Genomic DNA, 143,308 nt, shown 5'->3' with positions numbered 1-143,308 from the left:
ACTGGGATTTTTAAGAAGGTACCAAAGCAAAGTAATTCAATGGAGAAAATACAGTCTTTTCAATAAATAGTACTAAAACAAGTGAATGTTCAAATGGAAAAATCTAAATTTCGACGCTTAACACACACTATACACAAAAATGTATTCAAAACAGATCATACACCTAAACATAGAGCTAAGGCATTTAGAAAACAGGGGGAAAATCTTTGATGCTACTGGGTCTGTAAAGATTTTTAAGAAAATATTAAAACTGATAAGCTGGATTTTATCAAAATGAAAAACTTAAAAAAAAATTTTTTTTAATGCTTATTTATTTTTTAGACAGAGAGAGACAGAGTGTGAGTGGGCAAGGGGCAGAGAGAGGGAGACACAGAATCTGAAGCAGGCTTCAGGCTCTGAGCTATCAGCACAGAGCCCGATGTGGGACTCGAACTCATGAACCACGAGTTCATTACCTGAGCCGAAATCAGAGGCTTAACCGACTGAGCCCCCAGGTGCCCCATCAAAATGAAAAACTTTTTAAGAGGCCACACACTGGGGGAGAATATTCACAATCAATACAAATAAGACAAAAAACCTAACTATGAAAAGGGCAAACGATTTGAACAGATGCTTCACAAAATAAGATACACAAATGGCCAAGACGTGAAAAATGCATAACATCATTATTAGGGAAATGCAAATGAAAAGCACAGGGAAATTCCACTAGGCACATGAAAATGGCTACAGTCAAAAGTCACGGTACCAAAGTACTGGCAAAAATGTGAATAACTGCAACTCTAACACAAGGATGATGGAAATTCAAAATGTAACAAGCACTTCAGACAAGTCAGACATTACATATACTAACCTACAAACCCAGAAATTTTACTCCTCAATATTTACCCAAGAGAAATAAAAACACACCTACATTAAAATGCACAAGTTCACTGCAGCTATGTTCTTAATAATAAAAAACTGGAAACAGAACAGATAAAGAAGCTGTAATATATGCATACAATAAAATACGACTTTGCAATAAAAACGAATGTGTGACTGATAACGTGCTAAGACATGGATGCATCTCAAAATCATGCAGAATAAAAGACAGATGAGCAAGAGGATATCTTGTATAGATCCATTTACGTGAAATGATATTAAAAACATCAATCTAACCTAGTGACAGAAAGCAGATCACTGGTTGCCAGGGGCCAGGAGGGAGGAGGAAGTCCCAGGAGTGGCTGGGAAGGGGAAGGAGAAACCCTCCTGGTGATGAGGGTGTTGTCTCTCTTAACTGTAGAAGTAATACGTGTGAGTATACTCTTACTGAAATTCAAGTAAGGGGCGACAGGGTGGCTCAGTTGGTTAAGCGTCCAAATTCAGCTCAGGTCATGATCTCGGGGTTCGTGGGTTCAAGCCCCACGTCCGGTTCTGTGCTGACAGTTTGGAGCCTGGAGCCTGTTTCAGATTCTGTGTCTGCCTCCGTCTCTGCCCCTCCACCACTTGTGCTCTCTCTTTCAAAAATAAATAAATATTTTTAAAAAATGTTTAAACAGATCTTTCTTAAAAAATATATATCCTCAAAAAACTAAAAATAGAACTACCCTATGACCCAGCAATTGCACTACTAGGCATTTATCCACAGGATACAGGTGTGCTGTTTCAAAGGGTCACATGCACCCCAATGTCTACTGCAGCACTATCAACAATAGCCAAAGTATGGAAAGAGCCCAAATGTCCATAGATGGATGAATGGATAAAGATGTGGTGTGTATATATACAATGGAGTATTACTCAGCAATCAGAAAGAATAAAATCTTGCCACTTGCACTACATGGATGGAACTGGAGGGTATTATCCTAAGTGAAATTAGTCAAAGACAAATATCATATGACTTCATTCATACGAGGACTTTAAGAGACAAAACAGATGAACATAAGGGAAGGGAAACAAAAATAATATAAAAACTGGGAGGGGGACAAAACAGAAGAGACTCATAAATATGGAGAAGAAACAGAGGGTTACAGGAGGGGTTGTGGGAGGGGGGATGGGATAAATGGGTAAGGGGCACTAAGGAATCTACTCCTGAAATCATTGTTGCACTATATGCTAACTAATTTGGATGTAAATTTATACACACACACACACACACACACACACACACACATACACAAAATAAAACTCAAGTTGGATACTTAAATAGGGTATATTTAACCATATTTAAATGACTGCCCAGAGATGATTTTTTTAAATTTTGAAACATTATTGTTTTAATAATGAAACTTAAAATTTTGAAAATCAGACAGGATAATAGACATTATTGCTACAGTTACATAATCATATATTATGCTTTATTAAAACAAATCAACTAAAGCATATGTATAAATATAAAAACCATGCATCTGAAGACAAAAACAAGTTACAAAACACGTGTTCCCACCGATACCCTAACAAATCAATCACACACACACACACACACACACACACACAAACATACATTAAAGTATTATTGTAAAAGTAATGAGACATGGATCAATATTAACTAAATCGAGAAAAGTGCTGAAGGTGGAAAAAGTTACAGGGTATGGGATAGTTTTGAGGACGGTATGCAGAGAATTCAACTATTCTCGTAGTACATTACTTCCAACCTGCAGCAGGCACACAGGCACACAATGGTTATGCTATTGCTCATAATTTGACACACATAGGAAATATGTCAAGTTTCTCCCCCCTGGAAAGACAGGCTATAATTGGGTCAACAGGCTTGAATTCAAGCAACAAAGCTAAGATGCTCTTCCTGTAAATTTGAACTGGGGCACAAAGGTCATATGCACTAGAGTACTACAGAGTATACATTCAATGTTATTTCTGGTTCCAGAACCTACGAAGAGGAAGCAGACACATCCTTCAGACTGCCCCTGGCTGGTTGGCGGTGTACATTCTGGGCTGGGCCAGTCCACGGTGGGAACCCCTATAGTAGATCCCAGGAGGAACCAGACCATCACACATTATTTGCGGAGGTAACAGCATAGTTGGGGGGTGGACTAATCAAAAACATACGATGGCTCATGATAGGGAATGTCACGGGGTGACACGTGTTTCTCCAAAAGTGAAATCAGAGACTGAGAAGATTATTCTGTTTATTTGTTCTTTTCAAAAAGCTTCACATTGCATGGTTAGTATTTTTATAAATGTCTACCATCAGATTTATTTCTATTAAAGAATTCTGAGATCAGAGAAAAGCATAACTTTAGGGATAAGAGATCTAAAGGAAAATTTCTGTCCATATTTCCTGAAGACATACTTCCTTCAATACAATCTTCAGATATAATAAAGTCTGAATTTTGTTAAAGCCTGTACATTCAAAACATGTTTAGGACTTCCTCTCACTATCAATTGTGTTGCTCAACAAAGGGCATTTCTGATAAAGTTGCTCAACTACGTCTGCTGCATTCTTTGGGTATCCCCCCTATTACTCCTCTGACCTACAAATGAGTACAACTTGTGGGCGAAGGTCTCAAAAAAAATGTAAGATGCTGACAGTTTTTCCCAAATGTGGTCTGATTACTAATGGCCAAATTCTGGAAGAACATTTTCATATCTTTGATTGACAGGATTACCTCCTATGTAAATTCTTGGTTTAATAAGCTCTAATTCATAATAAAATAATCCCCCATACTCCCTACACGTATCAGTAGGCTTTCTTCCACATGCAGTCATTTTTAGTTGTCTTATTTACATCAGATTTTCAAACATTCATCAAATTCAGAGTGTTTTCCCTTATGAGTATTCTCGTTTGCTCTGGAAGATGACTTCTGGTAAGAGATTTGCCATTCTTTACATTCTTTGAGTCACGTCCTTTGTAAATTTTCCATGGTATTTTGAGGTATGACTCACGAGAGAAAGATTCCTCTCACTGCTATATTTACTAGTTTTCTTCCTCTGTGTGTAACCTTGGATGTACTGTGATAACTGATTTCTTGGCAGTTACCTCGCACTCAATACATTCATAGGGTTTCTCTCTTACGTGTCTTCTCTGATGTACTTTGAGGCCTGAGTTGCAACTGAAGGTTTTCCCACAATGCTTACACTCATAGGGTTTCTCTCCTGTGTGTGTTCTCTGATGCTTAGTGAGATCTGACTTATGATAGAAGGACTTCCCACATTCGTTACACTTATAAGGTTTCTCCCCTGTGTGTATCCTTTGATGTACGGTGAGAACAGATTTCTCTGAAAATGATTTCCCACACTCGTTACATTCATAGGGCTTCTCACCTGTGTGAGTCCTCTGATGTGATCTGAGGACTGAACTGCAAGTGAAAGTCTTCCCACACTGATTACAGTGATAGGATTTCTCCCCTCTGTGTGTTCTCTTATGTACTATATATTCTGGCTTAAGGTAGAAAGTTTTCCCACATTTTTTGCATACATAGGGTTTCTCCCCTGTATGACTTCTCTGGTGTACTGTAAGGTATGAATTCCTAGAGAAGAATTTCCCACATTCCTTACATTCATAGGGTTTCTCACCTGTGTGAGTTCTGTGGTGTTTAGTGAGGTCCGATTTATTGTAGAAGGTTTTCCCACATTCATTACACCTGTAAGGTTTCTCGCCTGTGTGTATCCTCTGATGTACTGTGAGAACTGATTTCTCAGAAAAGGATTTCCCACACTCGTTACATTCATAGGGTTTCTCCTTTGTGTGAGTTCTCTGATGAACTTTTAGGCCCGAGTTACGACTAAAGGTTTTCCCGCACTGATTACATCCATAGGGTTTTCCCCCTATGTGAGTTTTCTCATGTTTCGTGACATCTGACTTGTGACAGAAGGTTTTCCCACAGAGCTCACATTCGTAGGGCTTCTCCCCTGTGTGAGTTCTCAGATGTACTGTAAGGTACGAGTTTCTGGAGAAGAATTTCCCACACTGATGACACTCATAGGGTTTCTCGCCTGTGTGTGTTTTCTGATGTATTGTGAGGACTGAGTTGCTTATGAAGGTTTTTCCACATTGGTTACATTCATAGGGCTTCTCCCCTGTGTGAATCCTCTGGTGTACTGTGAGATAGGACTTATGGTAGAAACACTTCCCACATTCCTTACATTCATAGGGCTTCTCTCCTGTGTGAGTCCTCTGATGAATTATGAGGTGTGAACTCCTAGAGAAGCATTTCCCACAGGCCTTACATTCGTAGGGTTTCTCTCCTGTGTGGATTCTCTGATGTAAAGTGAGGAGGGATTTCCGAGAGAAGCATTTCCCACATTCCTTACATTCATATGGTTTCTCTCTTGGATGTATTTTCTGGTGTTTGGTGAGTTTTGACTTTTTGCAGAATGCTTTTCCACATTCGTTACATTCATGGACTTTGTCTCCTACGTGTGTTCTTGGAGTTATATTAAGAACGGACTTCTCCCAGAAAGGTTCTCCCAAGTTGTTATATTCAAATACTCTATCTCCTGTGTCAGGGAAGTCTGATCTCCTATTGAAACTAACCACTCTGTCAATGTACTCATAACCCTTCACCTTTAAACGAACTCTAGGTTTCAAGACGGAGGACTTCTCAAATGTTTTACCGTATTCATTAAACTCATGAAGATTTTCCATTCTTTGTGCTATCTTACAGACTACGAGGGTTGCATTATTACAGAACGTTTTATCAGATTCATTATGTTCACGAGGACTCTCTCCTATACAAGCTTGGTTATATGGGACAAGTGCCTTCTCATGGAACTCTTTCCCGTATTCCTCATATTCCTTATTCCTTTGAATTAAGCATTGTTGTACATTTTTAATTTTCTGATATGGAATGAAATCTTCATTACGACTTACATATTTTTGATTCTGAATGAATTCACAAGGTTTCTCCCCCATTTGAGTTTTTTCAGGGTTACTATGAAGGAACAATTTCCCACATGGATTGAGGTCATCAGGCTTCTTACTTAAATAGTTTTTCTTATTAATAATTAATTCTGAAATACATTTCAAATTCATACCACATGAGTCACATTTACAGGGTATTTTTATGGAAGGAATGCTGTCTGTGCTGAAATTAAAAATGTTTCCTAATACATTACCTCTGTGTACAGTCAGTGTTTTGTTGTTGATAAATGGAGCCTGCCATAAATGTCTGTGCTGGATTTCTTGATTCTGTTCTAGTTGGTTATCAACTCTGCAGACTTCTAGAAATGAAGGAAAAAAACAAAACAAAACAACCACAACAATCATAAGTAACGAATCTTATGGTAATTATGATGAAATTACACTTACAAACAAATGCCCTATTACACAGTTGACTTAGTTTTATGAAATAAGACAGATCCAAATAGTCGTGTTGCCCCATCCTTTTGTATCAGAAGAAATAAAACCTGACAGGGTGGAAAAAGGGGGATAGAAACTTATAACAAACACAACTATATTTGGCAATTTACAAATATGTACTTCAAGACTTCATATACACAGTAGAAATAAATATAAAGCACGGTGAAGAAAAGGAAACAGTCATTGAAAAAAAAGGGGGCTGATCTAGGAATGGGAAATACAGAGAACTAGAGAGGCCCTAAAGAAGTAGATGAGAATGCCCTAAAGAGGTACCAGAGGGATGATCGGATATTCTGAAGGATCAGACTTTAGGTAATTTTCTTCCCATCCTTACATTGTGCACCTAAATTCTATGGTTTACATGTTTCCAGTTTCATCCCCTTCTTTTTAAAATTACCTCTGTTTTGGGGTGTCTGGGTGGCTCAGTTAAATGTCTGACTCCTGGTTTCAGCTCAAGTCATGATCTCAGTTTGTGAGTTCGAGCCCCACATCAGGCTCTGTGCTGACAGCATGGAGCCTGCCTGGGATTCCCTCTCTCCCTCCCTCTCTTTCTGCCCTTCCTCCAGTCTATCTCTCAAAATAAATAAACTTAAAAAAAATTTTTTTTAATTATGTCTATTTTGTTACACGTTAACTTATTATACTGTCAATGCCAAATTAAATCCCCAAAACACCGATTTCTTTGTGCTTATGAAAGGACTCCTGTAACGTAGCTTCTAAGTTTCCCTCCAGTCATGTTACTTACAAATGTCGACCAGGAGGGGCGCCTGGGTGGCGCAGTCGGTTAAGCGTCCGACTTCAGCCAGGTCACGATCTCGCGGTCCGTGAGTTCGAGCCCCGCGTCAGGCTCTGGGCTGATGGCTCAGAGCCTGGAGCCTGTTTCCCATTCTGTGTCTCCCTCTCTCTCTGCCCCTCCCCCGTTCATGCTCTGTTTCTCTCTGTCCCAAAAATAAATAAACGTTGAAAAAAAAAAATTAAAAAAAAAAAAAACAAATGTCGACCAGGAAATATGAAATCAGATGAGAAAGAAGGCTGAAATGACCAAATCCATCAACTGTTTTTAGTTGTGGTATATTCAGCTTAGTCTCAGAGTTTGTTCAAAAGGGAACCTCTGCTATCACCAGATGCTAGTTTTCCCCCATTTTAAACATGCTCTGATATAATAGTAATAATTTTTTCTTGACACTCAGATCTCTACCTTTCTTGGTTTTATTCATAACCATGGAAGACCTGACCTAAAACACTAAAAGATATTTATATTTATTTACCCTATGAATTCTCAGCCATACTTCACATTACCTTCTTGCTTAGTACATACAATGTAAAACCTATTCACAGCCCATTGTCTCCAAGTGCCATCACAGCAAACAGACTGCAGTTATAATTCTGGGGGGGAGGGGAGGGTACTTTTTACTAACAATATACATAATTAGTTGTTGTTCAACTAATCACTTCACAAGTCCATAATAAATGTCTTCTTTCTAGAAATGCCAGACTATTAACTTGCCAAAACTTGTTCAAGTTCAACCAAGACTTTTCACTCAGCGAGCTTACATTCCCACTTTGGACTTGCTCACAACTTCATTCTTCAGGAAAATGACATGTCTCGTAATTCATATGTCTTCACAATTCTCAAACTTCTCTACAATTTCAAGTCCCACATACACTGAAATTTAAAATCAATCACATTCTATACATCTCATTCTATCACAACATTAGATTATACTGCCTTGAAACATAAACATATCCTGTTAATTGCTGAAATTTAGAATACTCAGTAGTCTTTTTTTCTTTTTCCAACCGCAAACTATGGTATCAGAAGTATTTATATCTGATTTCCTCTAAATTCATCTGAGTGGATTCTGAAAGTAATGGTCCTTAACAAGTGGTGTGCTTTCCAAAACAAAGATCAAGTTTGTTCTTGATCAAATTTATAATTTTGGATGAGAATCTACAGGTTTATAACCCAACATGTGGGTTTAGAAATTAATTTCTCATAGTACTTTCTGAATGAATGTATATAGGCTCTCTCACTCAAGAGTCACAGTTAATGAATTAAGTAATGATCCAATATCTACTCTATGTTATATAACAAAAAAAAAGTATGCCCTCAGAAAAAATTATAATCCAGACAATAGCTTCATTCAAAATCCATACACCATCAGGAACCAGGTTCTACAGCAGATAATGTAAACCAAAGCAATGAAGGAACATTTTACATTACAAAAGGTGTGGAAAGCTGAGTGTAAACTTAAAATTCATGACGATGATATTCACAACAGGAACAGTAACAGACCGTTTCCGTGAGCCAGGTACCGTTCCATGTACTCTTCATGTGTTAATTCACAAGAATTAGCAAATACATTAGAAATGAAATGTGACATTGTAGGGCAGGAAAGCATATCTGGGGGTAAAACTCAGGAAGAAGGATTAAATGGGAGTTTAGCACCAGTTCTGTGCCACACAGATGAGATGTAGCCACATTTAAGGGTCATTAAATGAGGAAAACTTAAATTTGCTATATTACATATTGTGGAAAATATAACTCAGGATATTAACATGATAAATCAGATGCTTTGTGGGGCAAAGTCTAATTTCATTTAGGAGTTAGACCATCAAAGAGTAAAACAGTATGCCCAAGTGTTTTGGGGGATGTCAGTGCAAAATGAGAATATAAAATAATTTGCAAAGTTTACAAAATAACAACAATACTGATCTAACATTAGGAAGGAAGGAAGAAGGCAGAAAAATAAAATACTATGACGGTCAGTTGTAAGAGTAGAAGACTCAGAGAATGTAACAAATGAAGTGGGGAAAATCTACGATTTGTAAATGCTAATTGTAATATTAGTTCTTGTCACACTGAAGGGATCGGGATGTCCTACCCAGGACGTCCTACACACAGGCAAGTAGAACGCTGAATGTTGAGTGGGCAAAAGATGAAGATAGAAACATGGACTTCTCAGGATAAACGAAAACCTGGTATCTTAGCCATAGGAAGGTATTACCCTATTCTGAAGATCCAATTTGACAAGATGTCTTTTAACAGATAAATTTAGTCGGTTCGATGGTGATTATCGAAATGTTGCAAAGTCCTCTCTTGCATTTTACTTGGTACTTTACATTGACCACAGTTATCCATTCTATTGATTCTCCTTTCCTTTTTGGGCTAATTTTGTATCTTTTCTGTTTCTTCTTTACAACTTTGAAAGTTACACACACTGGTTTCTCAGCTTTAGGTGGCTTTCTGTTAATCTTACCATAAATACTTAACTTGAAATCTGAAGTAATTCAAAATCTTGAACCTCTTTTTCTGAATAAAAGAAGTATCAAACTCAGTTTGACCACCCCTCACCTCATTTATATGCAGTTATTGTTTTGCCGATCATAGTGTCTTTTTTAGTCCCACACATTAGATATCTTCATCATTTTATACACATTATTGTTCAGATTTACCTGGATGTTTTCTAATTTCCTATCACTAACTGCTCTTTCTCTCATCTCCAGCATCCTTTTGGGGATCATATTCTCTTTTCTAGTAGTATCTCCATTACAATTTTACAATGAAATTACACAATAAAAGGTACGGCTTCTATCGTTTATTTCAGGATCAACCGAAGTTTTACAATATGCTCCGACAAGAACTCTCCCGTTGACTAATAAACCTTAGTTAGGCTCCACTGAGCCCTGTTCTCAACTAGGCCTTTCCATGTTTATCCATGCTGAATTCGGTTCTAGCAAGAGTCCTTTTAAGTCAGTCTAGTGGGAAGCCCCTCACCCTTGATATCTGATCAAGTTCCTTATTCCCTGCCCTTGATGTGCCTGGTCTGCACTTAGCAAGAATCCCCCTACCCCTGATGTCCCTCTTAGTACTGTTCTATCCAGTGATCCCCCCAGATTGTTGGCTATAAGTCCCTAGCTGCCTTAGCAGTATTTGGAGTTGAGCTCAGTTTTACTGAAGCTTCTCACTTACTATTCCCATAGCTATTGAGTAAAATCTGTATCTATCACCTTTAGCTGGAGTCTGGCTTTATTCCTCTTTGAAATAGCATCAGCTCAGTCAACTGCTGCAAGAGGAACAGGAGCAGAGAGGTAAACCCTCTGTGACACAGGCTTGGAAGGGCGGCTGAAAATGCAGCACAGACACTGATGAAATTCTCCTGACACAGGACAGTCAAGGACTATGGAACACAATCAAATACAGCCACACATAAGTAACTGCAGTCCCTGCCAAAAATAAAGGATGAAATACATCAAACCACAAATTTAAGAAACAGAAAGCAGGGGCACCTGGGGGGCTCAGTCAGTTGAGCATTTGACTCTTGACTTTGGCTCAAGGCATGATCTCACAGTTCTCGAGTTCAAGCCCCACATCGGGCTCTGCGCTGACGCGCGGAGCCTGCTTTGGATTCTCTCTCTCCCTCTCTGCCCCTCCCCCACTCGTGCTCTCTCTCAAAATAAACTTAAAAAAAAAAGAAAAAGGAAACTGAGAAAACAGCAAGGAATACCCAGAAAACCTCAAAATCAAATCAAAGCTAAACAGCTGAAAACCAAAATGAAAAGAAAATCTTGAAAGCAACAAAACAGAATATTAAAGAACAGAAGAACAAACACTTGAAAATCACAGGAGGAGGGGGCGTTAAGCCAGAAGAAAATGAAGTGAATCTTTCAAGTATGTGCAGAAATGAGTGTCAACGCAGAATTTTGTATCTAGAGAAAACATGTTTCATAAATGAAGAGGAAATAAAGGCTCTTTGGACAAATAAAAGTGGAGAGAATTCACTGCCAACACATCCATGTTGTAAGAAATACTAAAAGGAGTATTAGAAAGAGTAAGCTGCACAAAGAAATACAGTGCTAATGGTTTAAAAAAAGAAAGTAAATAAAAGATGCCTTGTGGGGTTTGAAGTAAAATATCACATAGAATGGGAGGAACAGAAGTATATTGACATAAGATTGCAAAGCTACATGTAAACTAGTATGTCATTTGAAATCAGACTGATAAATTAAAGATGTTGTATTCCATAGGGCAAACACTTAAATGCTTGAAATATTCTTATTAAAAAATAGAGGTTTTCACACTAGGTAAAACAGACCCAACCATACGGGTCTTTGAATGCTATCGATAGAAAATCCACTCTAAATATAAATAGGCTAAAAGTTAAAAGATGGAGGGGTACCTGGGTGGCTCAGTTGGTTAAGCCTCCAACTCTTGATTTCAGCTCAGGTCAAGACATCATGGTTCGGGAGTTCAAGCCCAGAGTTGGGCTCTGAGCTGGCAGTGTGGAGCCTGCCTGGGATTCTCTCCCTCTCTTTCTCTCTGCCCCTCCCCCGCTTGTGCTCTCGCTCTCAAAAGAAATAAATCAACTTAACAACAAAAAAAGTAAAAAGATGGAAAAAGATATACATGGAAACGTTGATTAAAAGAAAGGTGAAGGTACTATGTATGCGTCTTTCTTTTTTTGCCTCCAGCATTCTGACTAAAAACTGAGGGTTCCTGTGACTAGCCAGCCCACCTCAGGTTTGATAATTTGCTACAACAACTCACAGAACTCAGAAAACAACTTACGTATTTATTACTAGTTTATTATAAAAGATTCAACTCTGGAACAGCCAGAAGGAAAACACACATTGGCAAGGGTTTGGGCCGTGAGCGGTGTGTGAGCGTGTGGAACTCTGGGCACGCAACTCAACACTCCTCAAACTCTGTTGTTTAGAAGTGTTTACGGAGGTTTCATTGCCCGGGCTTGAATGATTAAATCACAGGCCGCTGGTGGCAGCCAGCCCCTTGCTGAAGCGGTCTAGTGGCCCCCAGCATCCAGTCAGCCCAGTATACCAAAGACCCTCTTCTCATGCCAGAGACCCCAAGGGATTATGGAGCCGTGTGTACAAGGAATCACATATGAAGTTCAAAATTCTGTTATATTCTAGCCTCTGTCACTACCTAAAAACTGCAATAGACCCCCCCAGTTTTATCTGAATGAAATTCAAATTTAGCGGCATGGCTGAGAACATCAAGATCAAGTTCATGCTGAGGTCTCCAACTTTACTCCATGCTGTTGCTCACTGCACTTGCCACGCCAGAGCCACACCAGCCGTCCTACCGTTGACCCGACAAGTCAAGCGCGCTCCCCTCTCTCTCAGAAAATGCTCTTCTCAGGGATCACATGGTTTAGGTCCTTTTCAACTAAAATTCTGAAGAAGCCACCTGGGCCACTTGGCTTAAACAGTCCACCTATCCCAAATGCCCTCGATCACATCACCTCATTTTCTTATCTTTAAAACCCTTCATAATGGGGCGCCTGGGTGGCTCAGTTGGTTAAGCATCCGACTTCAGCTCGGGATGATCTTGCGGTTCATCCGTTCGAGTGCTGTGCTGACAGCTCAGAGCCTGGAGCCTGCTTCCAATTCCGTGTCTCCCTCTCTCTATGCTCCCAACTCACGTGTGCGTGCACGCGGGGGCTCTTTCTCTTTCTCAAAAATAAACATTAAAAAGAAAATTAAAAAAAAAATAAAAAATAAAACCCTTCATAGCATTCAGCATGACCTGAAATTATAAGATTAAATTATTTGCACCCTTGTTTATTGTCTACTTCTTCGTCTATGGTCCTTACCTCTATGCCTCCCTCCTGAATCTAAGCTCCACGAAAGCAGAATCCTTGATGTATCTTTGATGTATCCCAAGCTTTTAGGAGAGCATTAGTTAAATGTTAGCTGGAGGTGTAAACTTCCTGAATGCCTATTTTAGCAAGGCACTGTGATTTGTACCTTGCCTCATCTGATGCTCGTACGTATTGTGACAAAGGTCTTACTATTGAAATATACAATGAGGAAACAGAGGCTCACAGAGGTTAAGTGACTTGTCTAAGCTAATAAATGGCTTACCTAGGATTTGTGGAGTAGGTGTATGAATATCAAAGCACACTTCAGAGCAAAAAGTTCTACGAGAGATAGAGACATCATCATAACGGGGTCATCTCATTAAGAGAAGAACATAAAAATCCTTATATTTATACACTTAATAATAATTCTTAATGATTCTTTAAAAAAAAGTTTTTTTAATGTTTATTTTTGAGAGAGAGAGAGAGAGAGAGAGAGAGCGCACAAGCAGGGGAGAGGCAGAGAGAGAGGGATCCACAGTCTAAAACAGGCTCCAGTCTCCGAACTGTCAGCACAGAGCCCAACACGGGGCTCGAACCCACGAGCCGTGATATCATGACCTGAGCCGAAGTCGACGCTTAACCAACTGAGCCACCCAGGCGCCCCAATAATAAATCTTTAAATAGATAAAGCAAAACCTAACAGAACTGAAAGGAGAAATAAATGAATACAAAATTCTAGCTGGAGACTCGAACGGTGCTATCTCACTGTGTCACTGACAAAGCTTTTGAGTGTTCTAGCCCCATCCCATCTTGCCATCAGCCCAGTGACTTTTAGTTTACTGCTTCATACGGAGCAGTGATTTTTCAGGAATGCACATATCGTGTTATAACAGGTGTATTCATACATCTTCATTTCTCTCCACTTGTTTTTAGCCTCCTTTTATCTACACAGACACCCAGCCTTTGTGTTGCCCAGATTTGCAACTGGTACATTCTCTTCTGTCAGCTAGCTCCCACAATTGCTTTAATTAGTTCTTCAGTTAAATTCAAAGCCCACCACCAGTCTTTTTACCATGCTTTCTTTCTGTCACTCCTTGGTTACCTGACACTCATTCTCTAATAGAGGCTTCCAGGAACAATGATCCTAGGGTTCTTGCCCATTCGAAAAAGATTTGTTCCTCATTAAAGAAGATCTTCTTAAATGGGTATAATACTGTCAATGGAACACACTACGTATTTTGTAGGAACTGCTGTGCTAATTCTTACCTACAGATTTAACTATGGAAAAGTCTGAAGCTAGTTGGACTTTCTCTTTTATTGGCTGGTTATCAAATTGACTCTTTGTTTTTGAAATCCCGTCCCTTTATTAGAATCTATCCTAATGTGGATGCGACTAGCCCTTTTATACAGATTCAATTGCACCTCTCCCTCCAACCCCCCCCACAAAAAGTGTTCCTGGGTTATTTTAAATATTTGTTCTATTTCCTTTACTTTCCCATTTGGGGGACGAACTGTAGGCAGAGCATGCGGGTGAGCTCTAATCTTCAGGACTCATTTCAGCTGCTTCTCGCTCGCATGTCTCACTTCCTTCTGAATGTAATTTCAACACTATCTGTTCTTTCTCGCGATTCCTCCAATTTCCTTTCTTGACTGTGATTTTATTTTTTGTTTCAATTCTTTTCTGACTTTGACACCCCACAATTTGTTTTCTATTAACATCTTTCTTAAAAACTTGTATCACAGAGGTAATTAATTCCATTAGTTCTCTCTTTTGAAACTCATTATTTAATATTTGGTCACACTATTTATCTACTTTATGACTACTTTGATCAAATGACAATTCAATCACCTACTATCTTTCTTGCCGATCTTTGTCCTCCCTTTTTTCTTGCAACAGTTTTGTATGTATTTTGTGCTGGTTCCTGTTCAATTACTCAGGCTGAAAGGAGGTGAGCTTTGTAAGGAACAGCACGCTGCACAAGGTTTACTCGAGAGAAGGGAAGAGAGTCACGTCTTAGGCTGACGAGGTAATTCCTTATGAACAAGCATTTTGCACATGTACTGGACTCAGTTTATAGATCAGCCAAACTCTGCCTTCCTTCGTAGCCAGAGCGGCCTTGGCAGCGGCTTCTCTCTTGGCGATCCCTGCGTCGGGTCACCACGCTGGCACTGCTGTCGCTCCAGAGTGAGGAACGGCAGGTGTCGAGCTGACTTCCAGAAACTACGTGCCCCGGTAACCGAACTGGACCCACGGAGGCTCTGGGGCCCCAGCATCTGCCCAGACAAACCGTCTGATGCAATCCAGAAAAGAAAGGTAGTTAAACCTCTACAGAACAATTGCATCTAATAAAGGAGAACAGGAAGAAGACCACAGATCTATCGTTCTCCCTTCCACCTCTCCGACACACCGCTCTGGGACACAGCGGTTCACATGAAGACTCTGACAATACCCTGTTGGTCCGAGCGACCCGATGTGCTAATTACAGAGCTCTGGTCACCAAGGCAACTGCCGTCTGGAACTTTCCTTTCCTCCTAACTGCTTCCCTCATTTTTGTAGAAGGTCTGCACATCCTTACCAATTGTTACCGAGTGAGTTTTTGCTTCAAATCCTGTGTCCTGCAAGTACCCACTAAGAGCGCGTAAGATTCTCTCTCCCCATTTAGACATCTGTGAGACGGTTTTCCCAGACGTAAAGCCTCTCTTGCGCTATCACAGAAACAGAAGAGGCTACTGGAAGATATGTTTCGTTTCTACACTTTACTACATCTGCTTGGCAGAAGCAAACTGCATCCGAGGGAGCTCAGCCATCTAGGGCACAGCACTGCTGTTAATCTAAGTTTTATGTTTCACACCTCAGACTACGCACTCTGTTCACGAAAAGCACTGCGCCAGTCCCCCGGAGCATCAGAAATGCTTTTGTTTTCTACCCGCCTGCTGATACACACGCTCCTTGATTTGTCCAATTTCGCACCGTTTACACCTGTACTGATTTGGGATTTCAGATATCCTCTCGTGTCATAGTGACATGTATGTGGTTCATTTTCCTTAATGCTTCTGGGTGGTTTGTGAGCAGAGACAGAAAAAAGGCTGACGTTACGTATTCTTCAAAACGTTCATTTTGTTTTTGAAAACTGTCTTAACTTGGCTACAGGACGCCACATTCTCTGTTTCCACCTTATCCCCAAACTGCTTTTCTCTCTTCTTCACTGAGCTTTGTCATTTTAATGACTTCTGAGAGCTGGTAGCCCAGGGGACAGTCTTCAGACCTCTCAGATCTGTTCATTGGTACCTCTAAGGAGAGGCTGTCTGGTCCCTTAGGCTCAGACACTAAATTTAAAAACTTTAAGTACTACCATAAATTGATAATTTCCAAATAAATCATCTCCAACCTGGGGTCTCCCCTAAACTACCTCTGCTCAAACAGTCACTTACTTACTCCCAGGTAAACCTGGACAGTTTATAATCACCTGAAACTTGGTATGTGCAGTCTAAACTCCTATGACTTCTAAACTGCTTCTCCCCAATCTCCCCCCATCTTGGCAACCGGTACCCATTCATCCAATTGCTCTGGCTGAAATCCTTGGAGTTGCTGACTCCTTTCTTTCTCTCACATTCCTCACCCAACTCACAGCACATCTTATAGGTCCCACCTTCAAACCATAACCAGAAGCCAACCATGGCTACTCTTCTCCGCCACTCCCAACCGGGGGTGTCCTATCCCCCCTCCTCAGAGACTGCAGTACTGTCCTGCTGGTCTCCCTTTCATCCCTCTGCCCCAGTAGTATTTTCTTTGCCCAGTGGCCAGAGAGAAAAGTTAAAAGAAAAATAGGCATATGTGGCTTAGTAGGTAAAATCCTACCAATGGCTTTTCATTTGACTCAGTATAAAATCAGTCTTTATCATGGCCTGAATGGCCCTATGTAATTTGAGCTCTGTTACCTCCACAATGTCAACTCTTACCACTCTCTGCTCACTCATTTCCCCTAGTCCACAGTGACACGTGTGTGTCCTCAAAAACACCAAGTACATTCCTGCCTCGGTGGACTGACATTTAATGTCTCCTCTGCCATCCATAATCCTCACCTCATTCCGTTCAACTTGATATCACCCAAGTGCCTTCCTGAACCTCTTTTCTCAAGTATAACATTTCATTAGTTTTCATCTTTAACTTCCTCGCTATTTTATTGGCATATTACGCGTTTGCGTGTTACATATGAACTGTTGTTTGTTTATCTTTCTCTCCCTATCAGAATGCAGGGTCCACGAAGTGAGGAACAAATTTAGTTTGCTGAAGTATTTCTGGCGCCTAAAACCTTCGTGCCACACAGTGGGTACTCAGTATTTGCTGAATGTGAAAATGAACATACAAGCAAGCACCTGAGAATAAAAGGAATTCATACCATGCCATCGGGTGTCCATCCGTTTAACACATACTAACTCACCTGGGCAGCTCTGGTCTAGGGACTCTTCCTCTACGAGCCATGGCTGCTGTCCTTGTTCCAGCCTGAAGATCACGTCTGGTTTAGGGACGCAGCACCCTGTGAATGGGAAACGACATGGCAACTGGGCTAGGCCCATGGGTTTCAGGGCCTTTGAAGAACACAGAAAATGAAGCTTCAGGGGCCAAATACAATCTTTCATTGAAATAGAAAACATTCTTTTTTTTTTTTTAATGTTTATTTATTTGGGGGGGGGGGCAGAGAGAGAAGGAGACACAGAATCGAAGAAGGCTCCAGGCTGAGGTGTCAGTACAGAGCCTGACACAGACCGTGAGATCATGACCTGAGCCAAAGTCAGACGCTTAACCGACTAAGTCACCCAGGAGCCCCGAAAAAGAAAACATTCTTTATGGTGTTTCAACAATCCTTCCCCTTAATACTTGAGTATCAAGCCTCCATATCACTAAATTCAACAAAGCTTCTAGAGGTTTCAAATCAAGAAAGGATGTGCATACTAGCAGTCTACATGACAAACAACCCCTTACCCACTGCGACAAGGTGGCTGTAGTTCTCCAGCATCACGTCCCTGTACAGGGTCCTCTGGGCAGGGTCCAGGTGCTGCCACTCTTCCTGGGAGAAGCCCACAGTCACATCCTCAAATGATAAGGATCCCTGAAACAGCACGTTTGTGTTTAAGTGTAAGTAATCAGAACTGGAAGGCATGGAACAGCTGTCAGAGAACCGTTAGGGAGTTCGCCATTCACAGGCAATTAGAAAATGTGTTATGGCATGTCTACTTGTGCACTTGACTGGAAAGGTCCTCACCGCTGTGCTAAGTTACCGGGGTCGTGGTACGTGCCTACGTGCCATAAAGACCTCTCCTACTCTGAGAATCTGAAGACCAATAACACCACGTCACTGTCCTCAAGGAGCACATAATATGACAAACACACATAAACGTGTAAGCAACGTAACTGCGATGAGATGTTACTACAGGAAAAAGATGCACGATGTAGATGGAGGTTACAGAGGGGAGAAAAGTTCTACTCCTGCTACTGCGGTGGGTTTCACTGATAACAGAGTATCATTCACGAAACTAGGGCACCAGCATCACCATGTATATGTCCAAAATATGTAGTGAAAGCAGTAACAATGAACACACAGGGGAGTACTGCTGGGACTCTGAGAAGATAAAGAGCTATAGTGGTATTCAGGGAACGTGGTACGAGCAATTCTGGACGTAACTCCAGTAGAATAGGGGCATCCAAAATATTTGGTTACTCTTCTAAGAAATCTTTCTTTCATAAGATTGTCAACTTATAATGTGAATCTATATATTAAGTTTCCTCATTATTTTTTTCTAAGTCACTTTTATTGTTTTCAACTGAATAAATTTGGCACGTAACATTGTGTAACTCTGATACACCTATATATTATAATGATTGCCAGCATAGCTCTATTTACCACATTACCTAATGATAATACACGGTGTTACTGTCTATATTCATTTCACCATACATTAGATTTCTCCTTTCTTTTTTTTTTTTTTTTTTGGATTAAAATAAATGTAGGGAGGCATCTGAGTATTTTCTTCCCATAACTGAACAGACTCTTGCACAGTCCCTGGGTTATATATGACCCACTTAGGAGATGACCACTGTGGAAAATATTGCAAGAAACAGACACAAGCAGGCAGAGACAGAGACGTATCATTCCCAGGTTATCAAAACAAACAGCTAATAAATGCTCATGCCATATATTAAAAACTAGTTAACAGGGAAAAGATTAGACTATTACCCAGAAATTTTTTAAGTATTATTGAGAATAAACAAGGAATACCCGAATAAATGAATACACTATATTCATGGATTGGATAACTCAATATTACAAAAACCTAATTTCTCCCCAAATTAGCCTATAAATCAGAACGATTGGTTAAATCCAGACAATCAGAATTAAAATCTTGGCAGATATTTCTGTGGAAGCTGACAAGTTCATTCTCAAACTTATGAAGAAACTCAAATGACCAAGAATAACCAAAGCCATCTTGGAGAACAAAATGAGTAAACTCACAATGATGTAGGCAGAATTCCAAGATGACCTCCAAAGAGCCTCACACTGATATAATCTTCTCTTAAGTGGGAGAGACTTGTGTTCCTGTGATATTGTGTTCCTTGTGTTATGTTATATTCAATGGCAAAACAGGTTTTGCAAGTATAATTAAGATCCCTTAATCAGCTGACTCTGATCTAAATGGGAGATTGCCTTGGGTGGGCCTGACCTAATCATGTGAGTCACTTAAAGAGGGTAAAATATCAGAGACATTCTTCTACTGATCTGAAAGAAGCAGGCTACTCTGAGTTCTAGAGCTATGTAGAAATAAATTCTGCTACATATGTATGGAAGGGAACCCAGGTGACACTTTGATTGCAACCTTACGCCTAAGAGGACCTAGATAACCTATTTCCAGACTCCTTATCCACAAAAACTGTGAGATAATAAATTTGTGTTGTTCTTACCTGTAAAATTTGAGGTAATTTATTATGAAGTACAAAACTGATGTACTAGTGGATATAAAGATTTATTCCAAAGTTAGAGTAATTTAACAGAGTGCACTATCAGTAAAAGAATAAACTGAAAGGTCAATGGAGCTAAATTTATAATCTAGAATCTGACCCACAAACATGGACACCTGGTTTATTAAAAAAAAGAAAAACAAAGTGTTACTAGTAAAGCAGTGAGAAAAGGACATTGAAAAAAAAATTTGATTTCAATCTCACATAATATGTGAAAATCAATTCCAGATGGACTGTAGGTTGAAATGCGATCAGTAAAACTTCCAGAATATTACACAAAAAACTATCTTCACAATCTGTAGACAAGCAAAAAAGATGTAAGCAAGACACCAAAAACACTAACCATAAAGAAAAAGCGTGAAATTAGTAGGAGGACAGTGAAGTGAAGAACTTCTATTAATCAAAAGGAAATAATTTTTTAAAAAAGCAAACCAGAGAACAGGAAATTTTAGCAACATCTTGAAATGATACAGGGATTATATCCAAAATATATAAAACGCTCCTAAAATCAGTAAGGAACAACATGAACTAATGGAAAAATGGGAAAAGGACCTAACACAGTGACTTCACAAAAGAAAAGATCCATGGCCAATCAACATGGGAAAAGTGCTCAACCCACACCATCAGCCACTGAGTGAAAGGCTATTGGGAATAAGAACATTCACACAGTCTCCAAGTGTCCTGTGACAGATTACGAGTTTACAAAAGGAGACAAGAAAACTCTACTTTTCGAGTGGGGTATTTGGTGGTATTATTAATAACGGCACAGTCATACCTTACAAGTATACAATAAATGAGCCCACTAAAAATACACAATCTGACTCTAATCACGAGGAAAAACAGATCCGTCGAACCAGACGTGGGGGCCACTCCACAGACCTGCTTCCCGACATGGCTGGCCACAGCCAGGCATCATCCCCAGACCTTCGGACTTAACTGGTATGAAGCATAGTCTGGGTCCAGGAATATTCGAAGGGTTTCAGATGATTCTAAAGCATTAAGTTCAAGAATAAGTCCTCAGCAAGACATGTGACCAGGACTTAAAAAATAAAAATCTATCATATGAAAGAATATAAGGGTATGATCTTTAATTGGATCCTAAACCCAGTAAAGTTTAAAGGACACTTCGGGTACAAATAGGGATATCACAGACAAAGAAAGTATGTGGGGAAAATGCTTCTATCTTTTTAACTTTGAAAATATAAAAGCTGAAGTAAAATACTTAGACGTGAAGTCATAACAAAAAATGAACAAAACCTACATAAAGAAAGCTGTGAAAACACTCCTTTAAAAAGCTATTAGAAGAGGGGCGCCTGGGTGGCGCAGTCGGTTAAGCGTCCGACTTCAGCCAGGTCACGATCTCGCGGTCCGTGAGTTCGAGCCCCGCGTCAGGCTCTGGGCTGACGGCTCAGAGCCTGGAGCCTGTTTCCGATTCTGTGTCTCCCTCTCTCTCTGCCCCTCCCCCGTTCATGCTCTGTCTCTCTCTGTCCCAAAAATAAAAAATAAACGTTGAAAAAAAAAAATTAAAAAAAAAAAAAAAAAAGCTATTAGAAGAAACTGAAAGCTAGCCCATGTTCTCACATAAGAAATCTTAGCATCAAAAAGATTTTGATTCGTAACATTAATAGGGCAATTTAATGCAGTCTCAAAAAAATACCATCAAGCTTCTAAGTGGGCATAAAACAAGTTGGTTATATATTTAATTGGAAGAAAAGCAAAGTAAGCCAAGAAAAACCTGAGAAAAGAGCAATGAGGAGGAATTAATCTACCGGACAGTACCAGATATAAACATAAAGCTTCCATAATTAAAATAATGTGGTACAAGACACATAAATAAAAAAAGGGATCAATGGAAAGAGACTCAAATGCATCTGGAATTTAGTAAATGATAAAGACAATATAGAGTAGGAAAAAGAATCTTTCATTAACACTGATAAGATAACTTGGAGCACCTGGGTGGCTCAGTTGGCGAGTGACCAACTTCAGCTCAGGTCATGATCTCACGGTTTGTGAGTTTGAGCGAGTTTGAGCCCTGCATGGGGCTCTGTGCGGATGGCTCAGAGCCTGGAGCCTGTTTCGGATTCTGTGTCTCCCTCTCTCTCTGCCCCTCCCCCGTTCATGCTCTGTCTCTCTCTGTCCCAAAAATAAAAAATAAACGTTGAAAAAAAAAATTTTTTAAAAGAAAAAAAATTTTTTTAAACAGTGATAAAATAACTTAACAGGATAAGAAAGATAAATGGGATCCTTTCTCATCTATACATCAAGAAAACTGCAAACGGATTGGTCAAGGTTAATGTAAAAGACTCCGTAAGGTATAGAAGAAAACATGGGTCAGTTTCCCGATAACTTAAGAAAGAATAACATTTTCCTAACCGTGACTAAAAATCCTGATGCAATTAAAATAAAATAACAAATTTGACCAAAAAAATTAAAAAACAAGCAAAGAAAACCCTCTGCAGAGAGTTAAATAAAGTTAAAAACAAAATCAAAAGAAAAATGACAACTCAGAGGTAAGTATTCACAACTTAGGTGACAAAGAAAGGGTTAATATCCCTATATAATGGGCTCCTTAAAAGGAAAAAAGCAACTGCCCCATGAAATATGGACAAGAACTGAGAAGAGAAAACTCACAGGAAGAGAAACACTAATGGCACTAACTAAACCTTATAAAATCAAGCTCACCCTTTAAAAAGAAAACTGAAAATAAAAATTATACCGAACCATTTCACTCCTATCGGACTGGCAGAAATCCAAAAGAATAACAGCATATATACTTAATTTAATTTGCTGTTGACATAAAAGCATCCTGATATCCTGCTGTTGAGAATATGAAATGATTAACCACTAAGAAGTGGAATATGGCAATAGTTAGCTAAATTACAGATGAATTTACCACTTAACGCAGAAATCCCACTTCTGGGAACCAACCACAGGGCATGCTAGCCAAAGAAAGAAAAGACATAGGCACAAGGCTACATCACTATTTATATTTACAAAAGACTAGAAACCACCCAAATACTGATTAATAAAGAACTGGTTGAGTGTGTTATGATAGAGTGAACTCCATAATATATTATTAAGTGACAAAAAGTTTAAGTGAGAAAATCAAGTATAATACGCGACCCACAAAGACCTACACATGGGACTGCTTAATTAAAAATAACAAAATGAGAATCACTGTATTGTACAAGTAAAATTAACATAACACTGTATGTTAATTAACTGGAATTCAAATGAAAACTTGGGGCACCTGCGTGGCTCAGTTGGTTGCTGCCTGATTCTGGATTTCGGCTCAGGTCAAGATCCCAGGTTGTGGGAGGGAACCCAACATCAGGCTCTGCACTGAATGTGGAGCCTGCTTGAGATTCCCTCTCTCTCTCCCTCTGCCCTGCGCACGTGCGCTCTAAAATAAAAAAAAAAATTTTTTAATTAAAAAAAAAAACTTAAAACAAAATGGTCACCCTCAAAAGGTAAGGGAAGGAACAAGAAACAGGATGGAGGGGACAGAGATAGAAGCCAGACTGATTTCTGAATACGCTGTGTATTATATGTATAGTTCATCTTCAGAAAACTGTGTTTTTTATACTTAAACAAAAATAATTATCAAAATGAAAACAAAACCCTAAAACAAATAGCAAATGAAACAAATGAATCTAGTTGTGTCTCAATTTGATGGTACACCTCAGTGAGAAAATATCTGCTGAATTTAAGGCATAGGAATGTGACTACATATCACAATGGGAATATACCCAAAGGATAAAAGAACTGTAGAAAACAAACAAAAACAAAAGACGCAAAAAAAAACCAAAAACCCAACAAATAAAAAAACCTTGAAAAAAAGATTCACAAATCTGCCTACATCAAAATACAACATTTCCACATGACCAACAATACCATAAAGTTAAAAGATAGAACAAACCCTGGAGAAGATAGTTACAACAAATAAAAACAAAGATTACTATACAAAACTCATAAAGGATATTTATAAATTAGTAAGAAACACAAGAACGAAATCAAGAGAAAAATATGTAAAAATATACAAAATATATAAGCCAACGTTTCACAGAAGAAAACTGAAAGACAATCTGATAAAATAATCAGAGAAATACAAATCACAACAATGAGGCTTTCATTATCCATCAGACTGGCCATAATTTTTTAATTTTTTTTAAAATGTTTATTTTTGAGAGAGAGAGAAAGAGAGAGGGAGAGAGAGCAGGGGAAGGGCAAGAGAGAGAGGAAAACACAGAATCCGAAGCAGGCTCCAGGCTCTGAGCTGTCAGCACAGAGCCCGACACAGGGCTGGAATTCGCGACCTATAAGACTATGACCGGAGCTGCAGTCAGAAGCCCAACGAACTGAGCCATTCAGGTGCCCCAAGCAATACTTTTTAAATAACAATAACAACCATCAATAAGGAGGTAAAGAACTCTGTGCTATCCTATAAGCTGGTGTGAGCCGTATGGTTACTTAGGAGACCAATCAGGCAGTACCAAGGGACAGTGCAAGTCCTTTCCTTTCATGGTCCAACAATATTAATCATGTGTGTAGGCTCTGGTGTGCTTGAAATGCTTGCTCTTATTCGGGGAGAGAAAACGTAAAATATGTTCACTGGAGAATTATACATAGAAATGAAAAATGAAAATGGCACGCCTTAAAGAAACGGACAACTAAAATGTATGGTGTCATAACAACATTAGAAAGAATTAAGTATTAATCAACTTGGATAGATCTTAAATGCAATATTAAATTTTAAACACAGAGCTGAGCTAACGTACACATCAAATGAGATACAGCCTTCAGAATTCTAAAAATCATATACAACAAAAATATATTTTCCTTCATGATACATACATACGGTTGTCTCCCTACACTAATGGAATGACAAATCAATGTACATACACAAATAGAAGCGAACAGTGAGTCAGGGATGAAAAGCCAGGAGTGGTAAGGTGATTAATGGCCCCAGAGATATTCACATCTAATCCCTGGAACCTGTGAACATTCCTGTACGTGGCTAAAGGGGCTTTGCATATATGATTAAGGTAAGGATCTTGAAAAGAGATTTTCCTGGATTATCCAGATCTTGCCTGGAGCATAATGACAGGTGTCCTAACAAGCTGGCAGAGACTGGACTACAGACGGGAAGGCGACGGGAAGACAAAAAGGAAGTGATTGACGTAATGTGCTTTGAAGATGGAGGAAGGTGCCACAAGAGCCCCCCCACCCACCCACCCACCCCGCCAAAAAAGCAAGGAAACAGATTCTCCCCTCAGAGCCTCCAGAAGATACCTGTCCTGCCACTGCCTTGACCTTAGCCCCGTCAGAGTCATTTCAGACGTCAGACTTCCAGATCTGTAGGAGGACAAATCTGTGTCGGCTCCAGCCACTACCTCCGAGGTAATTTGTTACAGCTCTAGTAGGAAATTAACGTAATAGGAAACATGGTCTGCCAAGTCAAGATTCCACGAGGGAAATCTCACTGACAGGAGGAAGGGGCTTGTGTGGAGTCACAGGAGCCAGCAGTAGGGACCGCACAAGAGCAGAGGCAGAGAGGTCGCGCAACTCGTGCCCTGCAAACGATCCCCAAAGCGGGTCTGGGTCAGGAAGGTAAGAGCGGGGAACCGCCCGGGGTCCAACCCTCCACAGAAACATCAGAACAATGGCAACAACCATCAGAATGAATTTTATCAGACCTCTGGAAAAGAGGCAAAGGTGGACAACCACCTACCGAAGGACGGATACAGAAGGCAGCTGAAACCTGGCAGGACAGATCCGTGTGGCTTTGACTTAGCCTTGCTCCACCTCAGCCTCGCAGGGGGCCCTCGTGGGCCAGAGCCGCCACAGCAAAGAACGCAAACTGGGCGGCTGTCCTCACAGAAAGTTACGGTCGCAGTGCCGAGGCTAGACTCCAAGACTATGGTGTTGGCAAGGTGGTTCCTTCTGTGAGGGAAGAAGCCAGTCAAGGCTTCTTCCGTGGGCTTGCAGGCGACCGCCTCCCTGTGTCTCATCATCTTCCCTCTGTACACAACTCTGGGTCCAAATCTCCCTTTGATGAGGACACCAGTCATACCATATTAGGGCCCACCCTAATGATGTCACTTTAACTTGATTACCTTGGGAAAGATCCTACCTCCAGATAAGGTCACATTCTAAGGTAATCGGGGGTTAGGGCTCCAACACATGAATTTTCGGGAGACACGATTCAACCCACGAACTGGCTCAGCAACAGTCTTGGAAGATGAAATCCCACATTCTTGGTGTGGATTCCTGGTGCTGGAGAGAGTAGAACAGAGCTGGTTCTCAAACCATGGGGACCGTCTGTTTTGACCTGTCTAGTGGAGACGTGAAAAGACTAAGGCAAAATACTCATATAACTCTCGCATATCACAGGATACGGGGAGGGCACCTGCTGAAAACATTTGAAGGCAAATGAACCAGCTGCTGCCACCAGGGGCAAAAGATAACGCGTGGGGCGAACAAGACATGCCAAAAAAGTCTGGCGAGAAACGCTGGGGAGGGGAATAGCTTGAGACTGAAAAGCTTCCACATGTTCCTGGAAATCTAGAAGACACACGTATTCAGGACAGGGTGCATGTTCAGAAAAGACCCAATAAAGCCCCAGGCTCTCACCTCTGGTGGCCATCAGCTCTGCGCCAACAGGAAGTGAGCGCGAGGGAAGAGTTGTCAACGGCCTGGTCTCGTGCCGGTGGTGGTGGTGGTGGTGGTATAACCCAACACACCTAGACCCCAGCAGCAAGGACTCAGAGATTTTTGGTTTTGTTGGCCCCAGGCATTTAAGAAAATCTCTAGTTCACCACTGGGGGACACCTGGGTGGCTCAGTAGGTTAAGTGTCCAACTTGGGGTCAGGTCGTGATCTCGCGGTTCATGAGTTTGAGCCCCGCAACAGGCTCTGTGCTGACAGCTCAAAGCCTGGAGCCTGCTTTGGATTCTGTGTCTCCCTCTCTCCCTCTGCCCTTGCCCCACTTGCATGTGTGTGCACTCTCTTTCTCAAAAATAAATAAAAACATTAAAAAAAATTTTTTTTAATTACTAGTTCACCATTGGTAAATGGAATACACTTCTGTAATGAAATGAAGCAAATACAGTCTTTACAAAAAAGTCTTTCTTTACAGAAATTCATTACACAACAACAAAACTGCACCTTACCTAACAGTAACAAGCCTAAGGGGTGTGGGAGAAAAAAAATAGTCTCTTCAACAAATGACACTGGAACTGGATATCCACATGCAAATGAATGAAAATGGACCCCTCCCTCATATTATACACAAAAATTATCTCAAAACAGATCAAAGACCTACATGTAAGAGCTAAAAACTATAACTCTTAGAAGAAAACAGGAGAGCATCTTCATGATCTTAGACTTGACATGGATTCTTAGACAAGACATCAATGGCAAATGCAATAAAGAAAAAGAGAAACCAGATTTTACCAAATTATAACCTTTTGTGAATCAAAGGACATGCCATCAAGAGAATGAAAAGACAACTCACAGAATGAGAAGAAATATTTGAAAATCATACATCTGATAAAAGTCTAGTACCGAATGCGGCACCTGGGTGGCTCAGTCGGTTGAGCATCCGACTTCAGCTCAGGTCATGATCTTGTGGTTTGTGAGTTCGAGCCCCGCGTCAGGCTCTCTGCTGACAGCTCGGAGCCTGGAGCCTGGAGCCTGCTTCGAATTCTGTGTCTCCCTCTCTTTCTGCCCCTCCCTGACTAGTTCTCTGTCTCTGTCCCTCAAAAAATAAAATAAAAACATTTAAAAAAATCTAGTACCCAAAATACTAACAAAAAATCCAATTTAAAAAATGAACCAAGGATTTGAGGGGCGCCTAGATGGTTCAGTCGGTTGAGCATCTGACTTTGGCTCATGTCACGATCTCACGGTTTGTGGGTTCCAGCCCGTCAGACTTTGCGCTGACAGTGCAGACCTGATTCACATTCTGTCTCTCCCTCTCTCTGCCCTTCCCCCACTCTCACATAATCGCTCTCTCTCAAAAATAAACATTAAAAGAATAATGCAGAAAAAAAATAAAAATAAAGGGTGCCAGGAGTAATAATAATAATAAAAATGGGCCAAGGATTTGAACAGACATGCATGCAAAGCAGATATCCAAATACCAAACAAGCACATGAAAAGGTACTCATTAGTCATTAGGGAAAAGCAAATCAAAACCACAATGAGATATTACTTCATACCCACTAGGATGGCTAACATAAAAAGACAACAAGTGTTGTCAACAACGAGGAGAAACGAACTTGCCTACATTGCTGGTGGAAATGTGAAATTGTGCAGCCACTGTGAAAAAGTCTGGCGGTTCCTCAGTAAGGTGAGAATACAACTAACATATGGTCCAGCATTATCACTTCTGAGTAAACACCCAGAAGAACTAAAGACACGTATTCAAGCAAAACTTGCACATGAAATGTTCAGAGCAGCACTATTCACAATAGTGGAAAGGCAGAAAAAGACCCAATGTCTATTAACCAATAAGTGGATAAACAAAATGTGGTCCATCTATGCAATGGAATATTATTCACCAATAAAAAGGAATGAAGTCTTGGTAAAAAGGCACATTCAGCTATAAAATGAAGAAGGCTTGATGATCTAATGTGTAACATGGGGCCTAGAGCTGGTATCCCTGTATTGTACAATTAAAATTTGCTATGCCAGTAATACCTGGGTGGCTCAGGCAGTTAAGCCTCCGAATTCAACTCAGGTCATGATCTCACTGTTCGTGGGTTCGAGCCCTACATAGGGCTCTGTGCTGACAGCTCAGAGCCTGGAGCCTGCTTCAGATTCTGTGTCTCCCTCTCTCTCTGCCCCTCCCCTACTCAAACTCTGTCTCCTCTCTCTCTCTCTCTCAAAAATAAACATTAAAAAAATTGTTTTTAATAATAAAACATTAAAAAAAATAATAATAAAAATAAAAAAAAATAAAACATTAAAAAAAAAGTTGCTATGCCAAGAAATGAAGAACTACGTGAGGTAACGGACATGTTTGCTAACTAGACGGGAGGAGTCCTTTCACAATGTATACAAATATCAAAATCATCATGATGTACACTTTAGATGTCTTAGAGTTTTGTCAAATACAACTTAATAAAGTTGGATAAGAAAATGAAGTCTGTAACATCCTACAATACGAACAAACTTTTAAAGCATTCTGCTAAGTGAAGGAAGAATGATGTACAAAAATACGTATCATGTGACTGTATTTATATAAAAGACCCAGAAGAGGCAAGTCTACAGCAACAGAATGTATTTTACTGGTTGCCAGGGACTGAGAATTCCAGAGTAACTTTAAGGACACACCATCCATTTAGCCTACAGGAGCTCTAGGTTTTATCAAGGGAAAACAAAAACAAAAATAAATCAAGATCATCGGAAAGCTGTCTACGTGGCTTCAGTAACATGGTCTCCTAAAAAACCTCATTAACTGGGCTCTGCTCAGCTCTTTGTCTTTTGCTTCCACTGAAAGATAATTACTGGCATTCTGGTTGCCACCAGAAGGTTGTTTATCATCTACATAAAAGAAACAAAAGTTGTTTTATTCACCTCTCAGTGCCAGAAAGTCTTTAGGCTCCAAATGGAGTCAGATTGCTTGGTGCATGATCAATGTAACAGTCTTTTTTTTTTTTTTTTTTTTGGTCATGGCTAAAAGGTCAGAAATATTTGCAACTTAAGTTTGCTAACCATCTAATTTCATTTGAACTGTGTGTGTGTGTGTGTGTGTGTGTGTGTGTGTGTGTGTCTCGTCAACTTTGCCCTATTGATCTGTTACTCCAATGCTACTGGTCTATAGACCTCAACATCACCTGCAATCCTGTTCAAAATGAAAATTTTCGGGTCCCATTCTATGGTTTAATAAACTTTCCAGTTTTGATCTGATGTGCACTAAAGTTTGAGAACCATTGTGTCATGCTGTTTCCCTCAGGTTCATTTTATCTATTTCTACTTTTCATTTAAAAATACAGGAGTCGTTACCCTCATAAAATCCATTATAAAACAAAGCATAAAATGACTTCAACAACAACTCACATAGGATTTCTTCATAATTTGCTGGTCTTTCTTGGAAAAATGTTGAAATCTCTGAAAGTATAGCTGGGATAGAAAAACAGGAATGAAGTCATTAAAGGTACAGATTGCTTTGCAGTTCCTGGATTTGCCTTCTTAAAAAGCCGCCAACATCACCAGGATAAAATGCCTCTCTATAGGCATTTTATATCCTTTTCACCTTGGAGAAGGGGCAGGAAAGGACATAAGATAAAGCACCCACATGTCCACATGTGACTGTGATTTGGCCATGCAAAGCTTGGGTGTGCAATTTTTCACTGGGTGAATGGAACTCTTGTCTATTGATATTTTACAATACTGATATTTTAAAATAGTTTAAAATAATAACCCCTTTATTCTACTTCAAAGAAGTTTTAAAAATCAGAAAATTGGTTAAACAAATGACAATATGCTAAATGAAGGAACACTACACCTTCAGCAAAGGTTTTATTGTTACATGTATATTTCCTTGTTTACTCCCCAAATTAGAGAACTCAACCAAAGCTGTGAAAAAAAAGGACGGAGGCACTTTCAGGTAAGGGTACTTTTTAATTGTTTTTCTAAAATAGATGTACACTCTGAAACGGCTGTCTTTTAAGAAATGTGTTTCCACAGTGATGATGTGGTCAGCACTGGCCTGGGTGTGGGGAGATTCAATATCTACTTTGGGCTCTGCCCCTAACACAAAACCAGGGAAATTCACTTACACCCTCAGCACCAATTTTTCCTCACCTTTCAGGAAGAAAAATAAACTCTTCTTGTACTGCTATCCTATAAAGAACTCATCCGCACACCTTTAAATGTCAGATTCATCATGTGAAAGACAGCTCGGAATCTGGGAAGAGTGAGTGAAAAATAAAGAGAGTGGGGGATGAGCTGGGATTGGTGAGACAAGACTGACTCAGATCTGGTTTTAAGGCCCCTTCCTGCATGTCCTTGGAGCGCCTCCAATGAAGCCTAACTGTCCTCCATTGGTGCAACCCAGATGCCTCTCTTCTGAAACCTGGTCCAGACTTCCCTTCATTAGGCAGCCCTAAAGGATTCTGAAGGAGGCAACATTCTCAAATCTCACTCATTCTGAACAGGCTGTGCAAACCTAGAATCTGCTCCTCTCTGGGAACTACACTGCCTCTGCTCAAAAACTCAGTCAAATCATGGAATGGTTCTCTCCAGGTAAGATTCTGTTCCCAGAGACTCTTCCTTACTTGACAAAACGTGCTTCATTCAAAGGTAGATGAGAAATGCATCTAAGGGGCAAATTCTTTTTAACTGAATTGTCACCCAGGCCCACAGTTCAACTGTATTTGTTGCTCCATGGAATCTCTCAGGTCAGACCTTCAATAAAGTCAAATCAAGGCTTCTGAGAACAGTTACAGACCTAACTCAGAAACAATTATCCTGTCTATCAGAGGCTCTGAAGACATCTAGAAATCCCTCAAACAGAACTGCCATGGTAAGATTCAATCGTTCAAATTGTTTCTTCACATGCCAAATTACTTCTGCTAAGCGTTGTGCAGGATGCAGTGCTGGCTTTTATAACCAAGATAGTAAATTGCAAAGACCATGACATTTGGAGAAACAACTAAAATTGTCTCCTAGTTTATCTGCTAATGTTGTGACTTCGGGCATATAACTTTCCTCTCGGTCTCAGTTTTCCAATTTGTTACAGCAGGGAGAGCTATACCCACCTAAGTGAGCATAAAGTAACGAATAAGAAGTCTGTTAACAGTCGCTAATATTTACTGCTAAGCCTCTGAACAACTCCAGGAGGAAGGTGTTATGAATACCTTCAGTTTTACAGACGTAAAGTCTCAGGTAGGTTATTTTTCCCAGATGACTCTTTTATACCCGATGCTGCCCTGCATCAAAGCACCCGCTCAACCCGGGCCCCCCTCTCTCTGCGGCTGAGCGCACCCACCACGCATGCGCACCGGAGGCTCCTCCCGCGGCCGCACAAGCCACGCCCCGGGATCCACGCGGAATGTGCATCTTCCCCGGGGTACCTGGTCCCCGCATCCCCGCATCCCACACCGGCCCCTCCCCCTAACACAAACTCTCCGGTCCCGGAGTCCCTCCACCCGGCAGAAGCCTCCCCCACCCAGTCTCTCGGGTACAACAGCCGAGGGTCCCGCCGGAGTTCGCGGGCCTCTTCCCCACGCTAGGCACCAACGCTCCCTGGAGCCGCTCAGGGATCCTTTGGGAGCTCTCCAACCCTCTGGCCTCGCCAACCCTCCCACTTGGGCCGCACCAGCTCCCAGAGCGGCAACCAGACCTGCAGGATCGTGGAGGTTCCGCACCGTCTCTCACCGTAAGCGGGAGAACCTAGAAGGGCCTGCGAAGTTCTGCCCATGCGCAGAAGGAGCCGCAGAAGACCCGTTCCCATGACCACGCGCGGCGGACTCTCAAACTTCCGGACTCCATTTCCCACAAGTCCGCTCGCTAAGGACCTGGAGAATTTTGAAAACGTTGATGTTTCTTTAGCAATTCAGAGATTGTGGCAGGTGGTTGTCACTTCTGTATGCAGCCCTGTATTTTTTCAGTACCTCAGAGAAAAAGTCTTAAAGCCTATGTGCCTTTTGAACACCAAGCTACCAAAGGAGGCAAAAATGTAAATCGATGTATGTTATTAACATAAATAGGAAAGTTACCTTGAATAGTAGAAAGCCAAACGAATTAAATACTAGGAAATGCTAGCAATGAAATAAAAATAATAGTAAAAAATATATAAAATAATAGCATTTCTCTCAGCAGTGAGGAAGATAAGCGCTGGACCCTTCAAGTATCAAATAAAAATAAATCCAGACTTCGGTAAGGAGAAACTTATTTCAAAAAGACTATTGCAGTAGGAACAATGCTCTGACTTCAATCTGAAAGCATCTCAAAATTGAATAGAAAAAAGGGGCAACTGGCTGTCTCAGTTGGGGGAGCATGTGACTCTTGATCTCAGGGTTGTGAGTTCAAGCCAAATGTTGGGTGTAGAGATTATTTAAATAAGGAAATAAACTTTAGAAAAAGGTTTTTCTTTTATAGGGAGGATGGAAAACGCTCAGCAGAAATTTTTGAGAGGAAACTGGGCAAGTGAGTTGGGGAGGTGAACAAAAAGCATGAGGGGTAGTCTGACATGAAATGTTCCCACTGCAGTCAGCCAGCCTTGGGATGAGCTGTTCAGGGTGCATGTTCAGGGAGCTGTTCAGGCTCAGACCTGGGGACAAAACAAAATTCAGGGCTTGTGAAGGGAAGAGAGGCCTGACCAAAGTTTAGTCAAGCTAAGTCAGTGTAGACCTGACCTATAAGAAATTCTAAAAGGCCTTCTTTAGCCTGAAAAGGAAGGGCACTAGACATTAGACAGTAACTTGAAGCCATATTAAGAAATAAGGAATACCAGTAAAGATAACTACACAGGTAAATATAAAAACCAGTATCACTGTATTTTGTGTTAGTAACTCCTCTTTTTATTTCTCATGTAAGGTAAAAGACAAATACACCGACAGTAAATGTCAAACAATACCAAGAAACACATAAATTACCTAAACTCAAGAATAGAAAATCTCAACAGATCCATAACAGACAGAGGTTAAATCAGTAATGAAAAACCCCTCAACAAAGAAAAGCCTAGGATCAGATGGCTTTACTCATAAATTCAACCAAATATTTAAAAGGATAATTAACATCAATCTTTCCAAACTCTTCCATAAAATAGTGGAGAGAACATTTCATTCATTATTATGACAGCATTCTCCTTATTAAGAAGATACAACAAACAACAACAAAAAAGACATCACAAAGAAAAACTACAGATGAAAATTATTAGTATAGTTATAAAAATCCTTAATAAAATACTAGCAAATAGCCCTAGTATATGAATTAGGTTAATTTTTAAGATACGAGATCAATACTGAAAAATCACTTGTGTTTCTGTACAGCAGCAATGGAAAAGGAAATTAAGAAATTCCATTTCCAATAGCATACAAAAGAGTAAAACACTAGGAACAATCTTAAGAAAGAGATAAATTGTAGGTTGAAATCTGCAAAACATTGTTGCAAGAATTGAAGTAGACTGAAATAAATGGAAAGACATTCCATGTTCATGCTATGGAAGACTTAGTGTTCTTAAGATGGCAATATTAATCAAAGCCATATACAGGTTCAATGCAATCGCTATCAAAATTCCAACAGCCATTTTACAGAAATGAAAAAACCAATTCTCAAATTCATAAAGAAATAAGCATCTTGAATAGCAAAGCAATGTTGAAAAAGAACAAAGTTGGATGACTCACACTTTGTGATTTATAAACTTACTACACAACTACATAAAAGAGAACAGTGTGGTGCTGCTTTAAGGATAGGTATATAGAAAAATAAATAGAATTGAGGGCCTAGAAATAACCACACACATCCATGGTCAATTGATTTTTGACAGTATGTATTAGCAAATAAAGACATAGATCAATGTCTTTAACTGTCTTTAGAACAGATTCAGAAACCCACACAAATACAGTCAACTGGTTTTTGACAAAAGAGCAAAAGCAATTTAATGAAGAAAAGATGATTTTTCAACAAATAATGCTAGGACAAACATGCAAAACAAATGAATCTAGACATAGAATTTACACTTTTCACAAAAATTAACTCAAAGTGGATCATAGACCTAAATGCAAAATCGCAAACTAAGAAACTTCTAGAAGATAACAGGTGAAAATCTAAGAGACCTCAGGTTTGGTGATATATTTTTATATACACTACAAAACAATCCATGAAACAAAATGGATGAACGGGACTTACTGACATTATAAATATCTACTCTGTGGAAGACAGAGTAGTGCTAAGAGAATGAAAAAACAGACAACAGATTATAAGAAAATATTTGCTAAACACACATTTGATACAAAATTTGCAAAAAAAAAATTCATATCTAAACCATACAAAATATTCCTAAAACACAATAAAAAATGAGCAATCCACTTATTGTATATTAAAGTATATTATAAGAAATAACAGAAATGTAAGGATTTAAAATACCACATAATAATTATTATGACATGTAAGATTGGCAACATTTTTGAAAGTTATATGAAAAGTTAAATTAAACAAATTGACATTATTTATTTTTGAAGGAGACAGACAGAGCATGAGCGGGGGAGGGGCAGAGAAAGAGGGAGACACAGAATCTTAAGGAGGCTCCAGGCTCTGAGCTGTCAGCACAGAGCCTGATGCAGGGCTCAAACCCACAAACAGTGAGATCATGAGCTGAGCTGAAGTCGGATGCTTTACTAACTGAGCCACCCAGGCACCCTGAGCTCTTTTTTCATATGTCCTCCTTTTGTAATCTAATGATATTAATAGAAGTTTAAGTTCTTTCATCATTCATTTAGTATTTTAATTGCCCTCATCTTCAACCCATGAGCTCACCCTTTTTTTTTTTTTTGAGTCATCAGATTTCCTATACTATCACCCTCTGCTATTTTTCTAATGAAAAAATTCAGGACTAATACTTTTTATGTGGTGTTCCAATAGAAGAAAAAAAGGAAGACATTTTTTCATATGCTATAACCTGTATGAAACTTGAAGACATTGTGCTAAGTGAAATAAGCCAGTCATAAAAAAACAAAGACTGTATGATTCCAATTATAGAAGGTCTGTAAAACAGTCAAGTTCATAGAAATAGAAAGTAGAATGGTGGTTGAGGGGCTAGGGAAAATGGGGAGGTGTTGTTTAATGGGTTTAGAATTTAAGTTTTGCAAGATGGAAAAGTTCATTCCCCAACAATGTGAATATACTTAAGACTACTGAACCATACACTTAAAAATGGTTAAGACTGAGGGACACCTGGATGGCTCAGTCAGTTGAGTGTCCGACTTCAGCTCAGGTTGACCTCATGGTTTGTGTGTTCAGGCCCCACATTAGGCTCACTACTGTCAATGCAGAGCGTGCTTTGGATCTTTTGTCCTCCTCTCTCTCTGCCCCTGCCCTGCTCACACTTGCTCTCTTTCAAAAATAAATAAAACATTTTTTAAAAAATGGTTAAGATTGTAAATTTATGTTACATGATTTTTTACCATGATTTTAAAAGTTATACAAAAATAAGCTTTTATATGTAGCAGTCCCCCACTTATCTGCATTTCCTTTTCTGTGGTTTCAGTTACCCATGATGTATTATCAAAAGGTCAATGGTAACATAATGCTATGTCACAATGTTTATGTCATTCACCTCATTTCATCTCATCATGTGGGCATTTTATCATCTCACATCATCACAAGAGGAAGGCTAAGTACAGTACAATAAGATATTTTGAGAGAGACCACATTCACATAACCTTTATTATAGTATATTGCTATAATTTTTGTTTCATTATTAGTTATTTTTGTTAATTTCTTACTGTGTCTACTGTATAAATTAAACTTTATCATATACATGTATGCATATAGAGGAAAAAATTAGTATGACTAAGGTTTGGTACTGTATGTGGTTTCAGGTATCCACTGAGGGTCTTGGGACATATCTCCATGGCAGAGGGTGGACTACTGTACCAGGAAAACAAAATATGTTTGTAGTAAGCCCTAGGGCAATCAATAAGGAAATAACTCAAAAGTTATTATGAAAAAAATCACTAAGGAAATTGAAATGCCACATTAGAGAATATTCACTTAATGCAGAAAATAGTAAAGAAGGAGTAGGTTAAAAATTAGATATTTAGAGGAACCTGGGTGGCTCAGTTGGTTAAGCATCTGACTTCAGCTCAGGTCATGATCTCACAGCTCGTTGGGTTCAAGCCCCACGTCAGGCTCTGTGCTGACAGCTCAGAGCCTGGACCCTGCTTCAGATTCCATGTCTCCTTGTCTCTGCCCCTCCCCCACTTATACTCTGTATCTCTCTGTCTCTCTCTCAAAAATAAACATTAAAAAAATTTAAATGAGATATTTAGAAAACAAAAAAATAAAATGGCAGATATAAATCTAACTATATTATAATAACACTAAATGTAAATGGATTAAACAATATAATCTAAAGTAAGTGTTTGTTATATAGGCAAAAAAAGCAGTTTCCTCCTATATGCTATCTACAGGAGACATATTTTAGATCTAGGCTATAAATAGATTTAAAGTAAAAGGATGGAAAAGTTGTATCATATAAATAGCAGTTTCAAAAAAGTTGGAGTGGCTATACTAACATCAAATAAAATAGACTTTGAAGCAAAAATGTTACTAGACATAAAGAGGGGCATTTTATGGGTCAATCCATCAGGAAAATATAACAATTATAAACACATATACACCTAAAAACAAAGCTCCAAAACACATGAAGCAAAAACTGCAAGGTTTGAAGGGAGAAATAGACAACTCAAAATAGTAGTCAGAGACTAATATTCAATATCTCACTTCCAATAAGATACAACTAGGCAGAAGATTAACAACAACAACAAAAAAGAAGACTCGAACAGCACCATGAACCAACTACACCTAAGAGATATCTATAGAACACTCCATCCAACAACACCTGCATACACATTCTTCTTAAGTCCACATAAAACATTATTCAAGATAGACCATATGCTAGGCATAAACAAACCTAAGGAAATTTGAAAGGATAGAAATAATACAAAGTATGTTCTCTAACCACAGTGGACTGGAACTATAAGTCAATAACAAAAGGAAATCTGGGAAACTTACAAATAGGTAGAAATTAAACAACATACTCCTAATAACCAATGGTCCAAAGAAAAAAATAAGAAAGAATTTATATCATACCTTGAGATGAAGGAAATTGAAGATACAACATAACAAATATATAGGATGCAGTTAAAGCAGGGCTTAGCGAGGAATTTATAGTTGCATATGCCTATATTTAAAATCAGAAAGATCTCAAATCAATAAACTAAACTTCCACATTAAGACATTAAAAAGAGGAAGTAAAATAAACTTGAAGCAAGTATGAAGAGTTAATAACAAAAGATTAGAGTACAAATTAATAAAATAGAGACTAGAACAACAGTGGAGAAAATCAATGTAACCATAAGCTGGTGCTTTGAAAAGGTAAAAAAAAAAAATTGGCAAACATTAACTATACCGATGAGAGGGGAGTGGACAGAGGAGAAAGTGGTACTCAAAGTACTAGAATAAGAAACGAAAGAGTGGACTTTACTACCCACCTTACAGAAACAAAAAAAAGATGGTAAGAAATAATATGAGCGATTACATGCCAATAAATTAGATACCTTAGTATGAATGGGAAAATTCCTAAAAAGGCATAAAGGACCCAAACTGACTGAAGAAGAAATGGACAATCTGAGTAGACCTACAACATGTAAAGACACAAAGTGACTAATCAATAACAGCAAGAAAAGCCTAGGTCTAGATGGCTTACAAGTGAATTCCACCAATTCTCTGCAAACACTTCACCAAAATAGAGGAGGATGGTACTTTTCCCAACTCATTCTATGAGGCCAGTATTATCCTATCAAAACCAAAGGCATGACAAAAAAAATAAAAAATAGGGGCACCTGGGTGGCTCAGTTGGTTAAGTGGCTGACTTCGGCTCAGGTCATGATCTCATGGTCCGTGAGTTCAAGCCCTGCAACAGGCTCTGTGCTGACAGCTCGGAGCCTGGAGCCTGCTTCAGATTCTGTGTCTCCCTCTCTGTCTGGCCATCCCACGTTTGTGCTCTCTCTCTGTCTTTCAAAAATGAATAAATGTTAAAAAAAATTAAAAACTAAAACAAGACAAGAATCTTTTATGAATTTGGGCACAAGAATCCCCAGCAAAATAATAGCACACTGAATCCTGCAACATACAAAAACATTACACATTGTGATGACGGGGAATTTTTCTCAGGAATGCAAGGTTGGTTTAACTTTCAAAAATCACATGATCATCTCCATAGACACACAAAACAAGGAACAAAACCCAATATCCTTTCATAATAAAAGCACTCAACAAATGAGGAATAAAAGGGAATTTCTTCAATCTGAGAAGGATCACCCAGGAAAATCTACAGCTAATAACCTATTCAATGATGAAAGACTGGATGCTTTTCCAACAAGATCAATTAAAATTCAAGGACGCCAGTTATTGTCAGTTTTATTTAACTTTGTACTAGACATTTTAGCCAGGGCAATTAGACAAGAAGAAATAAAAGTCATCCAGATGGGAAAGTAAGAAGTAAATCTCTTTTCATCCAAGACGACATTATCTTGTTTATATAAAATCCTAAAGAATCCTTGAGTTCAGCAAGGTGGCAGGATACTAGATCAATATAAAAAAATCTATTGTATTTCTATATACTTGTAATGAACAACTTGAAAATAAAATTAAGGAAACAGTACTATTTATAATAGCATCGGGGTGCCTGGGTGGCTCAGTTGGTTGAGCAGCCGACTTCGGCTCAGGTCACGATCTCACAGTCCGTGAGTTCGAGCCCCGCATCGGGCTCTGTGCTGACAGCTCGGAGCCTGGAGCCTGTTTCGGATTCTGTGTCTCCCTCTCTCTGACCCTCCCCCGTTCATGCTCTGTCTCTCTCTGTCTCAAAAATAAATAAACGTTAAAAAAAATTTATAATAGCATCAAAAGAATAGGATACTTTGGAATAATTCTAACAAAAGAAGTACAAGACTTGTGCTAAAAACTACAAGACACTGATGAAAACTTCAAAACCTAACAAAATGGGAAAACATCCCATAGTTTTGAAGCAGAAAAGTTAGTATTGTTAACATGGCAATCCTCCTCAAGTGAATCTACAGATTTGATGAAATCCTATCATAATCCCAACTGGCTTCTTCACAGAAACTGACAAGCTGATTCAAAAAATTATATGAGTTAGCAAGAGACCTAGAATAGCCAAAGTAATCTTAAAAAAGAAAACAAAGTTGGAGGACTCACACTCACCAATCTCAAAACCTACATAAAGCAGATGCATCAAGACAGCATAGTATGGACATAAGGGGACAATGGAACAGAACTGAGAGTCCAGAAATAAACCCATATATCTATGGTTAGCGGGGTTTTGGTCAAGAACATTCAGTGGGGAAGGAATAATATTTTTAAAAATGGTGCTGTACAACCAGATAGCCACTACAAATAAAGGTGGACCCTTACTTCACACCATATGAGAAGATTAACCCAAAATGTATCAAAGACCTAAACATAAGAGCTACAACTATAAAACTCCTAGAAGAAAACTCTTAGATAGGAGTGTAGCTGCATGATCTTGAAATTGGTGATGAGCGCTTAGATATGACACTAAAATCACAAGCAATATAACAAAATATAGATAAACTGTACTTCTTTGAAATGAAAAACATTTGTGCTTGAAAAGACACTATCAAGAGAATGAAAAGACAACCCACAAAATGGGATTACATATTTGCAAATCATATATAAGAAATTTGCATCTAGAGTATATAACAAACTTTTACAAATCAGTTCTTTATTTTTTAACGTTTATTTTTGAAAGAGAGAGAGAGAGCACCCAAGCTGGGGAGGGGCAGAGAGAGAGGGAGACACAGAATCCGCAGCAGGAGCCAGGCTCTGAGCTTTCAGAACAGAGCCCAACGTGGGGCTCGAACTCATAGACCATGAGATCATGATCTAAGCCGAAGTTGGAAGCTTTAACCAACTGAGCCACCCAGGTGCCCCTACAAGTCAATTCTTAAGGCAACAACCCAATTAAAAATAAGCAAATGATCTGAATAAAAATTCTCCAAGGAAGATAACAAATGGTCTATAGACTTATGAAAAGATGTTAACTTGATTATTCATCAGGGAAATGCAAATCAAAACTACAGTGGATACCTCTTCACACCAACTAGAGTGACTAGAATAAAAATGCCAGGTAAAAACAATGTGCATAAGGGTGTGGAAAAACAGGAACCATCATACACTCTGGTGAAATTGAAAAATGGTGAATCCTTTGGAAAACAGGCTATCAGTTCCTCAAAATATTAAACATATAGCTACCATCTGAATCAGTAATTTAATTTTTAGGTAAATACCCAAGAGAAATGAAAACATATATCCATACAAAACTTACATATGAACGTTCATAGCAACGTTATTCATAATATCCAAAATGGAAACAACTCAAATGGCCATCAACTGACAAAGGGGTAAGCAAAATGTGGTACATCCAGTAGAGTATTATTTGGTCCAAAAAAAAAAACAAAAAGAATGAAGTACTAAAACATGCTAAAACATGGATGAATTTTGAAAAACATTATGCTAAGTGAAAGAAATCAGTCACAAGAGGCCACATACTGTTTGATTCCGCATATTTGAACTGTCCCAAAGAGACAAATCTATAGAGAGAACAATAGATTACTAGTTGCTTAGGATGGGGACGGGGGTAATAAAGGTTTGGAGCTTCTTTTGAGGTGATGAAAATGTTCTAAGTTTGACTGTGGTGATGATTACTCTTTCCTGTGAATATACTAAAAATCATTGAGTTGTACACTCTAAATGAGTCAGTTGTGTGTTATGCAAATTATATTGCAATAAAACTTATTATTTTTATTTTTGTAATGGGGGAAGGGTAGCACAAGAGCTAACCGAAAGAGCCCCAGTGGCCAAAACTGGAACAATTTGAGCAACAAAATAAGGTAGGATCAACGTGCCCATGAGGCTCAGTTAGCTGAGCGTCCAACTTTGGCTCAGGTCATGATCTGATGGTTTGTGAGTTTGAGCCCCACATGGGGTCTTTGCTGTCAGCACAGAGCCTATTTCCGATTTTCTTGTCTCCCTCTCTCTCTGTCCCTCCCCTGCTTGCTCTCTCTCTCAAAAATAAATAAACATTAAAAAAAATAAAGTAGGATTGTGTAAAGCATAAAGTAAATATCCAGGAGTCCATACTGTTATAAATGATTGAATAAATTAGTAAATGAGGAAGAACACACAAATTTTCTGTAAGAATTCCAAATACATTCGAGATATTCTGCCCACAAGGAGGTGAAGCATAACTCTCCCTCCTTAGGTATGGCCTACACACAGTGACTTCCTTCCAAAGAGGACAGTATGAAAACAGGAGAGCAAAGAGTAACTTTATAGAGGAGAAACCTGAACAATGCTACCTTAGCCAGGTGACAGGTGATTAACAGGGACACCTCAAAAGTGATAAGGAATGTTGATAGCATGTGCTCAAATAACACTTCAACCCTGGGATCTTCCTCCCCAAAACACAGAACTGCAGTCTAATCATGAGAAAAACAGCAGTTTCTAGTAGGACATTCTACAAAATACCTGATCAGGACTCCTCAAATTTGTCAAAATCGTCAAAAATGAGGAAGTCAAAAAAAGTCAGAAAAACTGTCACAGCCAAAAGGAGCCAGAGGTGACAAGTATATGTATTCATCCTGGATAGGATCTAGAACATAAAAATCTAGAACATAAAAAGGCATAGGTAAATAGTAAGGTGCTCTCAATAAAGTATTAATGTATTGATTCATTAATTATGACAAATGTACCAAACTAAAGTAAGATGTTAATAATAGGGAAAACTAGGTGTGGAGATACAGAATCTCTTGTACTATCTTTGTAATGTTTCTGTGAATCTAAAACTACTCTAAAATAAAAAATTTAAAAAAGCAATCAGTGTAGCTTGCGATATTAACAGCTGAAGAAGAAAAGCCACATGCACATCTCAGTGTATGTGGGAAAAAACACTTGATAAAATTCATCATCCATTCATGGTAAAAACGTCCCGTATACTAGGAATAGAAGAGAACTTCCCTAACCTGATACAGGGCATTGAAACCGACTTCCAGCTAACATCATACTTAATGATGAAAGAATTCATGTTTTCCTGCTAACACCAGGAACAAGGCAAGGATGGCCTCTCTTACCACTTTTACAACATTGTACTGGAATTTATAGCTAGTGCATAGGACAAGAAGAAGAAATAAAAGGCATACAAATAAAAAATAAGAAATACAAACAATGTCTACTTGCAGAGGACAGGTTTGCCCATGTGGAAAATCCCATGGAACCCATAAAAAAAGTTCAAAGAACACCTGGGTGGCTCAGCCAGTTAAGCATCGGACTCTTGATTTTGGCTCAGGTCATGATCTCATGGTTCCTGAGATGGAGCCCTGCATTGGGCTCTGCGCTGACAGCACGAAGCCTGCTTGGGATTCTCTCTCTCCCTCTCTCTCTGTCTACTGCTCATGTTCTCTCTCTCCCTAAATAAATATTTTTAAAAGCTCAAAATATAACAGAAGATTGCAAGATACAAAGTGATCACACAAAGTCAATTGTATTTCAGGTACCAGAAATGATCCATTGGAATTTGAAGTTATACATACAAAATATATGCCATATGTATATGTAATATATATATGTAATTATATATAATTTAGTGCTTTTTAAAATTACAGGTGTAGGGGAGCCTGGCTGGCTCAGTTGGTGGAGCATGCGACTCTTGATGTTGGGGTTGTGAGTTTGAGCCCCACACTGGGCGGTGTAGAGATTGTTTAAAAATAAATCTTCCCCCCAAAACAAACAATCCAGTGAAGAAATGGGCAGAAGACATGAATAGGCACTTTTCCAAGGAAGACTTCCAGATGGCTAATAGACACATGAAAAGACGCTCAACATCACTCATCATCAGGGAAATACAAATCAAAACCACAATGAGATACCACCTCACACCTGTCAGAATGGCTAAAATTAACAACTCAGGAACAACCAAAGTTGGTGAGGATGTGGAGAAGGGAGAAAACTTTTGCACTGTTGCTGGAAATGCAAACTGGTGTAGCCACTCTGGGAAACAGTATGGAGGTTCCTCAAAAAATTAAAAATAGAACTACCCTACAACCCAGCAATTGCACTGCTAGGTATTTATCTACAGAATACAAAAATGCTAATTCCAAGGGGCACATGCACTCCAATGTTTAGAGCAGCATTATTGACAGTAGCCAAATTATAGAAAGGGTCCAAATGTCTAACAACTGATGAATGGATAAAGAAGATGTGGTATATATACACAATGAAATATTACTTGGTGATCAAAAAGAATGAAATCTTGCCATTTGCAACAATGTGGATGGAACTAGAGGGTATTATGCTAAGCGAAATAAGTCAGTCAGAGAAAGACAAATATATGACTTCACTCATATGTGGAATTTAAGAAACACAACAGATGAACATAAGGGAAGGGAAGGGAAGGGAAGGGAAGGGAAGGAAAAATAAGGTAAAAACAGAGAGGGAGACAAACCATAGAGACTCTTAAATGCAGAGAACAAACTAATGGTTGCTGGCAGAGAGGTGCGGGATACACTAACTGGGTGATGGGCATTAAGGAGGGCACTTGTTGGGATGAGCACTGGGTGTTATATGTAAGCGATGAATCACTGGGTTCTACTCCTGAAACTATCATTACACTATATGTTAACTAACTTGGTTTAAAGACAAACAAACAAAGGGAAAGAAAAAAATAAAATGCTTTTTTAAAAAAATGTTTATTTTTGAGAGAGAGAGCATGCATATGTGTGTGCGCACAGGGGAGAGGTAGAGAGAAGGAGAGAGCTTCAGAAGCAGGCTCCTTGGTGACAGCAGAGAGCCTGATGTGGGCCTGGAACTCATGAACCTCGAGATCATGACCTAAGCTGAAGTCGGATGCTTAACTGACTGAACCAACCCAAGTACCCCTAAAATGCTTTAAAAAAATCTTCAAAAAAGAAAATTACAGGTGTATGATTTTTGTAAACATGTGTATGTGTATAATTTTTAAAAGTGTTTAAAAGTTTTAAACTTTTAAACTTTAAAAAAGTTTAAAAGTAAAAAATTTAAAAGTGTCAAAAACAAAATACCCATGTAAAATTTAACAAACATGTATAAGAACTATATGGTGAAATCTATAAGCACTGATGAAATAAATTAAGGAAGATTCAAATAAATAGAGATATACCATGTTCCTGGTTTCTAACACTCAATATTATACATTAATCCTTCCCAAGTTAATCTATAGACTCAAGTGTAATGCAGTCAAAATCCCAGCAAAACTATGTACAGATATGACAAGCTTATTATGAAATTAATATGGAAATGCAAATGATCTACAATAGTCAAAACAATTTTGAAGAAAAATAAAGTTGGTCTCACACTACCCAGTTTCAAAACTTACTCTAAACCAGTAATATTAAAGACAGTGTGGTATTGGTGAAAGGGTAGACAGAGACATCAGTGGAACAGAACAGAGAGAACAAAAATAAACCCACATAAACATGGCCACTTGGTTGCTGACATAGGCACAGAGCCAGCTCAGTAGAAAGGACAGTCTTTTCAACAAATGGTGCTGGAACATTAAAACACTCATATGCAGGGGCACCTGGGTGGCTCAGTCAGTTAAAAGTCTGACTTCGGCTCAGGTCATGATCTCACACGGGTTCCTGAGTTCAAGCCCTGTGTCGGGCTCTGTGTTGACAGCTCAGAGCCTGGAGTCTGCTTTGGATTCTGTGTCTCCCTCTCTCTCTGCTCCTCTCTGCTCGTGCTCTGTCTCTCTCTGTCTCTCAAAAGTAAAGGTCAAAAAAAAATTTAAATATTCAGATGCAAAAACCAAAAACAAACAAAAAGAATGCCAACCTACACTTCACAGCTTGTACATAAATTAACTTGAAATGGATTTTAGACCTACATAAATTTAAAATTCTAAAACTTCAGATAAACTGGACTTTATGAAAATGGAAACTTTTTGCTCTAAGAAAGTTACTGTTAAAATGAAAAGATAGGCCACGCACTGGTTAAAAAAAAATATGTGCAAGTCACATTTCTGACAAAGCATTTGTATCAGAATAAAGAGTTATTGAAAACAAAAATAAAATAAACAATTCATCTTTAATACAGACAAAAGGCAGGGGGAGTCTGGGTGGTTTTGTCAGTAAACTGTAATCCCAGGGTTGTGGGATTGAGCCCCAGTTTGGACACTGTGCCAAGCATAGAGTCTGATTGATTTTCTCTGTCTCTCTGTCTCTCTCTCTCTCTGCCCCTCTCCCCAGCTTGTGCTCTCTCTCTCTCTAAAATAATAAAAACAAAGAATAATTTTTTAAAAATGGGCAAAAGGGGCACCTGGGTGCCTCAGTCGGTTGAGCGTCCAACTTTGGCTCAGGTCACAATCTAATGGTTTGTGAGTTGGAGCCCTGCATCAGGCTCGCTGCTGTCAGCACAGAGCCCTCCTCGGATCCTCTGCCCCCCTCTCTCTTTTTGCCCCTCACCTGCTCGCACTCATTCTCTCTCTCAAAAATAAACCAACATTTTGGTTTAAAACTCATTAGAAAACCAAATGGGCAAAAGATGTCACAAGTTCCTAAGGAAGATTCATGGCTAGCACCTAAGCATGTGAAAACATGTACATTAGTTTATAAGGAAATGCAAATTTAAGCTGCCATAAGTCCTTCACATCCCTACTAGAATAGAAAAACAAAACAAACACTGAAAATACAAAATGCCACCGCTGTGGACTTTGAGAGACAGGAACTCTCACACATTGGTGGTGGGAATGCAAAATCATACAAACATTTTGGAAAAGTTTTAGAATTTCTTATAAATGTAAACATATACTTACCATACAATCTGGTAATCTCACTCCTGTGTATTTACCCAAGTGAATTGCAAACTACGTCAAACACAAAAGTATCAACACAAATGTTTATACTTATCTATTCATTATCACCAAAACAGGTAACAGCTCAGCTATCCTTCAATAGGTGAATAAACTGTGGGTCATCTATAAATGGAATACTGTTCAGTACTAAAAAGAGGAATGAACTAGTGCCTCACACCACCACAGGAATAAAACTTTTTAAAAAAATTTTTTTAAATGTTTTTAAATTTATTTTTGAAAGAGAGAGAGCGCACATGAACAGGGGAGGGGTGAGAGACGAAAACACAGAAATGTTGGGGCAGGCTCCAGGCTCTGAGCTGTCAGCACAGAGCCTGACGCGGGGCTCAAACTCATGAACTGGGAGATCAGGATCTGAGCTGAAGTCAGATGCTTAACTGACTGAGCCACCCAGGCGCCCCCTAGTGATTGTGTTTTTACAAATGTATTATCACACAACCTGAGTTTAAAAAGTGGGGAAATAGGAGCTGACCTAAATAATTCCATAAAGCCACATTTTGACTGGATACATTATGACTCAAAACAAAGAGAAATGTACATAAACACTCTAGTTTGGTAAATTCTCACAGGGGTTAGGAATTCTGAAACTACAAGTACATTAGGGCAAAAAGAATAAACATATTGTACATAATGGTAGGCAGGTGTCTCAGTGTCTAACTGCGAAGTTAAAAATAAGCAAGGGGTGGGTGGGAAGGCTAGAATGAACTCTGAGTTAGACGAAAAGGTATCAGTGTTAGCTTACTAATTTTCACGTAGGCAGTCACGTGTATGTATACTGTGGCTACTGTGAAACAGATACTGGGATGGATACAGTGAAACAGATTACTAGCATGGATTAGTACATACATGTATTTCTTAGCTGTGTCAGCTGAGAGTGTCTAGAAACAATTTCACCCAGCACCAATGAGCACACCTAGAGCTCAGATCTCGATTTCTCCGATAAAGGAACCAGGGTTCCTTGGAGAAAGGCCTGATTCTAGGGCTGGACAGGGAGAATTCAAGGAGCCAGGAGCACCTTGTGTGTCAAAAGGTAAGGAAGTGCTTTAAAAACAGTTATACGGATTTGTTAAAAGGACCCCAAAGCTAACGTGTGATAGCTCTCAATGCCAAAGCTGGGACAATTTGAGCAACATAATAACATGATAGCATTGGATGAAATGGAAAGAGTGGAGAGAAAGGAGCCAATTTAAGAAAAAGAGCAACAGCACAAATGAGTCCTAAATGGATTTTGCCAAGTGAAAAAAGCCACACCCAGAAGATACATATTCGATAATTCTGCAGACATTCTGAAAAGAGTAAAATCATAAAATGTAAAACACATCACAGAGTTGGGTGCAAAAGGTGGGGTTGAGTAAAAATGGTTGAGAATAAAATAAATATCTACCAGCCTGTACTGACGGAAATAAATGATGGAATAAATGGGGAAAACGAAAATTTTTGCTTTACACAAGAATCTCAATAAATAAATATAGAAGAAGTAAAATAGAAAAGTCACCATTTAAAACACTGTAGTAAAAGTGGTTGCAGGCAAGATCCAGCAATGAAAGCTAAAATTAGTGGCCAAAACTCTAAATACAAACAGTATACTTGTGTAGCCTCAGAGGGTCTCTCCTCAAATTTACTAATAAATATTTGAAAATATGAGCAAAAATTCGAGGTAGGGCTTATTTCCTCTTCCCCTGAGTGTGCACTGGACTTAGAAACTCACTTTTTTAAAAGTTTATTTGAGAGAGAGAGAGAGAGAACAAGCTGGGGAGGGCCAGAGAGAGAGAAAGAGAGAGAGAGAGAGAGAGAAAGAGAAAGAGACAGAGAGAATCCCAAGCAGGCTTGTCCTGACAGCGCAGAGCCTGATGCAGGGCTTGAGCTCACAACCTGTGAGATCATGACCTGAGCTGAAACCAAGAGTCGGACACTTAACCAAGTGAGTCACCAAAGCGCCCCCAACCCACTTTTAACTGCAGACTGAAAAGGGAAAAATCCTAACCATATAGTGGAGAAACCTGTCAGACATTACCTTAACCAAGTAATCACGGTTAGTATGTCACATCATGTTTACATCCTGTATTACCTGATACGTAGGTAGGGCACATCCTCTCAGGGGGAATCTTCCTACAAATATATAACCTCAGTCTAATCAGGAGAAAACATCAAACATAAATTCAGGGACATTCTTCACAATACCTGACCATTATTCTTCAGCCATCTGAAGGACGTGAAAGACCAAAAAAACTCTTACAGATTGGAGGGGACAGTGACGGATGGTGACTGTACAGTGGTATGTTGGATTGATCCTGGACCAGTAAAAGGACATTAGTGGAAAAACTGACGAAATCTGAATAAACTCTGTAGTTTAGTTAAAAGAATTGCACCCGAGTTACTTCCTTAGTTTTGATGAAAGTATCGTAGTTCTGCAAGACGTTCACATTGGGGGAAATTGAGTGAAGCGTATAGGGGAAGGTCCCGGGAAGATGAGAGGGTGCTTTCTTCGAGTTTGGTATAAGAACACTTCAACGGCTTTTAGCACGAATACCGAATTGCTAGCTTGCTTCTTCCTTCATTCCAAAGGATAACCATGCTGGTCACACATCCCACGTTTATAACTGAAATCCATGCACACCTTTCCTTCTCTTGGCTTGTGTCTAGAAGGCGCACTGCTTTGCTGCAGGCGTCGGGGGCACGGACAGAATGCTGGCTCCAGGCAGAAGTGAATATCTCAGATGATAAGCTCTGAACTCAGCAGACTCGGCAGCTACGCTCCAGCTGATTTCTCGAGGAGTGGGCAGGTGTATATCGGGAAAGGGAATCTTGAGAGAGGTACTGAACAATTTAGGCAACATCCTAAGGGCTTTAACAACGCAAATGCCTCCAAGCTTCACTAAAACCCTGTTCGCTGGCTACTACCACTAGCTTTTACAACTTAGGAGTGAGACGTCGCTCCTAAGGAGGATACGGGCACTTTCCCAGCCCAAGCTGCCAGGAGCAGAGAGCTCCAGCTCTCCGCCGCAGCCGCGCCGCTCCCTCCCTCTGCGCATGTGCATCCCCGCCTACTCCTCCCGGCTCGTCCTTCCCCGGCCTCCAGCCCCTCGTGGGAAACCTTCCCTGGCTTCCGGGTCCACGCGGCGAGGGAGCTGCGGGTGAGCCCCGGAGGGAGGGTGCGAGGGCCCAGGGGGCCCCGCGCGGCTCGGGGGTCCGGCGGGGGCGGCGGTGCCCAGTGGTGGGTAGAGGCCCCGCGGACATAGGAGGGACCCCAGGCTTCTGCGGTGCCTGCAGAGTGGAAGGGACGCGGGGTGTGGGGGGGGGGGGGCATGGGCGTCTCAGATTAAGGGACCGGGGTCCCGCGTGGGAACGTGGGCTCTCCGGCTTGCAGGGTCCGCAGGTGTCCAGCTCCAGCGCTAAGCGGGCTGCGCCGTCGTGCGGCCGCGGGTGGGGAGTGCGCGTGCGTGACGTGTGCGCTGGGCCCACGGGGAGGGGGTGGGGCTGCGGAAAAGAGTGAACGCGCGTGCGCGACGTGCGTGCGCGCTTCACGTTGCGACGTGTGCGCGTGCGTCTTATAGGCGCCTGGCTACCTAAGGAGGGGCGCGGTCGTAGGAGAGAACGAGTGAGCCAGGCAGGGCTTCTGATGTAAATGAAGGGCTCTGACCGAATAGCCGACGTGAGGCTGGGGCTCCTTATCTGTAAAGTGTGGGTGTCCGGAATCCTTGCCGCACTGCATTGTTCTGAGCACTCGCATTTTGTTAGCTGCTATTGTATTTGTTTGTTATGTGTGTAATACGTGCGGCTGGAGCGTGGACAAGTCTCTAGGGCCTTCATTGCTCAGTTAACTCATTTGTGCAATGGAACAGGGAAGGGGCCGGACTAGCTAGCCACCAAGGCCCTTTCCTGGCTCTAACATTCCCCAGATCCCAAGTTATTATTTATTATGTATTCATTTGTTATTTGTTATGTATAAGCATGACTGTATCCTGAAGCCATCGAAGGCTGTGTGACGGTGGAAGGTCTGGGACAGAGTTAAGAAGAGCGAGGTGAGCTGGAGCTGAGAGGGGTGGGCACGCAGCCTGCACAGGAAACGTCGCCTCTTTGGAGAGTTTGTGAGGGCATGGTCGGGAATGAAAGGTTCACCAGCCATAGCTAAGGAAGTTCTGTCATCACCCCTCTCTGAACACTCCCTTCTCCCCTCATTTTCTGTTCACTGTTTCCGGAGGCGAGCTGCCCTCGAACAATGTCCCATTGTTGATGGCATCTAGAAAGATGCCGAGGTTCCCGCTTTCCTGACCTTACAGACGTACAGAATGGTAGTGCAGGCAAGTGTCTTGTAGGGTTATCTGTTTTGACCTTATTTGAAAAGTGAGAAGGCAAAAATTGAGCCTGAGGAGCTGACTGACTGAGATTATGCAGTTTGTTAGTGCCAGAACCACGGTGAAAAGTTAGGTCTGCAGATGGCTGGGCCACTGCCCATTGTGCCACTGTGAAGTCAAAGATAGTTTGTTACCAAAAGACCTTTTGAAAGTTGTAAGCAGGTTAGAACAAACATTAAACATTTTTTACGTTGCCTTAAACAGTCCCATCTCTTTTTTCCAGAGGTTTCTTGGATTATCTGACCTCAAGGGATTAACGGTGTTAACAGGAAAATATTAACAATGTGGCTTGAGGTTTTTAATTTTTCCCCACCACATCAGTTTTTTCGACAAACCCATAGTGTTTCCTCCTTTAGGTTACTGTTCTATGTTAAACTCATCTTCTCATGTTTTTAATTTTTCTGTGTCACAGAACCTAAATTGGTAATAAATCAATAAGAAACAAATGTTTACATTCACTCAGTGAAAAGTATCATGTCTAAGCTCAACATATATCGGAGCCACACATGGACACGTAAGTATCTTGTATGTGGAGCTGTTGCGTAGGCAGGTAAATTCAGGAACTGCAAGATAGGCCAAGTCTCTCCTAACTTCCTTCTTCCTTGTTCCCCTCAGCTCTGCCTCCTTCACTAAGAGCGGAAAATGAACAGATCCCAGGTGAGTTTTTTGGTTTGTGTATTCCCACTTTGTTTTAAAACGAGTTGTCTGAACTTTGTAAGGATTCATATTTTTAAAACGAAAAAGTAGAAGTGGGCAAGAATTATATTGAGGGCAGTACGTCAAGAGTAGCAAATTCAGGGGCACCTGCGTGGCTCAGTCTGTTAAGCATCCGACTTCAGCCCAGGTCATGATCTCACAGTTTGTGGGTTCGAGCCCCGCGTCGGGCTCTGTGCTGACAGCTCAGAGCCTGGAGCCTGCTTCTGATTCTGTGTCTCCCTCTGTCTCTGCCCTATTTTTCCTAAATAGCTCTTGTTCCTTTCATTGGAGCACAGTATTAGAAACCAAGACTGGGGGACTAGGTGTGCCTTTTGCTAGTGGTGCATCATTGCTGGTAGACCCTCCCAGCTAACTGAACAAGGAAATACATGTGTGTACTAACCCATGCATATACACAAGTCTATAAATATTTCAGTGTGCAACCATCTATATCTACAGTAGGCTACATATTAGTTCACACTGTTTTCTCCTGTTGTAATCATTAGCACATGGAGCATTCTAACCTTCTCTCCTTGCTTGTCTGTAGTCTCCCACTCTAACAGTGAGAATCTGGCTAACATCAAATGGATTTTATTTACTTGATAGTTCAATTTGAGCATACATGTACATGATTTCAGAGTTGTTAACCCCTGGACTCTTGATTCTTCTAGGTCGGGGCCATTATGAATTAAGGTGCTAGAAATATTCATGTGTAGGTTTTTTTTTTTTTAATTTTTTAAAAAAATTTTTTAATGTTTTTATTTATTTTTGAGACAGAGAGAGAGACAGAGCATGAGCAGGGGAGGGGCAGAGAGAGAGGGAGACACAGAATCGGAAACAGGCTCCAGGCTCTGAGCCATCAGCCCAGAGCCCGACGCGGGGCTCGAACTCACGGACCACGAGATCATGACCTGAGCCGAAGTCGGACGCTCAACCGACTGAGCCACCCAGGCGCCCCTCATGTGTAGGTTTTAAGGAGACATGAGGTTTCAGATGCTAGGGTGTGAAATTGCCGGGTCAATTATGTAATGTATGTTTAGCTTTGCAAGAAACTGCCAAACCATTTTTACAAAGGTGCTGTATCCGTCTCCATTCCTACCAATTACAAATCAGAATCCTTGTTCTGCATCTGGACCTGAAATTGGTATTGTCATTATTTTGGATTTAACCATTCTAATGTGTCATGACATCTCATTTTTGTGTGGTTTTTTGAAAAATGTTTATTTATTTATTTTGAGAGAGAGAGAGAGAGAGAGTGCATGCATGCGAGCAGGGGAGGGCCAGAGAGAGAATCCCAAGCAGGCTGTGTGCTGGCAGCTCAGAGCTCGATGCGGAGCTCAATCTCACCAACTGTGAGATTGGACCAAAGCCGAAATCAAGACTCAGACGCTTAACCGACTGAACCACCCAGGCACCTCTTATTTTTGTTTTAATTTGCGTTTTCCTACTAACAGGTGATATTGAACATTTGTTCATATGTTTATTTGCTATCGTTATGTCTTTGGTGATATGTTTGTTCACATCTTTTGCCCATTTTTCAATGGGTCATTTGTTTTCTTACTGAGCTTTAAGAGTTCTTTTGTATTTTTTGGATACAAATCCTTTAGTAGATATATGTGTTGCAAATATTTTCTCCTAGTCTGTGCCTTGTCCTTTCATTTTCTTAGAAAATGCCTTTTGCTGAGCAGATTTGGTTTTTAATAACACCCAGCCCATGTTTCCTGCCTTCCCCCACAACCCCCTGCCATGGGATGTGCTTTTTCTCTTGTATCTAAAAGCTCATCACCAAATCCAGGGGCACAGAGATTTTTCTCTTATATCCTGTGTTCTGTATTTTCTTCTAGAAGGTTTTGCATCTTACATTTAGATCTCTGATTCATCTTTAGTTAATATTTGTGTAAGGTGTAGGGTCTCTGTCTAGGTTCATTTCTTTTGCATGGGTATCCAGTTGTCCACCACCATTTGTTGAGAGTATCTTTTCTTCTTTTATTGCCTTTGTTCCTTTGTCAAAAATTATTTGACTGTATTTTGGTAAATGTGATCCTGGACCCTCTATTTGTTCCATTGACCTGTGTGTCTCTTTCAGCAATAACATACTGTTGTGGATACTTGTAGCTTTATACTACACCTGGAGATCAGTTGATGTGAATTCTCATTTTTCTTCTTCCACATTGTGTTGGCTGTTCTAGATCCTTTGCCTTTCTATATAAGCTTCAGAGTCATTTTGTTAGTATCTGCAAAATAGCTGTTTTTTTTTTAATTTTTTATTTTATTATTTTTTTAAAGTTTTATTTATTTAAAAAAAAATTTTTTTTTAATGTTTTATTTATTTTTGAGACAGAGAGAGACAGAGCATGAACGGGGGAGGGGCAGAGAGAGAGGGAGACACAGAATCAGAAGCAGGCTCCAGGCTCTGAGCCATCAGCCCAGAGCCCGACGTGGGGCTCGAACTCACGGACCGTGAGATCGTGACCTGAGCTGAAGTCGGCCGCTTAACCGACTGAGCCACCCAGGCGCCCCTAAAGTTTTATTTTAGAGATAGTGTGTGAGCTGGAGAGAGGGGCAGAGTGATAGAGAGAGAGGGAGAGAGAGAATCCCAAGCAGGGCTTGGGGCTCGATCTTGTGGCCTTGGGATCATGACCTGAGCCAAAATCAGGAGTCAGACACTCAACTGACTGAGCCATCCAGGTGCCCCAAAATAGCTGGGGTTTTTATTTGAGTCACATTGAATTTATAGATTAAGTTGGAAAGAATTGGTATCTTAGCCATATTGAGTCTTCCTATTGATGAATATGGAACATTTCTCCATTTATTTAGATCTTTGATTTCTTCCATCAGTTGTGTTTTTCTGCAAACACCTGTAGATATTGTGTTATATTTATACTTGAGTACCTTTTTTTTTGGCACTATTATAAATGGTATTTTTTCATTCGTTTGAAAATTTGGAATTCCAATTCTTCATTTTATTTGTGTTTATTTATTTATTTAAAGTGAGAGAGAACGAGTCAGGGAGAGAGGCAGAGAGAAGGAGAGAGATTTCCAAGTGGGCTCCACACTGTCAGCTAAGGGCCCAACCATGGCTTGATCCCACATACTGTGAGACCATGACCTGAGGCAAAATCAGGTGAGACGCTGAACTGACTGAGCCACCCAGGTGCCCTGTGGAATTCCAGTTCTTTATTTGGATATAGGAAAACAGTTGACTTTTTAATATTGACTTTTATCCTGTGATGTTGTTGTATTTGCTTATTACTTCCAGTTGGTTTTTTCTTTCTTTTTATAGATTTCTTGAGGTTTTCTATATAGACACTCATATTGACTTCAAATAGAGAGTTTTATTTTTGCTTTGATCCCAGTGATCTCATCTCTTTCCCCCACCCACCTCCCCTCTGGCAATAACCAGTTTGTTCTCTATATTTAAGAGTCTCTTTTTGTGTCTCTTTTGTTTCTTAAATTCCATATGGTAGTTGTCTTTCTTTGACTTCTTTCACCTAGCCCTGTAGTCTCTACATCTATCCATGTTGTTGCAGATGTCAAGATTTCATTCTTTTTATGGCTGAGTAATAGTCCATTGCGTGTGCGTGTGTGTGTGTGTGTGTACCACATCTTCTTTATCCATTTGTCGATGCACTCTTGGCTTGCCTCCATATTTTGTCTATTGTAAATAATGTTACATTTATATATAAACATAGAGGTGCATATATCTTTTCAATTCAGTGTTTTCATTTTCTTTGAGTAAATACCAAGTTATGGAATTACTGGATCATATGGTAGTTCTATTTTTTTTTTTTTGGAGGAACCTTTATACTGTTTTCCATAGTGGCTGCACCCCTATCCCCTAATATCCCCCCCATCAGTATATGAGGGCTCCTTTTTCACATTCTCACCAACTCCTGTCATTTCTTTTTTGAGTCTAGCCATTCTGACAGTTGTAAAGTGATATCTCGTGGTTGTGATTTGAGTTTCCCTGATGATGAGTGATGTTGAGCATCTCTTCATGTGTCTCTTGACCATCTATATGTCTTCCTTGGAGAAATGTTTATTCAGGTCCTCCATCCAGTTTTTAATCAGCTTGTTTTTTTCTGTGCTGAGTTGTATAAGTTATGTATTTTGGAAATCAGATCCTTAACAGATATATCATTTGCAGATATCTTCTCCCAAGGTTTTATTTTTGTTTTATTGATGGATTCCTTTGCTGTGCAGAAGCTTTTTTGTTTTGGCGTAGTCCCAGTAGTTTAATTTTGCTTTTGTTTCCCTTGCCTGAGGAGACATATCTAGAAAAATGGTTCTACAGATGATGTCAAAGAAATTAGCCTATGTTTTCTTCTGGTTTCAGGTCTCACATTTAGGTTTTTAATCTCTTTCATGTATGGTATAAGAAATGGTCCAGTTTCATTTTTTTTGCATGTAGCTTTTTCCCAGCAGCGTTTGTTAAAGAGACTGTCTTTTTCCCATTGTATATTCTTGCCTCCTTTGTTGAAGACTAATCGACTATATAACTGTGGGTTTATTTCTGGGCTGTCTGTTCTGTTCTACTTCGAATAGCCAAAACCATCTTGGGAAAGAAAAGCAAAGCTGGAGGTATCACAATCCCAGATTTCCAGATAGACTACAAAGAGCTACAGTAATTGAAACAGCATGGTACTGGCACAAAAATAAACACATAGATCAGTGGAGGAGAATAGAGAGCCAATCATGTATGTATGTATGTATATATATATGTGTGTATATATATATATATATTTTTTTTCTTTTGGTTTCTTTTGGGTCTTACTGCACTAGTGAGTGCTTCCAACACAGAGTTGAATAGGAATATTGAGACAAGACATCCTTGCCCTATTCCTGCCCTTAGAGGAAAAGTGTCCAGTCTCTTAACATTAACTGTGATATTGCTGTAAGATTTTTGTAGATGGTCTTTATCAAGCTGAGAAAGATCCCCCTATTCCTAGTTTGCTGGGAATTTTCATCATGAATGCTGTTAGATTTTGGCAGATGCTTTTTCTTCATCAGTTGATTGGATCATGTAAATTTTCTTCTTGGCCTGTTGACGTACTAGATTGTATTCATTGATTTTTTTTTTTTTTAAAACATTGATCTAGCCTTCCATACCTGGAATAAACTCCACCCGGTCATGGTTTAAAATACATCTTATACATTGTCAGATTTGATTTGCCAATATTTCAGGATTTTTGTGTCTATGTTAATGGGAGATATTGGTCTTTAGTTTCTCATGTCTTTATCTGGTTTTGGTATTAGGATACTGCTGACCTCATAATATGAATTTGCAAGTGTTGTGTACTGGAGGAGATTGTGAAGAATTGGTATTTTTTCCTTAAACGTTTAATAGAATTCATCAGTGACACCATTTGGGCTTTGTGCTTTCTATTATGGGAGTGATTTGATTATTTATTCAAGTTTTTAAAAATTTATTTTATTAAAAAATTTTTTAAGGTTTTTTCATTTTTCACAGAGTGAGTGGGGGAGGGGCAGAGAGAGAGGGAGACACAGAATCCAAAGTAGGTTCCAGGCTCTGAGCTGTCAGCACACAGCCTGATGCAGGGCTCGAACCACAGAGCATGTGATCATGACCTGAGCTGAAGTTGGACGCCTAACTGACTGAGCCACCCAGGTGCCCCTAATTCAAGTTTTTTTTTTTAACAGGTATAGATCTATTCAGGCTATTTATTTTTTTGTAGGAAATGGTAGCCGTGTCTTTTAAGGAATTTGTCCATTTCATCTAATTTTTCAGGAATAGAATTGTTTGTGGTATTCTCTTATTATTTTAATGTCATTAGGATCAGTATTGACCGATCATTTCTGAGATTCATAATTGTTTCTTTTCTTTTTTTCTTGGTTAGGTTTTCTGGAAGTTTATTAATTTTATTGGTCTTTCAAAGCAGTTGTTGGTTTCATTGATTTTTTTTTTTCATGGTTTCAATTTCATTGATTTATTCTAATGCTTCCTTTATTTTGCTTGCTTTTGGCTTAATTTGCCTTTCTTCTATAGTTTACTAAGATGGAAACTTAGGTTACTGATTTAAAATTTTTCTTTCTGTTTTTTTTGGATGTTTATTTATTTTTGGGGGAGAGAGAGAGAGAGATGAGCAGAGGAGGGGCAGAGAGATGAAGACACAATACAAAGCAGGCTCCAGGCTCTGAGCTGTCTGTCAGCACAGACAGCTATCTCATGATTATTGATTTCTATTTAATTCCATTGTAGTCTAAGAATGTATTTTGTATCATAGCTGTTGTTTTAAATTTGTTACGGTGTGTTTTGTGGCCAAGACTATGCTTTATCTTGGTGAAGGTTCCATGTGAGCTAAAATAGAATGATAAAGTGTGTGTTTTACTATTTTGGATGGAGTATTCTATAACTGTCAATTAGATCATGTTGATAGATAGTGCTGTTCAGGTCATTTATGTACTTAACTGATTTCTGCCTCCTTGATCTGTCAGTATTGACGGAGGGGTGTCGAAGTCTCCCAACTATGAGTATAAATTTGTGTATTTCTCCGTTCAGTTCTGTCAGTTTTGAGGTACATATTTTGATACTCTTTTGATAGATGTATGTGTATGTTCTCTGTGAGGACTTGAATCCAGGTAATGAGTTAATTCCGATGCTGTGTTTCTTAGCTCTAAAGTGCCCATTTTATCTGTGTTCGGATGTGTGTACGTTGTGTGTCTGTAGACACATGTATCCGAGGGCCCGGAGACCATCCCCAGGTTCAGTGACTCAGCGGGTAGTCCTTATGGCTCTGACTCCTTAACGGGCAGGCGTACAAAGCAGGATCAGGGAAGGGAGAAGGCACGTGGAGCAGAGTTGAGAGGAAGCCAGGAGCAGACTTCTAAGAGTCTTCCCCCAAGATGCCCGAGACGCCCGTCAGTGCCCCAGCAGTGAGATGTGACAGCAAATGGGAAATGTCTGCCCCGGGAGCTCAGGAGACTCAGTGCTCAGAGACCAGGAGCTGATGGCATCGGTACTCTCTGCTTAGCACAGAAACTTCGAGACCAGAAAGAATGCACATGTGTGCATAAAGCATATTGCTTACACACAGTTTAGGCTCAGCAAACCATTCGTATTAGGGCACGGTGAGTCTCCTGAAGTCCAAGTTCCCAGGTGCCAGTCAAGGGCGCCTCACAGCGGACCTTTCAGGGGCTAGCAGTCTCCGGCCTGCTCTATTACTTCTTTGCACGGCACCCATACCACGTATCCGTCAACTTATCTCCTCTGTTCCTTTCTTTTGTTCGTGTTTTCCTCTGTTTTATTAGCCATATTAATCATAATTCGTTTTAAAGTTCTTGTTTATTAATTCCAATATCTGGGTCTCCTCGTGGTCTGCTCTATTTTATTACCTATTTCTTCTGTCACATAAATGATAATATTAAAGAGCTAACTTTTTCTTGGTTTGCCTTCCTTCCCAGTGTACTGTGTGCACACTCTTGGCTCCTGCAGTGTGTAATTTAGTAAAGGTTAACGTATGCGTCTACTCTTCAGATCGTAAGCGCTTTAAGCACAGGAACGATGTTTTCATCAGCAGTATTTGCAGCAAGGGGAACAGTTCCAGGCCCTTAGTGGAAACTCAGTTTGTGCAAGATACTTCTTTTATCCTACATAGTATAGCACAAAAGAAGGTGTCCCGTATGTCAATTTTTAGTGAATCCGAAAGAGATAAGCTCTTTTAAATCTCTTCCGTGTCCTGTAGTTCTGACACTTTCATATAGAAAAGGAATATACCATTACAGGAACAAGTGTCATTCAAAGATGTATGTGTGGACTTCACTCAGGAAGAGTGGTATCTGCTGGATCCCGCTCAGAAGATACTATACAGAGATGTGATTCTAGAAAATTACAGCCACCTTGTCTCAGTAGGTAAGAATTTTTTTTCCCTTGTGCCTGACTACCAGTACATTTCTGGTTGTTGAAACATATGAATTGCCTGTGGAATTTTCTGATTTGAAACTCGAGATTCAGGGCCATGAGATGACCCGTCTCTCTCTGGCCCCCATAAAAAATGCTGTTTTCTCAGGGGTCGGTTCATTTGGGCATCTCCCTTGGGTAGCTCCCAAAGCTGTACCTTTCAGAGTTCCTGAAGCCAGGCTCTTGTATTATTGTCTTGTATTATTTTTTCTTAACAGGATATTGCTTTACTAAGCCAGAAGTGGTCTTCAAGATAGAGCAAGGAGAGGAGCCCTGGATATTAGAGGCAGGATTCCCAAGCCACTGCCACCAAGGTGAGTTAGTGAATTCATGGGCAGATGGAAGGCTAGGGGATGAGATCTTAGGCCATTGGTTTAGGGTTTATCACTTTTGAAATCATTTTTCAGAAATTTCTTTTTTTTAGGGGTGCCTGGGTGGCTCAGTCAGTTGAGCCATCCAACTCCTAATTTTGGCTCAGGTCATGATCCTGTGGTCTATGAGATCGAGCCCTGTGTTGGGCTCTGTGCTGAGAGTGTGGAGCCTGCTTGCTCTCTCTTTCCCTCCCCTGCACCCTCCCTCTCTCTCTCTTTCAAAATAAATATGCTTAAAAAATGTCTTTTTTTAGTCTTAGAGCTTTGGAAGTGAGTAAGGACGGTTGGCTCACATCCCCCTATTACCTTAATCATACTCCTCCATATGTCACTTCCACTCATAAATGCTTTCCTTGTCCTTCGACATTTTTGAGTGATTTACTTGTGCCCACGATGCAAACTTAGTTGGTTTCATCTCAGATAATTTTTCTTGGTTAGTTTATCTTTTAAAATTGTTTTATTCTCTTTGGACGCCTTGTGTTAGTTTGTGTGTATTCCTGCTGTACTTGTAGATATTTGTTTAACAAACATGTGGTGGGCACCCACTATGACCTGGTTGTGTTTTTAGGTAATTAAAAGAATAACATCCCTTTTATCATGGAGCACATATTACAGTGAGGGACAAGGAGCCTGTGTGTGTACGCACGCGTGCATGCTTGTGACTACATACATACAGTTTGTGATGGGGAGGGAGAATGATGGCATGTGCTATTTGGTAAGGACATCAGAGAAAACCTTTGGATGAGGTCCACAATAGAGATGAGACTCTAATGAAGTGAAAGTGTGAGCTGTTCCAGGCACAGGGAGCATCAGGTGCTAAACTTCTCAGCTGTGTTTAAGAGTGTTTGAAGAATGGCGAGGGGGCCATTGTGGCTGGGGGTGAGTAGGTGTGGGCAAGATTGGTAGGAGATGATGTCGTAGAGATAGTGTGGCCCTTGGTAGTTTTTTTTTTTTTTTTTATTAAAAAAAAATTTTTTTTAACATTTATTTATTATTGAGGCAGAGAGCGACAGAGCATGAATGGGGGAGGGTCAGAAAGAGAGGGAGACACAGAATCTGAAACAGGCTCCAGGCTCCGAGCTGTCAGCACAGAGCCCGACGCAGGGCTCAGACTCAGAGACCACGAGATCATGACCTGAGCCGAAGTCGGACGCCTAACCAACTGAGCCACCCAGGCACCCCAGGTCCTTGGTAATTTTATTTTGAGTGATATGAGAAAACCTTGTGTTTTTTGTTTGTTTGTTTGTTTTTTGAGTAAATGTAAGTCAGATTAAGTCATCAGATGTGATTTATTGTTTATGCAGTACATACACCGTGGTGGTTAGATGGTGCTTGGGCGCGGGCAAGGAAAGAATATCATTTAGGAGACTATTCTGAACTCCAGAGGGGAGAGGATAGCAGCTAAGGCGATACTGGAAGTGCTGAGGAGCAGGAGATTTGTATGCGTATCTCGAGGATGAGAGCGTGGAAGAGAGACAGGAGTCCAGCCTGACTCCACTGCTCCGTCTCAAGCAACTGGGCCAACGAGGGTGCCCTTTACTGAGAGAGACGTTGGAGATTATAGGGGAATCACGACATGTTTAAATTTGGACACGAGAAGCTCCAGAGAGCTGCTAGAATCCAGTTGTGTGTTGAACAAGAGTATGGATGTATGCGAGTGTGCTGGATGTGGTTGAGGCCAGAGCCAGAAGTGCCCACGCGAGAGTCGTCAGCTGTGGGTCGCGGGGAAGGCACGAGGCTGGGAGAGAGCTTCTAGATCGGAGGTTGGCGGACTTTTATGTAAAGACCATAGCACATATTTTAGGTTCCGTGGGTCACATGTGGTCTGGGCGGTGGCGGCTGCTCCTCCTGTTCCTCTTCCCGCTCTTCCTCCTCCTCCTGCCCCTCCTCCTCCTCCTCCTCCTGCTTGTTCTCCTCCTCCCCCTCCTCCTTCTCCTCCAGTGGTGGCTCGTGCTCCTCCTCCTCCTCTTCCTCCTGCTCCTCCTCCTCTTCCTCTTGCTGCTGCTCCTCCTGCTCCCCCTGCTCCTCCAGCAGCAGCTCCTCCTCCTCCTGCTTGTTCTCCTTCTCCTCCTCCTCCTCCTCCTTCTCCTCCTCCTCCTCCTTCTCCTCTTCCTTCCCCTCTTCCTCCTCCTCTTCCTCATCCTCCTGCTCCTCCTCCCCCTCCTCCTGCTCCTCCTCTCCCTCCTCCTTCTCCTCCCCCTCCTCCTGCTCCTCCTCCTCCTCCTGCTCCTCCCCCTCCTCCTGCTCCTCCCCCTCCTCCTGCTCCTCCTGCTCCTCCCCCTCCTCCTGCTCCTCCTCCCCCTGCTTCTCCTCCTCCTCCCCCTGCTTCTCCTCCTCCTCCCCCTGCTTCTCCTCCTCCCCCTGCTTCTCCTCCTCCCCTTGCTTCTCCTCCTCCCCCTGCTTCTCCTCCTCCTCCCCCTGCTTCTCCTCCTCCTCCCCCTGCTTCTCCTCCTCTTCCTCCTGCTCCTCCTCCCCCTGCTTCTCCTCCTCCTCCCCCTGCTTCTCCTCCTCCTCCCCCTGCTCCTCTTCCTCCTGCTCCTCCTCCTCTTCCCCCTGCTTCCCCTCCTCCTCCCCCTGCTTCTCCTCCTCCTCCCCCTGCTTCTCCTCCTCCTCCCCCTGCTTCTCCTCCTCTTCCTCCTGCTCCTCCTCCCCCTGCTTCTCCTCCTCCTCCCCCTGCTCCTCTTCCTCCTGCTCCTCCTCCTCCTCCCCCTGCTTCTCCTCCTCCTCCCCCTGCTTCTCCTCCTCCTCCCCCTGCGTCTCCTCCTCTTCCTCCTGCTCCTCCTCCCCCTGCTTCTCCTCCTCCTCCCCCTGCTTCTCCTCCTCCTCCCCCTACTTCTCCTCCTCCTCCCCCTCCTCCTCCCCCTCCTCCTCCTCCTCCTCCTCCTGCTCCTCCTCCTGCTCCCCCTTCTCCTCCTGTTCTTGATCCTCCTCCTCCCCCTCTTCCTCCTCCTCCTCTTCCTCCTCTTCCTCCTGCTCCTCCTCCCCCTGCTTCTCCTCCTCCTCCCCCTGCTTCTCCTCCTCCTCCCCCTGCTTCTCCTCCTCCTCCCCCTGCTTCTCCTCCTCCTCCCCCTCCTCCTCCCCCTCCTCCTCCTCCTCCCCCTGCTTCTCTTCCTCCTCCTCCTGCTCCTCCCCCTCCTCCTGCTCCTCCCCCTGCTTCTCCTCCTCCTCCTCCTCCCCCTGCTTCTCCTCCTCCTCCCCCTGCTTCTCCTCCTCCTCCCCCTCCTCCTCCCCCTCTTCCTGCTCCTCCTCCTTCCTGGTTCCTCTTCTCTCGCCTCTCTTCTTCCTTTCCACTCCTCCCTACTGCTTCTTTTATCTTTCCCTCTAAAGATGTAAAAAGCATTCATTGATCAAGGACCCCGCTCAGCCAGCAGACTCCTTTTCTAGAGAGTGGTTGTTTCCAAGTAAAAGCAGTGGCCCTGGAACAGTTCCACTTCTACAAGTGGTTTACAGTCCGTTAAATTGCATCGTGAGAGGAGCTGGAGAAGGAGTAGCCTGAGTGACAGGAAAGCCCTGGAGCCTGGTTTCCCAGGAATCCAACAGGGAACAGTCTGCCGTTGTATTTCTACCTTCACTGGCAGCTCCGGCACCAGCCCGCTAAACCCCGTTTTCCCCTGTTGCTGGTCTCCTCATGTTCCTGGGTTGTTTGCCTTCCAGAACCGTCTTCTTGCCTCTTCGGTTTCTCACTGATCCCGCTCAAAACCAGAACTGCATCTGTGTTCTCTCATTCCTGGCTTGATGTAATTACTAACTGGTTTTTATTTTCTTACCTAAAGCATCCAATTTATCTTTCACTAGCCTGGAAAAGTTGCTAGTTATTAATAAATAAAATTAAAATTGAAGTCTGTTTTCACTGACTATTGCAGTGTGGTCCTATGCTGCCTATGTCATTTCTTTCTCTCTGCTCTTCAGAATTTATACCAAACCCCATACTTTCCTATATCTTAAATTTCACTTATAAATGCTTTGTCTTATTTACAACTTTTATTCTTGTTTACTTTGCCTTTTCAGATACTTAATAGTGTCCATGTGAATTCTTTAGACACTGCACAGTACACTGTGATGGCTTGTTATTATTTCACTTATTTTAAGTTAGAACTCAAGTTTTTTTTCCTATCACTTAAGTGGCCCATATTTTATGACCCTCACCCACGATTGGCCGTATCCCCAAAACTCAGATCTAATCATAGCACCCTTGTTTAGGATTTCTTTCTTTATTGAGATTTTGTTGTCCCAAAGAGAAAGCCCTTTATTTTCCTAATTCTGACAGTTTACTAATTACTTTGTTGATTAATTGTGGAGCCACGTTTGGAAGAGATCATTCTTTTTCATCGATTCAGAATGCATTCTGTGGTACTTCTCCTAAATGCACATTGCCGTTTGGTCCTCATGTATACCAGCCCGTCAGGAACAGTTTGGAAATGATTCACATGCACATTCCTTTTAAGAGTCATTCATATTCTGCCTCTTTAGTGAGGTCAGAGGAAGCAGGATTTTGGTAACACCCGCCAAGAGCCAGACTGCGGTCTTCACAAAGGTGTAGTAGCATGGAGCGAAGGACTTTCCTTACACTATGGTGAATTTCACAGGCAGTAAACTTGTTCTGAAGACAGCGACTAAAGGCTGGAGGTGGAAGGGGTGTCGCGGTGCTCGTTGGCGTTCATTCTTTGCTTGTTATTTTTGTGGTTGTTTTCAATTAAAGAAAGCAGCATTTCCTGGAAGATGTCCAGGTTCCAGGAAGAAGGGGGCTGGAGCGCAGCTGGCCAGGTGAAAGGTGTGTCTCTGGGAGTGAGCGGTTTATGAGAGGCCCAGCTGGAGCTGCACAGAAGTCCTGTTAATGGACTTGTGACAGGGCGGCCTGCACACTTACTTTTAATTTGTTTTTACAGTGTAGTAACTGTTATCAGTCGGTCCTTGGAGCAGTGGGCTCAGGACGGCATTAGACTTTTTTTCACACGAATGAACATTGTTGCATTGGGTAGCAGCAGTGAAGCACAGCCAAGAATTTGTAAGGTAAAGTTTGCGGAAGGTCTCAGAACCGTGTAGAGGAGTGATCCTTCCATAAGGAAGTCTCACAAGTAGGTAAAAGCCACAGATGAGGCTAGGTGTAAAGGCAGAAAACCTTGATGTGAAAGATAAGCTTAGATATAAAAGCAGACTTAAAGATCAGCATTGCCTCAGAAACAGAATGTTTTGGGGAGAAGTAAGCCAGCAGACTGGGGTGAGTAATCGTGTGACTTGCCGGTCAGGACAGATTCATTAACAGCTGTGAGAAAACAAAATGAACCTGTTCCTTTGCAGAGATGGCCCGCCCCTCATCTGTTTTGTATTTCCTCCTGGATATTTGTGGTGTTGTGAATCACAGCTAGGTAGAGAATGAGAGTCTGAGGTGAAGCAGTGTCCTTCAAAACATGAGGAAATAGGTGCTTTCAGAAATGTCTTCTGATGCTGATCTATCAAACGGAGGGGAAAAAAGGAATGGCCACACGCACACAGGCGAGGATCCTACCGTAGTTCGAGGTCGGGCTGTGAGGATGTGAGGACATCAGCCATGATCTGCCTCTGAAATCTTCCTCGGCCGTGTTTCTCAAACAGTCTATTTGTAGTTTATTTGTTACTAAAAAACAAAACAAAACAAAACAAAAAACCCTCCCTTGTTGAACTCATCCAATTCTCTACATTTCCTGCTTCCTAAATGGACACCTCTCAGAAAATCTCCAGCCCTTGTTCACCGTGTCTTGAGTTTATTTCACTTCCAGCCTGCTTCTTACAGCTTTTTTAAAAAAAATAATTATTTCTTGTGAAATAAGTCAAAAGAAAGACAAGATTCTGGGCTGTAGGACCTCCTGGTGGAACCTGAGGAAGTTGGTGTTGGTGCATCGATAGAAGATATGCTCCAGCAGGAATCCTGCCCCAGAAATCTGTGTCTGAGGGGATTTAGGACTGGACTGTTCTGTCTCCACCAAACATAGTTCATCCTCTGAAAGCCCTGTCCGCTAATCTCCACTGTCACTTTATGCAGTGTTCAGTGTCTCTGTCGGGCTGACCCCATTCTCTGAGTTCCCCTGAATCAGCCACTCCTGGCTCCCTGTGCTTTGAATCTTCACCCTTTCCTGTCCAGTTTTGAAGGTTACGTGTTTAAAATGTTAAATGTCAGGGCACCTGGGCAGCTTAGTCGGTTAAGCGTCCAACTCCTGATTTCGGCTCAGGTCATGATCTCACTCATGGTTTGTGAGTTCGAGCCATGCATCGGGTTCTGCACTGTCAGTGCAGAGCCTGCTTGGGATTCTCTCTCCCCCTCTCTCTCTCTGCCCCTCCCCTGCTCATGCTTGCTTGTTCGCTCGCTTTCTCAAAATAAATAAAACTTAAAAAACAATTAAAAAATAATAAAATGTTAAATGTCATTGCCAGGTTCCTTCCCTGTTTCCACTGTCGCGTGTCTTTATTTTCCAGTGAAAGCAGAAGGATAAAAAACGTATGCTTGGATTTAGTTCGCACCAGGAAACCGAGCCTAAGACAAAAGTATCAACTAGATAAAAGGGCGTTTGTGTGAGTTCGTTTCCATTAGAAATGTACTAGGATTCATAAGATGTGGTTATTTTTCTCATTTCTAGAAGACTGGAAAGTTGATGACCTGATAGAGAGCAGCCAGGACAATGAAGACGAACATTTTTGGCAACTTGATTTTACCGCCAACAAAACATTAGATATAGATAGTGGTGCTAGACTAAGAAAAACTTTCAATCTGGGCACAGATTCTGTTCCTTCAAGAAATTTTCCATATAAGATATGTGACTCGTGTGAAATGAGTTTGAAAAATATTTCAGGCTTAATTATTAGTAGAAAGAGCTATTCTGGAAAGAAGCCTGATGAGTTTAATGTATATGAGAAATTGCTCCTTGACATCAGGCATGAGAAAACTCCTCCTGGAGGGAAACCTTATAAATATAATCAAAAAAGGAATGTGCTCCATCATCGTCACGATCTCAGTCAGCCAATTTTTGATCAGCCTTCTGAGTATAATGAAAATGGACAAGCCTTCCATGAGGAAGCAGCATTTTTCACAAACAAGAAAATACAGATAGGAGAGACGCTCTGTAAATACAATGCATGTGGAAGAACCTTCATCCACAGTTTAGGACTCAGTTTATCTCAGAGAACTCGTTTGGAGATGGAGCCACATGAATGCAGTCTCTGTGGGAAGTCCTTCTATACCGATTTAAGATTGGGACACCAGAGAACTCTTACAGGGGAGACTCCTTATGAATATGACGAATACGGGCAAACCTTCTGTGATGACTCAACTTTCATTATCCATCAGGGAACCTATGCAAGAAAGATTCCCCACGAATATAAAGTGAGTCATAAAACGTGGGAAAAGTCAGCCCTCTTTAAGCATCAGATAGTACACATGGGCAAAAAACCTTATGAGCACCATGAAAATAGGAATAACTTCAGCAAGAAGTCCCATCTCACCCAACTTCGAAGAGCTCACTCAGGAGAAAAAACCTTCGAATGTGGTGAATGTGGGAAAACATTCTGGGAGAAGTCAAACCTCACTCAGCATCAAAGAACACACACAGGAGAGAAACCCTATGAATGTACTGAATGTGGGAAATCGTTTTGTCAGAAACCACACCTTACCAACCATCAGCGAACACATACAGGAGAAAAACCCTACGCATGTAAGCAGTGTGGAAAAACGTTCTGTGTAAAGTCAAACCTCACGGAACATCAGAGAACGCACACCGGGGAAAAACCGTATGAGTGTAATACGTGTGGGAAATCCTTCTGCCACAGGTCAGCCCTAACTGTACATCAGAGAACACACACAGGAGAGAAACCCTTTATATGTAATGAATGTGGGAAATCCTTCTGTGTGAAGTCAAACCTCATTGTACATCAAAGAACTCACACAGGGGAGAAACCCTATAAATGTAATGAGTGTGGGAAAACCTTCTGTGAAAAATCAGCTCTCACTAAACATCAGAGAACTCACACAGGAGAGAAACCCTATGAGTGTAACGGATGTGGGAAAACCTTTAGTCAGAGGTCAGTACTGACGAAACATCAGAGAATTCACATGAGGGTGAAAGCTCTTTCAACATCCTGATGTCCAGAAGTCTCCACCCACCCTTTCAAAGTCTTACACCATTTTTGAAAATGAGATGAATGAGACCCAAAGAATGCCTCATGTTACTAGAAAGCGACATCTTGTTGTACTTCAAATAATTAATACTAGAATGAAACCTTACAGATATTTTGAATATGTGAAAGCTCTCAAAAACTGAAACTTTTCATCAGAAAATTTATATTGAGGGGAAGTTTATTCACTTAAGTAATGTAAAAATCTTTGTCTAGAATTTATGTTGTGTCGTATTCCAGATGTGATACCAAATTTTATTGTAAATACAGTGGATGATATTATTCATTCATACCCAGACTCACAGTGGAATCTGAAGCTTAAAAAAAGTTCAGTCACAGCAGCATTAAACATTTATGTGAGGAGTCTCTGACGATTGCAGGCCCAATGTGGGTGTAGCAATGTAATAGGAATTGGATGTACGCTTGATTTGCAAACTGGAGTCCAACGAACTTGTGGAGAAAATATCCCTTCATTAAATAACTTACGGTCTGTATTAATGTTTCCCACACTAAATACCACCAGTGTCTACGGGTTGACGTAAATATAGATGTATATATGTAGATGTAAATATATTTATGCACACATACCCACACAGATGCAGTAGTGTGTTAGAGTAAGCCCGCAATGGCTTGCAAGTACTGCTGATGGTTAAATTCCCAGGAATTTTGTGAGCCAGTTCTTAGAACATAATCATTATTTAAAAATTAAATTATATTAAAAACAAAGGTAATAAATACTCAGCACTCCTTGCTTCCTAATTATTTTATAATATTTTGCTGTTAGCCTTGTTCTTTAGGTCACTCACAGTATCGAGTCTGCATGGTGACAATACCATACAACACGTGCTCCCGCCCGTCCCTTCCCACCTCTGTACTCAGTCATGAGGGTAGCTTGGCTTTAGTGGGAGTGTTTACACCCTGCAAATTGGCAAACCCTACAAACAGGGGTTTTTATTTTTTTATTTTCTCAGACAGCCTGTTGTCAAATATTTACCGGCACACCGCTGTGTATATATGAAAATATATTTGGAAAATTTAAAGTACAAACTATATACCTTACCCCCTGTCCCATTTCCCGCCATAAATAAATGGCTGTGGCCATTATCACTGAACTGCGTCTTCAATAAAGATCCCCAAATCTGTTTTTGTGAGGTTTTTTTAACTACCTTTACATCAGTCTTCATTGTAAATACTACCAGAGCCTCTTCGTAGTTTGGCCAGTCTGTGCTGTGTCACCACCGCATCACCACCCTCTTCTGTGACATCGCTGGCGTATATGATGAGTGAGTAGGGCTGTTGTTACTGAACTACTACTTCCCAAAAGAAGCCAGATAGTATTTTTCTGAGTTTTTTCAGCTGCCTCTGGGTCAGTCTGTAACGTAAGAGCTGTTAATAACAATGGTATCCCATGAATTTTGCACAGGTCTCCATCAGTTATGAACAGGAATACTCCCTACTCTCCACAAATAAAAGTAGTGCTATGCGCTAGAATGCCACTTTCATTCTCTTGGTATTCGGTTGTTGTATCTACTTAGGCATGATACGTTGTATGTGACCCAGGAACTGGAACTATGTAATTGTATTTAAAATAATAGGATGTCATATACTGTCTCTTCCTCCTTTGTCCTGTTTCCTGTGCCTCCTTGGAACACACTGATCGGCGGTTCCAAGGACACTGCCCACCCAGCACCCATTCTCTACTTCTTACTTGCTGGGCTCTGTTTTGTTTCTCTTCCCATCCCCCATCCCCCCACCCCTAGGCAATTTAGGAGTAAATCCAGATTAAGTTAATCATGGAGATGCTATTCTAATGATTTTGTTGGGATGGACACGTGAGCAGTGAGATGTTTGGAAAATATTCTGTGGTACTTCTGGGAAAGATCTCAGTGATAAAATATTGTCATGGCGTGAGAAGACACAAGGAGAGATTGTCTCTCTTATGCTGGATTTTTTCATATTTGTATGTTGTACCAAATTATAGCTTGTGGCCCTGAAGGGCAATAGCCTGAAGAGAACAATAGACAAAATGGAAAAAGCCTGGCTCAGAGGTGACGTCATAGAGCTGCACAACTCCATCTGGACCTGTTTTCTGCTAGGACTTTACATTACTGCAGTAGTAATGGTTTCTTATTGATCCTTGGGGCTGTCTGTCACTTAGAGCTGAAGCATTCCAGCTGGTACTGACACGTACTTAGTTCTAAGTGTTTATGTTCTATACAGTGATTTGGGGGAAGAATGATTTCTTTTGACAAGTTAATACAGGGATAGCTCTTTGTATCAGCCTTGGTTCTGATGAAAACCAGAATGCTACCCCAACTAAGATTCTGATGGCAGACTTCTCACAGCGCTTTGGGCCAGAAACAAGGAATACTGAAGCGCCTAGGGGCTGGCATCACTGACAAGCCATGACCAGTCTAAATCCTAAAGGGGCAAAGGATGGAGACAGGTGTCACCAGAGCCCATTAAGAGCTGCTCTCACGGAGGAGAGACCATCTCCTAGGAGACACTGTCACTACGAGAATTGTGGCACTGGATTGCTGGTGCCTCCCTTTGGAGTACCTGGCCCGGTACTACGTGCGGGTTAGCTGAGGTGGGCGCAGAGAAAGGGGACAGCAGGTCTGGGAGGAGCTAACAGCTGATGAGCTGCTCAGTGTGTTTTCATTTCTGTAAATTCCTATGTAAAGTCTCCGTATTAGAAATAAACTTACTCTATTAGTTGAAAGTTCCATATTTCTGCTCCATTGTGCTTTTGTGTCATAAGTAAATTCCCTTTGGAACTGAGCACTGTGGCAGGTATGTCTCTGTTGACATGCGTGAAGCAGGTAGTATGTTGAATTGCTTTCTTCATACATCTCTCTGTGGTGTTTCTTGTTATATGTGTTGTGAGATACGCAGCTCTGTATTCTTCCAAATCAGTAGCCAGTTGTCCCTGCATTTTTTGATCAATTCACCCTTTTCCTCATCAGCTTGATAATGGCATTTTGAGCATGTACTGTATATTGTGTGTAGTGACTATTGCTTTTTGTCTGCTCAAGGCAACTCTTCTGTATTCTTCCAAGTAATATAACCTGTCCTTGTGAATGTGTGAGTTGACATTTATCACAGATGATACCATCTCTTCCTGGCCCCACATTTGTATTGATCCAGGAATGGTCACTTGTTACAAAGTAGGCCAATGAGGACCCATCCCAGAATATTTTTGACAAGTCCCCGTGACCAGATAGTTTATGTCCTTGTTGCTGCCAGGAGTCCTATCAAGAAAACACGTCCGCCCGGGAGAACCTGATGGGGATAGTGCTGTAAAGTAAAATAAAAATAGGAAAAGTTGTCAGAAACATGGTTTGATTCTACATCGCGTGGAGAGGGACTGACCTCACTTGGACGGCTGCAGCGGAGGGAGTGAACCATTTGGTCATCTGGAGGGAGGGAGAGTGTGCTGCGTGTATGTGTGTAATTCGTGTGCATGTGTAACCAACAGTTTTACATACCTGTAATTTTGTTTCCTGAAACAACACCCTAATTACGTGTGATATATTCTGATGTCTTATTCTGTATTGTACTGCATTCTGTTAAAAGAAAGACTTGTTGCTGTATGCTAAACCGATTTCACAGCCAATGAATGGGTCATCTCCCAGAGCTTGAAAGCCAGTGCTCAAGTGCAAACTCAGAAAAGGAATTCCTGGGTCACAGGTGTGGTTTTCTGAAATGAGTAAGCAATTTACATTGCCAGTGCCTGGAAATTGTTTTCTGATAAACTCCCAAGAACTTGTCTTTTTTTTTTTTTTTTTTTAATTTTTTTTTTCAACGTTTATTTATTTTTGGGACAGAGAGAGACAGAGCATGAACGGGGGAGGGGCAGAGAGAGAGGGAGACACAGAATCGGAAACAGGCTCCAGGCTCCGAGCCATCAGCCCAGAGCCCGACGCGGGGCTCGAACCCACGGACCGCGAGATCGTGACCTGGCTGAAGTCGGACGCTTAACCGACTGCGCCACCCAGGCGCCCCAAGAACTTGTCTTTTGGGAACTGGGCCCATTTTCTGTGTTGAACTTGGCCTCCCCTTGCCTGGTGTGCCCTATCACTTCATGTCCAGCCTGTACTTGGCAAGGAAGGGTAGAGCTGTAGCCTCTGGAAAGGTTCAACCCATGGCGTCCTAGATGCCCTCAGCCACCCTGCTTGTGGCTCCAGTCGGAAGCTGCAGCTGTAGCTGTGCCCTTGCACTGCCCGCCTCTGCCTCTTTGTGGGGAGGGCTTATCCTGTTCCGATTCCTGTTATTTCCGCTGGATCTTCATCTGCCACTCAGGGACCGGACTCTACGGGATCCCAGCCTCCTCCCTTTTCCCCGCCTGCCCCTCCTTTCAGATTCTACACCCCCAGGCTTCCCTTCCAGACAACGAGGACCAGTATCTACTCTTAGACACCACTTTAGGAGCAAGGTCCCCTCAGATACTTGGGGAGGTGGAAAAGTGATGCTTGATGTCTTGCGCCTTCCGCCGTGTGTGGTCGGGATGGTTGACACTCAAACTGACGTTCAGTTTCCTCATATACAAAGTGGGGGTAGTTCTCCCCTTGTGAAGAACTACATTTTCATCTTGCTTGTAGTGACACACCGGCCAAAAACTCTCACTGGTCTAACCCCCCAAAGTCCTTAGAGAATAGGAGGGGAGGTGAGAATTGTTTGAACTCTGGGGTGCCTGGGTGGCTCAGTGGGTTGTCTGCATGATCTCTCAGTTTGGGACTTTGAGCCCCGCGTCGGGCTCTTTGCTCACAGCTCAGAGTCTGGAACCTGCTTCAGATTCTGTGTCTCCTCACCCCTCTCTCTCTGCCTCTCCCCCACTCATGCTCTGTCCCCCCACTCTCAAGAATAAACACTAAAAAAAAAAACAAAAAAAAAAAAACAACTACTTGAACTCCAGCCCCTAGTGAAGATGTATCCTGCTCTATTGGGTCTCCGACCACATTCTTTAAACTAGAAAAGGAACTTGGAGAAGCATGGCAGCCGTACCTAGTGTCCATGAGTTGTGGGACTTCCTTAGTCTTCCTGTGACTGGGCGCTCCTATGCTGATGGTCCTTACCATCTGCCCATGTTGGGGGGAAAGGGCGTGAGTATTCTTTGGAATGTAACAGATGAGTAGCCTTCACCCCCATCCTCTCCTAAATAGTTGCCTTTCCTAAAATAACTATCATTTTTCAGTCCAGCATGTATCCTAGGACTTTTTCCATGCATTTTAATCCATGTTTCTTTACCTACACAGAATTTATAATAAACCAGAATCTGAAGGGCATTTGACTTTTGCAAATCAGAAACACTGTCAAAATATTAAAATCCTACATTGCAAGCAAAAGTGTATATGCCGTTTCCAAATAATACGTTGTTGCCTGGAATTAGACAACTTTAAAGCTGTCATGCCCAGCGATTTGCAAGCTGTATTTTGTAATTGCTCCTAAAGAGAAATAAACCATGTAATTTTTAATAGCCTATGGATGAACAACTATTATTTATGTTTTTTGGAGTTTTTTTGCATATGATTTGGTGATTTGTGCAGATATTCTATATTATTATAGTTTAAAACATTTTAAAATTCCTATAAAATGTATCCAAAAGTTTTAAAACTGCTGATGTTAGTGGTTGTGATGAAAAACATCTGAACCACAGTAACTTTAGAAGAGCAAATACTATGGAAATAGCATGCTGTTAGTTTAGTAGGTAATGAGAAAAATAGTATGCTCAGAAAACATAAATAAAATGACTTTCATATACCACAGGAGTCACATACTTACATTCTCTGAAACGTGTTCTTCAATTTTACTTATATGGGAAAATTAGTGAAAAAATAATACTGCTCTCTTGTCATCCATAGGTGGGTTGTGGCTTTGTCTCTGGTGTTTGGTTTGCTTTCTTCTATTTCAGTGTTGTTTTAGGAAATATGCACGCACACACTCCCTGTCTCTCTCTCTCTCTGTCTCTCACAATTACTAGGATAACATATATATTATATATAACATTTCATTTCACAATATGTGATTAACATTTTTCCATGTTTTTCTGCCTTTATGTGATCATGTTTAATGACTGCCCAGGATTCTGTCTTATGGATCAGTACCGTTTTACCTACAATCTATTGATACTCGCTTAGGTGGTTTCCAGTATTTTTATTATAAATAACCTGTGGAGGAGCACCTTGGGGCATATACCTTTCTACACTCCTCCAAGTTTTCTTCTTTGAATTTCTTTCTAAGAGTGTAATGTCTGGATTAAAAGGTAAGTTCATTTTCAGTGCTGATGAAATTGACTCCAGAAAGGCTGTATGAATTTCAGATCCATCCAAAGTTTGAAAATGTGAGTTTTCTAAACCTATTCCCACCATGGATCCTATTCTTTTACAATTTTTCCCAGCCTTATATGATATAAGGTTTTCTAGAGACATTGAGCAATTTAATACTATTTATTAACTTATCATCTTCAATTTCTTTCTTTGTGTTGGCTCATGTCCTTAGCCATAAGGACACTTTTTATGAACCATAAAAAAATTATTTGTTTTGTAAATTTCTAGTTTTACTGTTTTATATTGGGCTGGGTCTGTGCAAAAAGATAAGTGGCGGATGGACCCAGGGACTATATTTTGGGGTTCCCGGGGCAGCCATATGTGGGGAAGGTGGTCAGTAATTGAGTTTGGGGGAGAGGTCTTGTGCTCCTGGACCCCAGGGCCTAGAGATCCTCCGGAGTAGAGCTCAAAGGCCTTACTCATACCTCTTACCAGCACGGGCAAGCCAGCAGGGGGAGTAAGAGGACTGATTTGGCCATTGACTGCCCACCCTTCCCCCACTGCCCCCCTCCCCAAGGGCTCAGGGCACTGGTATCTGTAGGACCTGAAGTGCCTTTGGTTCCTAGGCCTGGTTTTAATTGAGGTGCTTACTCTGAACGGTCATAAAAGAGTAGTACAATAGTTTCTTGATTTATGTGCTCTTTGTAATAATATCTTTTATCTCTGTTTACAGCAACAATGAGAACTATACATACTGACTTTTTCATTTTATAATATATTATTCCACATTAATATGATACCCTTCTCATTTTTTTTTGGAGTGCCCTCTAAAATTTGTCTACAGAAAGATTATTGAGATCAAGATTTCATAAGTTCAAACTTTTAAGTAAATTTTGTCTGCAGCTGGTGTCATGCATTCTCAACATTAAAATTATGAAACATGATTTTTGAACTTTTATAGTTTAAATTTTATATTTCAATTAGGAATACATACAAATACAATTACACACAAGTATGTATTCATTACAATATGGGCGGTAAACATAAAATCTGTTAAACTATTATGCACTAAAGTTCAATAGTTTCCTTCATATAGACTGCACATTTCTTATTTATACCTATATCTTTTCTTTCTTTGAGCATGTAAACCTCTTGGCTATATTATCATGGACGTAAGGGAGGAATTTTATATTGTTAAAATATATTTACTAATAAAGATCTTCACTGTGTACTATTCAGTAAAGAGATAGTCACAAAGCATCATGCTCTTTATAAAAATGTCAGAGTTTGCACTTAAAGTTAACTCTGAGAGGTTTTGATGATCATGGATATGACATTTTTAAATTGTTGGCCTCTGTTTTTAGTTTTTCTTAAATATTTTATGATCATAAATGATATGGATATATTTGTGATATACATTTATTTGTGCTAGTTTTATGTCAGTATAGACACAGGCTGTGATTAAAGCCCACTTCTAAACCCTCTCCTTAGAGATTGTAGAAACAGCACCTCCTGGGAGAAGAGATTGTTTGCGGCAGCTCTAAAGGAAGGGCCATAGAGGCTAATGGGCACCGAGTCCAGAACTGTAAATAATGATGTCTGATCACCCAGGGAAGGGAAGGCATAGCTCGTGGCTCTGTACATGTGCACTTCCGTGTTGTCTCCAGACTCCAGAGGGGGCTGAGGCATGAGGCTCCAGCTCTTATCCTTGGGAGACCTGGTTCTAGACAGAGAACTGGAAAGGAAGTTTGTGCCCTTTGGGTTCTGTGGAATTTGGTAGTCAGAGGGACAAAGAGTTGTAATTGGATTGCAGTGGGTAGGGTTCAAGATTTCTCCAAATGCTTCTCAAGTGGGTGTATTAATGTGTGTAGTTTTGAGCCTGCTGGGGACTTGCCTTCAAAGAAAGGCCCTTGAGGATAGGCTGTGCCAGATGTCCATGGTTTTCAAGGTGGAGGGAAGGGTGTGGGGAGAGGAGGAGGAATGGCATGGTGCAGAGGATGAGCTGGGATCGCCTTTGTTACTTTCTGAAAGGAAAGCTCCCTATATGCAGTACACTCTATGGGCCTTGCTTCCAGAAGGTCTCTTCCTCAGCTGCATATGCCAGGATACAAGGCCCATGAATGTGACTGAGGAGGATTGTTAAAGGCTGTCTGATAGGAGCAGTGTAGTGAAACACTGTTGAAGAGCATGGACTTTGGAGTCAGTCCGGTCTGCATACACGGCCAGTCTCTACCGCTCAACACATTTGTGAGTCTAGACAGGTGACTTGACCACTGAAATCCTTGGTTTCTCCCTCACTAAAAAGTGAATGTCAGCAGTAACTAGTTTACAGGGCTGTTGTAAGATGGGAAAAAAAAAATAAGCAAGTTCTAAATATATTTATCAATCAGTTATGAGTCAGACAGTCTTGTAGCTGATTAGGAGTTATTTGAAAATGAAACACAAAACTCTATTGGAGAGTGATGTCACCAAGATGGTGAAGTAGGAGATGCCGCCTCCCCCATTTAAGTTCAACATCAAGACGCCTATCCATGAACAAAACAGCTCCGGGAGAGCTCAGGAGTCCACCTAACAAACTTCAGCAACAGTGGAACAAAAACCCTGAGAATAACTTCAAAACCGGAGGACAGCTTCCTTCTGCCCCTGATCCTGCCCATGCCAGCTGGCGCTGCCCAGTGCCAAGAGGCAACTTCCAGCCACAAAGGGTTCTAGCTGGGAAAGGAAGAGCCAAGTGAACACTGGGTTTCTGAGCCCTTTTGTGGCACCGGGCAAAGGGCCTGCTTTGGTTCTGCCCCACCCAGAGCCTGGGAAGCTGGGACCTACGCAGATGGCTGGGAACAAGGACAAGCGGGAGCCACCAGTGTCAACACACTGGGGTGGCATCCACAGTTCCCAGTGACCTGCTCTGCAGAGGACCCTGGCAGCTTTGGTCACTGAAGAACCCAGCGGCCACTCAGTACTGTACTGATTTGGAAGCTTCCCGAATACTTGTTTCACCTTGTCCACATAGATCTGAGCGTCTCGAGTCTGCCCAGGTGATAGTAGACCCAGGCATAGTTTCCCCAGGTGACCAGCCTTCTGATTTCTGCTTGATCAGAGTGTTCTCGCTGGACCAGCTCCTCAGCTTGCTGTAGGCACTCCAGGGCGGCCTCATTGTGACCATTTAAGTGTTTTATGTAGGCCAAAAAGTTGTACATTGTAGCTTTGAACTCAGCGTTTACTTCAGCGTTTACGAATTCAATCTGGTTACACACTCTGTCTTCTAGATCACGCGAGACACCATCTTTTTTAAGTAAGTTCCATGTGAAATGGCATTTCAGCTGTGGGAGGATTTTTTCCAGAGAATTCTTGTTGACCTCACTGTGGAGAAAATAGACACGGTCACTGTGATGTGCACCTGCCAGGCACCGCGCCCTGGGATGCAGTTACAGGTTAAGTTTGTGTGTCAATCTGCCCGGGCTGTGGGAGGCCCAGACTTCGAGTCTAACATCAGTTCTGGGTGTGTCTGTGACCAGCATCTGACTCAGGAGGCAGGGGTAAAGCAGACTGTCTTCCCCAGTGTTGGCTGGGCACCACCCGGTCCGGTGAGGGTCTGAGTACAACGAGAAGGCAGAGGGAGTGTGAGTTCTGTCTGCCTGGCTGTGTGAGCTGGACATGTGTCTTCTCCTCCCCTTAGACTGGAGCCTGTACATCGGCCTTCCTGGTTCTTGGGCCCTCAGACTTGGACCTCAGCCTATGGCATTGTCCCTCCAGCTCTCAGGCCTTTGGCCCAGACTGGAATTACAGCATTGGCTCTCCTGGGTCTGCAGCTTGTGGACAGTGACCCGTGATTATGGTCCTCGGCCTCTGTAATCACGTGAGCCAATTCTTCAAGGTTCTAATATCTAGTAAATTTTAAAGTCATTTAATAGACATTAAAGTCTAATATTTAAATACAGATACTTACTGTTATTTTGATATCATAATTGTATTTAATTGCATGTGGAGTCCCTACTTGGGAACATAAGCTTGATTACAACATTATTCCCAGTGAGAGAAAATGACTTGCTGCAAAATATTTGATGCAAAGTGTGACACATGCTTCTTCTGACAGGTTAGGACTTCAGTCCTGAATTTCTGAAATACCTGAGTAAAGATCCTTCCCTTCCCTGTTCTTCCTTCCTGAATAAACATATGAAATGAGCAAAATAAACACAGCAGAGACTTAAGTAAAACAAACATTTAAAAAAATTTAATTCGCGAAATACACTGCAGTATGGATGCATGTCTGAATATGCATAGAAAAATATCTGGAAGGATACATATTAAATTGTTAACAGGTTACCATGGGGGTGTGGAACTGGGTTAGAGTGAGGGAAGTGCTCTTACTTGTAAATTCATATGCTTCTGTTTATTTGAAATTTTACAGTGAGAATTCACCACTTTTATAATAATCAAACCCATCAAAACCACAACAGAAAATTTAATTAAAAAAATAAAAATAGTAACAAGTAGAAATAACACACAAATTCATGGCAGTCTTAAGGCAGTGGCAGTATGGAGAATCAAATAGCACGGCACGCTTTTCCACTAACACTGGTGGTAGATACAATTGTGTATGATAATCAAAGAAACAACATAAAAGAAGCCACTTTCAGTAGCATCCCATTGTAAAAAGCATCCCTGGGGTCAGAGTCCTTGAGTAGTAGACCCTTCGAGGTGGATATTCAAACGGAAAGCAGGGCTTAACTACTCCTGCACGATCTACAGGAAAACATGTCAATCTGAAAACTTCAGGCAAAAGAAAGAGCCACACAGAAGTAACTTTGGAATACTTGAACAGTTAACCACAGGCTGGAAACTGGGGGAACAAGAACCACCCAGCCCAGACCCAAAACTTAATCACCAAAACTTGGCAATCTATGGATGTAGAATGGGGATATCTAGTGTATCCATTTAATTATCATTTCTCCCACAATTCCTCAATCTGCGCAATGATTTTAACCTAAAACTTCTGCAATTTTAGTTGGAATGAAGTTAATTCCATTTAGATAAGGTTTACTTTCCAGTTGAAAGACCGGAGAAACTCGAGACTAAGGATTTTCCATTGTTCACTTTTTTCCTCACAACTATTTCTAATTGCGTAATGAGCATTTTGGAAGAGAATACTTCTCATTTCTCAAGGGTCCCTAAAATTCTGTATTTAAAGAAATCTTTTTTCCCCTGTTCTAGTTTTTTTTCTCCTTTCATTGAGGTCATCACAGACAGCAGACTCTTTACTGTTAAGAACTTTTTCTTTCAACAAAAAGGATTCTTTAAGTGACTAGCGGGCTAATGGTTAAATACCTTCCTCAGAGTCAGAACTGGATAGGCTCCATCTTTGGCAAAAGCTACACAGTTAAGAGCTTAACTAATAGAATTTTCCATTTTGCCGAAAGTCCGTTCTTGACCTAGGGGTCAAAGGCTTATGGCAAGATTATGCTTGTTGCATAAGTGAGCAATATGTGAAATTTGACAAAAAATTTATCAGAAAATTATTATAAATAGCAGAGATCGAGGTGTAAAGTCATAGTAGCCCTCCCATTTTTGAAAGGTAACAACATCTGGAATGTTTTTGTTGCCAAATGGATTACACTATTTTCATTAGAAAAAAAAAAAAACAGTGAAAGATTCATATTTAGCATGATGCCTGCTACACAGTAAACATTCAATAAAAATCGGCTCTACAATTAACAATAGATTAAAACAATGAACAAGAATACTTGAACCCACAATGAGGAGAAAATCTTCAAAGTAATTTCCTAGAGTGTGTATTTAAATACAAAGTCTGAGCTCACAGAGAGCAGCAAGGGACTCTGCATTTTCTGGGTCTATCCCCTGGGCCCGAGCATAGAACTCAGCAGCTTGCCTCTTTTCTCCCTCCAGCTTGTAAACGAACCCCAGGGCACATAAACTCTGCACATCTGAAGCATCGTGACTAAGTCTCTTGACAGCCAATTTCTTCAGAGCACTTGTTAGTTTGGTCCGGAGGAGTGACCGGTCTCTAAGCTTCAAGGCCTCTACATAATGGTGGATGGCAGTACTTTCTGATTTACAGTGAAATTCCTGAAAGCGGCCATAGTAATAGTGGATCTGATGTCTGTGATCACCAGTTATGTTCTCCAGGTGAAGGGCTTTCTGGAAAACGTCTTCAGCCTTGCTATACTGGCCTCCCTCAGCATACATGTTGGCCAGGTCCGTGTAGGCAAACGCAAACGTGGAGTCTCGTTCCACAGCTGCTTTGAAATGAGAGAGAGCCATCGCAATAAGCCTGTCGACTCTCAGTTTATCCTCCCCTTTAGGCCTGTTGCACGTGTCCTTCTTGATCTGGATCATTTGTGCCCTATAGCAGAGTCCCATCTGGTGATGCAGGAACGAGGACGTGGGCGTCGCCTTCAAGCCCTTTTTCAAAAGTCCAAGAGCTTCGTCCCAGGATTTTTTTCTCCTGTAGAATTTGGCTGCATAACGAAGGACGTAAGGTTGGGAAGCTATCTGGTCCAGGATTTCTTCAATGTGCCTTTCCCCTTCAGCTTCTGCATGTACATCTTGAAGCTTCAGCGCCAGTAAAACCTTCATGTAGGCGTTATCTGGGTTCAGGGTGACAGCCTTCCTCAGCGGGCCCAGAGACAAGCTCCTTGCAGGCCCTCCTCTGTTACCGTCATCCAGCCGATACACCGTGATGGCGTAGCCAATGCTGAATTCTGGATTGTCAGGTTCCGCTTCCAGAGCCTTCTCAAAAGCCGCTTTAGCCTTCTGGTAATACTTTCCTCCAAATTTCAAGAATGCCCACCCTTTTTCACATTCAATCTCAGGACTCTCCAACTTGTAGTCAGAAGGACTGGACCGTTTCTTGCAGACGGCCCCTATCTTGTCTAAATGCCTCTGTGCCTTCTTAAGCTGGTCCATGTGATAGTACACCCAGGCATAGTTTCCCCAAGTGACCAGACGCCGTATTTCTTCTTTGTCCGGGTGTTCTCTCCAGGTTATGTCTTCTGCTTGTTCCAAGCACGCCAGGGCATCTTCATTTTGCCCTTTTAGGTGTTTCACATAGGCCAATAGGTTGTAAAGAGTGAGTCTGGATTCTGTGGTGAGAAACTCAAGCTGCTGCCCGATTGTATTTTCCACATCAAACAGAATGTCTTCCTTAAGTAAATTCCATGTAAAGTGACATTCCAACTCTAACAGAATGGCCTTCAGGGGGTCCTTAGGCATTTCACTGTCAAAGATAAAGTCGTTTTTAAATTTTTGAAGAACTGAATCATTGTTTAAACCTCTAACACTGTTCTCTGCTTAGCAACCAAACCAGTCTTCTACTGGAATTTATAGTTGAAGCACTGGGCCCCTGTAACTTTATATTGGTTTCCTCTGGGTCCAGTTACATTCTAGAAATATTTCATTAAATTCTCATTGCGAAGCCAGTTCTGAAAGACAGCAGGGTTTTCTGCATCACAGGGTATCAATTTCCTTTTGGCAGTCACTAGCCCCCAGGTACCACCTATTTTTTTTTTTTAACTTTATTTTTGAGAGAGAGCAAGAGCCAGGGAGGGGCAGAGAGGGAGGGGAGAGAGAATCCCTAGCAGGCTCCGCACTGTTAGTGCGGAGCCCAACGCAGGGCTCAAACTCATGACCTGAGCTGAAATCAAGAGTCGGATGTGTAACCAACTAAGCCACCCACACGTCAGTACTGGGCATATTTTTACAGAGAGGAATTTATGATTATGATTATGATTTTTTAAATGTTTATTTTTGAGAGAGAGAGAGCATAAGAGGGGGAGGGACACAGAGACAGAGACAGAGACAGAAACAGACAGAGGATCTGAAGCAGGCTCTGCCCTGACAGCAGTGAGCCTGACTTGGGGCCCAAACTCACACATCATGAGATCATGACTAAGCTGAAGTTGGACACTCAACCAACTGAGCTACTCAGGCGCCCCTACAGAGACAAATTTAGGGACGCCTGGGTGGCTCAAGTCGGTTAAGCATCTGACTTTGGCTCAGGTCATGATCTTGTGGTTCACAAATTTGAGCCCTGTGTTGGGCTCTGTACTGACAGCCCAGAGCCTGGAGCCTGCTTCAAATTATTTGTCTCCCTCTCTCTCTGCCCCTCCCCTGCTCGTGTTCTGTCTCTGTCTCAAAATCAATCAATCAATCAATCAATCAGAGAGGAATTTAAATGTTTTGTCTAACAGCCTTGAAAATTAAAAATAATAGATCTATAAACAGTAACGAATATAAAAATTCCATTTCTGCATTATGAGTAGGAAGGGAGAGAAGAATATGTGAGAAATAAGAAAAAGAAGTTCACTGGAGGAGACACAGAAGCCATATCAATGTATCATTTTTGAGGAGGAAGGAAGAAAGCGAGGGAGAGTGGGTGGGGTGGGAAACCCCAGGGAGAGAAAGGCCCAGAAACAGACAGGAACAGGTATACCAAGAGATGAGGAAAGCATGATTTGAGATAGATAACAAGGAGAGCAGCAGAGAGTTCAAGAAGATGGGGAGGGGCACCTGGGTGGCTCAGTCGGTTGAGCCTCCGACTTTGGCTCAGGTCATGATCTCACAGCTTGTGAGTTCAAGCCCAGCGTTGGGCTCTGTGCTGACAGCTTGGAGCCTGGAGCCTGCTTCAGATTCTGTGCCTCCCTCTCTCTTTGCCCCTAACCCACTCACATTCTGTCTCTCTCTCAAAAATAAATAAACATTAAAAAAAATTTTTTTTTAAAAAAGAAAGATCGGGAAAGGACAAAAGGAGGGTGGGTAATGTGTAGGTTTTGCTGTCAAATCCCACAACCTTCTGGCCTCTCGGGTTGTGGGCAACAATAAAGACTAAGACCTATTATTAACTCATCAGCTCCCTCAATATTCACTTCATAAATATTTGCTGAGCTCCCTTCGTACAACGCACAGTGTAACTCTGCAGAGCCCATTGGAAACATGATCTCAGAAACTAGGAAGAGGAAGAGGAAAGGAAGGGCTAGGAAATACTTATTCATTAGGGACAGCCTTCTCTGTGCGAGATCTCGTCAATAACCCTGGGGATGTAACCCTGAGTGAGACACAGCTCTGCTCATGGAGAGCTTACGTTATAAGTCACTGGTCGGTTACAGCTTAGCATTCCAACCAAGGTCTGTGAAAGTGACCCAGGAAGTGCACACAGTCCAGTGCTGTGGACATCTGTGGCTCTGGCTTGGTGAGGATCCCTTCTCTTGGTTTTCCTTTCTGGAACATGCTCTCCCTCTACTCTCAGTCCATGTGATTTGAGATGGGCCATCCACCATTCACTCCAATTTGGGAAGGCACAAGATATTCCAGCCGTTCCCTGGTCCCAGTGATTCACTCAGAGGTAGTCCAGTTAAAATATAATTTTGCTGAGGGGCGCCTAGGTAGCTTAGTCTGTTAAGCATCTGACTTCAGGTCATGATCTCACAGTTGGTGAGGTCAAGCCCCACGCTGGGCTCTGTGCTGACAGCTCGGAGCCTGGACCCTGCTTCGGATTCTGCGTCTCCCTGTCTCTCTGCCCTCGCCAGCTGGTGCTCGCTTTCTCTCTCAATAATAGATAAATAAACTTAAATATATAATATTATATGTAATTAATATTAATACAATATAATAATATATAAATTTTGTATTATATATAATTAGTATTAATCAGTATAATTAATATATGCAACATGTAATTATAATTAATTGTAATACTTATATATGATTAATATATAATTTAAATATATATTAATATATATTAGTTCATATATATATTTTAATATATATATCATTTTAGTGAAACTAAGTCTCTTCCTTCTGAAAAGTGTAAGCTGGTAGAATATAACCTTGGAGCTGCTAATGGCCATCTTTCCAGACTTAGGGACAGCCTACCTGAGAAGGGATCTAACACAGCAGAAAGCAGAGCTCAGACAGGAGGAAGGACAGACGGCTTATGCCAGCGACTAAAGAGTCTTGCCTGGATCACCCTGTCTACCCCTGAACTTCTGTTTACTTAAAGACATAGCTCTCTCTCCTTTGTTTAAGCTGGTTTGAATTAGGTTTCTACTGTCTGCAACTGATGAAATCCTGAGTAATATTCCTAGTTTTACTTGTTTGTTTTGCTGATGGTGGTGGTGAGACAGTCAAGAAAGACATTCTACATCTGCTACTGGCCATAATTAAGAAATTCGCAGAAAAAAAAATTCCTTAAATCTTCTCTCAAACAGAGAAGTTCCCTGCTTACATGTGTGTATTTCTGTTTCTGTTGCACACGGGATCCCCACCCTCTTGTATGTAAAATATAAACCTATTTGTATAAATGTTTATGGGAACTACAGTAATATTTCCATCAAAACATTTGTTGACCACCTCATGTCACACAGGCCAGGCAGGATCCTAGTTGTATCCTAGATATAGTAGTGAGCGAGTAAGTTAGAAGAAGGCCCTCTCCTCGTGGCAATTTCATTCTGGAAGAAGAGGGAACAAAAGGAGTTGAAAGAAAAGAAACATGGAAACAAATCAATATGGAAACAAATGGAAAGTATAATTCCAGATAGTGCTAAGTGTTAAAAAGAAAAAAATAATCAGAGTAATGGTATTAAGAGGCGGTGGCTGGAGGCGGGGGGAGGTACTTTAGATACGGTTGTGAAGAAATAGCCCTTGTAAAAAGGGGCAATTGACATAATCAGATCCCAACAGTGGAACAGAGGCAGTCATAGAAGATCTGAGGGCAGAATGGTCTAAGCCACTGCTTCTCTACCAGGGTGCTTTTGCTCCCCGGAGACATTTGGTAATGTCTGGAGACAATCTGGTTGTCACACTGGGTGGGTCAAGACCAGGGATGCTGCTGACTATCAGGTCCCAGTCACCGTGAATTATCCAGCCCCAAATGTCAGCCATGCTGAGGTTGAGAAACCCTGACTGGGGCTGAGGGACCAGCGAGTGCAAAGGCCCTGATGTGGGAACAGACTTGGAGTGTTCAGGGGACAGAAGGAAGAAGGGTTAAGTGGAAGGTGAGGCACGGCAGTAGCAGGAACAGAAGGTGCAGGCTTGCAGCCCGTGACAAGGAATATTAATTTTACAATAATTCTAATGGGAAGCCATTACAGGGAGCTTTTTAAGTATGGAAATGATAATGTTTGATACAGGCCTAAAAGATGTCCCTCTGGGAGCACCTGGTGGCTCAGTCTGTTGAGCGTCCAACTCTTGATCTCAGCTCAGGTCTTGATCTCAGGGTTGTGAGTTCAGACCCTGTGTTGGGCTGTTGGGCTCTGCACTGGGCATGGAGCCTACTAAAAAACAAGATAAAACAAAAAACAAAACAATAAATTTATATTATATATATATATAAATATATTTATATTATATATATATATATATATATATATATCACAGCATCATTTACATTAGCCAAATTATGGAAGCAGCCCAAGTGTCCATTGATAGGTGAATGGATAAAGAAGATGTGGATACATATACAATGGAATATCACTCATCCATAAAAAAAAAAAGGATGCAATCTTGCCATTTGCAACAACATGGGTGGACCTAGAGAGTATAATGCTAAGTAAAATAAGTCAGAGACAGACAAATACCATACAATTTCACTCATATCTGGAATTTAAGAAACAAATGAATAAAAAAAAGACTCTTTTTTAAAATGTTTATTTATTTTGAGAGAGACAGAGAGAGCAACGCATGCACAAGTGGGGGAAGGGGAAAGAGAGAAGGAGACAGAGAATCTCAAGCAGGCTCCCCAGTCAGCATGAAGCCTGATGTGGGCCTCAATCCCATGACCGCGAGATCATGATCTAAGGCAATATCAAGCGTTGGACACTCAACTGACTAAGCCACCCAGGTGCCCCCCAAAACCAGACTCTTAAATACAGACAACAAACTGGTGGTTGCCAGAGGGGAGGTAGGTGAGGGGATGGGTGAAGTAGATTTAAAAAAAGGGAAAAGGAAAAAAGGAAAAAAAATCCATGATATTATGGAAGCCTAAGGAAGAAATATTTATTTCAGGAAGGAGAGATGGATGTTCGATATGTACAATGACTCTAAGAAGTTGAGTGATTGAGGACAGAGAAGAGATCACTGGGCTGGAGCAAAGCTGTGGGGGACCCTGATGAGCATTTTACTAAAAAGGTAGGGATGAAAACATTACTAGTTGGGCAGGGCGGGGTGGTCAATGGGAGGTGGAATAGTGGATACGGGCAACAGAGGTCACTCCTTTCAAGGAATTTTACTATTAAGCGAATAGACAAATAGAGCTACATCTGGAGGGGGGTTGGCGGAACTGTCAAAAACATTTTTAATCATGAAATTTTTAATGACTTAATGATATGCCCGTGGGGATGATCCAGTATCAAGGGAGAAAATGACGCTTGTAGGAGAGAGGTGGGGATAACTGCGAGAAAGATGGAACATGAAGCAGAAGTGAAGCTATACAATGTTAAATCACCTTTATCTCCAGACTCAGACTCCTAACCGCGGTCGCCATGCCTTTCTTCATCTGTCCTGTGTCTACCTCTGTAGCCTCATTTTGTACAATCTCCTCTCCTTCATTGCCCTCCAGTCATACTGGCCTTTAAAAAAGTTTCTTTCCTCTGCCAGGTCTGTATCCTCAGGGCATTTGCACCTGCTTTTTACACCCTCAGTCTCTGAACTCTTCCTAAGAGAGGTCTAGGGATTACTCACTCTCATGATTCTGGTCTTGGCTCAAATGTGAGGTCTTCCAAGAGGGGTATCTCTGACCACTCTAGCTAACACTGCACCCCTGCCTTGCCAGTCACCCTACAGTATAGTATTTTCTCATTTTCCTGTCCTGCATAGCAGGAGAAGAGTGCTTTGAATCAAATAAGAGACTGAGGCTTTACAGTGAATCGACCAAGTCTTTAGGAATTGTGAAGGGGCTGCCTTAATTAGCCAAAAGTGACGGAAGAGTTAGAGAACTGGATTAGTGGCACAACGAGTAGTAGTAATTGGACAGATAAAACCATTTCATATTTACAACCAAATATACTATTCCATGAACAGTTTTCCAACTTTTATAGAAACTGAATTTAATCCTTAGTGACTTAATATTATCTTTAGTACACATTTAAGTTAATCTGCAATTAATTTCAATTTTATATATTTTTTTATGTTTATTCTCACTTTCCGTGTATATACATACACACCAATATACAGGTCCCACACTTTAGTGACTATGGGTTCTAGCCAGAGCTTGCCCACAGAAATTCTTGCCATGATGGAAATGTTCTTATCCATGCTCTGCAATATGATGGACACTAGCCACAAGTGACCATGATCACTTGAAATGTGGCTAGGATGCGTGAGGAACTGGATTTTAAATTTCGTTTACTTTTAATTAATTTAAATAACTGTATATGACCAGCGGCTCCTGTGTGAGACAGGACACTGGAGACACTGGGCCTGTCGGACTTTAATGGAATAAAAGAGCTCCCACACACCAGGTTAGAGCTCTCCTTTAACTTAAAATTCTCTGCCATTTTATTCAAGGTGAAGAACTAAATTAGATGGCAAATAAAGATGGATTTGAAAAAAACAACCTTATACACACGAGCTGGGCTCATTGCAGATTTGGCTCAATGGTGTAAATGTTACACTATTTATAATAGACTGTCTGAAATCAGAGGAGAACTCCACAAACAAGGAAACCTGAAGTTGCCATGCATCACTAGCTTACTGCACGCTAGGCAGTGCACCAAGCACTTACAAATTACATTTAATTTTTATGCCATTTTATTATTTTCACAGTTTTGTGGATGAGGAGTAGGGGACAGAGTTTATATTACATGTCCGAGGTTACTCAGCTCTAACGTGGCTGAGCTCAGAATCAAACCTAGCTCTGCCCGACTCAAAGCTCAATACTGTTAAACTACCTCTTTTTACCATAAAAATTGGAGGTGTTTGGGTTTTTTTTGTTTTTTGTTTTTTGTTTTTTTTAGAATAGTTTGCTTTAAAATATAGGATACATGCAATGTATTTAAAATTCACCTCGGGGCGCCTGGGTGGCTCGGTCAGTTGGGTGGCCGACTTGGGCTCAGGTCATAATCTCGCAGTTGGTGAGTTCGAGCCCGGCGTGGGGCTCTGTGCTGTCAGCTCAGAGCCTGGAGCCTGCTTCGGATTCTGTATCTCCTCTCTCTCTGCCCCTCCCCCACTCATGTTCTGTTTCTCTCTCTCTCTCTCAAAAAATAAATCAACATAAAAAAAAAAGAAGTTCAGTTGGCATCTCAAATACACACACGCAATACAGAAACCTGGGCGCCTTGATCCTGTACCTCCTGTCTTCCCCATCTTGTTTGGCACCTCTTAGTTCCACAGGCCAAATAACCTAGGAGTAATCTTTGATCCCTCTATTCCTCCTCTCCCAACCCCTCATCCATTCCAGTACGAAGTTCCGTTAATTCTGTCACATCTCAAATCCATCCACTTCTCTCCACTTCCACTGCTGTTTTCCTCCTCTGAACCACAATCACCTTTCCTTTGAGCTGGGGCAAAGATGTGGTCTCCCTGCTTCCTTCTGGTCTTGATTCCCCAATACAGCCCTACTATATTTTTGAAAATGTAAACTGGATCATGTAAGTCTCCCACTTACAATCTCCCAATGGCTACCCAACACCCTTAGATATTAATCCAGCCCTTGCCAGGTCCCACAAGTCCCTAAAGGACCTGGCCTTGCCTACCCATCCGACCTTTTCCCTCCTACTGTCATTTTAGACATTTTGACTTTTCTTCCTATCTCAAACACATCAAGTTCAAGGACTTTTATACCTGTTGTTTTTACTCGGGATGCTCTGCTTCTAAATGTTTGCATGCCTAGCTCTTTCCTGTAACTCCGCTCAAATATTCCCTACCCCAGAGGGTGCCTGAGGCAGAACCATCTAAAATAGACCCCTGTGTTCCAGGTCACTCTCTTAGCCCATTACACTTATTTTCCTTACAGCTCTGTTCACTTTCTGAATTATATTATTTACTCATTTACCTATTGTATGTGTATTTCCCCCATTTAAATAAAAGCCCTATGAAAATAGGGACCTTGTTTTGATCTTACTTTTTGCACCTCTGTGTCCCAGCATCTAGTTATTATTCCAGGCAGACAATGGAAGCTCACTAAGTATTTGTTGAATGAATGACAGTGTAGTCACATACTAGCAGCTTCTGACGTGTCCAGCCCAGAGGTTGGGCTTAGCATCAGAAGCACCTGTCTACCTGATGAGGAGTTCCTGCGTGTCCCTCCCTTCCTGCTGATGGCTCCAAACTACCTCCCACCCCCCACTTCAATTCTCCCCACCCCACCTGTCTTTGTGTCTTGGCATGCGCTCTGTCTGGCTCTGTGTTTGGATTTTGAATACAGGGTTTGGGCTGTCTTTTACGGTCCTGGCTGGGAAACCTGGTATGATCATCCGTCGGTAGTTAGTTGTTCCTTTCTCTGGTGCAACGTCACCAAAATTTTGGGCAAGACCTCCCCTTAACAGCCTGTCCAGACCCATGGCGATCTGGGCTTACCAGCCCCCTGCCGGTGGGCAGAGTGAAATGCACATCCGCTTCTGCTCCAGAGGTTTACACACCGGCCCAGCCCAAGGAGGCTGAGGAGGCCGCCTCGGGCAATAGGAATGTGGCCGTGACAGTGACATCTCAAAGGGACGCTCACTCAGCCACTGAAGTGCTTCGCTCAGACTCGGTGGAATTTATACACAACTGGATACCATGATAAATTTTACTTTTAAACCCAGTCTACTTAACCTTTAAACTTTGTCTCTGGGAAGCTGGCAGAGAGAGGCTCTTGTGTGTCTGAAGAGGCGACATTTATCTTTAGGCAATTTTGAGTTTTAGCCAGGAAGGAGCAGTCTTTCGTTGTCCCCAGTGGGGTCCGCTCCTGTTCCACATACAGTGCACCCCCTTTTCCTTCTTGTTTCTTCTGGCACACCCCCCCCCGAACTCCCTCCCTTCTTAAAGTTGTTGGAAGTGGGGCGCTTATTCAATTTCCTCTTCTACTTTACGTAATAGTAATCAACATTCGCAAAACTCTTCATGCTAAGCAATGAACTCTTTACGCGGTCCTAAGATTGGATGCCATTAAGTTTTACGAATAAGAAACGGACTCAGAGTTTACAGAATGTTCTGGGCATCCAACGAGGAGGTGTTCAGAGTCACGACTTCGAACAAAGTTTTAGCCTCCCGTCCCTCAACTCATTTAAGTGCGGAGGTTCACCGATCGGGCGCAGGGCAGGCTGCGGAAGCCTGGGGATCCAAAGCGGGTGAGAAGCACCCTGCCCCGCGCGTCAGCTGGTAAAGGAGACAGCCTCAGGCATCCGCGCAAAACAGCCGACTGGGCGGACCAGCAGGAGTCGGTGGCTCCCGGGAAGGGAAGAACTCAGACCCCGAGGTCAGAAAGGCACCAGGGCAGAAGCAGCAGACCCGGTGACGAGTCGCGTCCGCCGGCTCCCCTCCCCGTCCCGGGACTGGGGCTGCCCTTCCCTCGGCGGGGACCGGGCTCGCGGGGGGCAACCTAAACCCGACGCCCGTGCGGGGCGCCGGGGGCTCGGCCCCTGGAAGGGCCCCAGCGCTGCGCGGGCCACGGAGTCCCAGGCCTACGCGGAGTTTGGGAGCAGAAGCGGAGAAAACCCTCACCTCGTGGTGGTTGCGGACCGTCCCGGCAGGCGGCAGACCCCTCGGGCTTTCCGCTCTAGAAGTGGAGCCCCAGCTGCGGAGCGCGCGCTCCAGGGCGCCGGCAGGCGCGGGAGTGCGGGCGGGAGGGCGCGGAGTGCGCGGGGGCGCGGGCGTGCGGACGGGGGAGCGCGGAGTGCGCGGGGGCGTGTGCGCGTGCAGGCGGGAGGGCGCGGAGTGCGCGCGGACGGGAGCGCGGAAGTGCCGGCGGCGCGGGAGTGCGCTTCCCTCCGGGCGTCAGCTGCGCGCTCTCTGAGGCTAGGAGTTGGCTTTTGTAAAGGCGGCATCCGAACGGGAAGTGGAACGTAGATGGTGTCTCAGCTTCCCGACCCGGCGGAGTCCAGCTCCAAGAAACGGAAACTTCTGCAAGAGCTGAGTGGGGCCGCCGGGGAGAGGTTTGCGAGGCTCCGGGCGGTTCGGTGTGGTATTTGCAGCGGGGCCTCTGGCTTTGGTCTGGGCTCTCGCCTGCCTTGCCGAGTCCTCGTGTCCCCCCCCCCCCCCTTTTAAATAAAGTGACAGGAGATTGCTCCGCGTTATTTCTGTTGCAAGGGTGGCAGCGATGCTCTTTTCGTCTTTCTGCATCCTAAGCGGAAAGAAGTCTCTGCTTCTCGTCTTGATTCAACAAACAACACAGGTGCACTGTAGTGCACCTGTTATTCCCATTGGGTAAAGTTAGAGAAACTTGGGAGTCAAAATGCATACACATTTTAAAATTTGATAGCTATTGCTTCATAACTTTGCGGAGAGATTTATACACCCCTCCCTGGAGTTGTAGGACAGTGCTTGCCTTCTGTGCCCTTGCCAACCGTGCTTCGCCTAACAACTTCTAATAAAGATCAGGGTGGTATCGGGAATCTGAGCCGAAAATGCCAAATACCCACACACTAAAATTTTTGTCCCCCTGTGACTTCAGTCATTCTTTCGTGGATTCAGTGAACTGTATTGAACAACTGCTAAGAGGCAGACGTTGTGCAAGACACAGGCAATGCAGCAATGAAAAAAACAGACAAAGGATCTACCTTCGCGTACTTCATTCCTAGTGTGGGAGATAAAGATAATAAAGAACAGATGAAGTATTGTGTGTGAGATGGTGCTATGGAGAAAAAGCATGGAGAGGGTTACAGTGCAGGGCGTTTCACCGTTATAAATATGGTGGGGAGGAAAGATTTCACTGGGTCAGTGACATTTGAGTAAAGATCTGAAGCAGGTGAAGGAGAGAGTGGTTATGGGGCCAGGGAAGAATGGTTCAGGCAGGGGAAGCAGTAGGTACAAACCCCAGGGAGGTGGGAACATATTTGCCATGAATGGATGGTGTGGCTGGAGCAGTAAGGGTAGGGGGGAGGTCTTAAGAAATGAGATCAGAGGGGCGCCTGGGTGGCGCAGTCGGTTAAGCGTCCGACTTCAGCCAGGTCACGATCTCGCGGTCCGTGAGTTGGAGCCCCGCGTCAGGCTCTGGGCTGATGGCTCGGAGCCTGGAGCCTGTTTCCGATTCTGTGTCTCCCTCTCTCTCTGCCCCTCCCCCGTTCATGCTCTGTCTGTCCCAAAAATAAATAAAACGTTGAAAAAAAAAATTTTTAAAAAAAGAATTCAGGGCGCCTGGGTGGCGCAGTCGGTTAAGCGTCTGACTTCAGCCAGGTCACAATCTCGCGGTCCGTGAGTTCAAGCCCCGCGTCAGGCTCTGGGCTGATGGCTCGGAGCCTGGAGCCTGTTTCCGATTCTGTGTCTCCCTCTCTCTCTGCCCCTCCCCTGTTTATGCTCTGTCTCTCTCTGTCCCAAAAATAAATAAAAAAAAGTTGAAAAAAAAAAAAAAAGAAATGAGATCAGAGGAAGAATGGCATGGGCCTGAAGGCTACGGTAATGTTTAACTTAGGCAGGAAGCTGCATTTTATTTTTTTAATTCTATTTATTATGGATGTATGTGTGTATGTATGTATGTATGTATTTTTGAGAGAGAGAGTGAGAGCGAGCAGGGGAGGGACAGAGTGAGAAAGAGAATCCCAAGCAGGCTCTGTGCTGTCAACATGGAGAGTGATGTGGAGCTTGATCTCACGAACCCTGAGATCATGACCTGAACTGAAATCAAGAGTCTGACACTTAACCAACTGAGCCACCCAGGCATCCTTTATTTTGTTTTTTAAAAATGTTTATGTATTTTGAGAGAAAGAGTGAGAGAGGCAGACAGAGAATCCCAAGTGGGGTTCGATCCCACGATCAGTGAGATCATGACCTGAGCCGAGACAGAGTGACAGTCAACTGACTGAGCCACCCAGCTGCCTCAAGGAAGCCGCATTTTAGAAAAGGTACTGAACAGTTTGCTGTGGGTGGAAGAATAAAGCCAGAATACCCTCCTTACCAAGGATGTAGAAAAATTTAATGGCGCTCCAGTGTTTGAAAAAATTTTCAGTGCGTGGATTATGTTTCCTTCCTTGTTCCTGCTTCTCTCCCTTCCTTTCTCTTAACCGTATCCGGGCCAAAAGGTCGTCTTTGCTTATTAAGGTTTAGACCGATAGCAACTAAGCAACCAGAAGTGAACGTTAAAGGGAAAGGAAATCCTGCCTATCTGCTTATATTGTTTAGGAATTCAAATTCAGAAAGGCAAAAACCATCTGTGAAAAACTTAAAGGAATATACATTTTCAGGATTGAGAAGAAACAAACGTCTGGCTGTTGAGTGGGTGTTGAACGTGCCAGAATTACTAGATGGAATTTGAATCTTGATCTTTTTTCACAGACTGTTGGATTGGGTGGATTCTTGGTAAAACCAGTAGTGTGTTGTCTTTTGAACGTACTCTAGTCAACATGCAGGACACAGCAACTAGCAACAAAGGGAAACAGAAAGTGAAACATGGCAATTGATCTAAAATCTTCTTGGGAAACCGAAAATTAAGTAATGCTTTTAAGAAATACATGTAAGTCGGTTTTTCTGGATTTGCTGCTTGCTGTTTTGCCCTGCAAGCGTCCAGGCTGTTCCACACGTTAGAGCTTCCGAGCCCTCAGAGTGCAGACGCCTCTTCCAGAGGAGGGGACGCGAGGGGATAGAGAGATGGTATTAGATTATAAGACACTCTGATGACTGTGACCTCTGGGTCGTCAAGCACCCCTCACACAAACACATCCATAATCCAGAGATTTATGTTGCATGAATGAGCTCTGCTTTCCGGCTGCAAGTGATGTATAGCAATACCTGGGAAGAGCTGCCTAGTAGATTAACCAGTCATCCGACCAGTATTTACCTTTCATGTTTCTCTCTCTTGGAAGAGTTCCCAGTGGTTAGACTCACTTTAGTGCCAAAGTGTCGCTTTGGGCCTCCTCCCCAAACTCAAGCACTGTAAGATACCATTTTTGTTCAATCTAACAAGTCTTTTGTTTTAGTTACAAGTATGTTGGGAAGATCGGATCTGTGTGGCTCTGATGTCTAGCCTTCAATGATGAAGTTTGCTCCCTTCGATTCCTAACGAATTTTAGTAGAAATCAAAAGGCTTTCGCAATCTGTGTATGAATTTCTTGAGGATTTGTGTTCTTGTGGATTACGGATCCCCACCAAGAAAGGCAGGCAGCCTCTAGTAGTTGGAAAAGGTACAAAAAAGGATTGTCCCCTAGGACCTCTGGAGGCAGTTGCCAATACCTCTGTGGCTGTTGCCACTGGATTTCCATCCAGTGACACCCATTTCAGATTTCTGACCTTCAGAACTGTAAGATCATAAGTTTTTGCGGTTTTAAGCCACCAAGTTTGTGGTAATTTGTTAACAGCCACAGTGGGAAATTAATACATCCTCCCCCTAAAAAAATACATGGATGAAAAAAGCAGTCACACTGTTTCCTTATCTCTTCCTTTTAAAACTATTGGATGAGAAAAGACACATTGTTTCCTTATTTCTTCCTTTTAAAAATATTGCTTGGTGTGCAACCCCTTTTAATAAAATGTCACAAAGGTGGTTGTTACTGATGGTCTCTCAGATCATTTAGCATCCTTTTCCTGTGTTTTTGATCAATCAATACCAGAAAATGACTGAATAAACAGTGCTACATGTGGCATGAAAGAAGAGAAACTGCTTTGGAACAATAAACATCAAACAGCAAACAAGTAATTGACTGTGTACTTGTTACTCACTAGATCATAAACTTCAGGAGGTTTGGGGAGATGTCTGCTTTCTTTGCTGAAGGGCAGCAGAGTATGCCGCCCCAAAATATGCCATGTTGGTGTAGGGATTATTTTGAACTGAGGGCAGTTGAGAAGAAGCAGGGTACAAGAAACGCTCTGTACACTCCCCCTACCTGCCTACAAGCAGTACAGAACTTTGTAGTGGTGTCCCCTCACCCTCTCCACCAGGAAGGTGAGAAGTTGATTGCCTGAGACAAGTGTAGACCCTTATCAGCCCAGAGTCACTGCTGGAGGAATCTACATAACAAACCTTCTTCTTCTTTTTTTTTTTTTTCCTAATTTTTAAAAATCTTTATTTATTTTTGAGAGAGGGAGAGAGTGAGCAGGGGAGGGACAGAGAGAGAGGGAGACACAGAATCCGAAGCAGGCTTGGGGGTCTGAGCTGTCAGCACAGAGCCCGACGCAGGGCTCGAACTCACCAACTGTGAGATCATGACCTGAGCCGAAGTTGGACGCTCAACTAACTGAGCCACCCAGGCCCCCATAACAAACCTTCTCAACTAGCCCTTGTTTTCCATTAATCTCCCCCAAATATTTACATTCCTACAGTTTGCCACCCTAGAAACTCAAGGTTCTTTTCCCTTCTCTAAAATTTCTTATCCCTTCTCTAAAAATGCATTGTTCGTTTGCCAGGATGTGCTATGTTCTAGCCACCCTTTTGAGTTACTCGTCACTGGGTACTCCCCTGTGTGTGTGCAGTGCATGTATTCATAAATCTCTGTTTGTTTATCTCTTGTTAATCTGTGCTTGTCATTCTAATTATGGAGTCCTGGCCAACGAACCTAAAGTGGGTAGCGTAAAAAGATTTTTTCCTCCGCTACATCACCATATTTGGTATCTAACACCAAAAACTATTTGTTGATAAAATGAATGAATGAAACATTTTTGTTTTATGTAAATCCAGGCCTTTATTTGCTACGAATCTACTCGACAAACGGTTTTTCGACTATATAACATTCACAGAGAAATGGTTCCTCTCTCACGTAACAGAGATGTATATATTCTGTTTCAGTATTTTCTGGATGGAACCAATTTTACCAGGTTTGGGTAATGGTTAAAAACTTGCATCACTGCAGTGGATTGCTTAATATGTTTCCGAAAGTAGCAAGCAGAAACAATGGTTAGAGTTAACATGCTTACCTAAAATCAAATAAAATGTGAATGTGGTTCATATTTCCACACCCAGGGTCAGGTACCAGAGTTCCCAGAGTCCACAGTCAGCCGCAGGGCCTGCTCATAGTACTCCAGGGCTTTATTCATTTCGCCTTTGACTTTGTAGATAAACCCAAGAATGCTCAAGCTTTCTATGTCTGAGGCATTTCTGGAAAGTCTTCTTAAAGTCAGTTTCTCCAAAGAATTAATACATTTATCTCTTGTCAGTGACACCTTTTCTGTTTTTAGTGCCTTTAAATAATGGATAATTGCATTGACTTCAGATTTCTTTTGAAATTCCTGAAATTGACCATAGTGGAAATGTACCTTTTGCTGTTTTTCTTCGTCGAGGGACGTCAAACATAACAATTTTTGGTAAATGTCTTCAGCTTTTCTGTGGTTGCCAGCTTCTATGTACATACCGGCCAGGTGTATATAAGCAACGTCAAATGTGGGCTTTTGTTCCAGAGCAAATTGAAAATGAGCTATGGCTAACCTTACCATTTTGTCGGCATTGTCTCTATCCTGTCCTCTGGGCTGCCAGTTTGCCGCTCTCTTGATTTCGATCACGCGTGCCTTGTAACAAAGCCCCATCTGGTGATGCAGGAAAGCGGAGGAGGGCGTGGCCTGCAGGGCCCTCTTTAAGAGCCGAAGAGCTTTATCCAGAGCGCCTTTCCTGCGGTAAAACTTGGCCGCGTATCGAAAGACGTAGGTCTGCGAGGACGTGTTGGTCAGTGCCTCTTCGACGTACTTTTCTCCTTCGGCTTCTTGGCCCACGTCCTGAAGCTTCAGGGCGAGCAGAGCCTTGATATACGCGTCTTCCGGGTTTAGCCTGATGGCCTCTTTTAGAGGCTGCAGACAAAATGCGTCGCTGACCTGGGTCGCTTTGTGGAAGCCGTCCAGGCGATAGATGGTGATTGCATACCCAGTGCTGAATTCGGGGTTCTCAGGCTCCGCTGCCAGAGCCTTTTCGAAGCAGGCCTTGGCCCGCTCGTAGTTCTTTCCTCCACACTTCAGCAAGGCCCACCCTTCCTCACAGTCCATCTGAGGACACTCCAGCCTGTAGCAGGAGGGGGCTGCAAACCTCTCGCAAGTGTTCGCCACCCTGTCCAGGTAAGTCTGGGCCTCCGCCAGCCTGCCCATGTGGTGATACAGCCAGGCGTAGTTGCCCCAGGTGACCAGGCTTCTCACAGCCGATCGGTCGCCGTGTTCCTGCTGGATCAGGTCTTCGGCTTCCTTCAGGCTCCCCAGGGCCTCCCGAGTCTGGCCTTTCAGGTGTCGGACGTAGGCCAGCAGGTTGTGTATGCCCGCGTTGTATTTGGTGTCTAGGAACTCAATCTCATCCAAGATCCTGTTCTCTAAATCGGGCATCTCAGTGTCTTCAACTAGCAGCTCCCAGGTGAAGTGGCATCTCAGCTGAAGCAGCTTACCTTTGACCTCATCAGCGTTCTTACTGCAAAAGAGAAAAACAAGTTTTCTTTGTTAAGTGAGGAACGGGCGATAGAAAGAAGCCAGATAAAACAGCTCATCTTTAGGACGTAGCCTTGGAAAGGGCACGCCTGCTTTGATTTTCCTTAGAATCCCTACGTTCCTAAGATCCGCACAGACTTTGAATGCAGTTTGCTTGGTCTCAGACACTGGCTCCGCCACTTTTTACCAAGTAACCTCTCTCTGTTTCAGAGTCTCGTTTGTAAAATGGGGATAGGAATAGACTCAGCACACTTGAGTCTGAAGTTGGGTGAAAATTAATAAGCCTGTATGTGTGTTAAGTACTTAGAGCACATATTACATGCTATCATGAGAGTTTCCTATTTTCCTATTCCTACATTCAGGACAGAAACCAGTTAGAAACATAGAGCCTGGGTGGCTCAGTCAGTTGAGCATCCGACTTCGGCTCAGGTCATGATCTTGCAGTTTGTGAGTTTGAGTCCTGAATTGAGCTTGCTGCTGTCGGCGCAGAGCCTGCTTTCGATCCTCTGTCCCCCTCTCTGTGCCTCCCCCACTTACACACACTCTCTCTCAAAAGAAAGAAAAAAAAAAAGAAAGAAAAAAGAAAGAAACGTAGAGGCTTATAAAACAGTATTCACTTCAGGACCTTAGTCTGTAGGTTATGCCACAAATTTAGACTACCTGAAAGAATATTTGTTCGACCAATTTTTTTTTCCACTTATAATTTGGAAATAATTAGAGAATCACTGAAATTTGCAAAGAGAGTACGGAGCTCCAGTGTACCCTTCGCCTGGTTTCTTCTAATACCTTACACAAGTACCATACAATAACAAAATGAAGACACCAACATTGGTACAGTGTGTGTAAGTCCTGTGTCGTTTCATCACGTGAGTAAATCCACGCACCCAATGAAGATACAGAACTATTTTATCATCGCAAATATCTCCCGCACACTGTCCCTTCAGTGACACCTGTTGGCTCCCCACTCTCCAAACATCCCTAGCCTCTGGTAATTTGTTTCATCTCTATCACTCTGTCACTTCGAGAATGTCATATGATGGAGTTATACAGCATTTTGAGACTGCCTTTTTTTCACTCACCTTTTTCACTTTCACTTTAAAAGATTTTCTTTTTAAGTAATCTCTACACCCAGTGTGGGGCTAGAACTCCCAACCCTGAGGTGAAAAGTCACACACCCCACTGACTGAGCCGGCAAGACGCACCTCATCTGAGAACGTCTTGATTTAATCTTCATTCTAGAAGGATATTTTTGTGGGGCATAGGATTCTGGGTTGAAAGTTCTTTTCCTGGGGTGCCTGGGTGACTCAGTCAGTTGAGTGTCTGACTCCGGCTCAGGTCACAATCTCATGGTTCATGGGTTCAGGCCCCGCGTCAGGCTCTGTGCTGACAGCTGGGAGCCCGGAGCCTGCTTTGGATTCTTTGTCTCCCTCTCTCTCTGCCCTTCTCCCTCTCATACTCTGTTTCTCTTTCTCTCAAAAATAAAATAAAACAATTAAAAATTAAAAAAAAAGAAAACAATTCTTTTTCAATAGTATCATAAAGAATCGAATACTTAGGAATAAAGTCAACCAAAGAGGCAAAAGACTTGTCCACTAAAAATTACAAAAGATTGCTGAAAGAAATTTAGACGACACAAAGAAAGGAAGAGGCATCCTGTGTTCACAGCCTGGAAACTTTAATGTCGTTCAGATGTCAGTACCACCGAAAGCAATCTACAGATTCAGTGCAATCCCTATCAAAATCCCAATGACATGTTTTTTACAGAAATAGAAAAATCCATCCTAAAATTCATATGGAATCTCAAGAGATCTCGAATAACCAAAATGAACTTGAAAAAGAACAAAATTGGAGGTCTCACACTTTCGGATTTCAAAACTTACTACAAAGCTACCCCAATCAAAACAGTGTGGGAGCATAAAAACAGACACCTAGAGCAGTGGAACAAAATGGAGGGCCCAGAAATAAACACTTACATATATGGTTGCAATGGTCATTTCAGGCTATCATGATGAGGTACCACAGACGGGGTGGCTTAACCAACAGATATTGCAGATATTTCTTTTCTCCCAGTTTTGGAGGCTGGGAGTCCCAAATCAAGGTGCCCACTGATTTGTTTCCTGAGAAGGGCTCTGTTACTGGAGTCCACATGTGACCTTTCGTCTACATGCACTTCTTCTGTCAAGGATATCAGCCCTTTCAGATGAAGGGCCCACCCTTATGGCCTTATTTAACCCTTAGTACTTCCTTACAGGCCCTATCTCTAAATACAGTCACCCTGGGGGTCAGGGCTTCAACATATAAATCTGGGGAGATGGTAGGGGTTCACAGTTGCATAACATGGCCATAACAATGGTCATAACAATGGCCAAATGAGTTTTGAAACATGCACCAAGACCATTTAATGGGGAAACATGTTTCAACAAGTGGTGCCAGGAGAGCTGGATATCCACTTGCAAAAGAATGAAGGTGGGCCCTTATCTTACACTGTATACCTATAAAAAATGAACTCAAGACGGATCAAAATTACAAAAATCTTAGAAGAAAATAGGAAAAAACTTTATGACATTGGATTTGGCAGTCTTGGATAGGACACTGAAAGCATAGGCAACATAAGTAAACAGAGGTAAATTGGATTTTCATCAAAATTAGAAACGTTTCTGCATCAAAGGGCACTACTGACAGAATGAAAAGGCAACTCCTAAAATGGGAGAGATTATGTGCAAATCACATATCTGATAAGAGATTAACATCCAGACTGTATAAACAACTCTCATGACTCGACAACAACAAACAAACAGGTGACTGCAAAATGGCCAAAGGACTTAAAACAGATATTTCTCCAAAGAAGACACACAGATGGCCAGGAAGCACACGAAAAGATGCTCAACGTCACCCATCATTAGTGAGACGCAAATCGAAAACACAAGACGCCACTTCACACCCGTTAGGATGGCTACCCTCAACAAAACAGAAGACAAAAACCACGTGTTGGCGAGGATGTGGAGGAATTACTAGTGGGAATGTAAAATGGGACAGCTGCTGTGGAAAATGGTGATGATTCCTCAGAAAATGAAACAGAACGGCCGTGTGATTCAGCAGTATCACTTCTGGGTATGTACCCAAAATAAGTAAAAGCAGAGACTCAAACAGACGATTTGCATACTTCTATTCCTAGCAGGCATTGTTCACAATAGTCAAAAGGTGGAAGCACCCTAAATGTCCATAGACGGATGAACCGCTAAACAAAGTGGTAAATACATGCAGTGGTGTATTATTCAGCCTTAAAAGGGAAGGATATTCTGTCACCTGCTACAACATGGGTAAACCTTGAAGACATTGTGCTAAGTGAAATAAGGCAGTCACAAAGAGCCACTTATTGTATGCTTCTTTGTTTGTGAAATATCCACAATGGGGGGGGTGTGCCTGGGTGCCTCAGTGGGTTAAGCATCTGACTTCTGCTCAGGTCATGATCTCCCTGTTCGCGGGTTCGAGCCCCGCATAGGGCTCCAGAGCCTGGAGTGTGCTTTGGATTCTGTGTCTCCCTCTCTCTCTCGGCTCCTCCCCCCGTGCTCTCCCCCCCCCACCCCAAATAAATAAACATTAAAAAATTTTAAATCTTACAAAAAAAAAAAAAGAAATATCCACAGGGGGCAAAGACATAGAGAGAAAGCAGATTAATGGTTGCCAGGGCCTGGGGCGAAGGATGAGTGGAGAGTGACTGCTTAAGGGGTACGGGATTTCCCCTCAGGTGAGGAAGATGTTCTTGAAGTGGATACTGGTGATGGGTGGACATGACTGTGAATGCACTAAATGCCACAAAATCGCATACTCAAAAAATAGTTAAAATGGCTAATTTTATCATACATGTGTCTTATCACAATGAAACATTGTACTAGTAACCTGAACAGAAATTCTTCAGATGATGTATGTATTTTTCGTTAGTACATGTTGAAATAAACAAAACATTAAAACATAAACACCAATTGGAGTGCCATCTGAAATAGTCTCACAAACCTTCCACTGGTACACTTTAAGAAGCATGGGTGTAGAGGTCAAATTGGGTATCACTGAATAGAGACTCTGGCTCACGTCCCAGCTCTATCACTTACTATCTGTGTGATCTTAATGTTTCTAAATCTAAGATTCATTATTGCAAAATCAGGGTGATATGAGTACCTGCTTCGTAGGTGTCTTTTGAGGGTTTTTTAAATAATTAAATATAATTTACATCATAATTTAAATTGTTTAAAGTTTCTTTATTTTGAGAGACACAGAGACAGCACAAGTGGTGGAGGGGCAGAGAGTGAGGGGGTTGGGGAGAGAATCCCAAGCAGGCTTCGCATTGTCAGCACAGAGCCTGACGTGGGACTCAAACCCACCAAGCTGTGAGATCATGACCTGAGCCAAAACCAAGAGTGGGATGCTTAACTGACTGAACCACCCAGGTGCCCCATAATTTACATAATAATTTTAGAAGCCAGGCTGGCACTTTATAAGCATTCAGGAAGCGATAGCTACTTTATTATCATTATTATTTTCTCTGTCAGTGACAACCCCCTCTGTCAATGGACCTGGGAGGAGGGTTGATCATAGGCCTGTAATTATGCCCTTTCTCGAACTTTTGCCCCTTGAAAATTTTGCCCACTGGAGCACCGAGGGGAAATTTGCAAGTCAAAATCAATTAATTTTTTAAAAATCTGTTGATATTAAGTGTTACTTAACTCAAGATTCAGTTTGGACAGCATAGAAATTCCCACATGAGGCCACAACTGCAGTCCAGCCCCACCGACAGGAGGGTATCTGCAGACCAGAGGCTTCCCCAGGGGAGAGGGTCATCTGCTAATCTTAAATGCAGGGACGTTGAGAAGGCCTGACATAGGAGCCCAGCAGCACAGAGAGTGAGACCAGAAGTCTACAGAGGAGGGCCTTGTTCCCTAGACAGTGAGCTTCTGCCACCATTTGCCCACAATATTTTCCTCAAGACATCTGGGGAGAGCCCAGGACTGTGGCTCACACGGCTGTGGGGGTCCTTTTCCCCAGGTGAGGAGCCAGCAGAAAGCAGTGTCCCTTTCCAGACAAACTGTCCATTCCCTCCGTCGGTCAGACAGAAGGGAGTTTGGGGAAGAGAATTTCAGAGACGTGGATCATTTTCTCCCTCCCTGCAAAACTCTTTTCCCACATCCCTCTGCTTCTTTGGGCTTTGTTATGAGGTAAGCTTCCTCAGGGTGATGCTAAAAAAAAAAGAAAAGAAAAGAAAAAGCCTGAATTAAGGACACTCAGTCTCCAAGCAGACGCTAACCTGGAAGAGTAAGGAAACTCGACATCACTGAAATCAAGTCTTTGGAGATAGTATTGATTAGCCTTTTTTCCCAGAACTTCAGACTGACAGGCAGAGAAGTCCTTACCTCATGGCTGCCAGTTCTGCAGGGCCTTGTTTAGCTGTGGGCTCTTCTGAGATCCAGCCAGGAGACTGGGGTTTCAGGATGTGAGCCACATCCTGGGCAATATAAGAAAGATGAACAGTTCATGACGTAACCTGTGGGCGTGTTGTTGACAATTTAGACTGGAAACCGAGATAGAAACTGAAAGTGGAAAGTGAAACTAGTGAGCAGAGTTCCTGCTTGGGGAAAACAAAACCAGGATTGCTTTCTTTGCTCTGTCTGGAAACCGAGAAGAGGCCGAGGAAAAGCAGTTTCACCGATGTGCTGACTCTTGTCTCGGGCTCCGCGTGGCCTTGTGCAGAGCTGGGAGTGTGGAGTGCCAGGCACGTAGGGTCCGCGGACCCTGGAGCCAGGGAGGCCTGGGGAAGTTGGCTGCGGGACCTTGCCACACTCTTGCCCCAGATCTGTGCCTTCGTTTGCTCACCTGGAAATAGAAAGCCTCCCTTTCGTGGCATAAAATTCTGCATCTCTCCAAGCTGGAGTTTTGACCCAAATCTGCCACTGTTGTCTGAGAGGCTGTGTTTTACCAGTTCTTCTCTGCTTTGTTTTTTGCATACCCTTCCTGAGAATGGCCAATGGCAGTAAGAGCTTGTAACCTCTTCCTTGTTCATTAGAACGGAGAAAGTGTATGTGCTAGCATCTTGAGACTTCAGACAGAACACGTTAGGCCTTAATGACAGTATTTTTAATGCCCTCTACGGTAGTCGTCTCAAGTGTCCTTACTCAGCAGACGTGACTCTCGTAGCTGCTCAGGGCCCTGTCCAGTTCTGGAGGCGCCCACGGCACCAGGCTTGGCATCCCTCATCCTGGCCCACGTCACTTTCTGTGCTCAGGGTGTCTGTGATAACAGGGAGACGAGAAAAGTGCTGAAACTGGGGGTGAGGCTCCTGTTGGTGCTGTCTGCCAAGTCCCTGTTTCTTTCTACCTTTCACTGGAAACTGTCCCACCCTCCCGATACACGTCATAGAGTGGGGGTTCTCCAGCCGCTCCCGCAAAGCAAATTTATCCCCAGACACAGTTCATTTAGTCCTGGGAAAGCTCCATGTTCAGATGAGTGTGAACAGGGAGTCCCGAGATGGACTTGGAGAATTGCTGGGGGTCCCAAAAGGGAGCTGGGAGATCTTTAGGAAAATGGAGTTTGTGCATGTCTGCCCCTGGATGGAGACTGAACTCTAGAACCTGGGCCTTAACCACAGAACCATTTCTGGAACATTTCTGTGTATCAGATAGCTCACATGTTGTCAGAATCAATCATTATTCTTTTAAAACAACTTGTGGTTTTTGCCTTTAGAAACTCCTGATTTCTTCCCCCAGTTGTTTGATCCCTCTCGAATCTATCTTCCAAACCGCAGTCCCCAAGACCCCAAATAAATGCATTGCTTGTTTTTACAGACACAGTCTGAGATCCGTTGACATTCCATGGTGTCAGAGAAGTGGGGTCCGGAGCAACTGCCTTCTGTTCCAAGCCGCAGTGGGCACCTGTGAAGTACCTGCAGGATGCCATTGTTTTCCACCGTCTCCCCTGGCAACCTTGTTCTTGGTGGTAAGTCCTCCTGGGCCCAAACCTCCCTTGTTTGGGTGTCCTCTGCTGCTGGCTTCTGTCCTCTCTCATTTCTGAAGAGAGGATTCTGTTTTCACTCATTTTGAGTGGAAGAGTTGGGTTTCAGCTTGTTGCTGAATACTCTGTTTGGGGAGATCATTCTCCTAAGGGGACTCTTGATAACCAGCCCCCTGCCGGAGCTCCTGCAGGATTTATGTGTAAGGAAGACGGCTCTTGTTGCTGAAAAATGTTTGCCTGTTAGACTCGCATTCCCCACGATGATTTAAAGCCTTATTGGCCAACATGGGGCACTTCTGATAGTCCAAACTGAGGTTACTTGCATGCATAAACTGAAAAGGAGTTATACAACCGAACAAAATGAAAGGGGGGCTTATTTTAAATGGAGATTCCACAAGAAACACTGGAAAGTTTGCTTCCCTTCAGGAGCTAAGTCTACATTCCCAGCAGTTACTTCAGACCCTTCTAAGAGGCTCTCAAGAATAGAAGAAATAGCTGATGCCTCTCAACCCCTTGCCCCTCCTCCTCTGTTCTGCCCCCACCCCTGCTGTTCCCACCCCTTCCCCACCCCTTCTTCCCACCCTCTGTCTCCTACTCTCCAGGTACACGTCCTAGATGAGTTGGACTGCCCTTCTATAATGACAGCCTGGGCGTTCATGTAGATCCTGCAGGCATCCTTTCCCAGTTAGATCTAAGGAAGGAGGCTCTGAGACTTCATCAGTTCCTTACGCTCCTCGGACTAAGACAGAACTGTAAGCCATTACCGAGGACTTTCCCAATGCCTTTGAAGACCTGCTAAGATTTGCGAAAGAATTCCATGTAGTCAGTCAGACCTAGGAGCCTGGCTATTCCAACCTCTATCAACTTGTCCACATGCTTGTAAGTGAGGGTCAGGCAAGGGAATGAATTTAAGAAGTAGGTTGAACAAAGCCTTTTGATAATTTTTCCAAGTGATAAGCTATAGACGAAATAGCAGCCAGAGTGGCTGCACCAGCTTGCGTTCCCAGCATTTCTTATTTCTTTTTGTTGTTTCTTCCTAAAATGTTGTGACGATAGCTCAGAGACTAGAAATGATTGACCTTCCCTCCTGACATCTTTCCTCAACTGACAGATGTGACGAAGGACAGTGCCTAAGATCCATTTCCCTGAGGCTCCCTGTTGCTCAAATGTAGCCATTGTCCTTAGGTCAGCAACTCCTGCCTACACCTGTTTCTCTCCTCAGGGGGACATGACATACCAGAAATGAACCTTCCTGCGATGAAGGACCCAAAACATGAAATTATTCATCAGTGTTTTTGAAAATTTATTGATCATCAATGCTTTCTGAAGAAAGATCTTGATCAAAAGGAGGAGATGTGAACAGAGTTATAAAATGGAGTTATGATTGCTAAGGGTCACAAAACGGAGCTCCATTAGGGAAATGGAACTTTTTTTTTTTTGGTTTTGTTTTGCAGCCTCAGCTTGAAATTTGTTAAGAGGAACTTCGGCTATAGCAACTTCTTACTTGACACGTCTCTGGAGGCAAGGGAAACAAAAGCAGAGATGAACCACTGGAACTTCATCAAAATATAAAGTTTCTGCACAGCGAAGGAAACAATCAGCAAAACTAAAAGGCAGCCAATGGAATGGGAGAAGAGACTTGTAAATGACATATCAGATAAAGGGTTAGTATCCAAAATCTATAAAGAACTTATCAAACTCAACACCCCAAAAGCAAATAATCTATCTAGCAAAGAAATGGGCAGAAGACGTGAGTAGACACTTTTCCAAAGAAGACATCTAGATGGCTAACAGACACATGAAAAGACACTCAGTACCACTCATCATCAGGGAAATACGAATCAAAACCACAATGAGATACCATCTCACACAGGTCAGAGTGGCTAAAATGAACAACTCAGGAAACAAGAGATGTTGGCAAGAATTCACAGAAAGGGGAACACTTTTGCACTGTTGGTGGGAATGCAAACTGGTGCAGCCACTCTGGAAAACGGTATGGAGGTTCCTCAAAAAACTAAAAGTAGAACTACTCTTCAACCCAGAAAAAGCACTACTAGGTATTTATCCAAAGGTTACAAAAATGCTGATTCCAAGGGGCACATGCACCCCAATGTTTAGAGCAGCACTATTGACAACAGCCAAATTATGGAAAGAGCCCAATGTTAATCGACTGATGAATGGATAAAGAAGGTATGGTGTGTATGTATGTATGTATATATATGTATGTATATGTATATATATATATGTATGTATATGTATATATATATGTATATATATATGATGAAATATCACTTGGTGATCAAAAAGAATGAAATCTTGCTATTTGCAACAACATGGAGGGAACTAGGGGGCCATTACGCTAAGCAAAATGAGTCAGGCAGAGAGAGACAAATATCATATGATTTCATTCATGTGTGGAATTTAAGATACACAACAGATGAACATAGGGGAAGGGAGGAAAAAATCAGATAGAAACAGAGAGGGATGGAAGCCATAAGAGACTCTTCAATACAGAGAACAAACTGAGGGTTGCTGGAGGGGAGGTGGGTGGGTAGGGGGATGGGCTAAATGGGGGACGGACATTAAGGCGGACACTTGGGAGGAGCACTGGGTGTTATATGTAAGTGATGAATCACTGAATTCTCCTAAAATCATTATTACACTATATGTTAACTAACTTGGATTTAAATTGAAATAATAAAGAAAGAAAAATAAACAAATAAAATCATTGATTAAAAAAAAAGAAATTTGTTAAGAGGAGACAATTAGACTTGCTTCCCTAGAAAGCTGGATCTTGGAAGTGTTGGACCTGTAGCATATATATTTGAGTACCATTGTCAGCCATGTTTTTTCATGTGGCCTGAAAATAAAAACAGAAGAAGCTTATTGAAAGAGAAGAATCTCAAGTGGTTAATGAGAGAAATAGAGAACTGAAGTAAGAGATGGAAAGTTCTGATGATGTCTTTTGTCCGCAGCTTTACCATCAAGAGTCAAGGGGCAAGGACCATGTGCAGGGTCTTGTGGAGTTTGCAGGTGAGTACAGAATTGTATGAAATCAGAGTACCAATGGCTGTGAACCTGGGACCTTACGGAGGGGTGTTCCTAGTGGTGCAAACACTTAGCAGCAGTGTCTGGAACCAGATCTGTCTTGTACCCTAAAGGAGAGCTTCAGGCCATCGTTGCCTGTCATGGAGGTTGGTAGCTGGATTCTGGAAGAATTGAGGGAGGTAGTAGCCCCAGTTTCAATTAGCCTCCTAAATATAGAAGGAATCTACTGTAAAATATAAAAACCTACTCTTATTTTGAAGTGATCAGGATTCTGGTGGTTACTATTGGTTTCAGCCTGACAGAAATAAACAAGCCACCTGGTTCACGAATGAAGGAAATGGACCAAATACCAAGAACGCCTCTTAATCCCTGATCACTTGGACAGGAGGTAAGAGAAAGATTTTGTGGTTTGACAACAGAGTGCCCAGCTCATCTCCCATCTCAGCTCTCATCAGTAATATAAGCCTCCATGGAGGCATCCTGAACTAGCCAGAAAGTTCTGCACAAGTAAAAATTTCTCAGTACATAAGACACATTTATCCATGTGTTCTGATAAATGCTCAGGCCATAAGCAAACGCTGAACTACATGCATTAGAAAAGCTCTCTTTTTGGGGGTAGAAAAGTGTCTTTGGAGTTCTTGTGGAGAAAAGCAATTAGTTTGTAATTTTCCAAATGCACTAAATAGATTGTAGACAAGCAGAAAGAATGTGTATCTTGTGATCACTGTGAATTTGGCAATGGTTCCAGTTCGAATGAGCGCTGACTCAGAGTGAATAGGTAATTCAGAATCTTGCTGGGGCGCCTGGGTGGCGCAGTCGGTTAAGCGTCCGACTTCAGCCAGGTCACGATCTCGCGGTCCGTGAGTTCGAGCCCCGCGTCGGGCTCTGGGCTGATGGCTCAGAGCCTGGAGCCTGTTTCCGATTCTGTGTCTCCCTCTCTCTCTGCCCCTCGCCCGTTCATGCTCTGTCTCTCTCTGTCCCAAAAATAAATAAACGTTGAAAAAAAAAAAATTAAAAAAAAAAAAAAAAAGAATCTTGCCCATGAGTGACACTAGACAAAGCAGAGAGGAAATAGCCAATAAAGTACACACGCATGCGTACCTCTGTGTGTGTGTGTGTGTGTCTGTGTATGTGTGTGTTCAGTTAGGAAAGAAATCAAGAACTGGAGAAAACGAAACTTACAGAAAATGAAATTTCAGCACTAGACTATGAGTCCATTTCTGGGAGTCTACGACCAGCTCCCTGAGTGACTGACCAGCTGATATAAGCCACTTCACCTCGATGACCTCAGTTTCCTCAGGTGATAAACAAGTGACTTGGGATAGATTATTGGATCTCAACCCTTACTGTACCCTAGAAGCATCTAGGGAGGTTTTAAGAATAATGCTAACTAGGCCCGATCCTAGGCCAGTCAAATACATGTCTGGGAATGCCCCCCTCCCATCTCTGTATTAAAAAGAAATCCTCAGGTGATTTTTATGTACACCTGGGGAGGAACCAGGGCCTAGATGACCCCTGGAATCTACTGTAAAACTGAAATTCTTTGACTGAGTGGTCTGAGACACCAACCCTGGACCTACTCGCCGTTCTGTGTGGCTCACATTCAGTGTCTTCATTACTCGGAGCCTCATTTCCCCACCTACACAATGGACAGTTAACTCCTCCACCTCTTACTGACCCCACAAGATGGCATGGAAAAAGAATGGCATTTTGAATGTTTGGACCCTTCTATAAAAGGATCTTCTTGGCTTTTGGGATTTTCCCCAAATACTTGCAATCATATCCGTGGGGAAGGACTCAGAGACACCAGGAATCCTTTGTTGTGAACGGTTTGAGGAATTTCACATCTCGGGCACTTCCCGCACCCTCTCAGGCCACCTTGACCCCCCATTTAGCCCATTGCAACATATTCAAGTACGAACTGAATTTTTGATTTCCCTTTTTTTACATTTCAAGCTTATTTTGAAATAGTTACAGACTCACAGGAGGTAGCAAGAGGGGTCTTGTATGCCTTTCACACAACTCCCCCCTGACCCCCACCCCTGAGTGGCTACTTCCTACATAGCTGTAATACGGTATCGAAACCAGGAAAGTGACACTGGCACTGTGTGTATGTTTTAAAGACAAAATATATCACGAGTTCATCTTATTGATTCAAGCTTATAGGAGTTTTACTCAACCTAATTGTGTATCTCTTCTCCTGAGTGGAGTATCTGATACCCATATTCATATGCTCTATTCATATGAGGCTGGGTAACAACAGCCTCAGAGTAACAAAATCCACAAAACAACCTTCAAAATGATTGCTGAGTAGAGTTTAAGATTTTTTTTTCTGTTCTTTTTGTCCATAAGATCTATTCTTCTAAAACTGCAGAGTCAAATTACAGTACGCTAAAAATCTCTGGGAGGTGGGGGGTGATGCTGACCTTCGGTGTGTGGGTTCCAGTGCCTTGGCGCCCTCAGGAAGTTCTTTGTTGTGGGGAGCACTGTAAGAAGAGGCTAGGGGAACTCATCCTCACTCTGAAACTGGGGCAGACACTGAGGTGGTCTGTGCACCCCCCACTGTCACATGTCACACGGACTTTGCCCCTGGCAGGGATCCCGACTGCTGTGGCTGCACAGAGCTGCTGCAGAGGGTGATCAGTCCTGGCATGAGCCACGTGGGCTGTCCTGGGCGAGTCAGGTGAGCTGATGGAACAGAAAGTGGCCCACGGCCTTGCAGAGGGACTGGGAGTGATCGCCTGCTCTGGGGAGGAGCTACATGAGAGGGAAGCTGGCGTCGCCGAGAAGGTCACTGTGGATAACGCGAAGGACCAGAGCAAGGTCGTCCTGGCCTCTGAGCCCATGTGGGCCGTCAGGACTGGCAAGACCGCACTGCCCCAACGGACCCAGGAAGTACACCAAGCTCTGGGGATGGCTTACGTCTAACGCTGATGCAGTGGCTCGGAGCATCCCGTTTATTTCTCAGGTCCTGTGGCTGGGGCAGCCGGCAAGGAGCCAGCAAGCCAGCCTGCTGTGGGGCCAAACTGGGGGACATCACCAGTGACACGCAGTGTACCCCATCCATGTCCCCTACTCTGCCTGCCCAGCCAGGGACAAGGTGGGGCAGAGGCCCAATCACTGCGCTCTCCACCGCCCCCCCCAACGCTGCGCACGCTTCCGGATGGGGGCAGCCCATGGCCTAATCCAAACCTTGCCCCTTCTTTACCATGTACACCTCACCCTGTAATGCTGGGGCCGGGCCTCTCCTTCTCCGCGTACTGGAATGGTTAGGACAGAACGTGTCACCAAGGTGGCTTCTCCCCGGCTGAGAGGTGGAGGGGGTGGAGTCACTCATGGGTCCCCTCAGTCCTTAGTGAGAGCAGGAGAGACAAGCCTGTTTCTCCTGTCTCGTGCCATGAGGCCACGGGCTGCAAGGAAGCCCCATCCTCCCCTCAGAGGGGCTGTTCCCGTGGTGTTCAAAGTCCCGTGGTGTTCAAAGTCCCACGTCAGGGGAACATAGCTACCTGGTGCTTCAAACAAATCACTTAGAATATTTTCTCATCCTGTGTGGTTTTATCTTCTAGCCCGTATATATTTTGGCTCATTTGCCTCATTTTGGTTTACCTTTCAGATACGGCCTTTTGACCTTTTTATCCGGACAGTTTTGTCCTGAACATCAGAGAAAAGTTGAGAGGATTTTACAATGAACACTAATATACTCAACTGCCTAGATCCTACAGTAACATTTTACACATTTGCTTAACTGCAAATCTATTCATCCATTAAGTCTCCATCCATTTATTTACCTTAGTTTTTGTTGTGTAAGAAGGCAATTCGCTGAGGAAACGTGTCGGCATGCATACTGTGATGACTTCAGTCACATCTTGTTTACAAGAAAAAGACAGTATTCCTGCCCCAGTAGGTTTTTTTTGTTGCTTCAATATAATAAATCCATTCTTGGTTTAGGAGCGACAAAATTGGATAGGGCAATAATTTTGGTACTAATTATTGCTATTAATTGTTTTCCCCGGGTATCATCTGAGTGACCGCCACCCTCCTTCCCATAGGTCAGTTCCAGCCCTCAGGGAAAAACCAACCTTACAATTCCGTGGCCTGCAAAAGTAAAGCCCTACCCAATACTTGGAAAAATTCTTGGTAGTGTTTATATTCCCGAAGCTTCTGCCTCAGACCTTCTATTGCTTATAGAAGTCGCTCCTGTGTTTTTCTACTTCCATCCAAACATAGAATATATGTTTTTCTTAAGTTTACTTATTTATTTTGAGAGAGAGCATGAGCTTGAGCCGGGGAGGGAGAAAGAAAAGGAGGAAGAAAGAATCCCAAGCAGGCTCTGCGTTGTCAGCACGGAGACTGATGCGGGGCTTGAACTCACAAACCGATGGATCATGACCTGAATTGAAATCCAGAGTTGGATGCTTAACTGACTCCAAGAATACACATCTTTTTTTTAAAAAAGAATTTTTTTTAACGTTTATTTTTGGGAAAGAGAGAGAGAGACAGTGCAAGCAGGGGAGGGGCAGAAAGGGAGACACAGAATCCGAAGCAGGTTCCCAGCTGTCAGCACAGAGCTGGATGCGGGGCCTGAACCCATGAGCCCAATATCATGACCTGAGCAGAAGTCGGATGCTTAACCGACTGAGCCATCCAGGTGTCCCTGGAATATATACCTTTTAAAAATCTCACTAATAAAACTCACTCAAAGACTTTGTTAGCTTACCAAGTTTCTAACTTTACTGAATGCTTTTGGAGAAAATATCTTAGGGAAAAAGAAGATTATATGATGTACCCCAAGGGCCAGCACCTAAAAACTGCATTAATGTATTTGTCACTTTTGGCTTGCACCTCCTAAACGGGCTTTTCCTTTATTTGTCTTTCCCCAGTACATTTTAATTTTTCTTAGGGGTGAGTGCACGTCCAGCGACGTGTTTGGAATGCACAGATTCTTTGCAATTGCCAGCGGCTGGACAAACGTGTCCCGAAATGTTTGAGTTTCTTATGAGGTTATAGACTTGGCTTCCTGGCCAGCAGTTCTTGGCTGTGGGAAGGCCTTGGGAGATGGACACCGGGACTGGAACACTCTAGTGACCTCCTGAAGTCCCTTCTCTTTTCTCTTTCATCTTTGCTCATTTGCCTTGCTTTTAGATCTGGTAGGTCAGCACGCCCAGCCACATGAAAAGTAAATCTTTTTTTTTTTTTTTAATTTTTTTTTTTTAAACTTCTGACTGGGTTACAGTGTCAGGAATTTTCCAAATACAGAATGTGTATGTGCACAAGTCCGCAGGAATGGGCCTGTGTGAGCTCCAGAATCAGTGTGTGTGGAGAGAGATACACGTGGTGCATGTGTATATGAGCAGCCCATGCTCTTGGCTCAGGATGACTGTCTCCAGGAATTCATGCTTTGAGTGTGTGAGCCAACCAGCGGAAGTGTCTTCGGACCAAGGCACGGACGTCCTGTGTGTGTGCTCCTACAGAGGCAGGGGTGTGTGCACAGAGCTACACTGGCATGTGACCGGTGTGCTGGGCCCAGGAGGGGCTGAAATCTTCCCTGTTTAAGACTCCTCTGTTTCGGAGACCAGGCAGATGGAGGACGGAAGCCACCCATGCACCCTTTCCCCATGCAAAGCCATAGGGAAAAGAGCTTCCGTTGGCCTAGCAGGTGATAGGTGCCCCCCAAAGCATCAACCGACCTTGGCCAATGAGTACAGGGATGTGTTACACATGGACAGGAGGGGAAAGAAAATGGTGGGGGGGGGGCGGCGCTCAGCCGGCAGCACAGCCTGTGTTGTATCAACTCTTGTATTTCAGCATGTCACATGTTCCTGAAAGCAGCGATCAGGAAGGTGTTGGCTATATTTAGTTATGACATTAAACAAGTAATGGTGACCTCTGTTTCAGACCATGGCGTTGGAGTCAGCAGCCAGCCTGAGAGCCTTCTCATAACACACCAGGGCCTCACTCACTTCCCCTTTCAATTTGTGGATGAGCCCAAGGATGCTGAAACTTTCCACCACACGTACATTCTGATGAATACGTCTTTTAGCTAACTTCTCTAGGGCGCTGAGAATTTTTTCCCTGGTGCGGGAGATGCTTCTTATTTTGAGACCTTTTAAATAATGGGTGATTGCTTTATCCACAGATATCTTGTGAAGTTCTTGGAAATGGCCATAGCAGTAATGAATCTCTTGTTGCAGATGATCGTTGATGTTCTTCATGTGCAACACTTTCTGAAAGGCGTCCTCAGCCTTTGTGTGTTGGCCTATTTCTGCATACATGTAAGCCAGTTCAACATAAGCCAACTCAAATGTGGGCCTTAGCATCAGAGTCTTTTGAATTTCACGTATAGCCAAGCGAACCAATCTGTGGACATTGTCTCTATCCTGTCCTCTGGGCTGCCAGTTTGCCGCTCTCTTGATTTCGATCATGCGTGCCTTGTAACAAAGCCCCATCTGGTGATGCAGGAAAGCGGAGGAGGGCGTGGCCTGCAGGGCCCTCTTTAAGAGCCGAAGAGCTTTATCCAGAGCGCCTTTCCTGCGGTAAAACTTGGCCGCGTATCGAAAGACGTAGGTCTGCGAGGACGTGTTGGTCAGTGCCTCTTCGACGTACTTTTCTCCTTCGGCTTCTTGGCCCACGTCCTGAAGCTTCAGGGCGAGCAGAGCCTTGATATACGCGTCTTCCGGGTTTAGCCTGATGGCCTCTTTTAGAGGCTGCAGACAAAATGCGTCGCTGACCTGGGTCGCTTTGTGGAAGCCGTCCAGGCGATAGATGGTGATTGCATACCCAGTGCTGAATTCGGGGTTCTCAGGCTCCGCTGCCAGAGCCTTTTCGAAGCAGGCCTTGGCCCGCTCGTAGTTCTTTCCTCCACACTTCAGCAAGGCCCACCCTTCCTCACAGTCCATCTGAGGACACTCCAGCCTGTAGCAGGAGGGGGCTGCAAACCTCTCGCAAGTGTTCGCCACCCTGTCCAGGTAAGTCTGGGCCTCCGCCAGCCTGCCCATGTGGTGATACAGCCAGGCGTAGTTGCCCCAGGTGACCAGGCTTCTCACAGCCGATCGGTCGCCGTGTTCCTGCTGGATCAGGTCTTCGGCTTCCTTCAGGCTCCCCAGGGCCTCCCGAGTCTGGCCTTTCAGGTGTCGGACGTAGGCCAGCAGGTTGTGTATGCCCGCGTTGTATTTGGTGTCTAGGAACTCAATCTCATCCAAGATCCTGTTCTCTAAATCGGGCATCTCAGTGTCTTCAACTAGCAGCTCCCAGGTGAAGTGGCATCTCAGCTGAAGCAGGCTATCTTCAATGGGATTCCCGTTTGATTCGTCACTGTAAAAAGTAGACAACAATTATTTGTATTTTTAGGAGAATTCAGTCTAATTGGAATGGAGCCAGCACTTGAATGGTCAAATGATACCTTCCAGTGTCTTTGCCTCCCCCTATCTGTTGCCTCCCTGGGTTCTGTGGTCGCGTCATTAGGACAGAGAGCAGGTTGGCCTAAAAACCCTGAGGAAACGCTCATCGCTTTATGGCGCCAACAGGTAGGTTACATGTAGTCTAAAAGGCAACCTGAAAGGGATTAATTCTGCTAATGTCAAAACAATTTTAGCCCCACCCTCAGCACTGCAAAGCCCTTCTCTCCTCAATGTTGCAGCGCACCACTAGTGCTGTCAGAGGAAATGTGGGGAGAACTTCACCTGGTGTTGGGTCAGTGTAGGACCCATCTGGACAGCATTCATCTTTTTTGTCTGTGTTCAGACATGTTTTATGGAGTGGCCTTGTTTTTGTTTTGGTCTCTCATGGTGTCAGGGTGGCCTTGTCTGATGTTGACAAGGGGAACAGGGTCCTGGCTGTGGGGCGCTGTCCAGCAGCACCGGGGCCTTGCTGATAGTGTCGGGCTGTGTGGGTCTCTTTCTTTCTGTTCAGAGAGCTTCTATATTATTGCTTCAGCCCAGAGCTGTCGGCATGTCCAAGGCGGCCTTCGTTGCCATGAGCTCCTTCCTTACCCATTTCTAAAGTCTGCAAGCCATGAATGACCATTAGTTACATGTCAGGCACTCTGTTGGGACATGGATATGACAGATTTCCTCTTCTCAGGTGACTTGCCATCTAGGTGGGAGACAGATCCATGAGCATTTAATTTTAACAAAAGCAGTAGATGTTGGTTGCTTTATAATCACAGAGGAAGGATTCTTTCTCTCTTCTTGAAAACACCTTCTTGGGTTAACTCTTAATCTTTCAGCTGAAGTATTTTGAAGAATCATAGTCCTGCTGGCTCCCCACTTAGAGAATACTCCTAAGAAGATATGCAGTGGCCAGGCCAGGCCCTGGCGGTTTTGAGGCTACTTATGCAAAGGTGCAGTGATGCTAGCTGCACATGCTAAGGCTTCCAGAAGGATCGCCAAACCAGCACTTGTATCTCAAGTCACAGTAAACGTGCAGAAGCAGATAAGAGGAATATGTAACTGTGAAAGTGCCAGCTGACCACCAGATTGGGACTCTGGAAATGGGACATTTTACATGACAGGAGCCTCGCTGTGTGGATTCTGCCCTTACCGTCCGGTCAGGCATGAGTTTGTTTCAGGTGGCCTGGCACTTATACCCCCTGAACGTCATCAGTTGTTCCATGGTCTGTAGGTGAGATCTAGCCCCTCACTTTCCTAGAACAGGCAAGATACCACCTGGGGATCGGACTTAAAGAAGCAGAGGTGCAGAGCTGGATTATACCCACTTCCTCTCAGTGAGTTGGCTTATTTGGTACTCCTGTTGGTGCCAAAAATTAGAAGTAATCAAGATGTTCTTCAGCAGGTGAGGGGATAAACAAACTGTGGTACAGCCACAGAATGGAATGCTATTCATCAGTGAAAACAAATGAGCTCTTAAGCTAAAGGAGACAGGAAGGAACATTAAATGCACATTGCTATGTGAAAGACGCATCCTAAAAAGGCTATACCCTGTACATCCAACTTCATGACATTGTGGAAAGAACCAAACAATAGGAATAGTAAAAAGATCAGTGTTTGCCAAGGCTTTAGGGGAAGTGGTATTGTTGGAGCACAGGGCGTTTTTAGGGCGATGTAATTCTTCTGATGATAGAGCAATGGTAGATGGGTGATGTGCTCAATACAAAGAGTGAGCCCTAATGTAAACTGTGGGCTTCAGTTAGGAATAAAGTATCAATATTGGTTCACCAGTTGGAGCTAATATACACACAAATGCAAAGTGTTGATAATAGGGGAAACTGTAGGAGGGGTGAGGGTGTGGAGGAGGGAGGTATATTAGAACTCTGTACTTCCTGCACAGTTTTCTATATGCCCAAAAGGGCTCTAAGACATTGAGTTTATTAAGTGAAAAAAAAAAATAAAAAAAAAGAAGACTTGCAATAAGGAAGGGAGACAGTTCTGATCTTAAGATCTGCTAATGTCTGAAAGGTTTAGTCAGAAGAGGGCTTTTCCTTTACATAGAGGTGCAAACAAGGCTAGAAACTGGGTGTTCTAGAAACTTCTAGAAACTGGGTGTCAGGGAAGAAGGGAGAGGGTGGAGAGATCAGGAAATCTCTTTCCTTGTTGTTAGCCAAGCTTTGAGAGGGATTGTCTGGCCTTCCAATACTTGTTTAGCCTTGGGGGCGAGTCAAATTTAAGGGTCTCGTGAGGAAAGAGAGAGAGATTTGGCCAAGTTAAGTTTATAGGCATTTTGACTTACAGCAGTGGGCAGAACATCTAAGCAGAAAATCAACAAGGAAGCAATGGCTTTGAATGACACACTGGACCGGATGGACTTAACAGATATATTCAGAACATTTCATCCTAAAGCAGCAGAATACACATTCTTCTCATGTGTATATGGAACATTTTCTAGAATAGATCACATACTGGGATACAAATCAGCCCTCAAAAGGTACAAACAGACTGAGATCATACCGTGCATATTTTCAGACCACAATAAAGGGTTTCATAGCAAAACTCTAAATGAACCGTAATAAAAAAATTTGGAAAGACAACAAATACTTGGAGATTAAAGAACATCCTACTAAAGAATTAATGGCTTAACCAAGAAGTTAAAGAGGAAATTAAAAAGTACATGGAAGCCAATGAAAATGATAATGCCACAGCCCCAGACCTCTGGGACGCAGCGAAGGCGGTCATAAGAGGGAAGTATATAGCAATGCAGACCTTCCTAAAGAAAGAAGAAAGGTCTCAGATACACAATCTAACCTTACGCCTTAAAGAGCTGGAAAAAGAACAGCAAGTAAAACCCAAAACCAGCAGAAGAAGGGAAATAATAAAGATTAGAGCCGAAATCAAAGCTATCAAAACCAAACCAAACCAAAACAAAACAAAAATGAAAATACCCCAGTAGAACAGATCAATGAAACCAGGAGCTGGTTCTTTGGAAGAATTAACAAAATTGATAAACCTCTAGTCAGTCTGATTAAACGTACAGGCACTTTGTTCTGATTGATCACGGGAACAAATAATTCAGATGATCATTTAGGAGAAGCAGAATGAGAATCTGGAGAGTCTGTGGCCTCAACAGAGGGAGACAGGGGTCCCATCCCGAGTTTTATCTAAGTAATACGGAAAAGGGTGTTTCTCTGCAGTTTCACAGAAGACCACAAGAGAAGTTGAACTGGACAGGTTTATTCCTCACAGGTCCTGATGCCACATGATAGGGATGTCAAGGCAGGCTGCAGGCAGAGAGGAAGCGTTTATCATGGGCTGTGAGTGAAATGCTTTGGGGTTCTGGGCGTAGGTTTGGAATGGTCCCTTCAAACTCAAAAGAGTGGGGTTTCGGTCAGCTCCACAGGGGCTTCTCTAAGGGGAGGAGGGCAGAAGGGGAAGGCCCTAGGAGGCCAGGAAGGTTGTTGCTCAGACAGGCTGCTGGGAGATATCATATCAGGAACCTACATTTGCTTGTAATTCTGCAGGCTGCTATCTAGGGCGTGTACTTGCACACGAAGACTAATGTTAGTTCAACGCCCCACTCAGGCTCCTAGGCCAAACAAAATGGATACCGAGACAGCAATAACATGGAGTAGCTTAGCTAAACTCCCCACATTCTCAGACACCAAAGTTGGGGGTGGGCAGATTTTTTGACCGTGGCTTTCATCTAGAAGCACAGGGCTCAGGTAAAGTTCAGCATTGTCAACATCATTCCAGGCTGTCCTGTGCTTGGTGCAGCCCCTACAGCATCCCACTTCAGTGACCTCTGTTCCCTCTGGGCTCCACATGTTCATGGAGACAGAAGTCTTAGAGGCCATGAAGTCTTAGAAAACTTCATTGATGGGACGCCTGGGTGGCTCAGTCGGTAAAGTGTCCGACTTCCTCTCAGGTCATGATCTCAATGGTCCATGAGTTCAAGCCCCACATCAGGTTCTGTGCTGACGGCTCAGAACCTGGAGCCTGCTTTGGATTCTGTGTCTCCCTCTCTCTGCCCCTTCCCCATTCATGCTCTGTGTCTCTGTCTCTCTCAAAAAAGAATAAATAAGCATTAAAAAAATTTAATAAAAGGAAAAATTCATTGACATGATGTCAGCAAATTCATTATGTCAGGTTTGAATATGAGCTGAAGGGAATTAGGTCTGCCAATGACTTATCAACCCTGCATGATGGTTTATAAGCCTCAGTCATCTGGCACCTCTGGAAGCCATGTTTTCCTTGTGAACTCCTGTGTGTGTGTGTATGTAATTAAACCTATTTTTTCTCTTACTAACCTGGCTCTTGTCTAACTGACTCATGAGCCCAGCCATTGAATATAGGAGGGTAGAGGGAGAAAGATTTTTCCTCCCCTGCACTATAGAAGCTCTAGTTCTATCCACCCCTTTGAGTTATGCATCCCTGAGTTCCCCCATGTGTGTGGATATACCAGTTAATAAGCAGCTATTTTTCTCTTGCTAATCTGTCGTCAGTCTAATTTGCAGGGCCCCTGCTGGAGAACCTGGGAGTACTGTAGGGGGAAAAGATTTGTTTTCTTCCCTTACACTATAATATAACTTACCTGTAATTATGGCTGCATGCTGAGTCTGGGAGTCCTTTTAAAACATGGGCAAACCTGAGGGTGGCCATGGGTCCCCTCACTGCATGCTTGAAGGACCCTGACTCACTGAAACATGGTGAAAGCATTGTTTGGGAATGAAGGGTAAAGGGATAGATACCTGGGGTGCCTGGTGCCTGTGGAGTCATTGGTGGCACTCATAAACTGTACAGAAAAGGGTTAACATATCAGGCCTTAGACTATGATCCTTAGAAAGACCTGCTTGCAAGGTTTGTCCTTGGCTGACATCTGGGAACTTGGATTTTTGGAATGCTCCCACCATTCTCTAACTGATCAGGCTGGTTTGCTGTGCCTAAACAGTTTGTGCAAACAATCTGGTTAATACCGACACCTGCTTTCCTTCTGGGAGTCTGGAATTTTGATATGTGCTAAGCAGGGGGTACCTGTGTGGCTGGTCCCCGATACAACCCTTGGGCGCTGAGGCTCCAACTAGCTTCAGATGTGTCACATTTGATGCTGGAGGAATTAAGCACATCCTGTTTGATTCTACTGGGACAGAACTCTGGGAGATTTGTGCCTGGTTTCTTTGACCTTCACCCCATGCACTCTTTCCCTGTGCTGATTTTGCTTTTGTTGTATCCTTTTGTTGTAATAAGTCTAATCCATGGATAGGACTGTATGTTGCGTCCTGTGAGTCCTTCTAGTGAATCACCGGACCCAGGTGGTATCTTGGGGACTCTGATGCCAACTTCCTAGAATTCTCATTGGAGAACACAATACAGCAGGCAGTTAGGGAACAGTCACTCCATCTAGTGGAGCAAGGGGGAGGAAGGACAGGCCAAGACTTGCTGAGTGTGGCTCTCTCTCCACCCTTCCCAATTTCCTATGAGAATGAATACAAAATGGACTGCAGAGGAAAATCTTAAAGTCCAAGGAAAGTATTCCCCATGCATTTAAGAGATCCTTGCTGTCCAGGCCCAACTTTTACAAAATGGAGCTCACTGTGTCAGCTGCTGGTGGTTCTGGAGAGGCTGGTGCAGCCCTGCGTGGACATAATTCTAAATTCCTTTGCAGGTAGCTTGAGGAGCATTACCACTGTCAAGGTCCTGTGAATTTGCCGTATCAGGATGAATTAAAAAAATCTGACACTGGATTACAAAACACAGTGGGAAAGAGGAGTAAAATGGAAAGCCAGGAGATTCCGGAATCACACACAGGAGTGTGGGGGAGGGGGGTTTGGATTAAGTGGAGGAACTGATAGGAAGAGACACAAGTCAGGGGTCTACCCTCACGGTAGAGCCTGAAACCTCTTGGTTGTGCCAATAGACTGAGGACACAGCATGTGAGAAAGTACAGAAATGCATGTGAGCAGAGTGTCTTGGTGTCATACAGCTATGGACTTGAGTCCCAGCGATACCTCTTTCTAGCTGTGTGGCCTTGGACAAGTTACCAAACCTTTCTGAGCCTCATACATTCCACACTGGTTTTAGATGCTAGCAATGGGCTTAGCACAGATCCTAGAATATAGTTCAGAGGCCAGTACAGAAACCTGCCATGATTTTATTGTTACTGTTTTGTAGTTTGGGACACTTATTCTTATATTTTCCCAGCACCCTCCCCTAGGATTCAGAGAAGTTGTTTTAGAAGAGGTGAGCTCACACAGTGAGCCACTGAGCTGGTGGTAATGGCAATGTCATAGACGTCAATGGAGACAATGTGTTCAAAATTTTTTGAGAGCTCAGTTCATTCCAGGCACTGCTGGAATGGGCATATAGTTGTGAGCAAAGGAGACAGAGTCCATGCTTCCCTGGAGCTGATAAGCCTGAGGGGAGGAGTCCATGGTTTCCCCTGTGGAGACAGACTCCCGTTCCTCCAATTGTCTCTTCTGTGGACAGCCCTAGAATCTGCTAAGACATGCTATGTGGCCACCAGTCAAGCCTGCCCCACAGCCTAGGTGGTAAAATGGCACTGGTCGAGAAGTTCTAAGTCCCCACCGAGTTACTAGTTGGGTAGGGTTGGGTATGGCCCCAGGTGGTAAGGAGTGGATGTCTGTGAAAAACCAGCAATTTCTTATTCCCTCTGGGTCTCCAGAGGCGGGGCTGTGTGAGATCAGGGGCACACACAAGGAAGTGCAGATTGTGGACGTTCCCTCAGACAACAGTAGATTGTGGGTGCAGAGGCATCTTTTCCATAAAATTGTCCAGGCAGCAAAATAAATCAAAGCCTAGGTATGTAGGTCAGGACAGATCAACAGCAATTCTGGGAGCCTTAGCACCATCTGGAAGGTGGATGGGACCCTGAGCATGGAGGGACAGGGTAGGTAGGTGGCCATGATCCTTGTGTCAATCAGCTGTGTGTGATTTCCGGGGATGGGACCAGGTACCCCTGTTGGAGAAACTTCCAATGTCCTCCTTCGCCACCAGTATTCAAAATCTTTGTGTCCTTGAGCATGTGTGTTTGCATATAGATGGGCAATTCCTCACCTACCTCAGAGCTGTACCTGTTGCCAGTCTCCAACTTACCCCCAGCCACCCTTCCATGCTCTTCCACGCTTTCAATGTTGGTTTCCATGCTAATATTCTTTACCTGGGCCCAGCAACCCCTCTGGAATGGGCTGCTCCAGGCCAAGGCTGGCCAGGAGGCAGCAATTCACTGCTGGGCACTTGGAGGCTCTCCCAGCCTTGCTGGAGCCAACAGATAATTCAGGGGTGGGGGGCAGCCTCACTGAAGTCTGCTGCTTTTACAGCCAGTGTGGCTTATGAAACACCTTCCCAGAACTCCCCTTCTGTACAAGGAAAGAGTCAAATTTCTGACTGCCCGCTCATAAAGGAGGTGGGATTGCCAGTCCCTCTGTCTTGTCTGGGATCTGGTGCCTAACAATCTTCCTCTGCACCCAGACAAACGGATGATACCACTAGAGAAGCATACGAACGCAGACATTGTAACGGGTTGAGGAGAGGTGGACAGGGTCCTTGGCACATCTCCTAGCTGCATGGTGCACAAGCCTGTGGGTCTCCGCAGCTGGGAGGGACTACTTGAATATTTTCATACTGTCGGGCGGGTGAAGATCTCTGTCTCTATAGCCAGCCTAGTACTGGCATCTCTTACACACCGTCAGGAGGGCAACTGTCCAGGCATTGCTGGGTGCACAGCAACCCTGCAGAAGCTTCTGGCTGGGCACTGCACTCCGCCGGGGCCCCTGGACTGGAATAAGAGAGATAGTTCCCATGGCCAAGGGCAGGCCGGCTACAGGGGAGTGTTAGCTAACAAGGGCACGTTGACAGTAGTATGATATGGCTGTAGCAGTTACCCACTGTCCCTAGACAGTGTCCCGAAGAGAAACTTTGGGAATTAATATTACTCTCAGGCACACACGCAAAGCACACAACTGCTTTATCCTGAGTCAAAATTTTAAGGTTTATTGTAGCATCACTATCAAGAATACGTATTTATTGTAGTATCACAATCAGGAATATATATACATGGCTGAAGCCAAGAGTCAGACAGAAGGAATATTCCAGGATTAGTCAAAAGGTGGTCTTTCAGGGGGTCCAGAAGGCTAGATAGCAGTGGGGCAGAGGGCGGGAGACCTGGGAGCAGGCAGCGGCGAGCTAAGACTCTTGGCAAGAAGGGCAGAAATGGGGGCTATCCGGTGAACCGAGTGCAAACTGAGAATTACTCAGCAGCATGCAGGCCTGAAGCACTGTTTCCACTGCTAATTTTGTTATAAGACCTGCGGACTAGGGAAGTGTGTGTGGCTGATATGCACAGGGGAGACAGACACGAGGAAACTACTCCTCAGATGTGCCCTAAAGCAATAAGCGAGACCAGCACCCCACGCTCCCTGACTGTGCTCCCGTCCCTCCTCTGTGTTTCAGCTCAGGGTTGGGGGAGCTCTGAGAACGGGGCTGGGTGGGCCCCGGCCTGCTTCCTCACTGCCTTGTTCAAGCTCAGGGGACGGCAGGAAAAAGCTGCCTATGCCGGTAGGGCTGTTCCTTAAGAGGTAGCCCAGTTCCTTCTCATAACATTCGGCTGCCTGAAGCAGCTCTCCGTTCAGCTTGTGGATTAATCCTTGGAGATACCAAGAATTGGGTGCATTTTGTGGAAGCTGATTTCCAGCTATATTCTGTGGTGGGCACTTCATCTTTCCTTTCTCAGCTGGTTTTGTGCTTGTGGGCACACCCTCTAAATCACGTTGGACAGAAGTGTCTTCAGACTTCCCATGATGCCCCTCAAAGTCGCAATAGTGCTGGTGGGGTTGTAGCCTCCCAGTGTTGGGGAGCTCCTTACTGAAAGCTGTCTGAAAACAGTCTTCTCTTTCCAGGAGGTCGGTGACATCAGAATATGCATACAGTGGATCTACTCCTTTCTCAATAGCTTTGATCACATAGTCAATAGCATGTTTCTTTAGTTCTTCAATCTTCTCTCCATTCTTGCCAGCTTCAGATTCTCCTGCACTCTGAATCTGTTTGACTTTTGCCCTATAGCAGCATGCAATCTGGTGATACAGGTAACCATTGTTTGGAATGGATTTCGATGCCCTTAGAAACAGTTCAATAGCTTTGTCTAGATCACCTTTATTTTTGTAAAATGTGGCTGCATTGCGAAGGACATCTGCTGGGCAAGGAGTGTTCTCCACGGCCTCTAGGACCAACCGCTCCCCTTCAGCTTCTTCATTCATCTTCTGCAATTTCAGGGCCAAGAGTACTTTGACATACTGATCGTCGGGATTCAGCTCAAGGGCCTGCTTCAGATCATCAACAGAGAATGGCTTCTGTGGTTTATTATCCAGACGGTATGTTGCGATGGCCAGTCCAGAAGAGAATTCTGGGTTGTTGGGCTTCTCTTCCAGAGCCTTCTCGAAACATACCTTGGCCCTTTCGTTGTGCTTTCCTCCACACTTTAGCAGTGTCCACCCTTCTTCACAGTCAAGCTCAGGGCACTCCATACTGTATGGATTTGAAAACTTCCCGCATACTTGTTTCACCTTGTCCACATAGATCTGAGCATCTGTGAGTCTGCCCAGGTGATAGTAGACCCAGGCATAGTTTCCCCAGGTGACCAGCCTTCTGATTTCTGCTTGATCAGAGTGTTCTCGCTGGACCAGCTCCTCAGCTTGCTGTAGGCACTCCAGGGCGGCCTCATTGTGACCATTTAAGTGTTTTATGTAGGCCAAAAAGTTGTACATTGTAGCTTTGAACTCAGCGTTTACTTCAGCGTTTACGAATTCAATCTGGTTACACACTCTGTCTTCTAGATCACGCGAGACACCATCTTTTTTAAGTAAGTTCCATGTGAAATGGCATTTCAGCTGTGGGAGGATTTTTTCCAGAGAATTCTTGTTGACCTCACTGTGGAGAAAATAGACACGGTCACTGTGATGTGCACCTGCCAGGCACCGCGCCCTGGGATGCAGTTACAGGTTAAGTTTGTGTGTCAATCTGCCCGGGCTGTGGGAGGCCCAGACTTCGAGTCTAACATCAGTTCTGGGTGTGTCTGTGACCAGCATCTGACTCAGGAGGCAGGGGTAAAGCAGACTGTCTTCCCCAGTGTTGGCTGGGCACCACCCGGTCTGGTGAGGGTCTGAGTACAACGAGAAGGCAGAGGGAGTGTGAGTTCTGTCTGCCTGGCTGTGTGAGCTGGACATGTGTCTTCTCCTCCCCTTAGACTGGAGCCTGTACATCGGCCTTCCTGGTTCTCGGGCCCTCAGACTTGGACCTCAGCCTATGGCATTGTCCCTCCAGCTCTCAGGCCTTTGGCCCAGACTGGAATTACAGCATTGGCTCTCCTGGGTCTGCAGCTTGTGGACAGTGACCCGTGATTATGGTCCTCGGCCTCCATGATCATGTGAGCCAATTCCTGAGAATAAATCTCTTTCATTTTGTGTGTGTGTGTGTGTGTGTGTGTATAGTATGTTATATATAAATACTATATTTGTAATATATATTTATAATATGGTATGTATCTATAAATATATATACACATATATTTTGTATATATGTATATATAAATATATACATACACACATATATATTTTAAACCAGCAGTAGGTAAGAATCTTTAATCTTTATTTTACTGAAAGTAGAGAAAAGAGTAGGTAAAAATAAGCATGTTTAGAAATTGTTGTAGAAAGAAGAAAAAAGAAGGTTAAAATTCTCAGTGAGGGAAACCAAAAAAATATGTCCGGTTGTATAAAGGCTCTTCCCTTTCAAGAAATGGGGATAAAGCTGAAGATCCAGTTTGTTTTTCGCTGTTGGCAAATGGACAAAGTAACAGAAAAAATAGTTGAGTTCAAACGTTGTGAGTCCACTACTTGAACCTACTCATGATCTGAGCGAAGTCGATGACTACAGTTCAGGGCAGAGTTGATGGTGGGACAGCCACGATTCCCCCATCCAGGAGTCCATCCTGCCCTAACCTTCACGTAGAAGCTGAAGAAAAAGCCCTTCATGCAGTCTGAGCTCCATAGTTGGCTGCCCGAGTTTCCTCTGTTGCGGTGCTCTGAACGGTTGACTTGGTCAGCAAACACATGGAAGAGCCTGGAACAACTGCCTTTAGCAAATGCCTGCTGCCTCTTCCCAGCCTTGGTGGGTGGGGCCTGACATCTCCCAGCAGCTTACATGGACATACATGTATCTCCTAGTGGTCCTGTTTGTCTGGAGAGCCCTGACTAATGCACACCCTATGTTGTCCTCGACAGAAGAGGAGGTACCTTCCTCACGCTCCCTAGCTTCACCCGCCTGTAGCTGTGCTCTGTGCAAGAGCCCATGGAGCACGTCCCTCCCACTGTGTGGGCAGATCTGCAAGGTGAGGTGGGCAGGTGGGAGGAGAGCACTGCAGAGAGAAGACCTGGATCTCTTGTCCTGCTCCATTAGAAGTCAGGGCTCAGTCCTCACATGCTGGGCAAGGTGGATCCAATGACCCTTTACAGGGCTACTCCTTTGTGTCACTTTGTTAGTTTTGAAGGATGCCAAGACAAAGTAAAGTCAGTTATCCTTGCTCTCTCTGGCCTAGAAGCCCACCGACTGGTTAGAAGGAGCCACATAAAGAGACGGAAACCCAGGGGTGTTTTACACCGTGCTGTGGAGACTGAGCCCTTTCCCTTCATCTTCACCATCTCCCTGCAGTCACTCACACAGACCCATGGGCACTCACTTTCAGTCTGATTGGGGCATTTTTCCCGTCACAGGCCAGATCCCCAGACAGAATGAATTAATTTTGAGGAACAAACAAGCAAAATCAACATATCTGAGTTTTGTAGATGGAGGATGCCAAGGGAGATCACTGGCCTTATTCAGTTGGATAAACTACCAGGTTCTCAAAGTGTTCTCCTATCACTCTTTGCCTGGCACTCGGAGGATGTTTCACTGAGTTTGTGCTCCCCTTTTCTACCAGTAGATTCTTGACACCACAAGATAGTTAAGAACCTCCAGAAATCATTAAACCCAGTTGTTATCCATAGTTTTGGGTTTCACAGACTAGCACAACTTCATAAAGAAGTTGAGTCAAATAGGGCTGCCAACTTAAATTTGGCAAAATCATGACAATGGGAGAAAATGTATTCCAAAAGACACCAACCACCTATGCTTGCCAACACTGGTTAAAAAACAAAAAGAAAGAAGCATTTTTATCCCTGAAGAAATAAGAAAGATATAATGAGAATAAAGGGAAGTTCTTTAACTTGTCAAAATACATTTTGCTCACTGAGGAGCCACTGACTTTATTTGTACTTTCCCAAGGACCAGCACCAGTCCACACACTACTGCTGCTGCTCTAGTTTCTGTCTGTCTCTCCAGCAATGCTCATCTAGGCCATTTCTGGACCCAATGTGATCACATGTGAAATGCCTTATAGTGAAAGACACAGAGGCAAGGCAATTGACCCAAGACAAGGAAAAAGGGGGAAGTTGCTGTCTATCTAGATACCCTTTTATGTGCATGCCTCTATTCCTGGCCATCTTTATCATTCTCTAGGTCCCTGGCTAGAGCACCACAATGCCAATGTCTTTTATCTCCATTCTAGGGTTTTCCAGTTTGGCTTCATGTGGTGATTCTAGCTGCCCTGTTTGAAGGACTACAGATCATAACTCAAGGTAGCAAGTATTAGAAAGTAAACATTAAGAGCAAGTTGTAAAGATGATCACTGAACAAATATGTTTATAACTGTTATGCAACTAAGGCATAATAGAGGCATTTCTGTGTTTCAGCATTAGTTAACTTTGCTGACTTCCCAATTAGGGCATTGGAGGAAGGCACGAGTTTCAGATCGGTAGAATGTATCTGTAGATATAGGTGCCTGGAAATAATAGGTGAACACTCTATCAGCCATAGAGTGTATTCATCCAACTTCTCAGTGAGCCTGCAGAATAGCAGGTGACTTTGGTTGTTTTTGCTATAACACCAGTTTGATAACACTATCTCGCTATCTTTTTTTCCCGTGGTGATGACACAGGCTGAAATATTAGTAAACCAGAGGGATCTTACCAGACTAAAATTTTAGGCACTTATTGATAAAGATGAAACATATTCCATCAACTCTCCAAGATGAAACACATTCCAATCCTGTTATACATAAGCTTCAGGAGATGTCAGTGGCTCATGAAGTGTAGGGCAAGTAGAAAAGCTCCCTCTATATTCCTGAACCTGAGAGACAGCCCCAGAGATGGAACACTTAGGGATACTCCATCCCTACCACCACCTCACCAAATGCTAGAGCTAGCCATGCTAAGGAATGTATGCTAACAAAGGGCAGTTTGTTCAGGAAGAGAGCCAACTGTGTAAGTGGCTTCATGATTATAAGACTTATTGAAAATTTTAATTAAGTTCTGTTGACTTTTCATAAGGTTTCCTCTGTACATTTCCAATTTGATTATATATTTGACACCTGATACCCCCTTGAAGTAAGATTTGGAGAAAAGTATATTGGACCATGAGTCCTGATATCTTGATAAGAAGAAACATGAAACTTGGAGCTAGAGTCCAGGAGATTTGCTTTAAAACACTATTGCCTTGATAGGTAAATTGCTTATAAATCCAGTATAATGATTAAAAACAAAAGTTTTTAAAAAAAAATAACTATAACCACCATAATCTGTTAATGTATAGACAAGTTAAAAAGATATAAATTGTGACATCTGAAACATAAAACGTAGGGGGAGGGAGGAGTACAAAAGGTATGCATTCAAACTTTTAAGTTATATACTTAAAATGGTCTGTTATAAATATAGGATGTTTTGTTTCAGCCTCATGGTAAACACAAAGAAAAAACCTGTACTAGATACATAAAAGGTAAAGAGAAAAGAATAGAAGCACACCACTACTACAGAAAAGCATTAAATCACAAAGAAAGAGAGCAAGAGAAAAGGAAGGAAATAAAGGAATTGTAAAACAGCCAGAAAACAATGAACAAGATGGCAATAGTCTATAGTCTATAGGCTATAAGTCTATAACTATCCACAATTGCTTTAAATATAAATGGACTATATTCTCCAATCAAAAGACACAGAATGGCTGAATGGATGTAAAAGAAGACCTAACACATGCTGCCTTCAGCTTTTAGGACACACATAGATGAAAGTGAGGGGATGGAAAAGATATTCCATGAAAGCCAAAGAAAGCAGGGGCAGCTATACTTATACTAGACAAAATAGACTTCAAGTTAAAGAGGGAAAGAAAGTCATTACTTAACAACAAAGTGGTCAATCCAACAATAGGATATAATGTTTATAAATGTTTATGCACCCAACACACCAGCACCTAAATATATAAAGCAAATATTAATAGACCTGAAGGGAGATAGAGAGTAATACAGTAATAATAAGGGACTTCTCTATCCCTTTTCAACAGTGGATAGATCATCCAGACAGAAAATGAATAAGAAAACATCAAACTTAAACAACACTTTAGCCAGGTGAACTTAGACATTTACAGAACATTCCATCCAACAGCACAAAATACACAGTCCTCTGAAGTGCACATGGAACATTCTCTAGGGCAGATCATGTGTTAGGCCACAAAAAAAATCTTAAAATTTAAGGAGACTCAAATCATATCAGGCATCTTTTCTGATCAGCATCACTCAATCATAAACAAACAAACAAACAAACAAACAAACACAGAAATCCTGCCATTTGCATCAACATGGAAGGAATATGAGGAGATCTTGCTAAGTGAAATAAGCCAGACGGAGAAAGACAAATACTGCATGATGTCACTTATCTGTGGATTCTTAAAAAAGAAAAAAAAAAAAAGGAAAAAAAAGTCAAACTCATAGAAACAGTAGAAAAGTGGTTGTTGGGGGTGGAGTGTGGAAATAGGTAGAGGTTGCCAAAAGTACAAACTTTCAGATGTAAGATAAATAAGGTCTGAAGATCTAATGTATGACATAGTGATTATAATTAATAACATAGTATTGTATATATAATTGGGATTTGTGGAGAGAGTAGAACATCAATATTCTCACCAAAGATAAACAAACAAACAACACGAGTATGTGAGGTGATAACTGACCTAATGGAAAAAGGGAGCCCTTTCACAGTGTGTTTGTATATTGAATCACCATGATGTATCCTTTAAATATCTTAGAATTTTATGTGCCAATTATTCCCCAATAAAGCTGAAAGAAAAGAATAGAATTACTTTAGCAATTCTTATCCCTTTTCTTCTGTGTAGTTTAGGTACATGAAACACTCTGTTCCTCACTCCCCTCTTTGGATTTTTATTACATATTTTTATATGTTAATTCACATATTTACACATGTCACTGTAATTACATATTTATGATAACGTTAACATCATTAACTGAGTAGATCAAAATAAAACATTTGAAGATAATTCTGATTAAAAAATATAAAAAATACAATTCCCTTTTTAAAAACCAATACCCCATATGCCATGGCTTCCTCACTTACTAATTTAGCTTGTATGTGTTTGTGAAAGTTGCTCTAAACACTCTTTATATGTATATGTATGAAGTTTAGGCCTTATTTCTGATCTATTCAATCTGGATTTCGGAATGCAGGGCCTGCTAATTTGCGTTCTAACTGGGCACTCAGGTTAGTTGTGATATAGGACATTTGCTACAGTTTGTGACAGTTCGTAGTCCACAGGGGGCGCCTAGCAGGTCAGTAAGAGGGCGTGTCAGGTAGACATTGTCAGCTCAGAAAAATTTCCTTCCACCGTTCTAGGTTCTTCGGCTAGTCTAATAATTAAGTTGACATAAGACAGATGAACAGGGAAGAAAAATTTAATTTTGTAGGTGTAGGAGCCCCATAAAAGCATGAGGCCCAAAGGCAGTGAGGCAGTTGAGGCTCAAATGCCTTCTTCAGCTAAGTAGTGGATTGGGTCCTGAAATTTCAAGGTGGTGGAGAGCAATTCCCAAAAAGATGAGTGTAGACGGTTGATACTCAGCCTTTTGCCCTGCCGTGCATGTAAGTCTTTCAGATAAAAAGTTATCTCTGGTAACAGCTCCCTTTGGGGTCAGGCCCCGTATCTAAATTCTCTCAGGCAGTTAACAGAGAGGTAAACGTTTTCTTGAGTCTGTTGGGTCTCAGTTGCCTTTGGCTCAAAATAACCCACATGCCAAAGCGGCACATTTTGGGGTGGTGTATTTTCTGTCCCTTCACCATATTTCTCAGTTCTGAAAGAGCAAACTTTGGGTAAGAGCAACCTCATTATGAAATGCAGTGCTGGCTTAGTCATTAGCAGAGAAGTAACCACACTTTTGAAATAACCCACAACAACCACAACAAAATTCACTGACTTAGTCTTTTCACAAAAGAAACAAAAGAGGGACCGGGACCTCCAGAACTCTCCTGGGGGACAGTGGTGCCCTCCAGGCCCTCTGCCCCTTTCCATCTGCCAGTCTCTTCTCCTCCCACCCCGCCCCCCCCCCCAGCTCTCCTGGAAGCACTTCCCTCAGTGTCTGTAAATCAGAAATGGCCACGAAACTAAGAGAGATTTATGATCGAATTAGATAATTGTGTATTTCATGTATAAGCAAGCACTGCATCAACATACTTCAGGAAGTTGCATGCAAGGCTGAAGATTTGTGGGAAATTCTCAACTTCCTATCAGAAAAGTAGGGAACATTTACCTCATGATGGCTATTTCCCTCAATTCTGAAAAGCTGGGGTCCAGGCTGATTTTATTTTCTGCTTGTGGATCAGAAGCAACTGCTGAAGGGCCTCCCAACCAGGATGCCAGCTAGCCCTGAGATCTACGCTTTTATCAAACAGAAAAGGACAATGAGACCAATACAATGCTATCAGGATTCCCACTGAGGAGAAACTGAAACCTAATTGTCAGAGCTGAGGTCATTCCCACCGGGAACAGGGTTCCACGCACACTGGGGGTTTGGAAAAAGGCATTATACATATATATATATAGGCCCTATTCTCAGAGCTTCTGTTGAAATCTGGGTGTGGGCTTGGGCTCAGGAATCTGCATTCATACAAGCACCAGGGAAATTGTGTACCTGGAGGAGCCCCTGTCCCGCATTTTGAGAAGCACTATTCTAGAGGGATTTTGAAAAGCAGTTTCCCACTTACTTGTCAGAGATAATGTAGCATATCAAAGAGAGAGGCAGACAATCTAGAAGAGAGGAAAATGACCACAAGATACCTGGAGTTCTGTTACCTCTTTGACCTGCTCTGGAATATTTCTGGAATCACATTATTTAGCCTCATTTCCTTATGAGGAAATGGTCCTGAATGATCTTCCTTTTTCCTTCCATCCAAATTGTAGGAAACTATGCCTTGGGGAGGTCTGCTTTTACCTTCCTCCGTGCACTCCAAGAGTTTCCATCAAAGAGAGTGGTCCTCATTCTCCAAATAGGGATCTCGAAGGCCCAGTCCTTTAACTCCTGCCCCTTGTCTCTAGTGTGAGCATAATTAAAAGCATTAAGACCCTCCACCCTCTTGGATTTGGTCCACAGAATTAGAAGATGCTCAGCCCTAGAGTTTGGTACCTCACGAATGGCTCTGCTCTGACACCTACTCTCTTGCCTGCTGAGCCTCATTTTCCTCATCTAGAAAGTGAGACTAAGTCTGGAAGTTTTCTTTCCATTTCTATTTTTTTGAACAGCTTGAGAAGGATAGGTATTAACTCTGCTTTAAATGTCTGGTAGAATTCCCCTGGGAAGCCATCTGGCCCAGGACTCTTATTTGTTGGGAGACTTTTTATAACTGATTCAATTTCTTCACTAGTTTTGGGTCTGTTCAAATTTTCTATTTCTTCCTGTTTGAGTTTTGGTAGTGTGTGGGTGTGTAGGATTTTGTCCATTTCTTCCAGGTTGTCCTGTTTGTTGGTGGGAATGCAAACTGGTGCAGCCACTCTAGAAAACAGTGTGAAGGTTCCTCAAAAAATTAAAAATAGAACTACCTTATGACCCAGCCATAGCACTACTAGGAATTTACCCAAGGGATACAGGAGTGCTGATGCGTAGGGGCACTTGTACCCCAAAGTTTACAACAGCACTTCCAAAAATAGCCAAATTATGGAAAGAGCCTAAATGTCCACGAACTGATGAATGGATAAAGAAGATGTGGTTTATATATACATTGGAATACTACTTGGCAATGAGAAAGGATGAAATCATGCCATTTGCAGCAACGTGGATGGAACTGGAGGGTATTGTGCTAAGTGAAATAAGTCAGGCAGAGAAAGACGGATTTTATATGTTTTATATGTTCCACTCAAGATGTGGATCTTGAGAAACTTAACAGAAGACCATGGAGGAAGGGAGGGGGAAAAATAGTTACAGAGAGGGAGGGAGGCAAAGCACAAGAGACTCTTAAATACAGAGAACAAACTGAGGGTTGATGGGGGATGGAGGAGAGGGGAAAATGGGTGATGGGCATTGAGGAGGGCACTTGTTGGGAGGAGCCCTGGGTGTTGTCTGTAAGTCAATTTGACAATAAATTATATTCATAAACAATAGAAAATGAGGCTGATAAAAATCACAGTTCTTCCTTCCTAGGGCTATTGGGAAGGTGATATGAAATAACGCACGGAAAGCCCTCGACAGAGCGCACTACCAACTGCTGACCACGCAGAAAGAGTTACCCTCACAATCGCTGGTCTATTATGTTACAATTTTAAAAGAAGTTTTAGTGCACGGGGCAGCAACGGAGTTCCTCAGTGAGTGGGGCAGAGGAGGGCGCCCATCAGCCAGCCCGAAGATAGTAGGTGTTTCCCCAGGTGGTTTTTCCCCTTTGGCAATTTTTAGCCCTGCCAGGGAGGAGCAGACCCACCTGGCCCTGGCCCTATATAGCCTCTGGGAACAGGGCAACTTGATGTGGGCACCCGTCCAGCAGAGTCCAGAGAACCCCTTACCACCCCCGACCCCCAGACTTCCTCAAGTATGTGACTCTGGACACACCTAAGCACAGGCCACCGTAAAACCTCTTGGGGCAAACTGGCTAACAGGGCGCTGGGCAGGGCCAGGCTTTCTGGTTAACCCCACTCATGGAGACACATATATAACTTGGAACCTGTTACATAGCAAAGGGTGACCTGAGGCACTTGGCAGTGACTTCCTCTTACCCGGCCCATTCCCAAATAGGAGCCCTGGGGACTTTCCCAGGGTGTGGTCACTGGGATCCTCCCTCCCCATGGTGTTTGAGTGAAAATGGCTTCTCCTTCTCTCAACTCTATCTTTCCTGAGGCTCTAATGGCAGAACTTAAGCATGTTCACATGCTTTAACAAAAAAAACAACAAAAACCCAAATTCGCTAAGATTATACTTTACATACAATAAGATGCACACATTTTAAGTGTAGAGTTTGAGGAGCTTTGAGCTTTGACAAGCAACAAGCACCACTATCTCCCTACAGACTACTGACATCATTCCCAAAGATTCCCCACTCTGCTTCCTACCCAGCCCCAGCCCCCTCCACCATCCCAGGCAGCCACCGACCTGCTTTCCATCCACTAGAGATTAGATTGTTACTAAAAAAGAGATTAGATCATTCTGTTTTGAAGAGCAAATTGTTTGCTGCTCCCCAGCTCTCATCACAGAAATAAAAACACACTCTCTGCTTCTGGTTTTGTTTTGATCTAAGAAATGGGAAAATGCCCATATGGAAGAATTATTTCTTCCACTTCCCACCTCGAACTGACCCAACGTTTCAGGGCAAAATTCCTCAACACACGAGTGGAGTTTGTACTACCAATTCCATCTTTAATAATATCTGCTGAAAAGAAATGCTTCTTTTTAAAACGACAAGAAAAAAAGCCTCTCAGTCGTTGCAAAGAAAACAACAACAAAAAAGCCCATAAAGAGTAATTCCATCACTCCTCCCAGCTCCAACTTGGAATCCACAAACTGTGCTTGAGTGGGTCTAACACTCCTGCTGAGCCCTTCCCTCTTCTGGGCTCCCAGCTAGAGGAGCAGTTCTAGAAGCTCCGGAAGCCTCAGTGTGTGTACACCGGGGAAAAGACCCGGAAATAAAAAGCGCCCACACCGATAAACCACGGTTCATCCAAAAGCCGCGGGACAACACAGGACCCTGCCTGCACCCAGCAGCTCCGTTTACAATTTGCATTCAAGATCAGGGGAGGGCGCTTACGCATTTCTATGTCACTGACCTCATGTCTGCAACCTGCTCCTCTTCCGTTCTGAAAATCTGGTCCCCAAGCTGATCCGTTCTTGGGAAACGTCCCGAGTGTGCCCCAAGTCCCTGCTGAAGGAGCTATATAAGGGGCGTGAGGGCGGGGGACGCGTCAGCTGATGTTTTCTCCCTGTTTCCGAGCCAGTGCCTCCGTGAAAGGGAAGGGAACTGGAAAGTGAAACTGATCAAATTCCAGGAAAAGAAGACTGAAGGTCGAAATCTCTGGTAACTCAGTGGAAGCATCCTTTAACGATGCTTTGAGAGAACGTGAAGGCGCTCGCAGGAATCTGTCCATCAGTCCAGGGCGAGTCCCAGGAAACAGCTTCTTCTTTTTTTTTTTTTTTAATTGCAAGTGAATATTTTATTATTCTTGTTTGAAAACAAAACAACTTAGATTTTTTTTAATATTTATTTTTGAGATAGACAACACAAGTGATGGAGGGGCAGAGACAGACAGACAGACAGACAGACAGATAATCCCAGCAGGCTCCGGACTTCCAGCTGTCAGCAAAGAGCCCGACGTGGGGCTCGAACTCACGAACCACAAGTTCATGACCTGAGCCGAAATCAGACACTCAATTGATTGAGCTACCCAGGCGCCCTTCAAATTAGTGTTTTTATTTTCTTTCGGTAAATACCCACTAGTGGAATTATTGGATCTCATAGTATTTCTATTTTTAATTTTGGGGGGAAGCTCCATACTGTTTCCATGGTGGCTGCACCAGTTTAGATTCCCACCAACAGTGGGCAGGTTCCTTCTTCTCCACACCACATCCTCTCCAATACTTGTTATTTCTTGTCATTTTGATTTTAGCCATTCTAACTCGTGTAAGTTGATATTTCTTTGTGGTTTTGATCTGCATTTCAGTAATTAGTGATGTTGAGCATTTTTTCATGTGTGTCTTGGCCATCTGTACATCTTCTTTGGAAAACTGTTCAGGTCTTCTGCCCATTTTTTAATTGGATTGTGTGTTTTTTTGGTATTGAGTTGTATAAGTGCTTTATATATTTTGGGTATTAACTCATTATTAGATATATCATTTGCTGCTATCTTCTCCCATTCAGTATGTTTTCTTTTGTTTTGTTGATGGTTTCCCTTGCCCGTGAAAAAGCTTTTAACTTTGTTGTAGTCCCAACAGTTTATTTTTGCTTTTGTCTCCCTGGTAGTAGGAGACATAGCTAGAAATAATGTTGCTATGACGATGTCAGAAAAATTACTGCCTTTGCTCTCTTCTAGGATTTTTATGGTTTATGGTCTCACATTTAGGACTTTAATCCATTTTGAGTTTATTTTTGTGTATGGTATAAGAAAGTGATTCAGTTTTATTATTTTACAAGTAGCCATCCAGTTTTCCCAGCACCATTTGTTGAAGAGACTGTCTTTATATATTGTAGATTTTGCCTCCTTTGTTATAGAGTAATTGACCATAAAATTGGGGCCTTATTTCTGGGCTCCCTAGCCTGTTCCACTGATCTGCGTGTCTATTTTTGTGCCAGTACCATACTCTTTTGATTACTACAGATTTGTACAGATCTTGAAATCTGGTATTGTGCTACCTCCCGCTTTGTTCGTTCTCAGGATTGCTTTGGTTATTTGGAATCTTTTTGTGGTTCTATAATATAATATTTGTTTTAGTTTTGTGAACAGTGCTGTTGGTATTTTGATAGGGAATGCATTGAATCTGTAGATTGCTTTGGGTAATATGGACATTTTAACAATATTAATTCTTCCAATCCATGAGCATGGGATATTTTTCCATTTGTTCGTGTCATCTTCAATTTCTTTCATCAGTGTTTTATAGTTTTTGGAGTATGGGTCTTTCACCTCTTTGGTTAAGCTTATTCCTTGGTATTTTATTATTTTTGGTGCAACTGTAGATGTTTTGTTTTGTTTTTTAATTTCCCTTTCTGCTACTTTGTTATTAGTGTATAGAAAAGCTACCCATTTCTGAGTAATAATTTTGTATCCTGCCACTTTACTGAATTTGTTTATTGCTTCTAGTAGTTTTTTGGTGAAGTCTTTAGGATTTTCTGTGTATAGTATCATGTTGTCTGCAAATAGTGACAGTTTAACTTCTTTACCAACATGGATGCCTCTTATTTCTTTTACTTGTCTGATTGCTGTGGCTAGGACTTCCAGTACTATGTTGAACAAAGCTGGGGAGAGTGGACATCCCTGTCTTGTTCCTGTTGAGATGGTCAGATGATTTTTGTTCTTCATTTTGTTGATGTGGTGTATGGTGCTAATTTATTTGTGAATATTGAAGCATCCGGACATTCCTGGAATAAATGCCACCTGATCATGGTGAACGATCTTTTTAATTTATTATTGTAGGCGGTTTGCTAATATTTTGTTGAGGATTTTTGCTTCTGTGTTCATGAGTGATATTGGCCTGTAGTTTTCTTTTTTTGTGGTGTCTTTGTCTGTTTTTGGTATCAATGTAATGCTGCCTTCATAGAATGTATTTCGAAGCTTTCCTTTCTCTTCTACTTTTTGGAATAATTTGAGGAGAATAAGTATTAGCTGTCTGTTAAATGTCTGTTAGAATTCCCCTGTGACTCCATCTGGTCCTGGGCTTTTATCTTTTTGTAGTTTTCTGATTACCAATTCAACTTATCCATTTTTTCTAGGTTGTCCAGTTTGTTGGCATATAATTTTTTGTACTCTTCTATTATAATCCTTGGTATTTCTGCGGTGTTAGTTCTTACTTCTCCTCTCTCATTTCTGTTTTTATTTATTTGGGTCCTTTCTCTTTTTTTCTTGATGAGTCTGGCTAAGGGTTTGCCAATTTTGTTTATCTTTTCAAAGAACCAACTATTCAGTTTCATTGATTTTCTATTATTGTTTTAGCTTTTGTGTCATTTATTTCTTCTCTGATCTTTATTATTCCCTTTCTTCTACTCACCTTGGGTTTGTTTGTTTTTCCAGTTCCTTTAGGCCTAAGGTTAGATTGTTTGTTTTTTTTTCTTATATTTTGAGGTAGACCTGTATTTCTATATACTTCTCTCTTAGAACTGCTTTCATCTTGTCCCAAAGATTTTGGACCATTGTGTTTTCACTTTCATTTGTCTCCATGTATTTTTTTTTTATCTCTTTTTAAAATCTCTTTGCTCACCCATTCATTGTCTAGTGTCATATTATTTAGTTTCCACATGTTTGTGTTTTTTCCTGTATTTTTCTTGTGATTAATTTCTAGTCTCATACCGTTGTGGTTGGAAAAGATTCATGGTATGATTTCAGTCTTCTTAAACTGATTAAAGCTGGTTTTATGGCCTTATATGTAATCTATTCTGGAGAACGTTCCAAGTACACTTGAAAAGAATGTGTATTCTGTTGTTTCTGGATGGAATACCTTCTATATATGTGTTATGTCCATCTGGTCCAATGTGTCATTCAAAGACATTGTTTCCTTATTGGTTTTCTGTCTGGATGTTCTATCCTTTGATGTAAGTGGGTTACTAAAGTCCCCTACTGTTACTTTATTACCATCAATTTCTCTCTTCATGTCCATTAATATTTGCTTAATGTATTTAGGTGCTCCAGTGTTGGGTGTGTAGATATTTACAGTTATTGTATCCTCTTGTTGGATTGATCCCTTTATCATTATGTAATACCCTTCTTTGTCTTGTTATGGTCTTTGTTTTAAAGTCTGTTTTGTCTGATAGAAGTATTGCTACCTCAGCTTTTTTTTTCTTCCATTTGCAAGGTGAATGTTTTCCCATCCCTTCCCTTTCAGTCTGTATGTGTTTTTAGGTCTGAGGTGAGTCTCTTATAGGCAGCATAGATGGGTCTTGTTTTTTGTTTTTGGTTTTTTTTTTTTTTTTTTTTTTTTTTTTATCCATTCTCCCATCCCATGTCTTATGATTGAAGCATTTAGGCCATTTACACTCAAGTAATTTCTATACCGAACATGGGGCTTGAACTCACAGCCCTGAGATCAAGAATCACATGCTTAGTCACACTGACTAAGCCAGAGAGGTGCCCCTCAGTCATTTCCATTTAAAAAAATTATTGACAGGTCTTTACTTATTGCCATATTAAGATTTGTATTCTGGGTGTTTTTGTAGATTTGCTTTTTACCTTTCTTCTTATCTTGATCTCTTTCTTTGTGGATGATGAGTTTCTATTGTGCTATGTTTATCTTTATTTTTTCCATATCTGTCACAGGTTTTGGGGTTCTGGTTACCATGAAGTTCATGTATAACATCCTAAGTAAATAACATTTTATATTAATTTGATGGTCATTTAAATTCAAACACCATTCTGAAAAAAAAAAACTTTCTATTTTACCTTCTCTTCCCCTTTTATTCCCTTTTCCACATTTTATGTATATGTTGTCATGTTTTACCTCTTTTAATCAGAATTTTCTAATGTCTAATTATGACCATTTCTTTTCACTTAAAAAAAAAGCTTATTTATTTATTTTGAGAGAGAGAGAGATGAGGAAGAGGCAGAGAGAGAATCCTAAGGTGGTTCTGCACTGTCAGCACAGATCCCACTGTAGGGCTTGAACTCATGAACCAGATCATGACTTGAGCTGAAACCAAGAGTCGGACACTTAACCAACTGAGAGCCACCCAGGTGCCCCCATTTCTTTTCCACTTAAAGAAGTCCTTTTAACATTGCCTCTTAGGATGGTTTAGTGGTGATACACTCCTTTATCTTTTGTTTGTCTGGGAAACTCTTTATCTCACTTTCAAATCTGAATGATAACCTTGAGTATTCTTGGTTGTAGGGGTTTTTTTCTTTCAGTACTTTGAATATATAATGCCACTCCCTTCTGGCCTACAAAATTTCTACTGAAAAATCAGTTAATAGCCTTATAGTTTATCCCTTGTAGGTACCTTTTTGTTTCTCTCTAGCTGCTTTTAGGAGTCTCTCTTTATCTTCAATCTTTGATGTGTTAATTATTACATATGGTGATGTGGACCTTCTTGGGTTTCTCTTGCTTGGAACTCTCTGCGATTCCTGGATTTGGATGTCTATTTCCATCTTTAGTTAGGGAAGTTTTCAGTTATTATTTCTTCAAGTAAATTTTCTACTCTTTTCTCTCTCTTTTCTTCTGGGAACACTATACTGTGAATGTTTGTTTACTTGATGTTGTCCAAGAGATCTCTTAATTGATTCCTTGTTTTTAAAATTCTTTTTTTCTTTTTGCTGTTCAGCCCCTGTGTTCTCCATTACCCTGTCTTCCAGATGGCTGATACACTCTCCTGCCTCCTCTAATCTACTGCTGATTCCCTCCAGTATTTTTGTGTGTGTTTTATTTCAGTTCTTGTATTCGTCAGCTCTGACTGGTTCTTTTTAATATTTTCCATCTCTTTACTGAAGGTCTTACTGAGTTTTGCCACTCTTTTCTCCAGCCCAGTGGGCATCTTTGTGATCATTACTTTAAATTCTTTATCAAGCATATTTCTTATCTCTGTTTCAGCTAATTATTTTTCTGATATTTTTTCTTGTTCTCCTTTTGTTTTTTCTTTTGCAGCATATTCCTCAGGCTCCCCCTTTTGGTTGGCTTTCTGTGTTTATTTCTGTGGATTAGGTTGAATGGCTACTTCTCCTAAATTTGTCTTGTGAAAGGTATTCCCTGTGTAGATTGTGTATGTGGTGACTGCTGGCTGGCTGGAGCTGTGGCTGTAAATGCTAGTTATTCTTTTAAACAGTGGCTTTTTACAGAAAGAAGAAAGTAATGATAGTAATAGTGATGATTGATGATGATGATGATGATGATGATGATAATGGAAAGATAAAATAAAAGAAAGGAAAACAAAATAGAGAAAAAAGCAGAAAAGAAAAAAATGAATGAGAAGGAAAAAACAAAACCAAAAAGAACAAAATTAAAACAAAATGGGACAAATTTAAAAAAATAAAAAATAAGAAAATAAAAATTAATTAAAACCAAAACAAAATTAAAAAAAAAATACAGCATGGTTTATTTTCTGTCTCCCAGCACCACAGAGGTTGATGTGGGCTTGTGGACACTGGGGTTGCTGAGGTCACAAGCTCTCTGTGATGACTGGACCCACCACTTATGCTTTCTAGACTCTGTTCCACTCTGGGCTTGTAAGGTGGAGGGGAGGGAGCATCCCCACAGCTCCTCAGCCTTTTTATCGTTTGTTTGTTTTTTTTTTTTTTTTTTTTTTTTTTAAATTTTTTTTCAACGTTTTTTATTTATTTTTGGGACAGAGAGAGACAGAGCATGAACGGGGGAGGGGCAGAGAGAGAGGGAGACACAGAATTGGAAACAGGCTCCAGGCTCCGAGCGATCAGCCCAGAGCCGGATGCGGGGCTCGAACTCACAGACCGCGAGATCGTGACCTGGCTGAAGTCGGACGCTTAACCAACTGCGCCACCCAGGCGCCCCTCGTTTGTTTGTTTTTAAGAGAGAGAGAGAGAGAAAGAGAGAGAGCATGAGCGGAGTAGGAGCAGAGGGAGAGGGAGAGAGAGAACCCCAAGCAGGCTCTGTGCCATCAGCACAGAATCTGATGTGGGACTCAAACCCACGAACCATGCGATCGTGACCTGAACCAAGATCAAGAGTCGGACGCTTAACCAACTTGGCCTTTCTCACCTCTGGCTTATTTTCTGCCCCAGTGAGACCAGGGCTGGTGTGGGCTTGTGGATCCTGTGCTTGCTGAGGTTGCAAACTTCCTGTGACCACTGGACCTGCCTGTTATGGTGTCTATACTCTGATCTGGGCTTTTAAGGTGGATGGGAACATAGACCGTGTCGTTATCCAGTCTCTCTGACCTGGAGAGTGTTCCTGCAGCTCCTCCACTACTTGGCAGTCTTCTTGTGTTGTCTCTTATATGTTAAGAGACTAAGCCCCAGGACAGGGGGATCTGTTCTCAGTCCTTCAGTACATTCCCTCCCCACTGCCATTGGCAGCGTTGGTGGTCAGGGTTCCCTTCCTTATGATATCTCCGTCTCTCTGGCCATTTTCTCTATCTTTGGTTGTTCAGTAGCTGTTCAGTCAGCCCTCAGTACTTCCGGGGAAAATTGTTCTATTGATGGGTGTGATTTGGTGTGCCCTGGTAGAAGAAGCCAGTTCAGGGTTTTCCTACGTTGCCATCTTGGACCAGAATTCCCAGAAACTGCATTTTTAATAGCAGTGTGCAGGAGATTCTGATGTAGGGATTTCTGGGACCACATGATGCGAAAGACTATCCAGAAATATTCTGTGAAAAGTAGTTTCTTCCAGTAAATTTACTCCTGGGAGACAATTTGCAACTGGAGACCTGGGTTAATTTTGTGTGTTCAGTTTACTAGCTGTGGGATTGATTATCCATTAGTCAAATCACCGAGTCTGAATTTCCTTCTTGCCCCACGCTAAATACAGGAAGCCACGCCTGGGAGTGCAGTTTAGCTCTCTGAGGTCTCAGGCAATCCTTTAGTTTTCTCAGCTGTAAAATGGGAATAGTGACCCATGTAATAATGTGTCATGGCTGTCTGATAAGTTCATGTATTTATGCTTCAAGTCTTGAAGCAGTGATACTATCCTGAGAGATTTTTAAAAAGTTTTTCTAAAATTTCTTGGTCATGATGTGTATATACATAAAAACCTAGGGACCATAGTTCTTATGGCTGATTTGATGAAAGAATGGTTAGTTGGATAGGAGAAAGGCTCCCTCCATTCTGCAACTACAGAAAGAAGAGATGCTTGCGTAACAAAGCTGGCATATGGTTTTTCCAACAGCAGGCATATCAGGAGATATCTCGAGCCCAGGGATTATTGTTGTATCTAGGGAAAGTAACCTGCAACTTGGAAAAGTCTGTAATTCTGATTGGTTGTCTTCCTTAACAATCTGTTATCCTGATAGTAATAAAGTGGCATACCTTTATAAATGGTACAAATACTTGTGATAC

General features: G+C 42.4%; 6 protein-coding genes and 1 long non-coding RNA gene across 19 annotated transcripts; 2 read left to right on the top strand and 5 right to left on the bottom strand.

The window, feature by feature from the left end:
* Window positions 1–2,189: 2,189 nt before the first annotated feature.
* Window positions 2,190–32,328, bottom strand: LOC124518718 (zinc finger protein 260-like). Of its 4 annotated transcripts, XM_047088766.1 has the most exons (7): window positions 32,261–32,328; window positions 29,974–30,823; window positions 26,043–26,185; window positions 17,879–18,005; window positions 17,337–17,432; window positions 13,178–13,233; window positions 2,191–6,153 (listed from the first exon to the last, which is right to left on the bottom strand). In XM_047088766.1, exons 5-7 carry the CDS (start codon window positions 17,375–17,377, stop codon window positions 3,908–3,910), a joined length of 2,343 nt encoding a protein of 780 aa, XP_046944722.1. In that variant the 5' UTR covers window positions 17,378–17,432; window positions 17,879–18,005; window positions 26,043–26,185; window positions 29,974–30,823; window positions 32,261–32,328; the 3' UTR covers window positions 2,191–3,907. The 4 variants fall into 4 exon arrangements, with proteins under 4 accessions (XP_046944718.1, XP_046944720.1, XP_046944722.1 ...); XM_047088762.1 differs by lacking the exons at window positions 13,178–13,233; window positions 26,043–26,185 and having other exon boundaries at window positions 2,190–6,153; window positions 17,295–17,432; window positions 29,974–30,036; window positions 30,721–30,823; XM_047088764.1 differs by lacking the exons at window positions 13,178–13,233; window positions 26,043–26,185 and having other exon boundaries at window positions 2,190–6,150.
* A 17,333-nt stretch (window positions 32,329–49,661) lies between these two features.
* Window positions 49,662–69,213, top strand: ZNF248 (zinc finger protein 248). Of its 7 annotated transcripts, XM_047088779.1 has the most exons (6): window positions 49,662–49,722; window positions 50,539–51,457; window positions 51,559–51,600; window positions 59,383–59,509; window positions 59,776–59,871; window positions 66,540–69,213. In XM_047088779.1, the coding sequence occupies exons 3-6, from the start codon at window positions 51,586–51,588 to the stop codon at window positions 68,036–68,038; spliced, it is 1,737 nt and encodes a 578-aa protein (XP_046944735.1). In that variant the 5' UTR covers window positions 49,662–49,722; window positions 50,539–51,457; window positions 51,559–51,585; the 3' UTR covers window positions 68,039–69,213. The 7 variants fall into 7 exon arrangements, with proteins under 7 accessions (XP_046944735.1, XP_046944740.1, XP_046944737.1 ...); XM_047088781.1 differs by lacking the exon at window positions 50,539–51,457 and having other exon boundaries at window positions 49,679–49,722; XM_047088780.1 differs by lacking the exon at window positions 49,662–49,722 and having other exon boundaries at window positions 50,045–50,610.
* Window positions 69,214–78,545: 9,332 nt separating this feature from the next.
* LOC124518675 (interferon-induced protein with tetratricopeptide repeats 5-like) lies at window positions 78,546–90,037 on the bottom strand. 3 transcript variants are annotated; one of them, XM_047088698.1, is made up of 2 exons: window positions 89,865–90,037; window positions 78,546–81,570 (listed from the first exon to the last, which is right to left on the bottom strand). In XM_047088698.1, exons 1-2 carry the CDS (start codon window positions 89,990–89,992, stop codon window positions 80,130–80,132), a joined length of 1,569 nt encoding a protein of 522 aa, XP_046944654.1. In that variant the 5' UTR covers window positions 89,993–90,037; the 3' UTR covers window positions 78,546–80,129. The 3 variants fall into 3 exon arrangements, 2 of the variants coding, with proteins under 2 accessions (XP_046944654.1, XP_046944653.1); XM_047088697.1 differs by lacking the exon at window positions 89,865–90,037 and adding an exon at window positions 85,508–85,549; XR_006963729.1 differs by lacking the exons at window positions 78,546–81,570; window positions 89,865–90,037 and adding exons at window positions 84,135–84,799; window positions 85,508–85,545.
* A 6,037-nt stretch (window positions 90,038–96,074) lies between these two features.
* Window positions 96,075–103,317, bottom strand: LOC124518692 (interferon-induced protein with tetratricopeptide repeats 1-like). Its single transcript, XM_047088718.1, has 2 exons — window positions 103,214–103,317; window positions 96,075–97,791 (listed from the first exon to the last, which is right to left on the bottom strand). Exons 1-2 carry the CDS (start codon window positions 103,216–103,218, stop codon window positions 96,375–96,377), a joined length of 1,422 nt encoding a protein of 473 aa, XP_046944674.1. The 5' UTR covers window positions 103,219–103,317; the 3' UTR covers window positions 96,075–96,374.
* A 3,114-nt stretch (window positions 103,318–106,431) lies between these two features.
* LOC124518671 (uncharacterized) lies at window positions 106,432–124,605 on the top strand. 2 transcript variants are annotated; one of them, XR_006963728.1, is made up of 4 exons: window positions 106,432–106,471; window positions 107,783–107,840; window positions 108,150–108,243; window positions 124,528–124,605. It is a non-coding gene; the product is annotated as an uncharacterized LOC124518671 (long non-coding RNA). The 2 variants fall into 2 exon arrangements; XR_006963727.1 differs by lacking the exon at window positions 124,528–124,605 and having other exon boundaries at window positions 108,150–108,708.
* Window positions 113,636–135,497, bottom strand: LOC124518669 (interferon-induced protein with tetratricopeptide repeats 1B-like). Its single transcript, XM_047088690.1, has 2 exons — window positions 135,419–135,497; window positions 113,636–115,166 (listed from the first exon to the last, which is right to left on the bottom strand). The coding sequence occupies exons 1-2, from the start codon at window positions 135,421–135,423 to the stop codon at window positions 113,747–113,749; spliced, it is 1,425 nt and encodes a 474-aa protein (XP_046944646.1). The 5' UTR covers window positions 135,424–135,497; the 3' UTR covers window positions 113,636–113,746.
* On the bottom strand, window positions 123,228–135,498 carry IFIT3 (interferon induced protein with tetratricopeptide repeats 3). Its single transcript, XM_047088689.1, has 2 exons — window positions 135,419–135,498; window positions 123,228–125,182 (listed from the first exon to the last, which is right to left on the bottom strand). Exons 1-2 carry the CDS (start codon window positions 135,421–135,423, stop codon window positions 123,706–123,708), a joined length of 1,482 nt encoding a protein of 493 aa, XP_046944645.1. The 5' UTR covers window positions 135,424–135,498; the 3' UTR covers window positions 123,228–123,705.
* Between the last annotated feature and the right edge of the window lie 7,810 nt (window positions 135,499–143,308).

The sequence above is a fragment of the Lynx rufus genome, unplaced genomic scaffold (genome assembly GCF_022079265.1).
Source record: "Lynx rufus isolate CCGP_SWC_20201006 ecotype Redwood Valley unplaced genomic scaffold, mLynRuf1.p SCAF_25, whole genome shotgun sequence".
Taxonomy (NCBI): domain Eukaryota; kingdom Metazoa; phylum Chordata; class Mammalia; order Carnivora; family Felidae; genus Lynx; species Lynx rufus.
The sequence above is the reverse complement of the archived record's forward strand: the minus strand, read 5'-3'. Positions and strand labels throughout refer to the sequence as shown.

Coding starts and splice junctions, on each gene's coding strand:
- LOC124518675 (XM_047088698.1), bottom strand. CDS start 89,992: ATGTCACTGTCACGGCCACATTCCTATTGCCCGAGGCGGCCTCCTCAG. Junction 81,571..89,864: donor TGCCCACCGGCAGGGGGCTG/GTAAGCCCAGAT, acceptor TATCTTTGACAG/TGAAATGCCTAAGGACCCCC.
- ZNF248 (XM_047088779.1), top strand. Junction 59,510..59,775: donor CAGCCACCTTGTCTCAGTAG/GTAAGAATTTTT, acceptor TTTTCTTAACAG/GATATTGCTTTACTAAGCCA. Junction 59,872..66,539: donor CCCAAGCCACTGCCACCAAG/GTGAGTTAGTGA, acceptor TCTCATTTCTAG/AAGACTGGAAAGTTGATGAC.
- LOC124518718 (XM_047088762.1), bottom strand. Junction 17,433..17,878: donor CAGCCACCTTGTCGCAGTGG/GTAAGGGGTTGT, acceptor TCCCATTCACAG/GGTGCTGCGTCCCTAAACCA. Junction 6,154..17,294: donor GATGGACACCCGATGGCATG/GTATGAATTCCT, acceptor CTTCATTTCTAG/AAGTCTGCAGAGTTGATAAC.